A 133,561-nucleotide genomic window follows, 5' to 3' on the forward strand; every position below is an offset into this window, starting at 1 on the left:
TACTATTTGAAGTTAGACAGTGAGTGGGAATCTACCGGCCAGTCCGCCACACTCCAGTGAAACTGTATCATAAAAGAGTTGCAATGTACAAATTATTCTTTTGTCCATCCATCCATCCATTGTCTTCCACTTGTTCCTATTAGGGTCCAGCCCCTATCCCAGCGGCTACGGGCGAGAGGTGGGGTTCACCCTGGACAGGTCACCAGTCCATCACAGGGCCAACACATAGAGACAGACGACCATTCACACTCACAGCCACACCTACGGTCAATTTAGAGTATCAATCAGCCTCGTCCTCTCTTGATGTCTTTGGACTGTGGGAGGAAGCTGGAGTACCAGAGAGAACCCACACAGGAACAGGGAGAACATGCAGACTCCACACAGAAAGATCCTGTGATGGAGCCGGGACTTGAACCTGGAACCTTCTTGCTGTGAGGCGACAGTGCTGACCTCTGCACCTCCGAGCCGCCCTAGTTATTCTTTTGTTTGTAGTGTAATAAATTTGCAAATGAGGACTTCTTGCGAAAAACTTAATATTAGCACCTGCATTTCATGTCAGGCGTATGAGATTACTTGCAATACAAATAAGATTACTTCATCGCCTCCTACCTAAAACCATGTTGCAGTACAACACATTAAGACAAAAGGAGAAACATGTCTGGAACTTAAAATGGGGTCAGCTGATGGGTCTCAAAGCACCTGCAAGGGTTTCAGCGTCATGATCAGCCGCTTCCGGAAAATTTTACACTTAATTTTCAATACTGCATCTCAAGCCATGTTGCCTTTCTAAAAATATACTTAAAAACCTGTGTAATCAATGTATTGTGGCTGTGAGAGAAGTCTTTCAGTGAGACAAAGCCCTGCTGTGAATGTGAAGAGAAACAATCCCCATTCCCCAGATTTGTGTGGTATGTCACCCTGAAGTCTGCTTTCTCACTGGCTCTGCAGCTAATTCCTCCATTCTTCTCTGCTGCGCTCAGTGCAAAAGTACAAACACATACACCACCCCTCACTTCACACAGACGCGCATGCCACTGCATGTTCTTACACACACACACACACACACACACACACACACACGCACATCCACACATTTTTCTTTACTAATCAGCCCTATTGAATTCCAGCAACAATGGGCGCTCATCCTCGGGCCACCCAAGCAGTGCACGCGCGCACACACACACACACACACACACACACACACACACACACACACACACACACACACACACACACACACACACACACACACACACACACACACACACACACACCAGAACCAGCATCACGAGTTCAGCCCTTTGTTCCCTCATTGTGTTTTCTTTTCCTCCATTGATCTCACCTTCACACTCGCAGGTCAGAAGTTGGCACTGGGAGATGGTGTTATCTGGACTATCAGCTGCTATCACAGCCCACACACTACTGCACTCAACTCACACGGGGGGGTGGGGGGTGTCACCGCCTCTGACTTCACCCTGCAGAAAGGAAGCACACATGGGAGAGATCATCGCTGGTGTGTGTGTGTGTGTGCACATTCGCTTCACAGATGTTTGCATATATTAAATGTTAGATGTCGGTTATGTGACTTAGGACGCAGTTTGAAGAATAACACCACTTTTTTTTTCTAATAAGTGGATAAACAACTGATAAATACCACTATTACCACTGCTACTACTAATATGAGGTACTAAAAATGTATTTTTTAAATTATTCTTCATTTATCTATTTTATAACTTGATTTCTTTCCTAAAAGCATGGAAATTAAGGAAAACTTTTATTCCAGTGTTGTTGTTTTTTTAACCTTTTAGATAACATCACTTTGCTGGTGCACAACCCTCTCCATCAAAATGCGAACAAAACATAGTTTAAAAAAAAGGAAAGAAAGAAAATATCTTCTATGCTTGGCCCATTAGGCAAGATTCCTAACATGACGCCAAACTCAAAAGTAACAAGTAGTAAAAACAAATCTGCGATTTAGGTCATGGTTAAGGTTTTTCATGTCATGCACCAAAGGTGAACCACAGTTCTCTTAAGCCTTCGCTAGAGATCAGAGGTCGAGGTCAGATTTGAAACAGCGACAGATTTTGCAGATGTTCTCTCTACTTAACCTCACCAGCAGTTTTTTAATATCTCCTTCCTTAAATGCTGTTATGTGTGCTTGCGGGGAAATTAAAGCAGCCAACGGAGCTCACACACAGTCCTGATGTTGTCAAGGTTTCACGTGTTGAATCAGATTCTATTCCTTTGGAAATGTTTGATTTTCATCATAACCGAGCGTTTCATCTCCACGATCGTTAATTGAAAAGCTCATCTCTCATAATATTTGAATTGACACAATTCTGGTGTCATATACAGTATATACATGACTTTGTTGTCAAAATTAATGAAACACAGAGGCATGGAGTGACAAAAGCTCAAATAATTTACATCGTACACTTTTTAGATTTGATGTTTATGGCTTTGGGAGCCTGGAAATGTACCTTTTCTGTACCTTAAAAAGCCTTTGACTCTGTCAGGAAGGATGCAGGGACTGACAGAAAGAGACATGACTATACAGACGCGCATCACCTGACCCTGCAGCTGTTGAGAGCCGGTGTCACCTCATTGTTTAGCTTTGCGGCTGCAACTTTGCTGTTTTGCTACACTTTCACACTTCTCTCAGTGGTGTTTTGAGCTGCGTCAGGAAAGAAAGAAAGAAAAAAAAACAGCGTAGGAAGAAACACACACCTGATGGACACAGCTAATGGCTGGCTGCTATAGAGCCAGATACTCATGCCAGGAGTTTGGACAGCAAAAATACAGCTAATGGAGAGTGAATTTTTGGACTTTAAATGGTTGATCATTTTGCTCCGTAATTGCTGGATGTGTAAATAAGCAAATGTTTGCCGTATCAGCTGAAAAGGTGATGAGATGTCACTGGTGTGTACTCAACTTGCGTGTTTATTTCACTCATTTCACTTTCACGTTTCTAAGAAAAGTGCTTTGCACTTTGTTTCATGTGAGTCATTTGTTAATATTTGTTAACACAGAGCGGAGCAGGAATGTGTCTTGAAACGCGGAGATAAGTTTGTACTGTTGAACGTCCAGTTCTCTCATCTCAATGTGTTTTTGGTTAAATGCCCAAAATAAGGTCAGTGGTTCACACAAGCTGTAGGCTTTTTAACGTTTTGTTCTTTGGCATAAAATATGTCAGTCAATACCACACCAGTAATTCTTGAAGTATTTTAAAATGGCGGTTGCTCTCAAGTGGCTAAACAATATGACAGACGTTGTCATGGACAATAAATGCCATCATGGCAAGCTAAAAATAAAATCATTTATGAAGTTTATCTTGCTGGAAAAAACATGCAAACATCGATCATGTTTGTTCCCCTCATAGTGTATTTTTGGCATTAATCCAAAGTCCAGTGTAAAAATCCCAGTGGTTTTTGGACGAGTTTAGTTTAGTTTAATCAGTTTATTTGAAAAAGCACCACAGTGTGTAATAGATGTGCACCAGATTTAACAGAGAGCTAATTTCCACCTGTAGTACTTGAGCACTTGACACGATACAAAATACAGTATAAAAAAAACAGTGAACCTCTACAAAAGATGGAAAATTCATCCCACTTGAATATAGATATAAAGTGCACAGAACAACGACCAAATTTGTATGAAAAACTGATGCTAACTTCCTGTTAGCCAACAAAAAGAACCACCTCATCCCTGCAACGCGAGAACTGCAAGGCTTAACGACAAAAAAGCTGGCGCCTGTTTTGGATGCTTGCAGTGACTGTTCATGTTCCTTCTTTGATAATGAGAAATGCCCAAATGCAGGTTAGCTGGTTACCTCCTTTTCCTCTCCAGTGCATGCTGGGATAGGCTCCAGCCCCCTCCAGCCTATGACTGGATAGAGTGTTTTCATTTTCCTCTCACTGAGGCGTAACACTGAATGTGCTCCCCGGATGACTTCACTCAGAGGGCAAATTTGTCTCAATTAACTTAGACTTCATGATATATGTTTACTACCTGGGGTAATTACACATCAATAAATGAAAGCTGGAGCGATTTAAGCGTATTATCTCAGCTGTGTCGTTGGTGGGTTTGCTTTTCCTCCTGTATTGTTTGTTTCTACGGGTGTGTGAGTTTTGGTTTAGAGATGTGCACAGAAAAGTAACTTCAAACGCTCCAAGTATCAGATTCAGACATGAGCGGCTTTGAGTGGGCTGACAAACGAGGCGCTGTTGTGTGGGAAGCGCAGGAATTTAGCATCAACCTTTCATCTACACAGGTGGGCCTGTTGTGTGTGTGAGAGAGTGTGTGTATATGTTTACATGTGTATATTTGTGTATGAAGAGGGGAAGAAGTGTATGTGTTTGTATATGGATTTTTTTTGGAGTTTTGAATTTAGTGTACACAAACATCATCGCGTGCGCATGTGCGTGTGTGTATATATGTGTGTGTGTGCGTGTGTGCGTGTGTTTGTGCTGTATTTCAGTGCAGCTTGACTTTCTCGTTAGGCAGACTGCATCACCTGTCAGTAGAATCAGAAATCCTGTCATATTTGATGGTCAGCTTTGAGGAATTATTACCAAACCTTTAGTTTGTGTGAGATGATGAGAAGCGCATGATAATGTACTTGAAAACATTCACCTCTTAAAACATTATTATACCTCACTGCATAAATGTATATATTTTACATATTTTTCCCGAAAAAAAACTATTTCTGAACATGAGAACAACCCATGTATTTGAACATTTGCATACTTGTACACAGACAGATATTATATTAAATATTAATAAAATATGTAATATTATTATTAAATATAAATACTAATGGGTGGCACGGTGGTGCAGTGGTCAGCACTGTGACCTCACAGCAAGAAGGTTCCAGGTTCGACTCCCGGCTCCATCACAGGATCTTTCTGTGTGAGTCTCCATGTTCTCCCTGTTCCTGTGTGGGTTCTCTCTGGTACTCCAGCTTCCTCCCACAGTCCAAAGACATCAAGAGGGGACGAGGCTGATTGATACTCTAAATTGACCGTAGGTGTGAGTGTGAATGGTTGTCTGTCTCTATGTGTTGGTCCTGAGATGGACTGGTGACCTGTCCAGGGTGAACCCCTACTGAAACTCTGTATGTGGGACTCATAAATACTGGTTCTGATGTGTTGATACCAGTGGCGCTAAGCTAATTAGCAGAGGGCGCTACATGTCACACAGCCCATTCACTACTATTCGTTGGGCGAAGAAAACTGAAAGTCACCTGGAATCTGAGGGTCTCAGCTCCCTGATGCACACACAAAGGGGAGACGTACCATTGCAGTATTGTGCGAAAGTACTACTTTAATGTACTTTTCAAGATGGAATGATTGCAGTGTTTATTAGGTTGCTTGATATTTAATAATCTCCATCCCCACATGTATTTATTCTGATTCGCTGTTTATACATTTTGTTGCAAAGTTTGCTCATCCAAGTCTGGGAGATGTAATGGGAGCAAATATCTCCATCATGTACTTAAGGATATTTTAGCCTTTAAACAAAGTTTTAAAAAAGATTAGCAAAGACCACAGGAGCACTTTTTTCATTCAATTTATTATGTTAGTTAAATTTCTATAGCAGGTGAGAGAACATAACGGTCACACAAGGGTTTTCTTGAGCATAGTTTTCAGAAGTCACAGTGTTTTAGACATGACGATGACAAAAGAAAGACGGAAGGGCCAAGAGGAAAACAAGGTGTAACAGTGACACATTCCTACACACCTTCTTCTTCATGGTCCTCCAACTGCCCCCCCACTCCACCCCCCCCCGCCCCCCCGCCCCGAAAATAATCCCTAAATGCAAACAGAACAAATCAACAAATCAAACTCGGCAACAAATAGATATATTTATATATAATATATATTTACTCTTTAAAAATAGAACTTCAGTCTAGATACTAACATCTGTACAAACTACAAAAATAAAATTTTAATATAAATAATTTATATGGCATGACATTAACATTTTTGTTGAAACAAACTACAAACCAATGCATGAGCTCCCCCCTCGACCTCCTCCCTATAAACTCCTTACAATGATCTGATGACGCCTCTTGGCTTTCTAGGGCCTCATCAGACTGTAAATGGTGCTTTTTTTTTCTTAATTATTATTCACAACTGCACAGTAGCTACTTAACTTTTCTTTCATTGTTACAAAAGAAAACGAAGCTGCCACTTAAAAAAAAGGATATGAAAGATTGAAAAAAAAAAAAAGATCTGCAAGTTTTTCCCTGCAATTTAACCTGGCAGTGATGAGACCATTACTTTTAAAAAATAAAAAAAACAAGCAAAGATAATGAAAATACCAAGAAAGAAAGATAGAAAATGTAATGTGGCATATATATGAGGTTTGTATAAAAAAAAAGATAAATCAGATATAAAATAAGCGATAAAAAGACAAAACTAACTCTGTTAAGCAGAGTTCCTTTGCGTACTGTAATAATACCTCATAGTTCATTGCACAGGGTCACAAAAACATGTGGCAACCCGAAAGCAGCCAGCAAAGAAAAAAAAAAAAATCACTCCCTTTCCACACTGGATTTTATAATAATTCCCTTTCAAAATAAGGTGATAAATGTGAACATCACCTTCGGTAGCTTACATAAACAGCAGAAAGAGAAAAAAAAAGAAATCCTTCAAGTAGATTAAACTGCAGAGGACATCGGGGGCACCCAGACAATGACAAGCTGCCAGCATGTTGGCATAGATATCACATTGAACAGATGATGATGATGATGATGATGATGATGATGCTGATTTTGCTAACTAGTGCTTCTTGAAAAACATTCTGCGTCTGGATGCTGCAACATATTTACACCGAAAGAGAGAACATAATACTGAGCTCTGAATGCTGCGATAAACAAAGGGGGGGGGGGGGGGGGAGGTGGGAAAAGGCACAATGGTTACTGAAAACAGTATCTGCTGTCTAATTCTCAGCTTGTACAGTGCACACTGTGACAGAGAATATCTATAAAATACAACAGAGTGTGTCAGATACAGAGGATCTCACAGTATAATATTGTGTACAAAGTTTAAAAAAAAAGTGTATAGCCTTTAAAGGGGAGGAAGAGGGGGTACTGCATTTTTAAGGCAAATCACTTAAAATTACTTTGAAGTGTAGCAGCAAAAAAAGAACATAATAATAGAAATAAAACACTGACCTTGTATGTTCAATAGCCTAATATCTTAATAAGATCTCACTTTTTGTTTTTACATATAGCACATTTCTTATTCTATACACTGCAGGGGAAAAACAAAACAAAAACATCAACCACCCCACAAAATAGTCTTTTACATCTGAACTTTTACATGAGAGTATACCCAAGTTATACAGTACTCTTTTAAATAGCTTCCCTCTTTTTTTTTTAGTATTAAAATATATACTCATAGATTTACATAATTCTTAAAACGAGTCAGTTTTTCTTAATATGTCCTTGAAATAAATCTGACTCTTTTATTGTGTGAAGTCTATGTACAGTTTAGAGTTCAAGACGTGACGCCATGTTGCCATCAAGGTGCTCAGGGAAGCAGCCAAAGAGTGGAGGCAGGATGTGGCGCGAGAGTCTAGCAATCTTTGGCTGCCTGGATCCTCAACCCACCTGCGACAGAGAAGAAGAGCAACAAGACAGAAGAAGGCGGTTAGTTGTCGTTGCCTGAATCCAAATGAGGAGAATGCGAGTGGTTAAATCTAGATGGTCTACGTGTGTCTCACCTTGCGTCTTGCTGAGCTGGTGCTCTGTGTGGCCCTGTGGTGCCTCCAAGTCCTGGAGCTCTAGAGAGTCTCTCTTAAATGAGGAAAAGTTTGTTTTGTCACCATAAGTCCTCTTAGCAGCCTCGAAACAGTCCGACTCACTGTCCGTGTCAAAACCTTCATGCATGTAGCCTTGGTATGCCGCTCCTGGCAAGGTTGGATGCACTGCCACAGTCACAGATGCTGTGGCTGTTACCATGGTAACGGCCCCCCCAGCTGAGCCTTGTTGCGTTGGCAGGGCAGAGCTGCTACTGCTGTAGCTCGGCCCTTTAGTCCTGTTTGGCTGAGGCCCTCTGCCTTTCTTAAACCTGTGGCTGCTTTGACAAGTCCTGCCAGGAAAGTGTTGGCCGGGCCTCTGCTGGCCCTGCTGTTGGTCCTGCTTGGGTCCGTCCCAACATGTGACCTGGGAGCTTACAGGTGCGTTGTGTGAAGGTTCACTCGATGGTTCTATCCTTCCACTGCTTCCTGTTGTGTTTTCTCTGAATGGCTTCACCACCTGTCACAAATAAACATTATTTACTGTCAGAAAAACACACAGCATCAATCGAGATGTTCACATCAAGGATTTAAACGTTCTCTGGGTTGTCGTGCAGCGTACCGTGAGCTTGGGGAAGCTTGGATTCTTGCTGGCCTCCAGCAGTATGTGAGATGTCGCGGGTGGAACGTTGGTATGCGATGCTATGTATGAGCTCCGGTCACAGTATTTATAATCCTCCTCCACGATCCCTGATGTGGAGGTCATCTCCGAGTAATACTCCGAATCAGATGATTCTGAAAATGCTTGCTGACGTGCCGCCCGTGGGTTGTGGTGGCCCGTGAAATACCCGTGGTGGGCCATTGGTGGAGGCAGCGGAGGCTCCGGGGAGGGTGTAGGCAGGCGGCTGGCATTGTCAACTGGGGTGACCTCAGCTGGAGGGCCCATCATGGACAGGAGGACCGGAAGGAGAACCAAGCCATTCAGCATTCCCAAAACAGTCAGGATAGCCAGCACAGCAAAGAAATACCTGAGGGAGGAAAAGGAGGAGGAGGAGGTGGAGGAGGAGGGCCGTTAGTTTGAAAATAACACTGACACAGTCGGTTCAAATTAAAGCTGCTGCATCTTATGTGCTAGAAAAAAATAACTAATTCCTGTTTTTCTTGCAGAAGCAATATTTGAGCTGGAATTATAGGAAAAAAAATAATGATAGTAAAAAATTGTCTGCAATCGACACTAAGCTCGGACTTTATGATTTCAAAATTGAGATCAAATTGAAATTATAAAGACTGGTTTTGAAACTGCAATAATAAGTCCATTTTTGTGTGATATTAGTGGGGGATACGTATCAAACGCATACTCTTTGCTTAAGTGTGTAGAGTATGAAGCAGGACATCTGCAGCACCTTCATACTTCATCTAAAATTGAAAACAAACTGATCAATGAGCCTTTATGAATTTTTGCGCCTTTCTGCGATTTGTATATTGCAGTGTTTATTGCAATTTCTATTACATTTCTGATTAACTGTGTAGCCTGACACTGAACAGGCGTTTATGGGCACATATAGTTTCACAAAAATGCTTTACGATGTTCCCTTCAGCATCTTAAAGTATTTAGCTAAATTTGACATGGTAATTTTATGCATTTTTCCAGTTAAATTTTCCTAAATACGTGACCCAACAAACAATCACAATGCTCTTATGTGTCATACATGCAAAGAATACAAATAGTTACTGTATACAACTCCAAATACACACACACACACACACACACACACACACACACACACACACACATAGTTGGCACACGAGGAAGGGAAGTAGCTCAGGGGGAAGAAGTCAGGGAAAGCCCAGTGTTTGTGTATCAAAGGAGGGGGAGGAGGTGGGGGGGCGGCAGTGGTGCTGGTGGCAAATCTGATTCCCGCTCATTCCAACTAAAACATGCTTTGATGCCTTCACTGTTGCTACAAGACTTTCTCTTGCTCTGTTTTTCACCCCGCGAGTAGGTTTTCTTGCGTGAGTGCGTGACTGCGTGTGTGTGTGTTTATGTGTGTGTGTTTGTGTGTGTGCGCGTGCTTCTTTAGCAGAGCTCCAAGGAGGCCAGGGGTGGAGGCAGGCCACAAGAAAGAGCTCCCCAAGAAAATTAGAGAGGACTCCACTTAAACACTAACAGAAAGCAGAACGAGAGAGACAGTGACATGCTAACCACTCGCCAGACTTAAAGAGGTAAAAGAAAAAAGAGGGGTGTTGGGGAGGGTGGGGGGTGTTGGAATGAAGAAGAAAGCCAACAAGGACAGGGATAACATGCCTCTCTTCTCTGAATGGACTACTACTCTGATTATTATTGCTACTTAACTCGACAAAGGTCACTGTTAAGGAAAAGTTCATGGTTTGCATGTTGGATGATTTGCACTTTAGCCCCGACACTCTTTCTAATATTCCTCTTTCTTCTTTAACTGCTCTCATTGTTTTCTTTATCAGGAGTATGTCATCTTTTCCTTTTGCTTATTCTACCCCAAAAACGACACTTCTCTCTTGTCAAAAAAACAAGGGGGGGGGGGGCGAGACTTTAGTGGGACCTCCAACAGCGTCTCAGCGTTAGGAATTCTGTTGTTTATATAAACTGTAATCTTTTCCATTCGTTGTCAGGGCCTGGGGAGTCGTGTGTGTGTGTGTGTGTGTGTGTGTGTGTGTGTGTGTGTGTGTGTGTGTGTGTGTGTGTGTGTGTGTATGTGTATGTGTGTGTGTGTGTGTGTGTGAGAGAGAAAGTAAGTGTTTACATGCCTGTACATATATGTCTGTCTGTGTGCATGCATGTGTGCCCACCATCTGTGTGTGCTTGTTTGTGTGTGTATGTGTATGTGTGTGTGTGTGTGTGTGTGTGTGTGTGTGTGTGTGTGTGTGTGTGTGTGTGTGTGTGTGTGAGAGAGAGACGATTCAACGCTGAAGTAAGTGTGCTGTTTATTCAGTGCATTACAAGGCCAGGAGATGTTTACAGCAGTTTATTTATGATAGTCCCAAGCTAGCCAATGCTGGCTTGCCCCATTCAACAGACCACAAGACCTCCAACAGAGATACTACACCCCTCTGTCTCGCTTTCTCACCTCCTCCTCAAAAAACAAAAACAAAACTTAACCCCAATTCTGAACATTTCTCCTTATTTACACCTTTAAATCAAACTAATGGACCAGTCATCTAGAATCTGTCGTCCCACCCACCAGGATCTCATAGCGTTGTAAAGAAGCCACCCTCAGAGTACTTCTGCTCCTCGCTTAGCTTCTGTCTCTGTTTCTACAGAAAAACGGTGCTTTTTATGTCATGGAGGCCTGCTGCAGTCTGTGAGCTCAAGGTTGTGGTTTCGGGTTTTAGGCCGAGACCGCATTCAGTTGAAAAACATTGAGCTATTTGCCTTTTTTCCACTCTGACCATGAAACAGTGGTAGAAAACACACACATACACACACACACACACACACACACACACACACACACACACACACACACACACACACAGAAAAGTACAGAAACACACACACAGTGTAGTGATGTCTGTTGGTGGGCTACAGACCATCTAACAGGCTGACCAGTTCAAATTTAGCTCAATTTTTTATTACAGCACCCAGTATGGAGGGAGAGAATGCCAAACAGATGATGGGAATTTTTACAGATTCCTCTGTGTGTGTGTGTGTGTGTGTGTGTGTGTGTGTGTGTGTGTGTGTTTTTGAGAGAAAGAGAGAGAGACAGGGAGAGCATGAGAGAGAGAGACACCACCCAGTGGGTAGCAGAACACTTCCATGTTTACGAGCAGCTGCTACACACCCTTGATGTTTTCCCCATTTGTTGTGCTTTGAGGTTGGGCAGAGGGATGCGTGCGTGCCCAGAGTGACAGAACCAGGTGCATATTTGTGACCGTGTATCTGTGAGTGTGTGTGAGTATGTGTAACATTTCCACCTGCATACACCTCTGACCCCCCACAAGGCTTCCTCCCATCCTACAGTGAGGCTAGACAACTGGCTCCATACACTCTGTCACACCAATGGTGTAAAACCAAAACATCTTCTGAGGGCAACATATGGGCCGTGGAGGATGTGTAGTAGTAGCACACACACATACATAAGCACACAGTCAGCATTTCATGATGTGTCAAACACACAGCGTCTCACCTCATGATGAAGTCAAACTCGGATCCTGCCAGCATGAGAACGCCCAGGAGCGTGGAAATGGCTCCATCTACCACCGGGGCAAACATGTGCTCCAGAGCCACTGCCGAGCGCTTGTTTCTGTTGCCAATGGCTGTCAGGAAGCCCTGCAAAAGGCGCAAAGGTGGGGAAGAGAGAAATGAGTTGGAAATCTTGCCCATCGCTCAGAACTTATGCTTGTGGTGAGGCTTGGCGTGCATCCAAATTCCTGTATTTAGTTTTGTTGGGGATCACGGCGTTGCACTACAATCCAGTACACCATCTTAGAACGAGGCTGCCAGCAGGAATCAGGTAGCCAGAATTGTAAATTTCCAGAAAGATCTTTTTCATGCTTATTTAATGCCTAACCATTAAAACACATTCTGATATATAAAGGAGTCCAAATCATTGAGAAAAACACATCAAAGACCATAATCAGAGCAAACCATTCAAAAGTGGAGACCGGAATCATGCTTTTGATGCATTTGCTGAATTACCAGTGCAATATGAACGGTGAACTCCACTCCGATGCCCACTGATGCGATCAGAATGACCACGGGTATGGCGCTCAGCTTGATGCCAATCAGCCCCATGATGCCAAACAACTCCACTGTCATCATGGCCAAGATAAACACCTGATAAGAAGAAACACAAAAAAAGTGTCATTGAGAAAAAGCACGAGAAAGACGGAACAAGCAAGTCATTAAAGAATAAAAGCAACACCAGTAAAAGCAAATTTGTCCTCCCTTAGTAACTCGGTGGAGCCCTTTTGGCTTTTCACCCCACACAATCTTTGACCCTGCTCTCAGGATCTCAACCGTATGGCATCAAATTACCCACCCCAGGGCTAATACCATCCCCTTCTCCATCCCACCATCCTCCTCTTCCTCCTTCTCAGAGGTGGTCACAGTGATTGACGGGCCCTGACGCCCACTGAACCACATGTATATCTGTCTGGAAATCAAATTTTTGCAATGGATAGCAGCTCACTGTGGATATTTTAGGGTTTATGACACTGCAGGACCACATCTAAATGATGCTAATGTCCTAAAAGAGAAAGTGTTATTTGAGTGTAAACTGTGATATAAACCAGCCACAACAATTTTTACAAAACAAGAAGGGGGGAAAAAAAAGCTTTCCCGAGCAGTGAAAGCTTTTGATCCCTGCAGGGCCTCTGAGCCGGGGCACGGTTAAATTGGAAATGATAAAAGCCGTTTTACTGCTCGACCACATACGGGCTGGGTGAGACCCTCACAGGCGAGCTGATGCTTGGAAACTATATCTCTCTCTGTCAAAGGAGATTGTGTTGTGTTTCTGTCTCAATCAGGGCTGCTGGGGACCACTTTCTTAAATCAAATACATTCCTACTGAAACTGGAACTGTTGTTGTGCTACCCTTCAGTCCCCCTATGTGTGTGGATATACATTTTTTTTTGGGGGGGGGGGGCATTGGCTTGTGTGTGAAATGTTCTCCAACCACTAAAAACTCAGACTCTTTCTGTCTCTCTAGCTCACACACACACACACACAGAGCTCTGATGGATGGGTTGAGCAGGCCAAGGTCACGACTGGGCAGATCTGTCCTGTCCCCAAGTCTCTCCCTCTCCCTCTGACAAAAGCAGTGATGGAGTTGGAGGTAGAGGCTTCAGGAGGGCAAAGCCTTTCTTGCTCCTTTGCATTTCCTTTTCTATGGCCTGGCCCAGCCTACATTAGAATGACAAAGCTTCCCGTATGTGTGTGTGCACTGGCCCTCCACAGAGAAAAAGGGGCCCCCCTAGACAGCGTTATTGAGCTGTGCTGAGAGGGGTGAGAAGAAAGCAGGAGGAAGACCAGAGGGAGGAAGGGACTAATGATGTTGTTGAGGTAAGATGAGGTGGAAAATATGCAACAATTAAATTACCACAGGTAAAATTGAGAAAGGAACTCACGATGATGCCAGCTGTCCAGGGATTGAGCAGAAGAATAGCACAGACCAGGAAGGTGCACGCCAACACCACACTGATTGACAGCAGGAACCAGTGTCTGAGGCCTATGTACTGCTCCCAGAACAAGAAGGGGTAGCCATTTGGGTAGTTGAACACACCCTTGCGACTGAACTCGTCACAGATGGAACGGACGCTCTCTATGGCTTCCACAAAATCGCTGGCTTGCCGAAGTCCGTTCAGGTAGAAAGGGAACTGCGCAAACTCCAAAGGCTCTGCAGCTGGAACTGCAAGGAAGGAGGTGGGATTGAATATGTAAGCAAGAAAACAGCTGATGTTCCAATGACAGAAAATGTATATATCATACTTACTGCGCAGATTCTCCCCAGTGGTGTCGTACTTGTCGTGAATCCACTCTCTGGGATGAGGGTAGAAGTTAGCCTGGGAGGCAGCGTAGCCCAGAGGGTCATTACTGACCCACACTGTCAGGTAAATATAAAACACCTCAGGGGCAATGAGACCTTCTCCATCCACCAACCGACGAGAAGTCAGCTAGAAGAGAAGCAATCGTGCATTGAGTTTGTGCAGGAAGACGTCAGCGGAGATGTTTGCAGTGGGGTTTTAGACCTACCTGGCTGTAGTTAAAAGGCTCTTTTTTGGAACCGGTCTGGATGAGGAGCTTGTACGCCAGAGCTCCGTCCTCTGTGCCGTTGCGATAGCTGTCAGAAGTAATCCTCCCCGCCAGCCAATCAGCATCAAATGCTGCCTGAAGACCTGACCAAAAAAAACAGTGATTGTCATTTATAAATATGATTACTTTGAAGCTCTGCGTGTGTGTGTGTGTGTGTGTGTGTGTGTGTGTGTGTGTGTGTGTGTGTGTGTGCGTGTGTGCGCATTAATGATGAAAATATCAAATTTCCTCTTCTGTCTCGTCCTTTGCAGCTGGCTTTGATTGACCTGTTAGCTATTACTTCCTCCTGACTGGGCCTCTGACATGTCCTAGCCTGAGGACACACAACCACACACACACACACACACACACACACACACACACACACACACACGCATATACATACACATGCAAAGATAACCTATGACCCCACCCCAATCCATCTACTACACCACCCCTTAGCCCAGGTGGATGGGGGTAAACAGTGTGACTGAACTTTCACTCACCCTTCAAACATTCTTGCCCACAGCGCACACACACACACTCACACACACACATGCACACATTTCATCCTTGCACACCTGCAAACCCTCCTTTGAACTGTGATGTCATGATCAATAAAACTCATTTACTTCCTGACTTACTCAATAAAACAGAAATCTTACCTCGGAGCCAGTCGTGGAAGTAGTGCAGCCACATGCGAGGCAGTTTGTTGTCGCTGTCTCGAACCACGTATCTGATGGAGTTAAAGGCGTTGTGCAGCTGGATCAGCAGCCTCTGTGAGCGGGCGTAATCAAATCCATCCATAGTCACCAGATACATGTTGTAGAAGGAGAAATATTTGAACTGGGCATCGATGAAATCATACTCCTTGGTGTCGCGTGGCACTATGTCAGTCAGATAGAGGCCGTCGTGCACCATGGTGGTCCCGTAAAGGCTGAGACCCAGGAGGCCCAGGAAGAGAACAACCACAATGGCTTTGCTCTTAGGTTTGAGGAGCATGGGAGCATATTTTTCCCTTGCAAAATGAGACAGGTTCCAGTGGAGGAATGGGAGTGGGACACATTTTTTTCCTGATTTGGAATCCTCCACCTGAGCTAGGAGGTCCCGTGTAGAGCTGGAGGTGGGTGTGAAGAGCTGGGAGCCGTAGGGATCTAGCACAGAAGTGCTGGTGGGTGACGGTGTGATGGCTAGAGGGTGAAAAGCACACAAAAATGTCAAAACCTCAATAGAAATGTTTTGGACAAATGAAGAAGCTTCATGTATCTTTATTCACCTTGAGGTTGGGTGGTGGGGCAGAGGATGATGGAAGGAGGGCTGGTGGAGATCTGAGAGGTAGGTGGCAGAATGGTGACGATATGCTGGCCGGCTGCATCGCATTGTGTGAACGCCTGCACCGTAGTGGTGATCTGGGTGCTGGTGGTGATAGTCGACCCCGCAGCGTACTGATGTGTGTGCGCAGTTGTCGGCGTGTGTGGCTGCTCGCCGGCATCTGACAGCTCATGAGGAGAGAGGTGGATGATGCGGTCGGAACAGGGACTGTACAGGCAACAGAGTACATCCAAACGCTTGTCCTCGCGCCGATGGAGGTCCAAACTGAGGATGGCGGGGAAGATGAGCAGCACCATGGCGAAGTTAAACACGACCACGATGGCCGCCTGGAGGGAGAAAGAAAGACAGAAGGAAAGAGAAAAACAAAGTGAGAAGAGCTGGAGAACAGCATGTGAAATTACAGACACCCTACCCCAGCTGGGGAGAGTCAAGGCCCCTTTATTTTTTTAGTATCTCAGACCACAGCCCAGAAAGTAAGGAAAAGCTCTAAATCATCAGCCAGGAATACTGAGCAAGCCAGGCATGGAGAGGGATCGAGAAGCAGAGAGAAGAAAGAAATGTGCCAGAAAGGAAAAACTACTAGAAAGAAGGAAAGGGAGTGAGAGAGAGAGAGAGAAACCGAGGGGGGAGAATATATGTATGTTGCGAGTCTGAGCAAAACCATCACCACCACCTCCCCACTCACCCCAGCCCCTCAAGCTGACATTCTAACTGGCTGTGGTTTCCAGTGTGTGTATGACTATGTGTGTGTATTTGAGTGTGTTTCAGACCACCCACAGTTAGTCACAGATCAGAGCAAACCGCCTTGACGGGCCAGTGATATACTGATCCACTCCTCCCTCCCTTCCTTTCTCTCTGTCTGTGTCTGTTCATCACTCTCTTTCCTCTGATTATTCCACATCTCACACACACACACACACACACATACACACACACATGCATGCACTGAAGAAAAAGGTTGGCCCTGTAGGTGCAACAGCAATAAAACCATGAACAAAGGCATGAATAAATGTCACCTCTCCTAAGTTATATCTCTCATTTTCAAAGGAGCCTCAGGCCTCTTGGTGAGCGATTGTGTGTGTTTATTTCTGCGAGCATGCATGTGAGAGTGTGTACAAAACGTACCTGCAAAGAGAACGCTCGCAATGCCGGGATGGGTACAAGAGCAGCCATGAAGAAGGCGATCATGTTGTTGATGGATGTAAGAGCCACACTAGTGCCAGTACGACGCAAACAGTCCCCGGTTCGCTCCTGGAAGGAAAAAATAAAATGAGTAAAATAAATAGAAGATAGAGGAGAGAAGAGGAGAGGAGGAGAAGAAGGAAGGAAAAGAGAGGAGAAGGGAGTACCTTAAAGGGGATGTTACTTCCAGCCTCTGTGAAGGAGTGTGCCAATAGAAACATGTCATCCACACCAATCCCTAGTGCCAGGAAGGGAAGCACCTGGGATGGGAAACACATCAATGGAGAACAAAGGTTCCGAGTGAGCACGAAGAGTCAGATATCAAAACCTAGGCTTTAAATCAAAAGAGGAACCCCCCCTTTTAAGAACCAGCCTCATCGTAAACGAAAGCATGCAGTATATTGTACCTGTGTGGTAGCAGCATTGAAGGAGAGTCCCAGCAGGGAGCAGAGACCCAGCCCCGCAGCTACTGACAGGGCCACCAACAGCACCCCAGCCAGCCCCACGGCCCCCTGGGATTTGGCACAGTCCCACCTGAGCATGGTAACGCAGGCGTAGGCCAGCTAAAGAGGATACATGGTAGGTTTTTAGTACTACTGTCAGAGAATAATACTGTAATATTTAAGTGATGAACCCATTACAATGCTCACCATGAGAAGGTATCCTCCGGCCACCCTGATGACGCTGACATCAGAGAAGGATTTCATGATGTCATTGAGGGTAGTGGTAGAGAAAGCGTGGATAGACTGGCTGGAGTTGGATGGGATACTCTGATGTACCATCTGAGAGAAAAACATCAATAAATGATCACAAATCATGACAACATAAAAAATTGTTTTTAAAAATCATGGAGAATAATGAGCACACACAAAAACACACAGTACTTCATCAGCTTTTTCAACACCGCTATCTTTTAGGGCCTTAAAAGAGAGAAGGGCCCCCCATCCCTTTGAAAAGGGAACATGAGTGTGTGTTTTTACATGTGCTAGCATGTGTGTGTGTGTGTGTGTGTGTGTGGATGACAACTGAGGAGTAATGAGCACAGATGCCAAAGGTTGTAATGTCAAAGGTGAAAGGGATGGGATCACATGACTCAGGAGGCTGCCTTCTCCCCTCGGTGCCACGAAAGGACCAAATCCGTGTACCTGAGGGCATTTCGTCATTGTATTCTTTCCCAAATAAATCTATTTCTTAAATATGGCACAGAGAGTTGGGTGTTCCTGTCAGTTCAATATCTCGTCTTTCTATACATCCTTCACCATCCTCCCTCCTTCCCTCTCTCCTTATCCTCGCCGTGGTGGGTGTCAGCTATCACAGCAACAGCTTGTTCCTATAACTAGGGCCCTGACAGAGAAAGATGATTGGCTTACCACACACACACACACACACACACACACACACACACACACACACACACACACACACACACACACACACACATATACACATACACACGCATACATGCTTTCATGCTTTACAAGGAAACTGCAGACTGATGGAATTCAGGCACTGCTGAGACCCACGCAGCACGTGTGTGTGTGTGTGTGTGTGTGTGTGTGTGCATGTGTGTATACACAAAGAAAAGGAACATGGAAACACCTCCTCATTTTCATCATCCTATGTGTGTGTGTGTGTGCGTGCGCGTGTGTGTGTTCGCATGTGTGTGCATGTGTGTATGTGCGCGTGTGTGTGCATACATGCTCCTACCTCCACAAACCTCCGTTGCCAAGACTCCAGGATGGCGGTGGCCTTTTCTTCATTCCAGTTGATGTCGTGGATCTCGTAGTCATCTTTAAAGTGCTCATACAGCTGCTTAGGACTCATTAACAGGAACATGGTTTGGAGAGCTTCCGCACTACAAAATCCACGCACACACACACACACAGACACACACACACAGACACACACTCACTTTAGACTTCGAACACATCATGCAAACATTTTTTAGGTAATAAAAATCACCCAGTCTGAGTTTTTAGCTGACAGGAGCACAGCTGTCTGAAAACAGTTAAATGCAGGTGTCATTTCTTCCAGGGTTACCTGCTTGCCTGCTCGCCTGCCTGCCTGCCTGCCTGCCTGCCTGCCTGCTGGCCTGCCTGCCGGCCTGCCGGCCTGCCTGCCTGCCTGCCTGCCTACCTGCTTGCCTGCCAGCCTGCCTTCCAGCCAATGTAAACAGCTAAAAGCAGGTGTTATCTAGTCTGTCAGTTGGTCTCTAGGCTATGATCCCAGATGTCCTAAAGTTTTCTTGGCGCAGCGAGCAACAGCTCTGCTCAAAATGGGAATGAAATGATCATAAATCATATCCAAGAGAAAAGTGTGGCTCTTGCGGATGGGACGGGAATCCTCTTTCATTCAAAGGCTCTATTAGGCCAGTGAAGGTCACAATCTGGGCTCTGACCCAATGCTGTCACTCCATTTATATTTGCTATGCTTTTCAACTCAGTTAAAGTCAATAGCAAAAAAAAAAAGACACTACACAGAATGTCCTATAAGGAGACTTAAAGAAAAATGTGTTTTTCTTTCTTCCTCTTCAGCACTACAAATGTGTAGCAGGGGGCTTTATGTGGCTGTAAGTCATCTTTAATTGGCCTATGCTGGACCCGGGTCATGCAGGAAACTGATCCCTCTGGGTACGAGGCATTCCTTGCATGTGTCTTTTGGGTTATTAGGGGTTACACGGATTCCACAGCCATGGCGACTCACAAGCTGACGGACGGCTGGAGCAGCCGCCTGTTTGGCTGTCTTGGCTTGTATAATCTCTGCATGTCTTAGAAATCTCCATCCAATAAATGGAAACACACCTTAGCAGAGTATCCTGGCTGTTCTTCACTCGCCCTCCCAGGATCAGCTCCTCCTGCCAGTGCATGAACTTCCGGCTGAAACCATGGCAACCACCCTGGAGACGCCCAGCAATGTCAGGACTCTGAATACAAAGTACATCTATGTCATTTTCGGGAACTTTCCTTCACCTTACTTCTTTGTGTGTACTTAAATATGTGAATTTACCTCTCCTTGCTCCTTGTTGGGTGCACTCAGAGGGCAGTCGGGATCTGAGGGGTCTAGACAAGGTCTGTTCATGTAGGCATGACCCACCTGGAGAATCAAACAATGTCAGTACATGGAAAAGTGCTTATATAAGTAAGTATTCAGTCAGTAAATCTTCTGGAGGTGAGTCTCACCTGTGCTTTATCCAGCATCTCCTTAAATCCTTCCAGTGAGGTGAACTGACTCAGCTCCTCCATTAGCTTGACTGGATCTAGATTCATCCACTGGATATCTGGCATTCCCCTGCAGAGAGAGAGAGAGACACAAACACACACACACACACACACACACACACACACACACACACACACACACACACACACACACACACATACTTAAGGTGAAACACATTCTAGAATAGACGTACAGTAAGAAGTAGAGACGTGATGCTTGAGGCTGTCACCATGTGCCAAGACGAAGCTTTGCACTACTTTGTAAGCTATGATTCTTTCAGTTCACTTTAATTCTCTCGCTTGTTGTGCTGAGCTACGCAGGAGAGTAGCAGCAGATACAGGATAATATAGCGTTTATTATCCTGTTTCACGCTGCCACAATGCTCAGGGAAAAGGCCTGGTGGCTGCCTGCTCGCTTCCATTCCTCAATGTCCTGCACTGAGTCATAACAATTACCTCTGCCTTCCCAACATCTTGATAAGAAGGGAGGGAGGGAGGTGAGGGAAGGGAGGGAGGGAAACAGGTAACCAAATAAAGTGTTTTAACGCTGATGACTGATGTTAGTTTTTTTTTTCTCTTGATTTATGGCTCATCTGCACTCTTTTTTCATAATTTGTCCTCCATCACTATAGCTGGTGTGTAGTTGTACTGCACATATGCATCAATACACTTCGACGTTATTGATTGCTGCAACGTATCCCCCCCCCCCCGCCTCCCCATGCATCGAAGTTGAAAATAAAAGTTGTGAGTTGTGATGGATGTGGCAGAAACAGCGGGAAATTAAGGGCTCTCAAAGTATCTCAACGCCAGACTCCCTCCAATGGCTCCTCTCCTCTCCTCTCTCCATATACGAAGCTCCCTTTTTTGCCGCTGCAGCTTGCAAAGACACACTCCTTTATCAGTTAGTTCTTGCTTGAGTAAACCGGGCCGGGCCCCTTTTGTTTTTTCATAGATTGCCACTCTTTGTTCTCTCAAGTTTTTTCTCACTTTCTTTCTCCCTCCTTCATTTTTGTTTTGTTTAAAAACCAGATCTGACATTAAACTGGCAAAATGGAACTCAAACCAACCTGGCTCCTTTTCAGCTTTGGAATAAAGTAAAACAACAACAACAACAACAACAACAGATGTTGACTGGCTTGAGTGGGATTTAGCGGAATATTTAGATGATGTGAATCATCATAGCCATCATCTTCTTTCATACAGCGGGAAGGTGCCAAGGATGGGAAACTTGTGTTTGTTTCCGTCCATGCTGCCGTGTCATGTAACATACAGCTGTCCACTCTTGACATGAAAATAAACAAATAGTGTATTTTTGCAAAGAAACATCTGCTATGGTCTAAACTCTCTTTTGTAAACTGAGTGCGCAATTGAAATATCACTTCTGATGATGAAAAAGAGCTTTCTTTCAGTGACTCTATTTCTCAAGAGAATGTTGTCCCAAAAAAAGAAGAGGGAAAAAAAACCCAGCAAAAGCCCAAATACGCCCAGACTCCACTGTTAACCGTCTTGTAGCCTCTCTCTCTGTCTTTCTCGGGGGACTTGATGCTTGAATACTGCCCATTTTATTTGTTGGACAACTTGGGAGCTGGGAGCCCGAGGCATTACCATGAGAATGCCGAGTGTTAGCCGTGAGCTGACAAAGCCGGCCCCCCTCCCTCCTCCGGGGCCCCTGCACTGATGGACACTCACTCGTAAACTAAAAGAATGCTTACCATTGTCTGACCCAAAGGGCTCCCCTGCCACCACCACCACCACCACCACCGCCGCCGCCACCACCGCCTCCCCGCCCTCCGTTCAAACCAACCCACCACCCAATTGCTGCTGCAGCCATCTTCTCTCGCTCTCTCTTTCTCTCCCTCTCTCTCTCTCTCTCTCTCCGTCCCTCCCTCACTGGCTGCATCTCTACCTCACTTTCTCTCTTTGAATTTCTCTGTCAGGACGCCCCCCTCCAGTCCCTCTCTGGGCCCTAAAAGAACTCTATTACTGACCACCGCTGTCAGTCACAGCACCCACTGACAGACTACTGAAAGCCCAACTGTATGTCTCCATTGAGCATGTGTTAAAAGTTACAAACCCCTCCAAAACTCCAGTCGGCAACGCAAGTCAGATGGAAGCAATGACAGCAAAGGGAGAGCCAAAGCTCTATATGAGATGTTTTAATATGAAAAAAAAGAGATTAAGTTGGGTTAAATATTCCAAGACTTACGGTAAATAGGCGGAGCCTCCCTGTAGTTTGGCTCCTTCCCAAAAACAGTCCAGTGGAGTGATTATCATACAGGGGAATAGCTTGTCAATCATCTGGGTAAGAGAAAGGAAGCATCGTATATATGAGGTGTTTTAAAATCTATAAATGAAATGTATGTGCGTATGGGAATATAAATGTTATCTTACCCTTTCAATCATAACATTTTCAATAATAGGGACTCCTGATTTATAGCATATTTTGTTAAGATCCCACGATCTATGAGAGAGAAAACAATTTTCAATGTAAAATTTTCATTCCACACACAGTCAGAGCGGTTGCTGCAGTCTTCCTCTCCACTTACTTTCCAAAGAGCGACACCTGGACCTTGCTGGCAGACAGAGCAGCTTCCATGTGAACCAGCAAAGCCTCCTGGGTAAGAATATTGGTACCCTCTTCTTTGGGGGTCTGAATGAGCATCTGTGAGGTAAAAACTGACTCCTCTCCCTGCTTCTCCCTGGTGTAGCGGAGCTCCTGGCTCACCCGACTTCCAGCTAAAAAAAGCAAGAGGTATGAAGTTGATGAATTCAGACCAATAGACAGACAGACAGACAGATAGACAGATAGATAGATAGATAGATAGATAGATAGATAGATAGATAGATAGATAGATAGATAGACAGACAGACAGACAGATAGACAGATAGATAGATAGATAGATAGATAAACAGACAGATAGATAGACAGACAGATAGACAGACAGATAGATAGACAGACAGATAGATAGATAGATAGATAGATAGATAGATAGATAGATAGATAGACTGATAGATAGATAGATAGACAGACAGATAGATAGATTCCTTAATGTTTCACATACAAAGACACACATTTGGATCTTATAACAAAGCGCGTTGTGTGTGTACATATGCACACACACTTACAAAAGAACACACACACAAACTCACACACACATATATCGACCAACGCCCTTGGCCCTCGCCAGTGTTGGTTTTGAAGGCACTTCACACAAGCCAGCGTCTGGCCAAAAGAAATGAGTAATACAGCTTCTCATTGGCTCCTCCTGTAAAACAGATGTGCCCTGTTAGTTAGGAAAACCAGCCTTGTGATGCCCCCAAACCCTCCGCCACTCCACGCCATCGTAGATAGACACCCAGTCAAAATCCTCAGAACCAGGCCTGGACCTGACGGACTCTACCCCTATAGGCTATGTTCATCACTGAGAGAAGAGAAGAGAAGAGAAGAGAAGAGAAGAGAAGAGAAGAGAAGAGAAGAGAAGAGAAGAGAAGAGGGGGACATCAAAAGTACTGCGAGATAAAAGCAGATAAAGTAAAGTAAATAGATTTAGAGATAAATATGGATGTCAGAGATGGTGATGAACAGAGGCGAGAGAGAAAGAGGATGAAAATTAAGAGAGAGAGAGAGAGAGAGAGCGAGCGAGCGAGCTATGTTGTGCTGTGCGGTAGACTCCAGCCCCCTAATTACAGGAGGTTGCCCTGAAAAGAGTTTGCCAGCCGGGGGGATCTGTGCCTGTGCCAAGTGGACATGAAACATGCCGCGCTGGATCACAGAGGGCCCGTCTGCCCCTCTCGCTGTCCCAATACATGACAATCCCAGAGAGAAAGAGAGGGAGGGAGAGGAAGGGGGGAGGTGGATGAAGTTTGGAAACAAGAGCTACCTCTTTCTTAATTCTAACTCTTGTCACTCTTTTATTCACTTTTACTGCACTGCAGTCAATCCTGTCTTTACCTCCTTTGGCATCTATTTTTCGACTCCTTGTCACTCCTGTCTGTCTTTCTGTCTCTCTCTCTCTCTCTCTCTCTCTCTCTCTCTCTCAGTCTCTCTCTCTTTCCCTCACGCTCTCTGCACCTCCCCCAGCCTGGAGCAGGCTCCTATAATTGATGGGGAGAAAAGAAAAAACAAACTATTCAGCCTACGCTGCGAAAGTGTGAGATCAGGTTAGAACTCTGGGCCTTGGAGACACCGTCCAATATTTCGAGGCTTTGCTTTCAAGGCTTTAATTACCTCCACGACACTGAGGCGAGAGGATATCAAGTCACCTCGTTTATTTGCGCTCATGGGTGTCTCTTTGGAGTGTCTGGCTCTGTGCATCCCCGAGTGAAAATACCTCAAAATGTTTTGATAGAAGTTTCCATTTCAAGGGAATCACAACACATCAGTAATTTCCTTTGGAAGACACTCCTGGTTGGGAGAATGAAACAAATTTTCAGGAGTCTGAATTAATTCTTTTGGAAGAAATTACCTCGTATTTGGGATGTCAAGCACATGTACAAATAACCGGCCTGGATGTGGGAGCAGCCTCTAAGATGACTCCACTTCCTTGTCAAACTGATTTCCAATCTCAAAAAAAAAAAAAAAAAAAAAAAAAAAAAAAAAAAAGAGCTACTACAAAATGGAACCTCTTCCGTTCCTGCACCTCATTGACATCTGCTAAACCTTTTTTGACATTTCGTATGTTAACCTCTACAGCGTGGGGTTTTGATCCCAACAGGAACTGGGTGGCTCGGAGAGACTCTGGCTCTGTAATTACAGGCCTCCTGAAGTAAATTATAGCTATTTGTGTCTCGTTCCTCCCATCTGGACCACCCAGGCAGCCAGTCCTCTCTCTTCCCTCGCTCTTTCTCGCCTTCTCTCCTCAACCCCTGGTCTGGCCCCAAACACCCAGCTTCACAGCTACTCTGCTCAGTCCTGCTCTACACACTTCACCGCTCTCTCCAGACATGTCTTTTCTTTCCTGGTTTGTCTTTCGTTCAGTCCCCTTAATTTCTCTGCTTCTTTTCCTCTCTCTTTCCGTCTTTTTTTCTCTCTCTCTCTCTCTCTCTTCTCTTCTTCGGTTCCCCCTACTCTTTCCTTGCTCAGCCTGCGCTCCAGAGTCACAGCCTTAAAGAGACAGTTCTCGGAATTTTTTTCCACCCTGGGAAAGAAAGCACCTTTGAGTGAGGAAACCAGTGTTTTAACACCCAACTGGCGAGTACTTTTATGACATGAGAAGTTTGTAACATGAAATATTAGTCGACGGTTGGCAGCATGATTAAAAAAATAAAAGAAATGATCCCAAATGATCAAATCTCTTTCTATAATCCTTTCATTGGATGTTTTCGAGAAACCCGACCACCATCTTACAAGTTTTAGCAAACAACTTCACTGCGCTGGTTGAAACATATGAATTCATTTACTTGCTTCACCACTGAAAATCTTTCACAACAGTTACGACATTGGGAAAGTGAAAAGCATGCAAAAGATGTCATAACAAGCCCTGACATGGTTTCATGGCTGAGGGTGTACAAATATAACGTTTGTATGAATCTGTGAGCGTGTGTGTGCACCGGTGTAAACACTGGACCCTGTCTCAACCGACCTCAGTCATTTCCTCTCCTCCTAGCCCTTCCATTCCCAAAAACCAACACTCACAATCCCATAACTTGGTGAAATATGTGCGGCTTCTCACATCTGGTTTCTGGGATGAAGCCAAGGCCACCATCAAAGTGCTGTGAATTTATTCTATTCTATTCTATTCTATTCTATTCTATTCTATTCTATTCTATTCTATTCCCATGTCTTACAGGCCTTGTCCCAGTTCCAGGCCATGCTAGGTCAGACCAGGCCACCTTCAAAGTTCAGTGTGGTAGATTAGCTGGATTAGGGGGCCTCTCAAAGGCCCCACGCTGGTACGGAGGAAGACCCGAGATGAAGAGGGCTGAAAGTGACATGTATACTTTTACCTGCTGCATTGGCAGGTTCTACCGAGTACATTTGAAGTTGCGGCTTAAGATGAAATGCACAGAACCTTCACTGATGAAAGCGACCTGACCACCGTAGCATAAAAAAAAAAAAATTCTTTGGCAGCCATTTTCAATCCATCATTTACTTCTTCTTCATCTTCCTCTTCACCAATGGAGGTTGTTTCTTATTATTTTCAGCAAGACAGAAGTTCACTCTCTTGACCTGGCACCCAGCATCACAAAAAAAGAAACCTCTCGGTCCTTTTGTCAGATGTGGACCCACCAGAATCAGGACTGTGCCCCACTTCGGGTCCTTTGGGCCCTGCCCTATGGCATTCCTCAGCCAGGGCACCGCCTAAAGCGGGGCTGCCCCCAGCAGATGGGCTTCTCCTCCATACAATCCTTGAGTACAGCTCCAGACTGAATGCAAACCCTTTTGTGATTCAACCCTTCAATTTCTTTCAGATGTTTCCCCAACAAACACTGGAATAAAATAAAGACGGGAACGTTTCTTCACAACACAAGCAAATGGACCAAAACTTTCCCAGCCCTGTAAAACAATGCCAGAGTGGGCTGTGGGAGTGTGAGGCTGGGGGCGAGAATGAGAAGCTGGCACTTTGGTATCTTACCTATAGAAATACAGTGTGTATGTGTGTGTGCGTGTGTGTGCGCGCATGTGTGTGTGTGTGTGTGTGTGTGTGTGTGTGTGTGTGTGTGCGCGTGCTTTTGTCTTCATGGGGCATGCGGTATAAGTTCATCAATCGTCAAAGACAGCTGCATAATATTAGAGAAAGAAAATGTGAATCTGAGAGAAGGACCAAATAAAGTCCTGCAGCTGATGAGAGAACCAACCGCTCTGACGTCACACCTCAAAAACAGTATAAAACAGTGAAAACAACGAAAATCAGTTTCACTTACACTCTATTCAGATGTGCCAGTGGTGTTAGCCACCACACATAAATTTTCACCGGGGCTGGCATTTAGGCACTTTCTATTTCCATATGTATAGGCTTGCCTCTGCTAATTATGCTAATCATGGGCAGTGTTGGCCACTGTGAAAAATAGTCACATTAGACACTCCACTGACCGCTAATACTGCTTAATGTGTGGTTGAAACATACATTCATCCCTGCTTGAAAGGCAAAATTTTTCCACGTTGCTGGTCTCATTCAGGAGAGAAATGAATTTATTGAGCCCAAGAACCATTTCTTTCTTCCCTCCCAAGTACCAAGAAAATGTTCAGTCTCTCTCCATCTCTCTCTCTCTCTTTACTTTTTTTTATACTTTCACAGTGTAAAGACAGAGGCAAATGGTGCAAACTGGAAGGTGACTGGTGTCGCTTTATTTTGTGGAGACCAAAGACAAAGGTTGCTCTTCATGGAGAAAAGGGTGCCACACTATATTGATTGAGTTTTCATTATTCCGTTTTTTTTTTCTTCTTCTTTTTTTTCTTTCAGTTGCCTTGCTGCTTTTCTTCCAACGCTGAATTCAATGTTGCAAAGAGTCTGACAGTCTAGTGGCCTTTTGATAAAAGCTTGAGGTTCAGGATAATAGACGGATACGTGTTTTTCCCTGTAAACATGGCGGTAAACTTATTTTAATTTACAACTCAATCCAAAAAGTTTGCGTGTTTATCTTTTCACGGATGCAAATATGAACATAAATGTAAAGCTGCTCCAAGTATGTTTATTCATTGAGGGGTGGTCTGACTGTTAAGAGTGTGTATGTGTGTGTTTGGGGGGGGGGGGGGGTGGATGCTGAGAAAGGCGAAGGAATGAAGGAGACTTGGATGGAAGGATGGAGAAGGGGGGGGGGTGAAATAAACATTTCGAAGTGACCCAGGTTGACTCTGGTCTTGTTTGTTCTCTCTACCAGTGAGGTCCTGGGCCCTGAGCACTGGGAGTTTATTTATCTAGCTGGGGCACCACTGCGCACTATTCACCTCCAATAATGCCTCATAGAGCTCCCTTTCTCTGTCTGAACTGGGGCGCTGTGTGCGCTCTGATGAATTATAGCATTTACCTGCTGTGCCGCTCTGAGGTTTGTTTGGAGAAACTGCTCCAAACACCAAAACGTTCATGTGTGCGTTCGCTCATTTGTGCAAATCAATTCTCTCTCATATCCCCAAAACCCTACAATATTTATTAGTCTCTTTCTACAAAAGTCCTTGTCAAGTCTCATGGCTAACTGGCTGTGCTAACACTATAACTGTTCTTCAACTCCCCCCCCTCTTTTTTCCTGTCTTCACGGCCTCTTTATGGGCCATGTGGTGCTCCTGCTGTCCTCTGCTCGTATCGGCACAGTTTCACATGAGTTCAGTTCATCGTCACGTTCACAGGTGAGACATTTTCACGTCTTTCCTCCAACACAGATTAGCAACCTCTTCCTCAGGACTGGTGGAAGAGTGAGCAATGAGGCAAAAAAAGAAAAAAAAAACATGGTCAACGAGTGTCAGCAAGTCATAAACCCTCCACCCTGTTCCTGCCCTAACCCCCCCCCCCCCGCCCCCCGCCCCCAGTGTCTACACTTATCACTCTCTTCTTCCTGCACCTTGTTTTTTTTCTTTTACGATCCCTCTCTTTTCCGCCTGTGGACAATATGGAAGGGGGTCACACACTGAGAAACTTTCACACTCTTAAAAGTGGGTGGGCTGGATATCTTTGAATGTTTATGCTAACTTTGTTTACTTTGTACTTAGAGGATGTTACTAATTATAAAATAAATCAGGCGATCTCAAATCTGTAAGGATGGAAACGAAACATCTCCACGTAGCGTCCATCCGTCACGTCTTACCTCTCGGATTTACAGTCGAAAGTTTCCAAACAACATTCTAAGTTTGTGATATTTGCTAAAACAACCTTTTTTGATAGGTGATATTTCCTCACTTACTACATGCTAAACCGCAGTGGTGTTTAATCCTCTTGTCAGATTAGACAATCAGATTCTGAAGCTTTTATTCTCACCTACTCAATTTTTTTTCAGGGGGGGTGGTGGTGATGATTAACTCTTTTACTGCCAAACTGTGTTTGCCACCCAAGAATATTTAAGCTGTAATGTGCTGGAGAATGCAGGTAAACAACTTTGCCGACCTCGTTGTTCTCTCTGTGTCTCTGTCTACTCTTTCTAGAAACAGACTGCACTGCTGTGCACACAGTGTTTTGGTCCTGGAGGAGGGAGGAAGCAATTAAAAAAGCTCTGGTGGCCTGACTTCAGAGAGCAGGCAGAAAGACAGGTAGAAATATAAACAGACACACACACACGCACGCACGCACGCACGCACGCACGCACATACAGGCACGCACGCACACACACACACACACACACACACACACTCACACACACACACACACACAAAAAAAACACAGACAGACAAACGGGCACACAGTCAGGAAATTCAGGCAGACAGCCAGGCCGGACCAGCTGAAGGTGGCAAAGATGACACGTTTGAGTGTGTATGTGTGCGTGTGTGTGTGTGTGTGTGTGTGTGAGCGTGTATGTGTGTGTGTGTTTAGGTAGTGTGAGGACAGTTTCTATGATACAATATGACAGTATGGTGTTGGTTCACAGCTATGATGTGACCAATTTGAACAAATTAATTGGAAGACGAGTGGAAACTCTATAACACGGGGCCGTATTCACATTATTAATCAAAATATATTAATACTCCAGAAGCTGGTGCATGCACCTTACAGTGAAAAATCCATGTTAAATATATATATGTATGTATATATATATATATATATATATATATATATATATATATATATATATATATATATATATATATATATATATAAATTTTCAATATGAGATCACCTGTCTTTCTCAAACTCTCCATTCCTCCCTTTTGTGTTTTGCCTGTGCAACATATGAGTTTTACTGTGTTTATGTGTGTATGTGATAGAGAGAGAGAGAGAGAGAGAGAGAGAGAGAGAGAGAGAGAACTAACCTCTCCTTGTTACCGAGCCACTTTACTCTCCATTGAGGCCCTAGCAGCTTTGTCAATGGGCTATTGGTGGAAACAAGGCAGGCAGAAACTTTAGAAACATGGCCACTGCCTCTTAAAGGCACAGCATTCCTTTTCAGCACCCCCCACCACCACCTCGCCTCACTTCTCTCAGTCGCCCCACAGCAAAACAACTGGCACATAAACATCTAAACACCTCCTTTTAGAGACGCTTCAGCCAGTGAACTCCAGAGGTAATCCTGAGGATGTACACTATCTGCCGTGACAGCGACGTAAACAGAAACTGGGAGAATTTAAACTGTTTTTGTAGGAGAATCACATTTTCCTTCCAATGTCAAATTGCAATTAGCGCAGTTTAACAGTTTAAATGTACCTGACAGAGGGACATTTTAACATTTCTGTGTAAGTAAAACACACATCCTCCTGACAGCAGAGGTGTGCGGGACTCCTCCAGCACCTCCACACCGCTCCTGACGGTGCCGTCTGTCCCCGTCCTCTAGTGACATGGTGGGCTTACAAACCCTATAGAGTCTGTTTATATTCACCAACTGCTGTGGCGCTTTTAGAGCGTGCAAAACAGGTGGGTAAACCTCAGCTGCATTCACTTATATTTTTCTTCTTGTGAGAAGGAAAGCAGGAGGGAGGGAGGTTTTGTATATGTGTGTGTGTGTGTGTGCGTGTGTGTGGGGTGGGGGGGTGGGGAAGGTGGAGGGGGTGTTTAGGGGGGTGGTGCCTGCTTGCCTGCCTGCCTGCTTGCCTCTTGTTGAATGGAATCCAAGAATAGTTAGGGACCACACAGGGAGCTGAGGGGGGAGGGGTCAGAGCCCTCAAAGATGGCTAACCATTCACACAGTCCATCTGCTGCGGGGATCAGCCCCAGCCCTGAAAGCCTGGGGGTTTAAAAGGAATTTGGCCAGTGTGAAAAACCAAATAAAGCTGCTTCTACTCCTGAAAATGCACAGATAACCTAAACCTAAAACACACAGGCGGACGAACAGAGACGACCAGCGGTGTCATGAGCACGCAGTCCTGCCTGAAGGAAGCGAGAGATAGTGTGTGAAAGAAGAGAAACAGAACATTGTAATGGTGTAGTGTCAGAGGTGTGTTTGGGTTTCTCAGGCGAACGGTGATTCATTGAGAATGAACAGACTTTTGGAGCTCTATCCACAAGTTCACACGGAAGCACTGTGAAAATATTACTCACACGCATAGAACACTCTTATAATCACAACAAACATAGCAACTTAAAACGAAAATCTATGTTAAAGCAGCTTGTACCCAGCTTGCCGGTCGCTGAACACCTGGTGCCCTCCCATGGCACTGAGGTGACACTAACATCACCACCTTGCACCATCACACCAGCTGTCAATCAAACTCCAGCTAAGATTTACAAAAATAACAGCTTGAAGGAAAAAAAAATCATCAAGAATAGTGCAACAGCAGGAGACAATTTGTGATGCTTTGTGTGTGTGTCCGTGAGTGAGAGAGAGAGAGAGAGAGAGAAAGAAAGAAAGAGTGTGAGAGTGCAAAAGCAAACAGATGCCTGAAACTCACCTTCCACCCACAGCTGCTCGATGTCCGTTTCGATGGCTGCAACTCTGAGTCCCACAGAAAGAGCCCCAAATACTAAGAGTCCAATAAAGAGGACCTTCCCACAGTGCCTCTGGATGTGGCAGCCCAGAGAGAACAGGAGGGCCTGGAACCTCGCCCGGATCCACAGAGGAGCTTTCTGACCTACCGCCTTCCCCTGGATTTGGACGTAGGAGGGAGGGCGAGAAAAGGACAGTATTATTAAGACTGTATCAACATTTACATAACTAATGAATCATTGCACAATAACTTGCATTTCTGTCCAGTATGAGCAGATAGAAGAGAGAGAGCGAGAAAGAGAGAGAGAAAGAGAGAGGGAGAGAAGGAGGGAGGGAGGTATCTGTCTGAAGGACAGGAGGATGATGATGAGGTGATGTATGGTTCCTCTCATGTGCATGCTGTCAAGACTAAAACCTCATGGTCATCACCTGAACTCAGTCCAGACGGCAGTCAGAATCTCGCTACATATTCAAGGTGATTTAGCCTACAGCACAGTTGCGTTAAGAATCTGTTCAAACATCAAGTTTCTCTTTGCTCCAAGTGGCTTCAATTTACACTCCAAGTTATTCAACTTTTTTTTTTTTTAAATCAGTGATGAGAGGATACGGATCTCGATTAAAGTTTACAAGCAGATTTAAAGGGTGTCACGATTTCTAAACACCCTCTGGTCTTTATCGAGCAAGAATCCACAGTTGTCATCATACACACGCTGCTGTTAACATTTGTACTCTGATCTGCGTCTCTAATCTACCTTTTATACTTCTACTCTGCTAAAAAAAGAATCCCTGCTCTACTAAAGTCAGTGCTACAGTCAGACGACATTGCACTGCTGTTGTGGTTTCCCTCGGCAGAGCTGAAACACGTCCAAGCATCCGGGCGGTCCAAAGATGCTTTGTCAGATCAAACTCAATCAGTGAATTCCTCTACAGGACCCACCACATTTCCAAACAGACCCCGGGCCAGTGCGCTCTGCGCTGCCTGCCCGCAGCCAAACACACGCACACCACGGCAGAGATATGGGAATAATCCCACTAACTCACTCTGGTTTATAACATGAATCTGATGTCCATTCAAGCGGACAGCGATGTTAGCATGCTGCCAAACATGATAACACTTTATTCCGGGGAGTCCCCACACCGTATCATGCAGTTTTGTCCCGGTTAACAGGACACATGCGGTTGGTCTTGTCTCTGAGGACATCTGATTGACTATTTCTATGGTTTTGCCTTAAAAGAAGAACAGTAAAGCGCACCATTCCTCATCCTGGCTGTTGACTCCCACAGGGCACTCTGGTGGTCCCCGGATCCCCGTCTGGGAGCTGCTACTTCAGCCTACACTATGTCCCACATGCGCCCTCGCTTGTTTCGTGATTAGATAACGGAATCTCAATCAAAAGAGCTTTCATTCACACTGAGGAGTGAATGAAAACGGCTCCCATCATAAATCCACTCTAGACTGCGAGCAAGGTCACCTTTGAGATCTGTTTAAGTGCGAAAGCGGCGTGGCAGTAGCTGGGTCTCCGGAGCAGGTCTGGATTCGCAGGCGGCTGGGAGCGCGTATAACTCGGGGGTAAATCTCCAAAGACGCCGGCCCCTGGGACCCCGCGATCCGAGGCCATAGTCCAAAGAAGGTGAATGGAGCACAGAGCGAAGCGACGGAGAATCGGTGCGATTTCAGTAAAAGCGACAATAATCCAACATAGAAGAGGGGCGCATCCAGCAGCGCCGGCGACAAGGTAGAAGAACGGTTTCTAGTCTTCCCTGGAGCCAAACAAGTCTCGAAACTCCATCCCAACATTATGCGCCGAAATCCGTATAGATCCTTCAGTCTTCATTCGTCCAGACAGTTTATAAACCGACGTCTCAGAGAGGATTAATAGTAGTGATAATAGCAGTAGTAGTAATAGTAGTAGTAGTAGTAGTAGTAGTAGTAGTAGTAGCCTGCGTCTGAGGCGTCCGTGTCAGGTCTAACTCCGATCCCGTAGCGGTAACATTTGGAGAAGTTCGCCTCTCGGCAAATCCTGAAAAGGGAGGTTTGATGGAAAAGTGCTCCGGCTCCCATTGGCCAAGGAAGAGGCAAATTACTTTGCAAACATCGCCTATTATTAGCTGCTAAGCAACAGCTCACCAAAGTGGAGAGAGAGGGGGACCACCCAGGCTGCTGCTGCCTGGGCTGGAGGGAGGGAGGGAGGGAGGAGGGGTAGGAGAGGAGGAGGAGGAGGAGGAGGAGGAAGGGGGACTCTTTCAATAAACTCTGCACAGTCCAGCACGCGCGCACGCACGCACGCACGCAGTATGCTGCATGCCTAGCTGCCTCACTTGCTCTCTGAACATTATTCCCACTGGCCCCTCCAGTCTGTGAGCAGCAATCGCACATCTATTGGTATCTCAGTGATGGGCACCATTACTGCAGCTTCAACAAATCAGCTGGAATGTAAACCCCGTAGGAGAGAACAAATATACACCATATTTCATATCAGTGCTGCAGAAGACAATAAAAGTCATTTCGTAACCCGAAATCTTTGCTGTCACTGCAGTCAGAGGGAATATCAGTCAAACTTTGATTCTTTTACGGCACCAGTTCAGCTGTTTCACTAATATCCAGTAACGATGCACCCATGTATCTTCCAGGCAACCACGTTGACCAATATCTGACTTACTGGCCAATAAGATGGCACTCACAAATGGTAGTAGGTTCGAAAAATCAAAATTTGAACCGAAATTGCCATATGATCTGCCGCAATGATCAACTCACAGAAGGCACAGTATTTGTTAAAAGCTGATTGCGTATAAAAAAAAAAGTACCATTTTAATCTCAGTATTGGTTGTGCAGAGGTTTGCCGCCTACACGTCATGCTCTACAGACTTCGGAAAACATCTGTGTCTGAAACAGATTCTCACAAAAATAACACCAAAAACATTTTTAATGATTTTTTTTTCATGGAAGGTCCATCTGATACCCCCCAAAATATAAACATCAGTCAGAATAAACGCACATAAGTCCTTTATTTCTAATTACCCTGCCCTGCATGGACGCGGCAGACGTTTACCTGCTGTTATCTAAGATTATATTGAATAAAAGTTTTTGTTTCAAACACGTGGGATCGAATCCATCATCATACGAATGTGGCGTGATGAAGAGGCGAGGGCATGAAAAGTGGGAATAAACAACAACAATAAGATCAGAGGAGTGGGCCAGATTATCATCTTAAACACCATTAGCAAAATCTGAATTTGGCAATCGGCGCATCTCTTCTGTTTAGAATATGTTGCTTTGCTATTCAGTATCCAAATTCTAATGAATAAATCTTCAACGTTCAGTAAATCTTTATAAATGTAAAACAGTTTTGAGTAGAAAAATGTTGACGTGCCGAAACGTCAGTCTGAGGAGTTGAAAAAGACAAAGTAAGTCAAACCACATTTTTTGAAGATTGAATTCGATTTTAAGGTCGTGAAAGTGTTTGGAGTGTGAGTGAAAATGCTGAAGATTTGTAACATAAAAGATCCTGTCATTTTTTTCATTTTCTTGAAATGAAAACAGAATCCCCCCCCCCCAAAAGTATCATTCAGCATGTAAATTGACAGTTTTTGCACTTTTATGCACCAAATATATCATAATAGACATACTGGAAACAGCCTGGAGATCAGCGGGGTATAAAATATTAAAACCTAACGAGACGAGGACAGAAACACAACACACAAGGAAGGCTGCGTACATGAAGGGTGCATCCCAACAACTTAGAAGTTACAAATATGTGCGTAATGTGCATTGTCACATCAAGAAGCCTTGACAGCCACACAAATTAACGTCCACACAATAAATCGGCGGCTGTGAAAAGAAACGAAACAGCTGTGACTGTTGACCTGTTGTTGGCCAAAAGTTGCTCAAAGTAGGTATCAGAAAATATACAGTATATCACCTGTTGTCCCTATGAACGAATCATTGATAGAAATATCACCAGCTTGAATCCAAATATGCATCTTTTCACCTCCAAGCTGCCCGGGAGCACGCAGTGACACCCTTATCTGTGAGGAAACTTTTGGAACCTTTCCACGTCTTGCCATGCATGATTTCATGAGTTCAGAAAGCATTTCACAGAAGAGCTGCTCCTGAAAAAGAAAGAAAGAAAGAAAGAAAGAGGGTTCTCAGACGAGATTGTTTTCTAATCTCTCTCGCTCTTTATAAGAAAAAAAACCCCCAGAGAGGTTCGAAGTGTCTTGGTGGTTTGCTAATGTAAGCCCTCATTGGCCCCACTCATGACAGTATGAGGGTGAAGAACAAACACTTTAGTACACACACACACACACACACACACACACACACACACACACACACACACACACACACACACACACACACACACACACACACACACACACACACACACACACACACACACACTCACACCAGCAGCCAGAGTTGGAACATTTGTCAGACGGCTGCTGCTAATTTGAGAGTCTTTGGTTGACTTGAAAACAAATTGAAGCTGATGTGAAGCAGTTTGAATGGAGGCGTCAGTGCTGGAGGTTCGTTCAGCTGGAGGTCCAGGTTCAGTCAGTGGGACATCCATCATCTAATACACACACACACACACACACACACACACACACACATATATGAATATATGATGAGGTAACCTCATATACGTATATAACCATATAAACATGCTATCTCCTGCAATGGCTGTGATCAGAGTCGATCAACAATAGAGTTTGGTCAAATATCAATACAAAAGTAAGTATTCACACAATGATAAGACACCCACAGATGTTGGGAATTAATCAAAGTAGCAGAATTGAGATATCACTCCTTCTCTCATGGTTTCGAGCCTCATCCAGATATATTTTGAACCTTTATTTCCTTGCCTACACGTGTAATGTTAAATTCAACTGGTTCCAAAACGAAGATGCAGTTGTAAAGCATGTCTCCGTAGATCCTGATCAAATAGAACCTATATCAGCTTCTATTGGCGGATGTGTAGAATCACAGGACCCTTGTTTCTGCTTCTCAGTTCACCACCGACGTTCTGGGGTAAACCTCCATATTTACTTACCCATCCATCTGTCCATCTGGAGGCAGCCAGACTTTCTTATGCTCACGTTTCCAGGGTGGCACTGTTTTTTCCGCTTTGCTGGACCTGGTTTGGCCCGACTGGGTTGGGTCGGGTTGAGTGGTAGAAGGAAACAGGCAGCTGGAAATGGGAGCTAATGTGGAATGTGAGGAATTGGGTTGTGTGGTAGGGGGCCCCTTCAAGCCTAACAAACTCAGGGAGGTCCGAGGCCTGGTCTGGAGGCCTTGGATAAATAAACCATCTGAGATGACCATGCGCTGTGCAGATATCTGCCATCACACCACCCCGGCCTGCTTACACAAATCGCCCTCTTTCCTCTCTCACTGTCCGCTCAACACCCTCCTTCTTCTCTTTCGCTATTGTTTCATATTCTACCCTTTTACCTCCATATTCCTCTATATCTACTCTTAACACCACCGATCTCTCCCCCTGTTTCATCTGCTGCTCCGCTCCTGACCCCCCCATCTCCATTCCTCCATTTCATCTCTCCCCAGTGACTCCATCCATCCGTCCGTTCGTCCATGCATGCATGGCTGCCTGTCCGTCTGGGGTTCTGTATGTACTATAGGCAGAGCTACGGAACCGCTCTGGCATCCAGCCGTCTGACGTTCAGGCCCAGAAAGTGTTTATTTATCAAAGGAAGGGGCTGCAAGGCTGCTCACAACCACATTTTTTCTTTCTTTCTTGTAAAGGTTAAGTCAACTGGATGGAAGATGAGATCAGAAAATACATATACACTTCATTTAGGAGCCACGGAAGATAGAAGGCGACAAAAACTGTGCGGTAGATCAATGGTTGCTGTCTTTTTTTTTGACCCCTTAATATAAGTCCAAATGTGCTTCTTCAATGCTACGACGGAGGACTTGGCCTTTAAATAAAGCTGCTTTTGAAAATCAAAATGGTTCACACATGTGATTTTTTTTTTTTTTTTCAGATACAAGTGCACCAATTAATTTGAAGTTAAAAACTGGGTCAGAGACAAGACAGTCAGACTTGGAATGAGAGAGAGGTTTAGAAGCTTAAAGAAATTTTAAAAAGCTTCCACAATGTCAAAAAAAATTGTTGTATAAATGTGAAAAATGGAATGGAATCTGGATCCCATCCATCGTACCAAAAACACAGTTAGCCTGCTGCGAATAGTTTAAATAGATATAAAAATTTATGCTTGTGTAACACAAAACAGCAACATATCTGGAGACGCATCAAAACTTGCCTGCAAAAAAAAAAGAAAAAAAAAGACTTTTAATATATTGGAAAGATCTATTTCAGGGCTTGTGTCCTATCACATGGTTTCCATGATAATCAAATTAAATATCTGGCAACAGCCAGAAGAGCTGACCAAAAAAAAAAAAAAGGAAACCCCAAATATGTTCTGAAAATCAACTTGCTGGAAAAGCTGCCCGGTAACAGAGACACGTTCTGCATTGAGCACCTCTGACAGACTCGGAGAGGAGCCGAAACTGCCACCCACAGTCTCACACAAGATTAATTATGATAATGCATTTCTTTACCCCTTTGTCATCGTAATGAATGGTTGCCTTTCTTAGGGGGGGAAAAACACACAAAACACAGAGAGCGACAGAGAAATACACTTTTCTTTAAGTCTTTGTTTGTGCGGTTGTAACGGAGGTATTGTCAGATGTGGCTAGCAGGTGGTAATGCAAACCCAGACCTGTTGTTTTAAAAGACATCTCACAAGTGTGTGTGTGTGTGTGTGTGTGTGTGTGTGCGTGTGTGTGTCCATGTCAGTGTGAGCAAACATATATCTGAGAAGGTATAGCCTTTTCAAAAAAAAAAAAAAAAAAAAAAAAGCTTATTGTGATCGGTTAAAAATGATTAAAAAGCTTATCAGAAAATCAGCCATCACAATGTTTTTAGACAACACAGCTGTCTCTTAACACCCAGGGATTATACTGAGATATGTAAACCTCTCTAATACTATTATTCATAAAATATGATCCTTTAAGAACTTAAAAATTAAAGGACTTAAACAAAAAAGCTACTAATAATAATGTATGTCTGCTAAGTTCTGACAGCACAAATTGAAGTGTAATAAAATCAAAATATGGAACACAAGGGAATAAAATTTGTGTATTTTTAAGAGTAAAAGAATATAAATTTGCAGTTTTGATGTAGCACACCACCTGCCCTTATAAGACTGGATAGAAAAAGGTCACATGAGTGCATAAAGTGGGCCAATCATCTGTTTCTTCCTGTGATTTTATGGCAAAAGATCCCAATCAACCACCCACTCAATGTTTAGTTAATTAGCTTGGGGCCTCCACAGTGACAGGCAGGGATATCTGGCTTAGTATATGTGTGTGTGTGTGTGTGTGTGTGTGTGTGTGTGTGTGTGTGGCACGTCAGTGAGGTTGTTATCCCATACACGGGATCTTTGTGTCCACACACACTCATTGTTGGCTAAGCAACATAAGCGACTGTTGTATCACTGGGGCTTGTGGAAAGGGTGTTTGTGTGTGTTCAGATGTTTAAGTTAGATGGAGCATGGGGCTGTGTGTGTGTATATGTGTGCACGTGGGTGTTTGTGCGTGCGTGCGTGTGTATTCAGGAGGGAGGGGGGGTGCATCATGAAAGGTAATGTGTGGAGAAAAAAAGGGAGGGAGGAAATTCATTTGTGGCTGGAGAACACAGAAGACAAATTGAGGAAGTGTTGTGCTAATATGTCGGGGTCAGCAGCAAACACACAGGTTTCTGACTGCCACTTGGGTGGCCTCTCCCTCTCGCTCTCTCTCTCTCTCTCATTCTCTCTCTCTCTCGCTCACCCACGATCAGCCCTCAAGCCATGAAGCCACCCAGCTACTCAGCCACCCCCCCAACCCCAACCCCGAGCTCCACTCCACCTCTCCATGGATCACACATTTGTCTCCACCACCCATCTGTCTTATCTTGTAACATGATTCTTTTGTCCAATTTCCACCTTCGACTCAACTCCGTCTAAAGTACAGTCCATTGGCTGAAGATGTCTTTAATACTCCTCATATTCATCTTTAATGTCGTTCTTTTTATCCAATGAAAACAGCATAAATCTGCTCCAAAACTCTGTTGTTTGTTTCTTAGTTCATGTCACACGTCATAAATCAAAACGGAGGGAGGTCAAACACTTCCTCTCCAACTTTCTCAACTAATATTCCTCTTAGTCCAGATAATACACAGACTTTGTTTTGGATGCTTTTCTCTGCCACTTCTTCTTCTTCTGTGGAAAATTAGATGAAAACTACTGCCAGACAGAGTTTAGGATGGCTTAACTGCAACACTAGTTCTTGAAAAACCCATTTCTGTTTTAGCTGTAATTTTTCAAAACTTTTTGCAGCACAAACAAACGTCCATTCATGTCGGTGGTGGCTGAAAGATTTGGCCTACGGAATCGTACTCATCCATAATGATGAAAGGGAAAATAGTCAACCACCAGCTCCATCTTATGCCTGAGCCCAGTTCATCCCTTGGCCCTTCATTTCCACTTCTTCCTGGATGGGCAGATAGTGTTAAGTAGCAGGACAATCTGGTCCTCCAATATCTCCCAGAATGCATCATGAATCACTGGCAGGGTGGTCGCTCCTTCTGCACCAGAGGACAGAATGAAAACCAACAACATGTCTTTTTTAAATCATTAAATATTTCTTGTTGTTGTTTCCATGTATGATGGATCACTCGTTTAAAGCTGCCATGTGTAACTTTTGTCTCCCCCTTCTGGAATTTGGAGTAAATCTGGAGTAAGGTGAACTTGCTAGGGAAAGGCTGTAATGCAAAAGTTATATACGATAGATTAAAAAATATATATATTTAAAGCATAAAACAATGTAAAATAGATGTATTACACATTTAAGGGTCACAAAGTGCTGTCCTGTTCCTCAGGGAGCATTTCAGTCATGACCCCTTGTAGCTCTGCTGTGAGTGGCAAGTCATCCAGGTTGGCACCACTCTTAAATGAGAGGTTGGGGCAAAAATAAGAACTGGGGTGGAGCCTTACTAATTACCCACCATTTGAGGGGACAAATAACACACAAGAGACAACAAAATAAACCTAAAGAGTAATAAAGTGGGTAAATGTTGAAAAACATAGAAAAATCAGCTCACCCCCAGACATCAATATCCGAAAAAGTATACATCTGCAGATAAAACACTAAACTGGTGAGAAACGGAGTTTGAATCAAGACAGTGACACACGATATGCAACGGAATGATAACTTAGAGCTCCAGAGTTTATATTTTGACATGAACAAATACTGCTCATCTTCAAATGTCACAACAGATGTGAGTGAGAGCATCGTCACTGTGTTACTTTCATCCCCGTTAAAACAAATCATGCGCTGCCAGCTAAATGGTTTACTGAGTGTAGTCGTTGCAGAAAATGTTTTACTTTTCACATGACTTCTCATCGCTTTGGTGCTGGATTTGTTTGGGATGCATAATTAGACCAAAGTCTTGTGCAGAGATGTGCGAGAATTCCTGCGACTGACAGCCAGATATACTGTACGACGTGTGGTTTGACATCTGATCTCCACATCTGCAAAGCAAACACGCACGCTCTTGTGCGCATGTGTGCACACGTATGCATGCACTCATTCATTCACAGTGGGGTGAGGCAGCACTGATTAGTTTATGCGACAGAGGATTAACAATGGCCACACACACAGGTAAAATCTACACACACACACACACAGGCAAACACACACAGGCAAACACACGTATGTACTGGTGGGCGGGCTCAGCCATGGTGGCGTTGTATTGAGGGGACTCCGGGGTCTTTGTATAAATATACAAACCTTTAGCCAAGCACAGCCAGCTGCCAGATCTCATCATGTGGTTGAAGAGAGAGGTCAGAGTGTGAGATCACTAAAAGTGTTAACACAGCAAAGACAAAGAGCACGAACCATGTGAACCTTAACTGTGGTTTTCAGCTTTTTAACATCCCAAATCTGGTGTCAAATGTATCATTCCACCTTCAAAAAGAGTCCTTCGTTTGATGTGAGGAAAAATAAAGTGCGAAAATAACTGGCTTCTCTTTAGATGAGGAAAAAAGTGATAAGAATAAGATGAAGGATTCAAATTCAAAGTAGAGAAGTCTTGCGCCAACGATGAAAAATACATTTTGTAACCAAATGACTGAAAGGCCCAAAGGAAAAAAAACACAGGTAAGACAATGGAACATCACTGGGTGGAGACATACTTGTTAAGCCCCATCTTCAAACACAGTGGGAATGTAATCCTGCATTGGGGCCTAAAGAAGAATATTCTGTGTCTTCTGAAGTTCCGTCTTGATGTTGCGATACCGCAATAAAAAAAAAAGGTATTTTGCCTTTTAAGTACGTGCTAAGAAGAGTCATGAACGCCTGAAGATGGTTTTTTCACTGCCGTATGACCTCATTGCTACAAAATGCAGTAAAATCCAGCCATGTCCATTTAGCTTGAAGCTAATGGCTACTAACCGCTAGCAACAACATCAGTTTTCAACTCTTATGTGCAGTGGACATTTGAACATTTCAAATCTCCAGAAAGCGTCATACACCAGCTCTCTCTGCATTGTTTTACTCCACAATGCAGAGAGAGCCGGTTATGTATAATTAGCTTGAAGCTAATGCCGTCCCATGGTTAACATGTTCCAAACAACAGCAACGATGTCCAAAAATGTCTGTTTAAAAACTTACACTCAGCATCTGGTATAATCCACATCTTCTTTCTCTAACATTACGCTCAGTAATCCAAAAAAGGTTTTTGAGCAAAACAGAAATCAACCACAACTCTTGCTATTCACTTACACTGTACTACACAGTTGAATAAGATGTAAGACAAAGCTACTCCTCTTTTAAAGTGCCAAGTACTATAAACTCACTGTTTAAGCAAAATACTTTTCAATTTTAACCAACAGGAAATAGAGCCACTTTGTGCAAAATCTCAAGCCTTTTAGAATGCTGCTGCCAATTAAATGAGATGAAGAAGAAGAAGAAGAAGAAGAGGAAGAAGAAGAAGAGGAAGAAGAAGAAGAAAAGAAAAACTAAAAAAAGATTCAATCTGATCTTTTTTCCAAGATCTTTTCTGGAGTCGTCTCACCACCACCCACAACTGATTTAAAGTTTTCCAGCTGTGAGCAGCTCCTCCATTTCCTTTGTGCAGTTCATTGTGGGAGAATTGTGTAAATCAAAAGCACATTCAAAAATCAACAGCATTTAGTCTATGCGCTGTCTGCTCTGAGTTAATTTCATTTAATCCATTTTCCAGTGTGAACACAACATCCCTATAAATTCTTTGTCACATGCGCAACAATCGATCATCTGTTACCTTTGTGTGAGAGAGTGGCTTTAAAAATGTTTTGCACTTCATGGTTGACTTTAAAAAGTCAGCATCAGATTTACTTTTAAAGAGGCACGTGCACGTGCAGATTGACCATAAAACGTCTGGATCCCACATTTCCCATGATGCAACGCTTGTTGGAAACCTCTATGTACGGCACACTAAATGCCATCAGTTTTTAATGCAGTCTTCTGGTTCTTATAGTGTAGTCAGGAACAAATATCTGATGACATCGCCTCGGTTTTTGGTCAGGCTGCAGCAGCAGTACCCCACATGACGGAGCACCACAGGCACCCAGCTGACCACTGTCATTATATGTTGCTGTATGGACATTTGAAAACATTCAAATGTCCGGGGAAGGCATAAATTATACCAAACGATGTGCTTAACAGTTTGTAAACGGATGTTTTTGCTGTTGTCAGATGTCAGTCGCAACCATCTTCAAGCTGAATATACACGGAAGGCGAGTTCTGAATTCTGGACTCAAAAAGAAGTGATACCATGGAGGGTAAAAATGACCTTGTGACCTCAAAACACTTTTTAAGAAGACTTGAAAGGCAAAGTAAAACATCTTGGGTGAAGTATCAAGTTAACTCATACCAGTATAACTCGATGCAGCCTTAGTTGAATGGAGCTTGTCACAAAGTGATCAAGTCAGGAGAGTTTATCAAAAGCAAAGGTCAATTTGTTGTGGAGTACTGAAATGGAGTTTTCAGCATCTTCACATAGCTGTCGCTTCATTTCACTGGGCAACCTCACATCCGGCTCAACTGGTTAGCGTTCTGCTATAGAAGCAAGCAACACACTGGTGCCGGTGAAACTCTATTACCATTTATTATATATCTTGATGTGCCTTACTGTGTGATCCAGAAATTCTTGTCTGAACCATTTAAAAATTTGCTTATCTCAGTGCGTAGCTGAGAAGTAGCTCGCTAGTAGCTTAGCATTAGCTAGTTAGCTCAGTATGGTGGTGGAGGTGGTAGTGGGGGGGCTGTATTTGAAAATGGCCACGTTCCAGCAAACTACACAACCTTAATGTGAAAGTTTATTTCCTTTTGACGTCAGTATCCTACAACTGAGCTTAACATCACACCAACGTTGAATTTTCACTTCCTGATTTTTCATTTTCAACTACAACTGTGCCCAACATCAAGTCCTGCATCTCCCTGGATTTAACTTGGTTAATATCGGTTTTCAAACCTACTTGTAGTGTAAAATCATTTTCTCTTTCGAGGTTGAAAAGATGTCAGAGTGAAAAACAATCTCTCGTTACACTCCAACAAACACCAGTATTTTCATCGAATCAATCATCATAATCAGGTACCGAGGTGTCATCTCATTGACTCTTGTTTGGTCTCACACACACACACACCAAAGGAAATAGAGGGCAGTAACTCACACACATACAAAGCACCCCCGCAGACATCTCTGTCCTCATCGTCTTTCTTGGTGACTAAGGAACTTCGAACCTGTAATTTAAGAAATCCTCTGCCGAAGGAATGCAATAAATCTTGTGACAGCAAAGGGAGCAGAAAGGGAAAGAAGATGAGAAAAAAAGACAGAGCAACAAAGCGTGAGGCGCGAGTCAGTTTCCTGGTCCGTGCGCGTGTGTATGTGAGGGTGGGGTGTCAGTGTTAACTGATACAGGATCAAGCTGGGTGGTCCAGAACCTACACATACACCATTTTTGTGTACAAATAAACTTAACCCCCACGCCATTGTGGTCACCCCTCCCACGGCTTTTCTCTACATCTCTGGTCTTCACAGCTGCACAATGTGAGCTTGTGAACTCCCATGAATATTCTGACATGTACGAGTGCGTGCTCCGCCCTCGCCAACGGGGTCACTTCAGTGACGGAGGGGAGACAGTAACGATTCCGTCATAGTCATACGGTGGTGCCAGTAAATTCTGCGCAATTATACCAAAAAAGAAAAAAAAAAAAAATCCACTCATGTTCAGATTCATGACTTTGAGCAGATTCGTCTTTATTCAGATAGAGTTTACAAAAAAGGCCCATGAGAACGGACGTATGGAACTGTCGAGCAGCATCCAGCCTTCGCACTGGTCCATCAGCTGGTGAAGGGGGTTTTCCACTGTGTGTTGCTGCTCTTGAACTGGTTTCTGAGTTGATGTTGTCTCTAGATCTCCATCGGAGGCCCGATGACCTCATTCGTCCTCTCAGCTGAAGGAAAAATGAGAAATTCAATCAGAACATTGTGAAATCATGTGATTTGTGCGGTTTTGAACAGAACTCAAGATGTGGGGTCATTAGGATTAGGAATTAATTTAGGAACGTTTCCTGCAACTACACGCAACCATTGTAAAAAATAAACACGGATTTTAAAAACAAAACAGACGGATAATGATTTTATTTTTAAATCTTGACATTGTGGGTGGCAACTCATGGTTGGTTTGAGAGGATGTTGCAGATTGTCATTGACACTACAATTCATGTTTGTTCTCTTTCTGTAAAAAGATGAAAAACTTTCTATTTAATTCTGGTTTGAAATAATTAAAAAGTAATTTAAACAATATTTTATCATTTCGACCATCTTCCTTTGTTAATAATTACTTTACTATTCATTTTTTATTTTGTTCAATACTTGCTTTACTCATATAAATACTTGTCAATTTCTAAGTGTGTTGTTTTTTAAAATTTTTGCATTTTATTTGTTGTTAGGCATGGAAAGCGGAGCAGAAGGTGGTGGGGGGGGGGGCGTTGGTAGATTTTCGTGAGTGTGTGTAAAGCAGTTACAAATTATTTGCATGAAAAAAACGCTCTTTAAGTACAGTGAGACTGATTGGTTTGATGGCCGGTGTACAAACTTCACATCAGATGAAAATGCTTTCTCTGTTAGAGGCATTTGTTAAGACGAGCGCCGACAAGAAGTCACCCCTTTGGGCGGCATCGGTCTCTGGTGCCCATCATGTAGGTTATGTAACTTCTGCGCTTCATGATTTGACCGGAAACACGTAAATATGCTGAACCTAATATCAGTCTGACAACACAGGACCTTTAATTCACTGTGCGTATTATTATGACTGTCAAATCGTGCTATCTATAATCAAACACAGATGCTAAATCTGGTCAGTTCTTGTATAAAAAAAAATGTTTTCCTGGGGAATCCAAACAAGTTTCAGTTCAAAAACCCCATTTTGCTTGTATCATGCATGGATCAAACAAGCGCAAATGACTCCTGTCAAGGAATATGTCTCCAATTCATTGTGATACCACACCGAAAACAACACAAAACAATGGTTGCCTGGCAGCGAAACAGTCAATGTACAATTTGTAGTTAACAGGCTACGACACTCAACTTTATGGTGCTTTCATTTACTTGAGATGGATCCCAGAATCAGTTCTAGTGTGGTAGAACTTAGGTCATGCTGACTGCTACCTGACCCTCACTAAAGAAACAGACGATGCTCCAGTCTTCCAGGGTTGCAGCATGAGGAGAACAGCCACCGCCGTTGCTACTCCTTCCATCGCTGAGCAACGGTACCGATCCAAAGCAAACGGGGGTAGCGAATAATGTTCCATTCACGCAGACAGGTTTTAGTGTGAAGGAATCTGTACAGAACGTGTTTATCCTCGGCTGTGTGGATGGGAGGACAAATGGGGCGTGGGACAGGAGGGGAGAGAGGGACTGGACCAAATGGGAGGAAGGTTACTTGAGTCGAGGGACTTGACTTGTCAGTATGATAATAGAGTTTGAAAGTCTTAAAAATTTATGTATATGCACATTTCTACGGCTGGGCCTCAGGAAACTTTGAGAAACGGGCCAGACTAAAGAAATGAGGACAAAAATAAAGTTCATAGACCAGACTGAACTGCTTCAGAGGAGCATATTGTGACCAAAGAAAGGTTAAGGTATAATTTATGGCCCCTTTGAACAAGCTAACTTCCTTAGCATGAGAGGATGTTGGAAGTCTCAAGTCATGCTTCATCTGGATTCTCAGGGGACAGGATGGCCTGGTGCTAGCGTATACTTGCTAAAATCGTCCCCTTGCACCTTTGGGAGGGTCGAGAATATGACTCATCAAGACCTCTTCAACACTCGCCTTCAAGGTCTGAACATATAGATTACATATAGATAGAGTATATCGGTCTATCTCCTGCCTGCATCGTGTCTTTGTAACTCAGGAATGCTGGAAGAGCCAGAAACACATATTTAACACCAAGCTAATTGCTACTAACAAGAAAAAACAACAACCCAAAGATCTCTAAAGCCCGTCTCCTTTATCCAGACGTGTGCTAAGTAATCCACAAACACTTTGATTTGAAATTAACAAACAATTACACTCAAGGTTTGGTACTCGTTCACAGTGGCTCTGAGCGTGACCAGTTGGCGCATTCAGTTGACCCAACTCACCTGCTTTTTTTTGGGGGGTGAAGCACTCCCTTTAAAGGGTGGTCTTGACTACAGTTGATCTGTACTTGAAAAGACTTGGGTGCGCTTCTCGAGTGAAATAATGTGAAATGTGAATTGGAGATATTGAGGCCACAAGAAGGAAGTGGATTGGCGGGGCAGTGACGTTCAGGGAGAACCTACTTGGGTGTGGTACGCAGCAATGGTACCCAGTGACAGGAGGCCAATAGCAAGCAAAGCTGAGCTGATCATGACATCAGAGTGTTTGTCGAGGTATTTTGGCTTATAATCCCTTGATAGCAAAATGACAGATGGCTTTTTACCATTAAAAAAAAAAAAAAAGGTAGGCGTATGACAACCATCTCCGGCTTGACGCCCACGTGAGGGAGCAGGGAAACCACACGAGTGGAGCACTGACTACTGAATCAATCAGCCCCGGATGAACTGGAACAAATTATTTGTAAGTTTGTCTCCTGCATTAATGCATTTGTTTTCAAAGCACTCAGGGCAGTATGAAATATCCACACCTGACAGTATGCCTGCATGTGTGAGTGTGTGTGTTGCTGTCATGGTGGTCTTTAGCTGCTAACAGCTTTAGCAGTAGAGAGGGAGAGTAATGTCTTCAGCAGCCACCACGAGAACAATGAATTAAAACAGATTCAGCTAATCTGACCTAATCTAGATAAACAGACTAAACACGAGTGGATAACATGAACATTCCAACTAATAAGTTCACAATTATCCTTCTACCAAGAGCTTTATCTATGATTAAAAACGTGATTAAAAAAAAAAGAAGAAAGTCCCACTATTTCATGGTGTTGTCTCCATTCCATTTTTCTGCCAGTTTGATTTTAATATCCACCACATGTTCACATTTATGCCAAATTTCACATGAATAAACACCAGGATTCGAGAAATATTTATCTCCTTTTGTTCTTCTATGACTCTTCCGAAGGTCTGAGATCTCCAAAACCGATTTTACCTGCTGATTTTAAACTTACATAAATTTTAACTAAACTGGATAATACACAATCCCTCTATATCATGGGATCGAAAAAAAAAATCTAGGAGTGATTAAAACACACGCGTGTCTGTGTTGAGGTAAGAAAAACAAAGATAAATTGTTTGGACCATCGAAGAGACAAAAGATGGAAGATTATGTGATTGAACTTTGGCTGCCCAGTGAATGGAATACAATTATGCAACCAGGTTTCCAGTGTTAAATAATATCATGTCAGCGACTATCCAGTCGTGATCAAACAGCACAGAGGCAGTTTTTTTGCAGTGATCACTCGCCAGTTGCTCTCAAAAAGTCTCAACTGTTTCCAACATTTTTTCGGGTGAATTTAACTCAAATTCAAACTGTTGTTACTTGGAGCACCCTGTTGTTCACTCAATTAGGCTTCTCAGTCTGCTAGCCCAGCTCGCTCGCTCTTTTCTCTTGATATGAGTGTGTGTGTGTGTGTGTGTGTGCATGTGTGTTGCAGCTTGAGGCTGCTGCTGTTGAATTCCGGGTGGTCCTGTTCTGGCCCTGCTCTCTAACCTCTCCATCAATGTCACACACACACACTCGCACGCACGCACAGACACACACCTTTATTTAAAACAAGAGGATTAAGGGGAAAAAAAAGAAACCTGACAAATCTCTCTATCAAACATCTTCAACACTTGGGAAAACCTCATTGACTCACACACATTTCTCATTATTGCTCAATCAAGAAGTTGTTGTACTATAAAACTTTACACTGTAAAGTTGTGTTGTGTCATAAGATTATTTGATGGGGCGGGAAGGGGGGGGGGGGGGCAAAATAGATGCCCCCAAATCCTTAAAAGTACTTCCAGTTGAGCTCCTTCCTTCTCTTTATAAGACAACAAGATGTTGAGCAAGACAGTTACTGTGAACATGTAAACACCAAACAGGATCAATAGAAAAAAAATGAGTTTGTAGTTCTTACATCAAAAAGGTCCCATTTTTGTCCCATTTGTTTGTTTGTCAGCAGGATTGTGCAAACGCTATGGTACATGGTGGAGGGTGGAACAGGGACCAAGGACGGAAACATTCAGTTTCACGGCTGATGTGTTTAACATAGCAAAATCTGTTTTTACATCAAGTTTGGCTGAAGTGGTCTTGGTGGGGATGTGTGCTCTCCAAGGCTGCCCCATTTTAGGTGAATATCTGACTGTAATTATTTTGACCGATATTCTATGACAATCTGCAATATTAGAGGGAATGTTCTTTTTTTTTTTTTTTTTCAATTATTCCCATTTTCAGTGAAAAATCCGTTGAATCCATCCGTTATCAAAAAAGACGTTTTCTCAAGTCTGTAGAATATGATATGCATGGCTGCAGATAGTGATAAATACTGAATCTTTCTGCGACTTGAAAACTGCACAAGGCGTATTGAGATGGAATTCACAAGACAGTGAAGCCCCAGCACTCTGAAGATTTTTATTTTTATTTTGTGCGTGTTGTCATGGTAACAAGCCTCACCCCCGGCTTCGATCTGTTGTCCGTTTCCCACCAGACAGTATTTGAGGTCTGCTCCCTTGCCGATCACAGCGTTACTGCAGATCAGGCTGCTCTGGATATTACACCTGAAAAACACACACACACACACACACACACACACACACTTTTATCGCATTAGAACTTCAGATTGTCCCTCAACCTACAAACCAGATAGTCACCCCAGTAATTCAAGATGAATGTTGAGCTACGGGGACTTTGGTTGCTGTTTGCTCCTCAGGGCCGTCTGGAGGTTCCATCATATTTTCGGTTCATATTCTGTTTTTACTGCTTGGACTTTGCGGACATAAAGTTCACACACATTTTCACCAATATGTTTAAAAATCTTTTCCACACCTGTGAGGAACATTTCTATATGTTTAAAGTGAACGGAGAACTCCCTGTCAATATTCACAAGTGGATTTATGACTAAAATTAATGATAATACTTACTGATACTGATAATACAGCATAAATGTTGATTAAAATAAGTCACTGTTGATCAAAGGAGGTTTAGCTCAGTTGCTCTAAGCTGAACCACGTTAATATTCCGGTATTTGTGAAGCACATTTGTAGGATTTTTTTCCAACATTTTCTGTCTTTACTTATTAAAACAAAGCTTCTCTAAGCCTGGAATGGCTGGTTTCAAATTCCATAACTTTTCCAGGTTTTTCATGACCATGTGATCCCTGAATCCCTGAACAGTGATACTGGGAGCTGCCCAGTGAAGCCACAGCTTTCCCTCCAGTGTGGTTGAGCTCCTCCATTAAGGCTCTTCCCACCTGCTCTGAAGCGCCACATGTCTACTGAACTTAATGACATGACATTAGCATATATATATTAAGGAGCACCAACAGCCCAAGCTGTGTGTGTGTGTGTGTGTGTGTGTGTGTGTGTGTGTGTGTTAGGACGCTGTTGGCGGAGCGCTCCGGTCCCACCTGAGCTGGCAGTGCCAACCCACCGTGCATGCTCACATTCAGCCAAACCATCACCATAAAATTCTTGGAGAGGAGACACAGACAGTCTTGTGTGTCCTGTCGGCTAACCGTGGAGGGTGTGTGTGTGGGATGGCCAATTTGTGTGTGTTTCAGTAGCTTGGGGAGACCAGTGGTGAACACATGTTGGTCTTGCCCAGGTAGTGACGCACACACACTTGGCCCTCTGTCGCTCACAAACAGACAGGTTTATATTGGCCCATTTTATTCAGGTGGTCAGGCCTGGAAGGAGGGAGAGAAAGAAATGTGTGTGTGTGACTACCTAGGAGGTGGTGGTAGTTGGTGATGGGAGATTACAAGATTCAGAGTTTTGTAACATTAGTGAGAGAGGGAAAAGAGAGACCACCAAAGAAGCTTCATAGCTGAAACACCACTAATTACTAACACCAGGGCTCCTCCTTGCCATGACCACCCCATCCTCCCTCTCCCACACACACACGCACACAAACACACACACACACACACGTCAACCCCCACCTCCTGTGCCAACCCCCCTGTAAAGTTGACCCCTACTATCCCCCTTCCCAAACACGCAGCGCTTTGTCAACAAGCTCTGGTCAGCTCCAAACAAAGAAACCAGAAATGCGAGGGGTTTCTGCGACATGGCCGGGGTCTGCTAATCCCCTCATACTGGCTCTTTCTTTCCTTCTCTCTCCCTCTCTCCTTCCTTCTTATGTACCCCCCAAAGAAAGAAAAGAAAGAATTGCAATTTCTTTCTTGCGTGCTAGCTTGCTTTCCCCTCGCTTCTTTCTTCTCTTCTCCCATCTCTCTCCTTCTTTCATGCCTTTGTGCATGTGCCTACATGGGCATGATGAGGGTCCCCATGCTGGCAGGTTGGGGTTCCTGAAAGGCTTAAGAAGTGATGGAGAGAGACAGAATGAGAAACAGAGAGAGAGAGAGAGAGAGAGAGAGAGAGAGAGAGAGAGAGAGAGGGAGAGATGGCGTTGAGGTCTTGATGGAAAGCAAAGAGAGGGAGGAGTAAGAAACTGACATGAAAGAAAAGGAGCCTTTGAATGAGTGCATTAAGATCCGGACTTGAGGCCAAGATGAGTCTCTTTCCATCGGTGTTTCTGGCTCAGAGACTCAGCAAATCAATCTACATGTTAATTCTACAGTAGCTTCTTTCTATACAAGTCCTCCTTTGTTGCTGCCAAGCATTCAGGTTTGACCACTTCAACCAGTGGCTGACCATGAGGCATCACTAATCAGAACCTGAAACCAGATGCACTCAAGATTCTGGGCTAAGTCACTAGGATGTGATTCTAATCTATGTACGTGCAACACCATCGATGGATCTCACGGCCTCTCCATGAGTCGAGTCAGTAAATATGAAGCAGTTTATCCTTCCACTGTTTGTTAATGGTATATTGCAGCAATGCTGTGGCGGGAAGAATTCCATGGCAGTGCACTCACCTGCATAAATGTGTGTAATTTTTTTAAACTTGGGATTGATCCTATTCCCATGACGAGAGGAAGAGGAGTTGCTTTTTACGTTGCAGCTACGGCGCTTCTGTGGTTGCTGTGTGAAATCGTTTGCTCCCGTTTGGTTTATTGAACACTTGCTTGAATCCAGACCGGCTGAATTTGCAGCTGAGATGATACAAATTTACCCAAAAGTTACCCAGGTGTTTTTTTTGTTTGTTTGTTTTTTTTAAAGGTAATAGGTAATAATTATGATCTTCTTTAAGCTGAATGAGATAACTTTTTAATGGTTAAATATTTGCCATGGTTGCTATAATTTATGAATGCAAACCCCTCGCACAAAAAGAAATCCCTGCTATGACATGAAACTGCATGAGGACTTTGTCACAAGTTTTTGCACTGCCGAAATATTCAGGTTATGATGTAATGTTGACAGTTCCTTTCGCACTGGACTGCGATTGATAAACTCACTCCTCAAACAGCCGGGACTTGAAGAACATCCTTCAAAGGCCCCCACAGCAGTGGGACTCTGGTTAAAGTCCGGTAAATGAGTGGGTCCCAAGAAATATATGGATGTTGTGTGTTTCAGTTCAGCAGCTCGGTGTTTGTTTGGAGCTGGTGTCTGGCTGGTTGCACACCAATAGTTGCATTGTTAAGTCAGTGCTCCTTGTTCGACCCCACAGAGCACAGAAAACAAAACCTGCTACACCTCCCATTAACAAAGCATCTGCCTAAACACACACACTCACACACACACACACACACACACACACACACACATACACACACACACACTTCATCTACACAAAGGAACAACCTCAAAAAAATCCAAGTGCAAGATGTTTTGTGGGAAAATCTCATTTATCTAATCAGTTCTGGTGTTGGCGTTGGGGTGGGATTTCAAATCATGCCAAAAGAATCTGAACAGAGGTTTAAAAAAAATATTAAGCAGACATTCTGACAGACAAAAACACGTCTGACTTAATTGTGAAATCTTGATTTAGTTAATTAGGCTGCTCAGTCTGCATGTATCGACTGAACCCTGAGCCAACACTGAGGTGAAGATTAAAGCTTAATTCATAAACACACCCTGAAGGTGAAATTCTTTCTCAGAATAAAATTATGGGTTCATAAAAGTACTTCAAAGTCACTCCGAGTTTGTGTGTGTGTGTGTGCGTGCGTGCTCTTCTCACCCGTCCTCGATGGTAACTCCATGCATGATGATGGAGTTGGCGATTTTGACCTTCTCTTTTATAGTGGTGGAGTTTCCGATGGTGGACCTCTTTATTGAAGTCTTATCAGCGATCTGGCAGTATGCCCCGATGACAGTGTCTGATCCTATCTGAGGGCGGATCAGACGGAACACACACATCGAGACAAACATTCACAAACACACATAAAAGTTCTCACTGAAGGGTAATTTAAACTGAAATGGACGATAATGAGGGAGCTGTGACTACGCGAGGATGATTCAGGTTAGGAATTGATTCGCTTATATCTTATTCTGCTGATTGGTAGGAGACTCGATGGCGGTGAACTCCAACCGAACAGCAACTCCAATTAGTGATGGATAAGCAGAGCCGCAGAAGTGAAACTAATACCTTTCCGATGATACCCCACCCCAGCTGTGATGGGAGCCAGGATAATTGTTCTTACTCCTGAGCTGTTCTTTTTAAACACTGTCTTAAGTTAGCATGTGGAGCCAGGGACAGGGAAAAAATGACCAAAGAGAAAACTGGAGGAACGTCACAGAGCAGGTAAATATTGTCCTTAGATTTTCTAAATGCGCGTTAAACAACACTGGAAAAAAAAAAAGAAAGTTATTTTGTGAACTCTTTATTAACCATTTTGATAAACTGATATCAAAATAGCATTATATAATAATACAATGTAATGTCTTACACTCAAGACAGCGTGGAAACACCATACATCAATGGCTGGTATAAGTGCTTCAAACATGTCCAGAAAGAAGCAAATGTCAGAGAAACATGCTGCCATTACAAAAAACAAAAAAAACTGTTGAGCTCCCATCCCTAAACAAATTAAGACAAATTAAGATGGAAAAGCAAGGCAACTGTACCTGGCATCGCTCTGAAATGACAGCAAGCGAGTTGATTGGCAGGTCGTCAAACAGCTTTGGAGCCTGCAAAGAAGAGGACAGAGGACAGTGGACCATCAGCGAGAAAGAAGATATGAGAAGACATTTGAGGGAAATAAGGAAAACTGAATAAACATGGAATTCAGCAGGAACAGGAGAAGTGGCAGTAAATTCCCCTCCGTTATAAAAGTAGGGCACACATCACACACAATACATACACCAAACTTACCTTATCTCTAATCCCCATTTCCTTACTTGCAACATTTCTCACGTTCTTTCACATTTTGCTTGAGAATTAACAGAAGTAGGACTATGTTTGAATTCTTTCTTTAAAAGTAAGTAAACAACGATCTCGGGGTCATGTGGCGGCAGCATGAACAACGTGTATGGAAATGTTTGACTCACCTGCCTGTTTGCTTCAATGTAAGCAGCTAGCGTGTTGACACGGTAGCAAAGGCCCTGGTCCACAATGTGAACGTAGCAGCGCAGCTTTCCTCCGTGGTAAGCCTCGCTCATGTCACCGTGATGGTCATTCCAGCAGGAGCGCTCCCGAGCTAGCTGGAGGAGATACTTGTCCTGGGATGAGGTGGGAAGTTCTGGAGAGAGGAGGCGCTGGCGTTTTAGATGAATTTTGTGTCTTTGTATGACATATGGCAGCTTTCTTAAATTTGTTACATTGTTGTTGTTGTCTTTTCTTTTTTCTATCTGACTCAGACATCCAGCCTTCTCCTGCGCCCGTGCCATGAGAGGGTTTTCAACACTGACCTTGGTTTGTAGAGCTGTCGTCCTTTCTCTGACTCTGATCGTCGGCGTCGTCTTTGAGTATCTGACTGGCGATCGTTCTGGAGAACTGCTTACGCACCAAATATGGTATAAAGTCACCGCGTATTGATGAGAAGGACCTGCAGAAAAAGAAGAGGAACGTTACACCTCAATGCTCAGATAACACACAAAGTCCTAACAGGCATGAAAGCACTGATTTAATGTGCTGAGTGATGATGAAGTCTTCCTCAGGGCTGGCAGGGTCACTGTGACTGAACTCTGAAATGATGGGGCGCAAAAATTTTTGATTGAATGCATGCGAGTAAGTTGGATCAGTGCGGCGCTTCACACGCTAAAGACGCGTCAGGTGGTGAAACCATTACGCTGACCTCATAATGATTTAACTTGAAAATCGCTACCACATTCGACTTGTCTTTAACTTGTAATGTCACTGGCAAATGCTCGGCTACCATTTGTGCTGGATTCATATGTCAGCAGCGGAGTGGAAAACCTAGAGCTCGTGCCAGACAAAAGCAGAAAAAAAAGAGTTGATTTAACCACTGCGGTAATGTCACATGTCACGTTTACGGAATACTAGTGCCTTGGTAGTCATTTAGAAGGTGACATCAGAATTATGTCATGAGTAGAAGAACATTAATACCTTTATAACCGTTTTTTTAAAAATAAAAATTAAAAAAAACATTAAAGTATATGACGCTTTTGCACCATTGTTATTTTAAGAAATATTTTATTAATAAATGATATAAAACGCAAAAACTTCTGAAAAACAAGACGACAGCAAGCGCCTGAGCTGCGTATGGCGACTTTTAAAAGTAGATCAAGCTGAATCATGCTTTCACATTTCTCTCCTACAAGAATGAGGAGGTCACCCCCCCATCTTCATTTCTGTGTGCTCAGTGTTCCTCTCCACCACCCTGCCTGCACCCCCCCCCCTTCACTTGCCCCCTCTTACTTTCTTTTAAAGGGAGATTAGAATTTCCATCTGAATGACAGGAGAAAAACAACAGTTACTCTGTCCATTTCTCCTTGAGCAGAAGAGGAGCGAGGAAGGACAAAAAAACACAAAAAAAAAACCAGCAGAGAAAGAAGGTCTAAGAAAAGTGCTGCAGAAAGGAATGAGTCACCCAACAAAGATGATATATGAACTACTAGCGTGCAATAACTATGTAAAGATGTAAGATTTGGAAACTATGTTGTCCAAACAGGTTGAAATTACTTGACCATGTGTGTAGAAGTGGAATGGGAGAGGATCACGATGGACCAGGTTGTTGTTTTTTTTCCCCCCAAAACTGGCGAATAAGTGTATAGAAATTAAATGTTTGGCTTTAGGTTGTATTACGAGTGTGTCTTTTGGCCAAGTAGTCAAAGTTTTAGTCATACGAGCAGTTTATGGTGAATGTCTAAACTTACCTGGCACAACTCTCTTTCTCATTTTCCTGGCAATCACCCCTAAATATCACTTAACATTACAGTATAGACAACTTAATAGCAGCATTCACCTCACTGACTTTGAAAATAACCTCTTGCAAATGTCAGAAACTGAATTTTACACGTTGGTTAATAGTAAAAAAAGGCTTTTACAGCACCTGGACTCGACTAAATCCTGCAGATGTCAATTATCGTCCTCTGCGAGGAGGTTCTCTTCCACAAGGTGTTACTGGGAACTTTTTAGGTCGTGACCTTAAGACCCCAGTTAGCATGGCAGCAGCCTTGAGCCTTCACCCCGACCAACAAACTCACTGCAGCACTGAATGAATTTAACACGAGGTGCTCATAACATAACATAAGTCGGTGCTCAGTCTAGTTTACCCCAAAAACTGAACGTTTCAGACAGCATCAGGATATCTGAAAGTAACTTCACTTTTTTTTATGTGTGACGTTACCGGAGCAACTCAGTTGGTGCTGTAGAAGTGTTGATGTTGGATCCTGAGCTCTACAGCAGCAACTGCTGAAAACATTTTATATTGTATTTCACATTATTGTACAGTTATTGTATGTTTTTGGAACAATGCATTAAAAAGCCCACAATCATTTACACACCCAACTGTTTTTAGGTCTTTCTTATTGCACAGCTGACTGATGGGGACCCTCTGAAACTGATTCCAGAATCAACTTTGAGTCAGGGATCGTTTTAAAATGAGAATCCATTACGTATGAAATTGCAACCCTCCATAAACAATTATTAAGATTTGGGAGATTTACACTCGAGAGGTGGTCCAGCCAATTTTGCACATGTGGTCCTCAGGTTTTTGACATTCCTAGGAAAAAAAGAGTTTCCATTTTTAAACCAAGATCTCCAATTAAAAAAATATAACAAACAATAAAGAATATCAAAAATGACATTTGGAGTGTCCTCCCACATAAAAAGGACTAAATTAGAACCTTTCCATGGCGTCACTTTATTTATAGTCCTTCTTTGATTGGGAGGATATAAAACAGCAAGGTCTCTCCTTCTCTAACGCCACATGTCACGACGGATCTCAAATCTTTGTGCAAAGATTTGAGGAAAAGGTTTGAGTTAGTCCGGCCACACATGTGGAGTCTGGGCGGCTACAGTGACAATGCTTCACTTGAGAGGCTAAAGGCCTAACAGCCTGCCTCAGTGACACATTGTAAAACAAATTAACACCTTACTGGAATACCCCGCTAACAGGACCTTTCAAAGCCTTACGCAACATGTAACCCTGTTTTAAATTCGCTGCACATTAAGAAGTGACTTTGAGTTCATGTCTGTTCAGTCCATGCATGGATACTCGTGATTGTCAGTCCTGCTCTGACAGTAACATGTTGTTCATTATAAGTAATTAAAAAAAAACAAAAAAACGCATAATTAGAAGGATCAAAATTTAGGGTTAGCATTATTAGATTTACTCACTTCCTTTCTGATATAAAGTCCACAACTGCTTTCTTCAAACAGTAGAGGTGAGTGTCCATGAGGCCGGTTTTGATGTGTATCCTGGGATGTCTGCAGGACACACACACACACACACACACACACACACACACACACACACATTAAAGTGACTTTTTTTTCGCTCAACAATTCTCACAATCAGAACGTATTTACTTACTTCCCAATGTTTCTGTTGCTGTTTCAGATGAGCACAGATAAACCAAACACCACATATGTAAACCCACTGGCTGTTTACCCGCCACCTTTAGCTAATGCTAATATCCAGTGATACGATGAAGCAGAGAGGAAGAGGGCATGGGGCTGCGGGTGTAAGTCAACTCAACAAATCTGTACGCTTTAATGGTGCTTTGCGCTTTATTGGTAAACATCTATTGAAAGATTTTCTTAGTGCAACTGATGAATTGTCTATTGCTGATTGCTCTTGTTTTATTTGACACACTTACGTTTGATGTGGACAAAAACTTCAAACAGCACGCAGATAAAAACGATACGTGTCTTGTAAACTCTACAAAATCAATTCATTTTAAGGAATCATAACTCCTATGAACTGCTTTGATGCATTTTTTTTTATAAGGAGCAGCTTCAATGTAGCTGCCATTCTCTTTGATTCCTGTCATCACCTGCTGTTTTTATGTTTAAACCCTCATTTACCAAATGGATGGAAGTCAGAGATTAGTGACATCTGTCTATTGTCTTTCATCAGCCACCGTAGATGTCACCATAAAGAGCTGTTGCTAGGAGACAGAGACAGGTTTATGTTGACGCTCACGGCCTGATGCACTCACTCATTCACACTTTTATTTACGCACAAGCGGTTTGACTTAGAGCATGTGACATTTACGAAGCGAGAGTGGAGGAGAACCATGTCATTCTACCAGGTTTTAATAAACAAATCCACTCTCGCCCCTTCATCCTTTGACCACCAATCCTCCTCTTCCTCTGCCCATTCAATTATTACATCATAAAAACCACAGGGTGCGTTGTTCTTAAAGGGCTTAAGAAATATTCCATCCTCTCCATTAATGCAAACCATTTAAAAAAAAAAAAAAAAACATGCTGCAGTGATTTAGCTACTGATTGAAAAAGTTTGCTGCTTATTACCTCACAATAATTTTGAAAAAAAACTTTGCCCCCCTCAATATCCCAATATTTGTTCTGTGTGGTCAAAAGATCTCATTTCTTCTAAATTGTGCCCAAAAAAATTGTTTGTACCACGGTTAGCAAACATTTCTTCCTTGCCAAGATGATTCCTTTCAGGCACAGGTGCAGAATATCAACATTCTGATTTGAAGTCATGATTACTCACGACACAGGTGTTCCTTATGATGGGGTCAATGAAGGGTCAACCCAGATCCTCCAGATGTGTCGCATTATAATGCAACAACAGGAGGGTGCACACACTTCTCACAGCAGCAACTGTGATGCGTCATTGCACATAAACTGTAATTATTAACCATAATTAACAACTTATTTTGTACTCTGATATTGCGCGTGCCGTCTCCCAGCAATGGCTGTGAGACTAAACACAACCAATATGAATACAATTATTATTTACATCTGTTTTTTTTACCTTATCGTTTCAAAATGACTGATCTGTGAAAAGAGTGTTTTGGCATTTTTCTCACTGGAATGTCACTTTTGCTACAGCTGGAAATGTTCATTTTTTTCAACAATAAGCCACCTGACCTGTCGATTCCTCCATCCTGTTCACAGATGAACCCAATTTCTAACATGCAGATGGAAGGCAGCATGTACGCCATTGTGTTGGCGAGTGTTTTGTTGTGAATGTTTTCTGTTTTCTGTTCCGCACTCTTTAATCAAATATAATTTTCTATAATTTTCAAGTTTTTTCCATGTCCCTTCCTTTCAACACTCTGAGTGACTCAGGAGGATTTCTTGGTCACACGTATTTTACAACCAGATGGTGAAAGCCATAACTCAAACTGCGTGTGTGTGTGTGTTCGTCAAGAGCATAAAAACACATGTGCGTGCACACAAAGACACACTATGAGGGGTTTTATTCATGAATTTTCCCCAGGTGGAGCCTGCTGTGTTTTGTGGGATTTGAGAGGAAATAATAGGGACAACCAGCAAGTGCCATCACCTGCAGGGTGGCGGGAGAGGAGAGGACATGACGGGATGGCACTGAAGACGTGACTGCTTCAGGCAACTTTCTGCACTAAAATATAGTGAATGAGCTGAATATCGAAACACATTAAACTTAGTTAGTAGTTTTCACCAGTTTAGGTGAATGTATCATACAAGAAGAGAGGAGAGTGAGGTGTAGGTGTGAGAGGTGAGGCACGAGTGCACACAAATGTCAGGAAAATATTATCCCTGCAAAGCCACAAAATAATACGCCCTCGGACAATTCGGCGTTCAGATGATGTACAGCATTTAGCTTCACGGAAATACTTTTTTTTTTTTTAACTGTTATGCTTTCAGACTGCTTCTGTATTCCATGTAAACCATGTTTTTCTCCTCTACTTTTACCTCCATTGTTGGGCTAAACCAATACAAGTGTAAAGTAACAGCTTTTAATAAATCATTTTATAATAAAGACAAACAGAGCAACTCACAGCCCCTTCTGATCGTCAATCACAAACTTTTTTTGAACAAGGAAAGTATTAAGCAGTGACCACATTATTTTACCAAATTAGTCAACTGGAAATTTCTGAAACCCAGAAATGTTGTTTCCTATGAACTGTTACTATTGAAATGTCATTTGTAGGGTTAGCAGATGAGGTGCGTGTTTGGTAATTTTTACTTGTTTTTTGTTTTTTTAAATAAATGCACCGCATTTTCCAAAGAAGGTCAACATCTCACTTCCCCTAACAGCAGCATCATGTGATTTCTGGTTGCTGCAAGTGCATCAGTGGTGTCAAGGGGAGCAGGAATTTAGTGCATCTGCAGGCAAGGATGACTCAACCACCGAATTATGACTGACTACTAAAGTACCACTAAAATCCTCAGTGGGAGAGAGGAGTCACATCTCTCTTGCTCTCAAAGACACGGCATCCTGTATCATTCAGTTACAACTCAAACCGGATGGCGGGTGATGAGTCACGAGCTGCAGAGCGAAACCCTCGTTAGTTAGGTCTCCACTTCAGAGCCAACAGAGCTGAGGGGCTTACGACTTATTTAGGGCACTCAAATATTCCCTACAAAATAAAACGCATGTTCCCTTAATACTTCACTGGTCTAACAGATGCATTTTTCTTTTCTTTTTTTTTTTTTTTAAACCAAGCTGAGTCACACATTTGAATCGACGTTATGAGCTTAAAGTGCACATGGCACTGCTGGGAGAGCGAGGAGACCCGGACATCCCTGCAATCAGGGATTAAAGATAGATCCTACCTTATGTCTGCATGATGAAATAATCTATTAAAAAGGATGAGAGGACCAACTGAGGAAAATAATAGATGACAACAGACCGCTGAGTTTGCCAACAGTTGGATTTTAGCAATCAGGCTTCCCAAACCATTCAGTTTTCATTAGTTCAAAAATATCAAGAGCCAGCAAATGAGCAGAGAAACACAAAAAACAGATCCAAGACAGAAAAGATACGAGACAATCAATAACCAATAATTATCAAGCGTATTGCATAATCCTAAATAATTCTGTAAAGCATTTTAGAATGTGCATCTTCAGCAAATACATATTTTTATGAAATTAATGTAATCCAACCCTGCCCTTTGCTGGGGCTAGCTTGTGCTATTTGAGCTGATTGGGTCTGAGTTCCATCGTCTTCATTGCAAACAGATGCAAACATACCCCTGGTCCAATATTTGAAAATGTCACTGTGGTTAAGTTCTGCTGCTAAAAAAAACGTGACCTGCTATGTTGTCCAAACTGCGATTTGAAATCGTTGAAATTATGGACGCATTTTACGAGCAATTCAGGCTTGTGACTCCGCCAGGTTGAGCTGAAATGGACCGGGAGAAGCTCTGCTGATGGTCTCCGCGCAATGTTTTGAGCTAACACACCTAAACTGTGAGACTGAGTGTGTGAAAGCATGAACGGAGCAGCAGAAGATACGGCTGAGTATGAAGAGGAGAGGAACACAGGGCTACAAGTGTGAACACGAGTAGCTGAGGAGGTACAGAGCTCCAAAGCGACTTTTCATGTTGTAACAGTGAACTGTTGCCTCCACCACTCAAGTCACATTTTGACTCGAACCTGATTATTTTCTTTGGGGTGGGTGGGTGGGGTAATAAACATGTATGAAATAATGTAAAAATACGTTAATAATACATTCAAATAACTCGATAAGGCTAGCTTTGAGATTCATGCAACAGCTTTGTCCTCAAACAGTTTTTTTGTAATTGCTTCGAACTTATACCCAAAAATATTTCTTGCCCAGCAACGCTTAAATGTTAATGATCACAAATCGCCACGCACGGTGTGCTCGTTGAATATTCAGCGGATACTTCTAACGTCTCAGATGGAAAACCGGAATTCATTTGGGACACTTGACAATGTGACGAGTGGAATTGTTACATTTGGAGGGTGTAGTGAACTGCAAGTCCTGAATGAAACAGTCCGCAAGACAAACTACAGTGTGTGTGATGACAACTTCTAAACCACCCAAAGCCTTTTTTGCTCTATAGAACACGTTCATACTGGCAGAAATCAGCCAACGTCACTTGTGTCTGGTAGTTTGTTTGTCAAAAGATTACGTAAGAACTAATGGGTCATTTAAAAAAACAAAAACAAAACAAAACCAAAAACAACCTTGGTGGAAAGCAAAAGCATGAGCCAAGGAAGAGCCAATTTATTTTTAGGCAGATGGCACTTTTCACCACTGGTCTTGACAGAATTTTATACAGTTTGGTTTTGCACAACATGCTGTTGGTTACATGAATAGCAATACTTTAATGATCTGACATTCTGTGATAAACTTGGAGATATTTGAGGGTTTTAGGTTTGTTTGGAGTTTGTAGATACTGAATTCCTCCTTTGTGAAACCATTTATGGACGGTACTCACAAGTGCAGAATGTGTTGGGTACATCAATGCAATGATATGGATGGACCTAATCTCTGTTGTCTCCCAAGACAGAAAGGAAGGACGCCCAACCAAGTGTAGAAAGTCTAACTTCTTTTGGCAGATAGACGCTATCTACTGATTTTGTTATTATCAGTGTGAAAGAAATTTGATATTCACATTTTGTACGAGCAAATTTATAAACCCTGGGAATTTGAAAAAGCAACATTTTACTTTATTTGAATAACATTTATAAAATATATATATAAAAAGACAAACAGGCTAACCTTATAGTTAGCTTAGCACGATGAATGGTGGTGAATGGGAAATGTTAGCATACCTTTGTTTTGTTTTTTTAAAACGTCATAAAAGTTTTGGTGAATATCGATAATGTAACAAAAGACAAAGGCATTCAAACTGACTTATGTACAGGCTAATTAAAAAGAAAATATAATTGTCAAAGATAAAATTAAACATTTGATAATTTTCACTCTTAAACAGTGGAGAGACTCAGAGTGCAGGGATTCACAAAGTGTTCTGTGGAATAGGGACTGACTTTAACTAGAACCAAAGCATGTACTCGGAAAATGTTCATTATTAGTGCAAATGACCCAAATCAAATCAGAGTGAACAAACACGTCATGAATATGGCTCTGTGTGCACATTTAAAATACAAGTTATGAAGTGTGTGTGTGTGTGTGTGTGTGTGTGTGTGTGTGTGTGTGTGAGAGTGAGTGAGACGGAGAAACGTGGCTGCAAGAACTGATGTGCAAAACAGTCCAATCTTGTAAAACAACCCACTGGTGGGTTATAGAAATCCAGAACTCTGGAATTTATTCTGTGATTACCGAATGTATAAATACTCAAAGTTGAGCAACTGTTTATACCTTCATGTTCTTGTGTCTGTGTGTATATAAATGATCAAAGGTAATTTAAAGGTTTTAAAGACTTCCAATGTAAGCCATAAATGTTTAGCTGTGGGCTCAGCGTGTTGCCATAACACTGTGACATGTAAGTGCTGTACCTCTATCCATGTCCACCTCAAGGTTCTGTCACACGCATCTGTGTATGTTCAGAAAAGCATTTCTGTATGTTGACAAAAAAAAAAAAAACCCACTGCGTGTGTGTGTGTGTGTGTAAATGGTGACTGCAGATTTCCCTGTGCAGGGAAGCAGGGAAGCATGCGAGCAGCTGCTGTGGCCCCCCTCTTATTTGCCAGAATTTACAGTGGCTTTGGCTCCATGAAGTATTTACGAGCTCCCAAAACACCGCTCTCACACATACATGCATTTTAGGACTCAGAAATGAAAACCTACCTAGAGCACTCTTCCTGTAACAAAAATCCCACACACCAGCCACAGAAACCTTAGCCTCAAACTCCTGAACTCTGATTAGAAAGCTAAACATCTGCTCCTCCACTGTACAGGTAGAGAGTATTTCTACCATCAGTCAAAGTCCAAAGCCTTTGGCTGACAACATACTGGGAAGATTCAGCTACTTATAGAGTTAACATTCATTATCTATGACAAATAAAGTACTTAGTAGTTTGATCAATCTTGAGTTCTTCGACAAAATTCATCTCAGGCTGCTTTTACTGAGAAACCTGATTGTCATTAATTACTGTGTAACAATGAAGTCATTCCATTAAACCTACAAATAAGAAAACATGTATTATAATAACTTTTTCTGAAAAATGTACTTATTGCCCATCCTCCCGGAGCCAAAAAGAAGATAGAGCCCCTTCTCTCCTCTGTGTGTGCATCAGAGAGCTGAGATCTGAACAAACAGGCTAACCTGCTGGTTAGCTTCGCATAATGAATGGTGGTGAAGGGAAGTGTCAGCGTATCGCTGTCAAAAGCCATCGAATAGATCAGTTTCAAGCTCGTGGTTTGTCCAGAAGTAATCTTCCTCATCCTCTCTTACAAAGTCAGTCATGATTAGTTGCAGCATTGCTCTTCCAGTCCTCAGCAACCATTATTAATTTTGCTGGCTTAAGTTGCATTTGGGTTTTTGAGGTGCTGCATCACATCTCTGCGCCCAGTAAGGAAAGTAGTTCCGACTGATTCTAAAATTGCATGCCTCATAATTTTAAATTAGTTCCCATTACCAGTGAATAAACCCAGTTGCAATGATGCAAAATACCTGTCATTATGCTAAGCTAACTAGTGGCCTCTGTGGGTCTCAGCTCCCTGATGCTCACACAATGAGGAGAGAGATATTCACTTTCTTGTCTGGTTCTGGGGGCTATGACAAATAAGCACATTTCCCAAAAAGTTTGTTCCATCAATATTTGTCCTTATTCAAACTTACTTTCTCAGGATGGACTTCCTAATTGATAGCCCGTCCTCCAGATCGGCCTCATTGGCCAAGAAGAGCAGCCTCTTCCCCGTCTGATCCACACCCACAAAATCTCTCTGCTCAACTGTGGAAAAACACACACAATATTCACTGTGCAGTATCGTAAAACCAAGAAAACACTTAGTGATTATCAAAATAATTAACATATTTCTGTTACCTGTCTTTGTCTTGCCCTTCTGGCCAGGGACCGTCTCCGTGAAGTCGTGGACTTTGCTCATTAGCATGGCCAGCATTGCATCGTGGGCTCTGAATAGATCGACCACCTCGTGAAGCGCCACGTCTGTTATCAGGTCACAACTCAACACCAGGACGTCCGTCTGAAGAGGGAGTTTGAAAAGACAATGGAGGAGGACTCATATTGAATCCGGCCTTTTCAGTTGACAGCATATTGGCCAGCTGTGCCGTTTGATAGCACAATCGTTGCCTCACCAGAGATTTCAGACAGTTTCTGGCTCGTACTCGATTTTGGAATAAAGTCTCCCCGAGTCCACAAAGACTCAGGGATGCATGTCAAACCGTTTAAAAGGTTGAGTTATGTTAATAAAGTGAGGTTTGTCCCCCTTAGCAGTCATCTCAGCATGTATGCAGACTACACATGACAACAATGCTCACATAAATATTCACGTTATTTTCAACATGAAAAACTATGAGGATTTAGGGTCTGAAAAAGAGAAACGGAGGAGTGACAGAACTTGGCATTGGGAGATACAGATTTATGATCTCTGTGTTAATATGACTACAGGTTTGATGACACTAAGTGATAAATGCTGTTTTGTTGCTTTGTTTTTTTCTTTTTTCCAAGAGTCTCTTTTTAGTTGGGCCAATCTGTTGATACACGTGAATAGAAAACATTTGTGTATAAACGATCACCATGTGCCTCATCATGGCAATCCATGAAAACAAAGAACCAAATTAGAAATGAGAAAGAACGGAACCTTGTATTTACAGTGGAAAGGGGAAAAAAAAAAACCACAGATGAAAAGGACGCTAACTTTTTTGTGGAAATATATACCATCCTTCCCAGCCAGAACAACACAAGAAGAGGAGAGATAGCTTTCCCTCCTCCTTGACCGGTAGTTAGCTTAGCACAATGAACGCTCTCCTCCAGAATCAGCATGTTTTTGGAAAAGGCAGATATTGGTCATTTTTTTTTGAAGACATATCATTATCAGTTTGATAGCTGACATTAATATCGGCCCAGCAAATCAAGATGAGTTGATTCATTCTGGCTGATTGTTGTTTACGATGAAGCGAGCGTGAGCGACGGTCTTCCCAAATTCTGGGAAATAAAGATAAATATAACCCTTTCATATTCAATTGTTTTGTAAGGTTTTTAGTGTGAACAAAATTAAATATCATATGAGACGTGCACCGGCGAATTTTGAGCTCTGGGGCAAATCAGTTGTAAAATATAAGCAGTTTGGCAAAATACCCAATATCATGCCTCCATAGAAACTACCATGGCTAAAACATGCAATTAATCATGGAAAACAACGTTAACTCTTAAATTACTAACATCTTGACATTTGTGTAGCCGTGTCAGGTTTGTATTTCTATCACAAACCGGGCAGAAATTATCAGTTTACCCATATTTACAGCCTGTCTTTCTTCCTTTTTCCCTTGAACAACTAAGGTGAGTTTGGCCTTTATGTGCCTTGAACAAACGCGCGCACGCACACAGGCACACAAAGACAGCACACACAAAGGAGTCCTCTGACAATTGATTGAGGGTTAAATAATGGGGCCGGAGAGAATATTAAGAAGAGATTATTCTCAAACTACTTTAAGTATCTCAACAACGCAAACCAACTTTGAACGATATCAATACACTGCTTGTGAATTCCATTAAGATATCACTAACACCGCATCAGTCATTTCAACCAGCGACTACTTATATTACAGGGTTTCATGTGGAAGCGTTTGTATTTTAACAAGCGTGTGTGCGTGCGTGTGTGTATGCCCACAGTTTTATTTCTGCGTGCCGCACCCATCTGTCTGTCCAGTGATTTGGGCTGTCAGCGTGAGGGCTAATCCTGCCATTAGTACCAGTCGCCTCACTGACAGAGATATCTTTGCTCCTTCTTCAATAGAGGGAAGACAGAAAGGAATGAGTGCAACAGGAAGGGGTGGGGGGGGGCATTAAAAGGAGAAAGAAAAAAAACACGAGTAATGAGGCTTTTACTAAAAAAAAAGAAAAAAAAAAGAGAGGAAATAAAAATACCCCGGACGTATGGAAAATGAAAGGTGGATGGAGGGATGCAGGACACGCTGAGAAAGAGAAGGATGCAGTTTTTGCATATCATGAAGATATTACTGTATGCTTAAGTAAAAGAGTGAGATCTTCATCACAAGCGAAAGTGAGGCTTGGATTTCAGTTCTATTGTAATTCATTTTTATCATGCTGGAGGTTTGTTTACATTTTAGTTTATGATGAATTACAGACAGATAGTTGTCAAAAAAAGAATTTAAATGTAATGGTTACATTTTTCAATGGATATGTGACATTCCCGTAGAAAATCTCAAATGAAACAGTGGATAGAGAAATCTTTAGTGGTGGAAGCTCAACACCATCTTTGGGGTTGAATTTTGAAGTGAATTCTGTGCATGAGTGTTTGACAGGGTGGTATCGTTGAGGTCAAAGGTCATGTAGTTGACCTAGTGGCAACTCTGAGCATAACCTGGTCTGGACTTGGCGACAGGAAGCTGCCTCGGCAAAGCTAGAGGTGTCTGCAGGATATCTACTGACAGTGAGACCTTTCAACTCTCCTCTCCCTCTTACACACACAGGCAAGCTAGCACACATGCTTGAAAACACAGTGCACAAGTAACCGCGCGCGCGCACACGCGCACACACACACGCACACACACACACACACACACACACACACAAAGCATGAGGCTGCCCCATCCCTGCACACTCAGGCGACAGCAGAGTGGAGTCAGCTGGAGAGACAGAGGCACTTTGGCCTTTCAACAGCCAGACTCTCTGGACAGGTCAGGACCACACAGACTGCAACACACACACACACAAACACACACAAACACACACACCACCCACACACCACCCACACACCACCCACACACCACCCACACACTCCTGTGCCACTTTAGCTGATCCCAAATTACTGCTTATAAAATCTTGACCTAGTTTAAGGAATATTTGCTATGATAGATGATAGCGCCTTTATTTTTTTTACTTGTCAACAAATAATTTTGCAAAAAACTAATTATAATATCATATTTTTGTTAGTTTAAGACCACTATGCTGCTGCTCTACTGAGAAATTTGCAAAATTGCATAATAAATGTTTCATAGAGCAATTTAAATCCTAAAGAATTGAATGTGCGGACAGACGACGGAGGGCTCTTCTCCATCTTCAATTGCACTTTTTGTTCCCAGATTGGAAAACTGGACGGAGTAATTATGTTTTAGAGCTTTTGATTGCGCTGCTCTTTTCAATGTCTCCGTTTTTTAAACAGAATTGACATACTGACTCATTCATGTTAGTGGGCTCTCCTTCGTCATTCGGATGAAAGCCAATAAGTTCCCACAACGAAGCTTTGATCAAGAAGTCAATTTCTTCCAAACTTTCTGTCTGGAATTATGTTGTCGTCAGGAAAAACGCCTCGGGTAGCATTATCGTCACCTGTCACTGTCCACTCAGACTGTGTGTGTGTGTGTGTGTGTGTGTGTGTGTGTGTTGATGACACAGAGAGCCTCCGACACACAAAAGACAGAGGCAGCACGACTCACTGAAATGTAAGCGAAGTGGATACTTAAGTAAGCAATGCACATATTAACACAGTTGTTAAGATTGAGGTGTCCGAAAATGATCAACCATGTAGCAACCATGTCCCAGCATTGTACTGTAATGGACTGGAGACCCCTACAGGGTGAAGCCGCCCAATGTCAGCTGGGATGCCCCCCCGCGACCCTTTAGAGATAAGCGATAAAGAAAATGGATGGATGGATGGAGGATTAAAACAGCGTAATAGTGTGTTATGTGAACTCTTTCACAAGGACTTGTAGAGAACCACATAAAAATGGATTTAAGCCAATTTTAAGAAATTAACGGAATCGTATGTTCTCTAATGTGCAGGCATTTAAGGAGCAATTTTCCATGAAATTCCCCAAATTTTATGGCATCACTTATTTTTCAAAACCTTTTCCAGGACTGGAAATTTTAATTTTGAAATTCTATGATTTAACCGTTTTTCCTGACCGCGTGTATTTAAAAGTTTCGTACAAACGTTTTCAAAGCAAGCACGTGCACCCTTATGTATTCAGCTGAAGCACATCTGCTGATGATGCAACTTTATTACCAGCAGACAGCTTGGGTTTTTGCTGGTGCTTTGGCACCTGAGCTATGTTGCCAGATTGCCCCCATCTACAGGATTAAGTATAAATACAGTGGATCTTGTCACTTTTGTATTTTCTAGGAGAATCTTTTGAAGAGTTTCACAGTTGGGCCAGTCTTTTGGGGAAAAGGCCTGCTGGCTCTATCTGTGTATTCATCAAAACAGATATTTCCTCTCAGATGAAAAGCCTCAGCTCCATTTCTCACCCTTCCCTTCTTTTGTCATGTGGCTTAAAGGTGGACAAACATGTCTGTATAGATAGCAGCCTGTACACACTCATTCTGACAGCCGATCAAATCTGAGTGAGAATCAAAATGTCAAAGAGGCTTTAAGCCATACAAAGCATAAAGTGCTGGTAAAGTACACCTCTCACTAGTTTGGCTTACAGTGAAAGAGCATGGAAACAATCAGGTAGATCCATCCACTTTTGTATAGCGTCTCTGTTTGAAGCCTGAACAAAATAAAATATGCTGCTTGTAATCTCTCTTTTCAGTAATCAAGCAGGATGACCTACTCTGCTCACCTGGAGTGTACACTGATTCTTGTGAGTATTTTGTTTGATAGGTTACACCAAATCCCCTCATGGGAGGGTGTTAGTAGAAAGAGATGAGTGAGAGTGTGTGTGTGTGTGTGTGTGTGTGTGTCTGTACTGTACTCATGCATCAGTTTGACAGTTTGAATGATTTCTCTGCTGGGATTTGGCAGGACATGGTTATGGTTCTTCACTCATCACCCTCCAGTGTGTGAGTGTGTGTAACTCAATGCCTCTAATCTAGCCGGCTGCACAAAGGATTAGGAACCCGACTATCCTCAATGGGCGCATGCTGAGGCCCGTCCTGTTGAACGTGTGTGTGTGTGTGCATGCATGCGGTTGTAGCATGCGTCAAATAAATAACTTCTGAACAAAGAGAATGACGAGGATCTATAGGCTCAAATGCCAGAGAGAGGAAAAATTGTATTTTAAGTCTAGAAATGCAAAGAGCAAAGCTGAGTGATATTGCTGAGAACACTGATGTGTGTAAATGTACATTCTATATTCTACATATAAATAAAACAATAGTTACACATTTTGTTGATCAGTGGTGGGGATTCTTCAAATGTTTTTTTTTAATCTTTTTTTTTAATTGTTGCATTCCAATATAGTCTGAAATCAATGAGTCAATTTAGTCAAAGTTGATTCTTGATTAAACAATAATTCCAACTAAGTTACCTGACTGTTTCATCATAAAATAATAAAAAGTCACCATTGTACTAAGGACTGTATACACATATACCTCTCATTCATATAGCTACACACTGACCATAACTTGTCCCACACAACTGCAGCAGTTTCAGCTTTTTCAAATAATAACAACAATAAAAATAATAATTTGTTCATAGCGCAAACCAACCAGTGGGACCAACAAACTCATGTAGGAGCCGAAGCCAGTCGGTAAAGAAAACATCTTTTCTACAGAGAAAAGCCTTCAGAACTGCTTATTACTCCTCTTTCAAAGAACAAATACTTGCTACTTCTGCCATAACGGATGCTGTAGTTGTATCCATGCTAACCTCTTCAGGGCCAAGAATTGTGCTGTGGTCACATCTCAACCCTGCCCCTCTCTCCTCAAAGGATGCCGATTGGCTGAACTGTTATGGTGAGAACAAAAGCACGTCACTTAAAGCCTGACGGGATTCCAGTGCGATCTTGTGACTCCAGCTGCCTGGCGAGGTAGAGAACAGTGACGAAAGAGTGACTGCCTTGGAAGACTTTAACCATGCAAAATGTAATTCAAACACATCGTCCTTACTGTGTGTTCACACCAAACGCGAATGTGCGAATTTGCATTTGGTGTGAACACACAGTTACAACGGGAGGTTGTGTAGGACTCAAAAACACAATTGTTGCACAAATGTGCTTGACGGCAGGGTGAACAGCCACAGCACAGAGTCGTAACGTGACCTTGTATTTCTGGAGAGAATCAGATGAAGGATCAGAAGGCAGGATGCTGGGGGGGGGTCTGGAAATTGGGGTTGGGGGTCAGGGGTACCAATGGGCACTTGTGCAAATGTATGTGAATGTGCATGTTTATGGTTGTATTTCAAAAAGGCGAAATGAGGCAATTCAGCAGCATTTGCCATGATGCGGAGGGGAGATCACGGATCAGTGGTCACCAAGCATTACACACACAACATAACACACTCTAATAACCTTCCTCGCCATCCTTGTAATTGTGTCCTTCAGTGCCTCCAGCTCTTATAACAAGGGGGCTGATCATAAAACCTTGATCGTTACGAAACACCAACTTAACCTGGCAAACAGTGATGGTATTAGCAGGGATATCCTGCAGGTCCTTGCGCTCCAACACAGGAGTACAACTGTTGCAAAGCCAGCACCATTTGTAGAGTTTTATTAGACTTACTCTCAATTACAAGCAGCTGTGAGCAAAGGCAGCACATCAACTGTTTGTTTATCTGCAGTCTTGTATCTTCCGGTTCTCCTTTTTTTCCAGAGACAAATGCAGACTAACGCCACCCGCTGGCTGGGAGTCTCATGCAGAATACAGACCGTTGGCGGTCGTGTTTGCGGGGTATTCAAGCGTGACTTTTTGGATAAAACGTTGGCTCGGTGCATTTTGAGTGTCTTTGGATTAGATAATTCAAACCAGATCAATAATCTCTTTGATTAATGTTTATTTTGGAAGCTGGAATTTGTGATGCTGAACTGAGTAGTGTGGTCATAGAAATGGGAAACATAAAATTCAAAAGTATATACTGAGAATTTCACTGGAACAATCATGACTACACCCCGAGGCATTGAATGGTAAATTCCCTAGCGTGAACACGCACATGTACGCACGCACCTTGATTTTCTGCTGGTACTGTCTGAGAGCATCTGCTGTACCCTTGTCCTCATCTTCTTTAATACAAACTATATCCATTTTTATCTTCATCTTCACTGTATGCATCATCTTCTGGACTTCTCTGGTGGTGATGATGATCACCTCTGAAATGAATGTCAGGAACATGGAAGCACAGGTCAAAGGTGTTGAATTAAGAGTTGTATTAGCAGTTAATATGCACAAAAAGATTTGAGTGGCGGGGTTATTTTTTTGTAAGAATAATAATAATAATAACAACAATAATCACACAGCACCTTCCATACAGAGAATGCAGCTAATAGTGTTTTACAAGCAATCGTGTTAAAGAAAAGAGTGGAGTCACAAAATACAGTACAGAATATACGCAAGTAAACAAGATTAAAACCTAACAATAAGAAATATAAATCATGATAAAACACATGGATACCATAACTCCTTAGAAAAATAAAGGACTGCTTGTGAGCGATAACATTTAACACGAATAAATGCTTCAAGAGTCACGTGTGCGGTATTTACTGATGTGTTTAATACCATACAATAAATCATTAAATATGATGAGCTAGTTTGAACAGCAGATCTTATTTCAGACATTTCACTGAAAACCTATTTAAAAAAAAAAAAAAGATACTACTGATTTTGAGACGAGGCAACTGGATGTTCACCCATACCAACCTACCTCTGGAGTTTGAGGACTCCTTCCTACATCAAACCATTACATTTTTAATTTTGCTCAAAAGGCAGACTAGTTCCCTTGAGACACTCCATACCTCACAGCAACAGGAGTTCACTTAATGGGAGGAAATACATTGCAGACAAACGTAACCAAAAATGTCAACACCACAAAAGCATCTTAAATATTGTTAAGTCCATCTAGTTTAACGAGTCTCGCCTGTATAAAATTGTTTTCTACCAGGCTCACTATAGCTGTGTGAGCCTAGTAAAACCAAATTGCAAGGCTTTGGCTAGCTGGCTGCACACAGTAAAGTGCTGGCCACACAGGACGATTATATATAGAAATGTAGTTGTATTTAAGGGAGTTTACAACGAATGGCCCTGTTTACTGGCAAGAACAGCACAGTGAAACAAATCCCTTTATAAGCCTTAAGTTTCTGGATCGACTGCATCCTGCAGCACAGGAGGCAAAGTTCTGGACTGTAAATCCAGACAGGAAACACACACCTGACAGTAGCTGATGGAGTGCAGACAAGCTGGGGGAAATATGAGGAGAGAAAGCAGCAAAACTGTAAACCCATAAAGGGAAGTGAGCACTCTACTACACTTGCACGTTTTTTTTTGTTTGTTTGTTTCTTTTTAAAGAAACAGCAGTGGGACCACTGATATTTCAAACAAATTATAATGATCATCGCCATCTAAGGTCATCTTTGCCTGAGATTACACAAAAACTACAAGGTCCGTTTTCACCCAAGGATTTGGAACGATGTAGCATGGGCCAAGGACGAAGCCCTCAAATTTGGAGCAGGTTCGTCACAGGGTGAAAAGAGGAGATGGCATGATTTCACACATTATGCAGAGACCTTCAATGTGCCTTGTTGTGTAGTTTTATCTCTTCAAAACTTTACAATGATTATTTTACAAAGAAACCATCATTTGATTTCTGTCAATCTAACAGCAGGTTTGGTAGTAGATCTAGTTGTGGTAGTGAGCCAGTGAACTTTAAAAAATGTCAAGTCCTCACCCTCAAAGCCGACTCTCTCCAGCAGGTTAAGTGGGTACCAGATGAGGGGTTTGTTACCAACAGGCAGCATTGGTTTGGGGGTGTTGTAGGTCAGATCGGTCATACGAGAACCCCCACCAGCTGCCATCAACACCGCCTGTAGCTCCATGATTTTTGCTGGGGGGTGAGCAGTTCAAGAAAGAGAAAAAGAGAGTTTTTGTTAAGGCATTTTTCTTTGGATTTAATGTTGGTTAAGTGAGAGATGCAGCTCTGAGCTAAGCACTAATTAATAAACCTGTTGCTCCAAAATAAATGTGCACTTTGGTTACAAAGAAGTTCAAAAGGAGCTCAATACACTACAAACAGTAAAATCCTGCTTTTACATGAGTGTATAAATTTAAAGAGGTCGTCAATTTTGTTGTCACAGACATATGTTTCATGCATGTACATTTTCCTTGACTTACACACTTTTACTTTAACATATTACAAACAAGGTGGCACAGTAGTGCAGTGGTCAGCAATGTGGCCTCACAGCAAGAAGGTTCCAGGTTCAAGTCCCGGCTCCATCACAGGATCTTTCTGTGTGGAGCCTCCATGTTCTCCCTGTTCCTGTGTGGGTTCTCTCTGGTACTCCGAGCTTCCTCCCACAGTCCAAAGACATCAAGAGGGGACGAAGCTGATTGATACTCTAAATTGACCGTAGGTGTGACTGTGAGTGTGAATGGTTGTCTGTCTCTATGTGTTGGTCCTGTGATGGACTGGTGAACTGTCCAGGGTGAACCCAGCCTCTCACCTGTGGCCACTGGGATAGGCTCCAGCCCCCCCCCCATGACTCTTATAGGATAAGCGGTAGAAAATGGATGGATAGATACTACATACAATATTTTCAGAGTAATACTTATTGTTGTTTCCTCATCACTGATTATCAGTTGAAAAGTTGTTGTTTTTTTAAATAAATATCAACCGACCTCCAGGTATAAAAAAAAAAAAACTATTTCCAGGTGTTTTTTTTACATTTACTATAATTCCTTGAGTGTTTTGGCAAGTACCAAATCTACACATCATACAAACTTGTTTTTAAACACATAATATCGACCAGCTATGACAGTCACATTTCTGTTTGTAATATGGCACCTCTTTTGACATGGAATGTTGACAATGAGCCTTGACTCCAATACACATTTCAACTTATCCCCTCAATGATGTCAGACGTACTCCAGGCACTGTTGATGTCATCTGTATTTCTTTGGCATTCATAAAATTAGTCCACGGTTTAAGAAAGTGTGACACATCGATCACTGATTCTCATGATAGGCGACAGAATACTAGAGAAATGTACAAAAACCTTCCAATCTGACTCATATCACCTTCTATCAAATATCTCTCTGTCACTCTCTGTACATGTCAAACAGGCAGGTTGTTGGTCGAATACTGGCTCTCACACCACGTCTAGGTCAAAATAAAAGCCCGATAAGCAAAATCCAGTTTATCAATTTGACAGGGACAGTGCAGAGCTTCTTAGCTGCAGCAGTTAGCTTATCGGTGCAAACATACAGCAGAGCAGTTATTAGCAGAAACTCAAATACCCTGCATTCTTAAAAAATACTTTAACAAAAAAAAAAATATTGAAAGATAGTGTTTTAGAATTAGTTACAATTTTTATGTTGGACTAGTGGTGTTGACTAATTAAAAGAAAAGACCACTTAACTTTAATAAGGACGGTGTTGTCCTTATTATCAATCCATTTTATCATTAAACCTACAAACATGTGGAACTGTATGAGATTTTATATAAAAGAAAACAAAATATATATATATATATATATATATATATATATATATATATATATATATATATATATATATATATATATATATATATGCGTGTTTGTTTCCCCTCATTATATGATGGTGGAGAAGACATCTGGCAACATCACCCACGTGTTGGTCTGGAGACCTCAGTCCATGTCGTATGATTGTAGTCATGGGAAAGCCCCTGCGTACAGTATGTATCTGCATTCACACTGATTATTCAGGTTTCTCCTTTATTTCGTCACTCATTTCTACCTCAAAATACAGGACAAAAATGACCCATCGGTAAGTGTTTGTACATTCTGTTCGTTCATCACGACAACACTGCGGCTGACCCTTATCTGACACCACTGCGCTCATGTGGCTCTCCACAACATGACGGTGAAATTGACACAATGGACGACTGAGGAAAAAACAACTCTTAAATACCCGTCAGTGTCTCCTCGATCCCTGTCGACCGTTCTCTGCTGGACCCGACGACGAACACATGTAAGTTGCCTGCAGTCAGTGTTGTTAGCACTTGGCTAACGGTTAGCACACAGCTGCTTCCCTTCCCGCTCACTAGCGACCAGAAACCACTAACAAGCTATCAACTGGTCAGTTTACTAGTTCGCTTAATTACTCGCTTAGTTACTTAACAAAAGGCTTTCGGAGTATAAGCTAAATATTGCATCATATGACGACACCTGGGTGTTCTCACTGAAATAGGTCCGTGTGGGAAAGTTGTTGATTTACAATTGGTTCCTAGCAGGAGGAGCGAGGAAGGGAGGAGGTAAAAGTTACAGAAAAAGAAATTATGTATTTTGTCAAACATATGAGGACTTCGTTTGCAAAACAGAAAAAACATCAAATTAAAAATATGAGATTAACTGAAAAATGTATAGATGAAAATAAATAATCAGATTTATGATTTATTTAATAGTATTTCTATTTATTTGAAATTTGTTAATTTTCTTATTTTAAGAAAGTTTTATGTTTTGGAAAATGACCTCTTTAAATACTTAACAATATATAATTTTTTAGATAATTATATGAAAGATAAGCAAATGGTTGTTCTCCATTTATTAATTAAAAACTGAAGGGAAAAAAATGACAAAATAACACTGTGCTCACTTCATTCATCATCATGGCTGACACACAAACCTTTTTATAGTAAAAAGCAATATGTACTATTTATTTTTTGTATGTTTATTGTATTATATTTTTCATTGTTTATATTTGGTTACTCATTCTTTTTCAAATGGTTTACCCTAGCTTCTCTTCTCCTGTGGTCAGGTGACTGTCCTCTGCTGGCTGTAGGTGATAAATAGATGAGGCCACACCACTAATGATGTTTAATGTCCTGATGAAGGGCAATTAGGGGTCAAACATGTTTATTTCAGCAAGGTTTAAATGGTTGATCACTGTCCTGTGTGGATCTAGCTTGTTTAATATGAAAATATTACAAAAACATGTCACACATCACATTATGAATTGCAAAAAATAAAATAAAATAGCTTGATGTGATAATCGGATGAAGTCTTCCATTAAAATTCTGCCAGATAATCTTTGGCTAAACACATCAAATTTTAATGTTCTTGTCGATTACAATAGCATGCTTCAACTAAATAAACTTGTTCGCCTGATATACTCCAGCTACTTCAGAGGTTTGGTATGTTTTGTCAGTTTCTGTTGTTGTTTTCTTCTTTTTTCTGAAGTTACAGCAGTTCCTAGTGTTCACACACATAGAAAGTAGTGTGAACAGATTAGCAGCCAGAAGCCACCCAGCTACTCCTCCAGACTTCAAACTTGACAACTCCCAATTCACAGAGCTGAGACGTAACAGCAAATTGAGCTTGGGGAATGTGGCTTTAGTTGTGTTTGCTCTGGCCAGGAGATGAGCTTGACTGCTCGTTGTTGCTCGCTGGAAGCCAGAGGAGCAAGGAAAAGAAGGGAGGAAGGAGCGAGAATGAGACAAACAAGCTTGTCTGTCTAATGTGGCCATGATGCCAGAACACTGAAATAAAATGATAATGGGAGGTAGAAGTCTGGCAGGTCATCATGTTGGAAGAGGAAGCTGAAATAGTTCAGAAAGACAGGTTTCTGGAAAAGCGGTTTGTAAGTAATGGGGGAGAAAAGAATAGACGTGAGAACGAAGCGCTGTCGAGGAGGGAAACAGCTGTAGGGGGAAACAGCTGGGAGGGGGGTGATCAAAGAGGAGAGAAAGAGAATTAAAACATCCACAGAGACTCAGTTAAAAGTACAGGGAGAGTGAAGTTTCCTTCTAATATCTGACAAATAGCGGGAAGCCTTTGAGATCGCTGCTCCATGAGGATGCTATGCTGATGTTATGGATTTTACATTTTGGATTTTAAGATTTCCTTCACTGATCCGGTGTTTCCTTTGTCTTTAACACACTTCCTGTTTTATTTTGAAATATAGATCCCTTGTGTGTATTATCTTGTATTACTACCTGTCTGTTTTTGTGTCCTGCACTATCTCTCCAGCCATGTTTACGTCCTCTGTTCCCCTTCTTTGTCGTCCCCTTTGTGCCGCTCAGGCCGAGAGCCGAGCGCATCACGTTTTCAGGTTGTCTGTCCGTCTTTTTGATTTGAAATCTCAGAAATGATTTGAGAACTTTCTTCAGTTCCTCAAATCATTTCTGAGATTTTAAATCAACAAGAAGGGGGCAGACTTTGGCACCATTGTCCATTTGCTCTCAGGGATGAACTGAAAAGATTTTAGTTGCCAAAGGTTAAAACTCAGGGTCGCTGTGACCTGATGCTCTTGTGATAGCTACGGAACACCTTCAGGGAATTTCTTAAAAATTTGGAAGTAATGTCTACTTAGTAGGGAGAATGAACTGATTTTGCTGGTCAAGGTCAATGTGACAGGTATACCGGGTGGGGACAATGCTGTATTTCTAGTTTTTAGTTAAGTTTTGTCCTTGCAATAATTAAATTAATGCTTAAAACTTCTATAAAGCACAACTTCTCTCTTGTTGAAAAATCCTTGCAAGATGTATATACACATACTAGAAATGTACCAACTATCACTTTCCCATAAAAATGAACTGACTGCGTTTTTGGCATTTTTTCTGGGAACATATGTTTAATAAAATCAGAGGTAATAAAAATAAATACATTCATTTCTAAAACACTTGAGCTACAAAAGTTTCATTATTTCTTCACCAACCCAGTTTACAAGGTGTCAGTGTGCAGGTGGCATCCTTCACTCTTCATAAAAACATGGGAATCTGGAGGGTGGAGATTAAAAAAAAAAAAAGGTGATGATGCAATAAAAACTCAACCAAACCGGTGACACTCACTTGGATTACCGCTTGGCTGGTTTACCACACACTACTGATGTGTGTTAGACACTCCGCATTACTAAACCGGAGAAATGAGAAGCAGTCGGCTGGTGTCACGGAAAAGTCACATGACGAATCTGTTTGTGGATGCTAAATAAGGCTGTGGTATTACTTTCTCTTTACAAGAACACCAACAAAAAAGGCTCAAGAACATGTGTGTTCATGAGAGACGCAGACAAACTAGTTCCCTTTTCTGTTAGAAATTATAAAAGGAGAAATGTGAGCCGAGAATGTGAGACTTAACATCGATCCTCGGTATTTTACATATCATCCAAGCCTGACCAAGTTGTCAAATAAAGACATCCATCAAAGCGCTGAGTGGGGGGCTGAATGAAAAGAATCAGAGCTCTGATGGAATCAGATGGAGACAGGCATGAGAGCAGATGTAGAGACAAGTGTGCAGGTCTGGTCGCACACAGTGACTTGAAACGGAGCCCTGAGATTTCCTCTGATTTCCTCCTCTCTCCTTGGCCCTGTGGCTGTGTCTTGTAAATCATTCTCAATTCAGTGAAACAAGCCAGTTGGATTAGCTTGGTTTAGATCATAAACATTTGCAGCGCAGACCACCCAGGGAGAGAGCAGAGCCAAGTCAAAAGAGCGTGTGTACGTGAGTGAGTGTGCGTGCGTGCGTGCGTACGTGCGCGTGTGCTTGTTTGTGTGAAGCCTCCCTCTGAGTTTAGACGACACCGTTGCAGCACATACACACTCAAAATGTGGTCTCACACGTGTGCGCGCGTGCACGCATACGTGTACTTATGCTGTGGTCTGTGTATGTGCCACTTCCAGGGCCAGTGCACTATGGGGCCCTCACCGCTGCCGTGGAAACCAAAACAGGCCCAATGTTAGAATTTAACACACACACACACACACACACACACAAGCCATAGATAATAAAGATGTCTCGTTGCACTGTTGCTCAACTATAGAGCACACTCATTTAGCGTAAAAAAGATTCCTTTTTCCACTCGCAGTTTACGCTCAATAATCAGCTGATATGTGTTTTTAATTATCTCAGTACTTTTCTTCTCTGTTTGCTCTGATTCAGGAGAATACAAAACAAGATGCAAGTATTTGTTCACCATCACATCTCCAAAGTGTCATTTGACCCCAACTGTGATATGAAGCACGTTTTCCATTCACACATAATAAAGTCTAAAGTTTAACAGTCTTCATCACCAGACCTTGAAATTCTTTCTTTTTCACTTGAACACACTTGGAGTAATTCTTGTTTCCCTCCACATGCAGGAAGCATCTGAGAGCCAAGCCCTTGTCAGAACCAGGAAATATCTGGGTTGGGTTTTCTGAAGAGCCGGAGAGGGAAAAATTGGACAACTCCCTGCCACGAGGCACTGGTACTCTCTTTCTCTTTGTGCTGTTGCGTGTCTAAGTTTCAGTGTTTTAAACGTGGGGGGTCTGAATCGTAAAGAAAAGGACAATCTTACTTCACATGATTGCCTCAGTGTGGTGATGACACATGGAATGTCTTAACTAAAAAATATTGTCCTTCAAGTGAGTGTCATCATTCCAACAGTTTGTTGTTACTTTGTTTTTTGGCTTGTAGACTTAAGCCAAAAAATGAGCACTCCAGTGGCTTTCACATGGGACATATCCAACTGTCTCCCTGCACGAGTGTGTCATTTTGAGTATTTTTTTGATTGATGGGCTTCTTGAGTGATATTTTTATATTTTGGATATGGCTGACATGCTCTCTGGTGTGGCCTGAAACTATTTTGATGACATAATGATGAGATAACATTGATAAAACGACTTAGTTCATTTTCAGCTGAAAGAGATCATTTTGAAGGCTTGGAGATTTTACATGTCTGCTCCGCCCCCTCGTGTCACCTGAACTATCAGTGATTCTACTGCTGGGGTCAAAAGGTCGTGAACCAAAGGTAAAATGAAGTGTTTTTGAGACCAGAAAAATCGCATGTGTAGTTATCACGCTGTCAACCAAAACAAATGAGAACAAGGAATTTTTTAAAAGCCTGAAGTCAAAGAACATAAATATGTCCAGGACATTAAAACATAAAATCATGTTGACTTCATGCTTTCCCTGTTGTCCCCATTAATTTAAGTGGGAAAAAAAATGACATCATAGCCTTTTGCCATAGCCTTCTATTTTGTTAGTATTTCAGCTGTAAAACTGTTTTGAGCGTCACACAACTCCTGTGAACTGATTCATTTCCCTATCAGAATTTGGCCCATTTGGCTTAAAAACATTTGGAAAGTCTTGAAGAGTTGCATGATTCAATTATTTATCCACATTCGAGTTAGCAGAAGTTGTCAGCTCGGCCGGCGCAAGTGTTTGGTGCACATTTTAATGCGAAATATGGAGGGATTTTTGGTGGTGCTGAAGAGCTCAATGAGCACCATTAAAGAGCTTGAATGTCACCGATGTTCAGTGAAAATATGACACACAAGAGCTTTAGTATCAAATAATTCAAAATGACTCCAAAGGTAAGGGGGGGGGGGGGGGCAGAGACATTTTATATTCAGACTAAATGATATAAACGGCAGAGATGTGGACAGGCCCCCCATGCAGAACTGCATAATATACCTGTAATGCAAAGCAGTCACCGTCTTGTTTTGATGATGAGGTCAGACAGACCAAAGAAAAACATAAGAAGAAAATAGTTGTGAAAATAAGACAGAGAAAGGCAAGGAATGGCAGGGGGGAGGGAAGAAGTGAAAGAAGGAAAGGAATCCCAACACAGCTTGACCACACGCTTCCAACAGCAGCTTCCCTGTCTTCAGCGTGTGTGTGTGTGTGTGTGTGTGTGTGTGTGTGTCTGTATGTGTGTGTGGTTCTGTGGCTGCTTTGTGTCTGGTGGACTGTCCACTATCTGGGAGGTCCTTCAACCACACTGGACAAAACCAGACACTTGGACTCACAACATTTTAGATGCTGTAACATATAGATGTTACTCTGTTTTGCTTAGAGCATTAAAGTATTCATCCCTGCTGCGAATGACATGTTTGCGCTTTATTTCAGGTACATAAATATGGCGTTTTCATTTAAAGTGACAGTGATTCATTCCAAAATTAAATCAGTGCTCGCAGCGCTGAGATGTTCCAGGCCTCCAACTGAAATAAGTTTAAAGATGTCATCTGTCATATTTTCATAAAAGTCTACTTTACTGCTCTCTTTCTCCATCTGATGTGACATAATATTAGCTATTATTCTATGTTAGGAAGAGCTTCTACTCTGTTGTCTGATTTATGGGGGGAAACATTTATGTTTCTTGTCGCAGAAACGCAGTTTTGTTAGTTTAAATAACAAAACTGAAAACTTAAATATATTTTATTGTATTTGGAATATTCATTATTTTCTTATAACTTGAATTCTTGGATATATGATATATTTTAGGGTGTAATATATCAGAACTGGGGAATGTTTGCTCAGATGCTAAATAGAAAAGCCTTCTATTGTGGAATATATATACTCCAACTGAAGGGCCACCAGTAAGCAATGACTCAGCAGTGGGTTTCTTATTATACATCAAATGGACTCATTTTTATGGACAACACACAAAATATTTGGTCATGTTTGATCGCTCTCTATCTGGTGGCCCACATGTGTAGTAAAACTTTCCTTTTAGCTGAAAGCGTGTGCACAGATGTACACACCTGCACACGCACGTGCATACACACACAGGCACAAAATACCTCTTTTCAACCGAAATAAATGTTTATTGCATTCCACACATTTTGTGTGTGAGACAGTATGTGTGGTCCTGTCTGCACCAAGCGTGAGGTTTGAGGTGAAGGTGTCTGCTCGTGTGTGAGCTGTGGTTTGTGGATGTCAGTGTGTGCGTGAGAGAGAGAAAGAGAGAGAGAGAGAGATAGAGACCCCTGCTTGCTTGTGTGGTAGCTAAAATATTTAAGGGGGGGTTATAGAAATGAAATAATGTCTTACTGGATATGAGTTTGGGGAGACTGCAAGGTAATGCCATATACAAGGGCTGGTAGCCAGAATTTGTGCTGTTTTTCTTAAATATTCATCATAAACAAAAATTCTTTGGTTTATGAATCTTTGATAGACAGTCAAGATATACAAGGAAGTCCATCCATCCATCCATCCATCCATCCAGAGGTGGGGTTCACCCTGGACAGGTCACCAGTCCATCACAGGGCCAACACACAGAGACAGACAACCATTCACACTCACAGTCACACCTACGGTCAATTTAGAGTATCAATCAGCCTCGTCCCCTCTTGATGTCTTTGGACTGTGGGAGGAAGCTGGAGTACCAGAGAGAACCCACACAGGAACAGGGAGAACATGCAGACTCACACAGAAAGATCGCGCGCCCGAGCTGGGGCTTGAACCTGGAACCTTCTTGCATAGGACCCATAAGTACGAGGCTCTGTGACAGTGCTGACCACTGCATCACCATGCCGCCCATTCGAGGAAGTGGTATTTGTTAAATGTGATTAGAATTTTTACGTTTTTTTAAGGCCAAATACTTGATTTACTGAAAAAAAGAAAGATGCAAATTGAACAAAAATGGAAATTGGTGTTGCGTGTGACCCTAATGGAAACAGACATCTTACAATACAGATCACAATTAGGTTTCTAAATGTTATGATTATTATTTTTGTGATCAGTCCTACATGACATGGATTTCTTTTGTACTGCCAAAAGAAACCGATATTATACACATTTAGAGGCTGAGACTTTAACATAGTCGTTTCAGATGGACTTATTTTTTAAGAATTGAATTGAATATTCATTATGGTGCAAAAAGCAAACTGCAAACACATTGAAGGCACACGGTGATCACAGTGTGCACAATTTCATTAAGTGTCTCAGACCTCCCACACAAAGTGTTTCGTCTTTTCTTAAATAAAAGGTCAAGTCAGTTATCGAGCACATTTTTAAAGACTTAACTAAATGCTTTCCAGAGACATTCAATAATGGGATTATTTGACAGTTACAAACAAAATGCAAGAATGATCTATAAACACATACTTTTTGGCCATTGATTTTACAGTGACATAAATCCAATGTATCAAGCATGTGTAAAAAAAATTGTTAGTTTGATAGTTTCACCAACAAATAGTGATTTTTAGCTCGTGACTCACTACGGACTGTAGGTGTGAGGGTTTCTCTGTTGTAGTGATAACTAATCAACTATCGAAACTAAATAGTGAGTAGCTAAAGTATCTAAACCCGTCTGTGTTACGAAGGATTGCCAGCATGCTGTAAAAAAGTAGTTTGCAACACATAGGACCCATAAGTATGAGGTACTGACCATGTTTTGTTCTCTCTCTCTTTTGTCTATTAAACAGACTCTTGATGTAAAACAATAAAAAGAAACCAGCCCAATAACACTTAGGCCACTCTGTAAGCGATAACACCATGTCTTCCCAGGATTTTACAAACCTCAATGTTATTTCCCCAAAGTACTGTAATGCCAGGCACTATAAAATACATGGAAACACTTTTAGAGACGATTATACTAGTAAATAGCCTAACAATTACACCTACGTGTGGGCATTTTCACACATACACAGAGCCACACACACTTGCAAGGTCACACATGATGAAACTGATTTCATGCTGTAAGTCTGAGTATGATCACAAATACTTCCATGCATTCATCGCCACTTCCATGTGGAGAGCAAATCCCCCTCATGCAGTTTATGGTTGAAACGAGTGTGAATGTCAGATATTTTTGTGTGAAGCCCCGCCCCAACCTGCACATTGTGAAGGTCTCAACATTGAAAACTGAAAGTCAACTGAGATTCCAAATGCCTGGTTTGACCAGCCTAGAATTCTGGGTGGCGGTTAATGTTTAGAAAACTGAGATGTACAATTGTGTATCAGCAGCATATAGGTTATGAACATGTCCTGTTTGTGTATTAATGAATTCAGTGGCATGTAGCTAAAATAACAGAGGACCCAGAAGTGAGCCCTGTGGGATACCGTAGCGGATGCCACTAAGGAACTCAAAGATTTTTGTGCCTCTAAGCCAGAGCAAAACCAAATTTTCTGATCTACTGACTAATTGTAAGCGACACAGACGAAACCAGCAATAAGATGTAAATTTTGTTTGCTGCACTGTTAATCTTTAGATTACTTTTACAAGGGCTAATTTGGTGCCTTAGCTATTTCTAAAGCCAGATTGATACAGAATGTGAAGTGATAGGTATATATGTAATATTTGTAAATTACTTTTAAATATTTTACTCAGGGGATTTGTCTGAATATTCTTGAAATGCTTCAGGGACGAGGGAAAGTCTGACTATAAAGAGCCACTGACAATATTTAGAATCTCACAAATAGACTTTTTAAAAAATGTTTTGGGGACTGGCATCCAGGGAGCTGGGAGGGGAGTTATTTTTAATGTGTAATTATGTTAATAGCATGACTGTTTTTAAAACATTGTTAACCTATAAAGACAAAAAAAATGTAATTAAAAACAACAAACAAAAAAAGAAGAAAAATCATGTGTCATTTTTGAAACCTTTATTTCTTTGCCTTTGTAGTAGATAGAGTAGACACAGTAAATAAGTAACCTTGGACCTTTGGTTTCTTTATAAACTACTCCCCTTTGCAGTACAGTTGATTTTTTTTCTCTCTCTCATCTCTCCAAAAGTCAGTAGACCACACTTAAAACGATGTGGACGACACTTCAGGTCTTAAAGAGAATGTCGGGTCTAATCAAGACGATTTTCCTGCAGTTACGTGAAAATGAATTTATTCGCTTTTCTAATTGTAATAACCTTAACAATTTAATCAAGATAAAATAGGGCCTATGTGTGCGCTGATGTTGTGGGAAGTAAGTGACCAGTATACATTGGTTCACAGCCATTACGTCATACTGGAGAACAGATAAATGTCTGTAGTGAGTGAGAGACAGAGGGAGGAAGCACAATATCTGAATGGCTTCTTGTGTCTTATACAAAAAACTGTCATTTTGTGTAGGAGGCTGAGTATAATTTCAGGGGTCTCTGAATCCAAAAGGAGATGGCTGCACAAGGACGCACGCACACACACAGATGCGTGTCTGTTCCAGATGTTGAGAGTATTTTGTTTCAGTGAAGGTACTGCAGCCTCGCATCAGGGTGGAGATAAATCACAGCCCTTGGACAGCAGTGCAGACACTTTTAGAGGCCTTAGTAAACCCACTGTGTTCACTTTGTTCCCATATGGCAATATTCTCAGATGCTGTTTGGAATGACACTCGCTTACAGAGTAGTAGGACAGAAGGAGTACACAGAGCCAATTATTTTCAAGGCTACCTATTAAATTTTATTCTCTGCATGAGAATATTAGATGGAAATGTTGTACCACATAAAAAAAATAAGATAGGCAGTTTGAACACGGTACAGCTTTATCCGATTCACAGTGTATCGTAACGCAATTTCTTGTTTAAATCTGTTCCCCATTTTTCAACCATTTTCAGTCTAAATGATAAATTAGAACAACAATTATTTCAATTATAGAGTTTAAAACAGCTGTACTTGTCTGTGTAAAAAGGGAAAAGTGCATGTTTTTGCCAATGACAGGTTCCTATTGTTATTAATTGTCATGGAAAGAATCCTCACAGAGATTAGATCATGGAGACTAATAAGTAACAGAAGTCAAAAATCTGAGTTGAACTGAGGTGAGTTGTTGCAGGAGGAAGTACAGAAATTGTAAATAAGTGTTATTTAAAAGAAGCCCCCCCCCCAAAAAGCCCTTTTATTTAAATTTTTTTTTTTTTTTTGCTCATATTTCTCCTCTTTTGAGTTACACTTTTAATATACTGCTCACAATTTACAGCCTGTAGCAGCGGTCAGCAACCATCCTGACATGTGACACCTTAGGGTGAAACAATTTGTGACCCTGAATTGTACGGGCATGTGGTCTTAAACCTGTGATACTTCTTCCTTGGATCTATATAATGTATTTAAAGCTTGTAAAGGTCAAAGAGAGGTAAAACTATCCAGCGCATCACATAATAGGACTGCAATAGCCACAGTTTTGTTTGTAGACAGGAGAAGATGAACCTGGACTTGTTCTCAGTTTCCATTTTCAACTCCTGAACTTGATGTAAGGTCTGCCTTATAGTTTTTGCATTTTCCTGCTGACAGACAAACAAATACCACGACAACATGACCTCCTTAGCCGTGGTGATGGTGATTCAGATTAGTGTTGTGCAAGTGTAGCTGCAGCAGTGACACTCAGGTGGAAACTGGAGTTGAACATTTCAAGCAGATATGGAAGATCTGGATGGTTCAAGAAACAAAAAGTCCAAGGAATTATTTGCATAGTTATACTAGATGCAGACAGGTGACAGGCATTAGGCGACAGACACGATCCTCACCATTCCGCCTTCTCCTGGTTCTGTTGCTTCATCTACAGCAGCAGACCTGCCGGCATCACAGGGAGCCTTGTACCGTCATTCATGTGCTGGAATCAAAATGTGGTTGGGGTTTGGTTTTGACCACTAATATATTTGTTTCTCCTCTCATTTTGATATTTTTGTGTCACCAATCATATGTTTAAATGTGGTCACGCACAGACAGACTCACACACACAAACCTCCCATGTGGTCTGATTTACAGTAACGTGAAATGAAAAGATGAGAGGAAACTCTTACCTCATGAAGCCATTTAGGTGCGTTCTGAAGGACTAGAGCAATAATTTAGAAGATAAAGGAATCACTGGCTTTGAGCTCAAAGGATGTCTGCGGCTCATAATAAAGATGGAAGGCTTGACAGACAAATCAGTTATTGTAAAATATTACCTTATGATTTTGCCTAAATTAGAGCAGAATGCATGTTGAATGCTGAGTGATCCCCTTTGTTACAGAGGTCTTTAATTATATCAGGGAACCTGAGATGAAGTGAAGTGGATGTGAGTCAACTCTGCCAGAGCCAGTGAATGAGCGCCATCTGCTGGTGTGCATCTGTCATTATTAGATGAGGTATGATGGATGACACTGCTCTACACAGCATCATGGCCTCTCAGGGATGATGGCTGACTTCTCTAGGTCTGCTAATATCATGACATATGGAACAGGATGCAGTCTTGTTTTGTTAGTGCATTTGAGTCAAAAATAATAAAATGCCCATTTGTCTCACTTCATGACTTTCAGTTGAGTAAACAATAACAATTTATAGCAACAAAAGTTCTTCCATATTTCCTGTTTTTATGGAGCTGAGAAGACACCTAAACATTTTCCTTAGAAAAACTCTTCCCTGTTGTGTTTCTTGAAATCAATGTCATATAATTAATGGGATACTTCACCTACAAATAATTATTTGTTTTTTTGGGGGTAATTGCCTCCTGAATTCATGATGCTACCCCCCCCCCCCCCATACTGCCTTGTTGGGAACAAAATTCAGCTGCATCCATCCACATATTCATATTTTTTTTTTTTTCCCATCAACACTGTTAGATACCATCAAAATAGCTTTTTCCACTCTGTAGTGAACATGAGCCTCTTGTGCTCCCCCTACCTCTGTATAAGGATTCTTCTCCTTGTCACTGACATCATGTGACGTCCAACTTGCCTGTGGTTATACATATAAAGTCGTTTCCACATGATCAGAGGTTGTTTTCACATCTTACATTGAAGACGTCTTCGTTGCTCAGTCGTATGCCACACAATTCCAAAAACACATTGATTTCAGCTGAAAACTAACTAACTCAAACAGTTTAGCCTCTACACATTTAAGCTTAAATGCGACCAACGTACACATTCAGTCACAATCCTAGATCTCTGACTCCACTGCCTTGAAGTCACTGCACACGTAAACATCCAGGGGCAGGAACCTGGCAAGTGAATGAGCTGAAATGAAGGATTTTGACTGAATCCGTGAGGCGATCATGTAAAACCACAACTGCTGTTGTCAGGAAGTTTTTCCCTCCGAATCAAAGTAGTTTGTGAATTACTGAGCACACGACTGGATAAAGAGGACTGATTATACAGAAGGGTTTAAGATTTTCTGCTGTTGTCGATCTTAAGTCTTCAGCAGCTTCCTGCAACAAGTGTATATCTGGCATTTGTGAATTCATCAAGAGGTCATGCAGGGAAAATAATAATAAGGGAAACATGTATGGTAACATTTGAGTTAAGTGACCACACCCCCCCGCCCCCAAAAAATAATATGTTGTAGGTTTTTCTCTTTTTGCAAGATATAACGATGAAACGTTCTGCGTAATTATTAAAATGAGGAGGGATATTCAATGGACATGATGTGAGTGACCTTGTGGCTTTCACTCCATTCACGGTCCTGTCGTGCTTCACTGGTGGGTGTCACAATGTCACCCATTGAGATAAAGAGGGTGGGGGTGGGGGGTGGTTGATATTTCTACTGCAGCACAAACACACACACACAAACACACACACACACACACACGCACACACGCATGTACAGCAACTTGCAGTGTCTTCACATAGATCCCTTGCAAAGCGATGCAACTGCTACTTCATTGTCAAGCCCCCTGAACTCCCTCCCTCCTTCTCACACTCTTTCTCCTCACCCCCTCAATCTCTACCCCAAACCCTGCTCACTGGCCCCGCTCTTTTCTCCTGGTTGTCATGGAGATGGCTAACAAAGCCATCACTTTTACCAATTTCCTCAGAGACAGGTGCTGGCACAATGACTGCTTCCTCGCTGGCTGAAAGGGGAAGGGGCAAGAGGGGTCCATGGGAACTCCAGGCGGACACTCTGAGGGTTGTCCAAGTGTCCTCCTCCCCGGGTCCTGCCGAGAAAAGAAGGCTAATTTGTTGTCCCTGTTTTCCCAGGGAGGGGGGATGCAGGAGGAAGGAGGAGGGGGGTGAGAGGCTGGGGGTGGGAGTAGGGTGAGCAAGTAAGAGAGAATAAAGCAGAGAGAGAGAGAGAGAGAGAGAGAGAGAGGGTGTGAGAGAGAGAGAGAGAGTATGGAAAGGGGCGTCCACCAGTTTTCAAAACAGACCGCCTAATATCAGTCTCCTCTCGCTTGCTGCTGCCAATGGGTGGCAAAGTCCTCCTTTCTCTCCTTGTTCCTTCATCTCCTCTGGCTGCTCCCTTTCTCCCGCGACAACTCTTTGGTCACAGAAACAATGGCGAGTCATGGCATCACAACTGCGAGATGTTTCAATTTAGCTTCCAGAGTGCTTTCACTTCCCTGTGTGTGTGTGTGTGTGTGTGTGTGTGTGTGTGTGTGTGTGTGTGTGTGTGTGTGTGTTCATTAGAATGTTGACAAATATGTTCCTCATAAGCATGTTCTTGAGTAATTCTAATTTTATAATCAGATGGCTTTAAAAATGCTCCCATTTATTTCAATTAGTTTATCCTAATCAGTGGATTTTTTGATACCACACGTTTCTTGACAATTATTCTAAACACAGCTGTTTTGGTAAAATTAAAGGTTGCATGAATAATATGCTTCAGTATCAGTTTTGGATAATGTTTATAAGTTCTCTGTAGATTTTGTTTTAGGTAGAATTTCACCTTCCTACCTAAGAAGCTGCTGTTTTTGTGACGCTGTTGTTCACTGGTCTCTCTCCGAGCCTGGCTGACCCTCTAAAAGTGGGGCCGTCTGTTGGCACAGACACAAAGTATTTATTACCTCTTTAAGGAGGGACACCATGGGCTTTGTATACATGTGTGTTTGTACATGTGTGTGTCTTTGTGTCTGCTCAAGAAGTTGTGTGTCTGTGCATGTGTGTGAGTGAAAGAGTGAGGGATAGAGAGAATGAGAGAGAGAGAGAGAGAGAGAGAGAGAGCTCTCATTTGAAAAGACCTTACAAAAGTTTTTATTAGGGTGGCACAAAACTTTTTGAGGCAGCATGTAAAGCACTTAGCCTCAGTAAAGGACATGCCATTCATTTAATGGAGTGTTTGTGTGTGAGTGTGTGTGTGAGTGTGTGCATGTGTGCGCAAAATGCAGATGTGTACATCAGCTGTTGACAGGTTCACACCATTTCCTCACCTCTCACCAGTTGGCGTGTTGATTTTTCACTCAAGGTGGACATCGTAGTTGTGGTTTTCGTATTATTTCTTATTGGTCCCTGTTTGTGTCTCGTCTGCTCATCACTGCTCATCACCCACCTATTTCTTGTTGTTTCACTCTTTCAGTATTTTAGTCTGGTTTTTCTGGTTTCTGACAGTGGGTCTTCCTTCCATCGTGACAAAGACCATTGGATGAGCTTAAGTGACTTGATCAGTATTTTAACCAGATGGAGAGAGAGAGAGAGAGAGAGAGAGAGAGAGAGCGAGAGCATCTCAAACCTCAAGAGGTCAGTGGTGATGAACGACATCCCACTTTGAAATAACTAGAACTTGCTGGAACAGTTTTTAGATCATTTATTTCATCTTCCTTTTCAATATATAATATATATTTATAATGAATAAAAGTGTTTCTCATAGTGGGACCAAGGTCCAAAAATTTGATAAAAATCATCAGATCATGAATGCATCTTTCTTCTTCTGGTGCTGTAGGAGGCATTACAGTGCGTGGCAGAACTCAACAGCGCCTCTCTGCTCTACGTGTTTGTGCGGAACGGTGTGGAGTCGACACTTGAGCGCAGCACCAGCGCTAGAAAGCACATGGGCCTGCTGCTTCACCAGCTCATCAAGGCTGGGACGCTGCCCACACAGCAGTACTATAAAGGGTGAGGAAAAACTCCAACGATTTGTAGTTGCAGTGCATTTCTAATAACTTCTAAAAGACTAATGTGACGCATATCAAAGAAAAGAATGTGCTTTTAAAGTTGGTCTGCTCTTTTTGGGGGCTGCAGGCTACAAGAAATTCTTGAGGTAGCAGAAGACATGGCCATAGATATTCCTCATATCTGGCTCTACCTGGCCGAACTCATCACCCCCATGCTCCCTGAGGGAGGCAACCCTATGGGACCGCTGTCAATTTCAGCAAGCCTTGTGCTTTTGCTCTTTTTAGACTAGCAAATGCTGTTAATAAACAACCAAGTCTGCTGAGGGGAGAATCTGAAGTGTGTCTTCAGGGAGACCTCCAAGCCTCTCCGGCCTCAAACGGAAGGCTGGCGTGCTGCTGGCTCACATCCTCTGGCTTCTCTGTGAAGAAATGGTACATTATCAAAAAATGATGTACATGTTTCTATATTCAGTGCAATCAAAAGCGGTTCATTTCTCACATCTTGCATTACATTTTATGATTCACCTTCATTAGGAAGAACAAGTCAGAAGTGGTAGTTTGGATTTGAAAGAAACTGTGTTTCAAATGGTGGGAGAATATTTTTTTCAAGCTTTGTTAAATTTCAGACAGTGGAGTTCACAACAGGAGAGGTGATGTTCCCTCTGGTTCTACTCATCAAACAGGAGTCTGCATTAACCTTCCCACCACCGTCCTCCCAGCTGGCAATGGCATTAACAAAAAGTTAAAGGAATGAAATGATTTCAAGTGGATTTACACTGATTCAAATGTCTTGTATAATCAACAGACCGTCTTCACCGTTCGATTAGCTTGTGCGACAATTACAGCAATGTTTTCTTTTAGATAAGAGTTGATATTTGTCTTTCTGATGTCACGTGAAATTAGGATTCTTTTTTTTTTCTTCCCACATTTTAGAATGTACCACTGATCGAACCCATATTCTGTCAATCCTGGGTTGTCAGGCCAGAGTCCTTATCAGGATTATTTAATTTACATCTCCCTTCAGTAGTTTTTCAGGCAGCAGAACATCAGTGTGTGTGTGTGTGTGTGTGTGTGTGTGTGTGTGTGAGAGAGAGAGAGCTCTGACAGTCTGCCGTCACACTGTGGGTAAGTATGAGTCATAACAGGAGGACGTCAGTGGTCTGAAATATTGCACCGTGACTTAAACAGCATCAGTGTTCTCCTCACGTTTGACCAGGGGATCTGATTTTCAGGAGACTGGGGGTCAAAGACAATATTGCCGGAGAGACACCCTACACTCCCAGTCTAACCATTCACCGGTACATCTCTATTCAAAAGCATGAACAGACTAAACATGCTATGCTCCTTTGTTGCATTTTAAGGGAAACTCGTGCTCAAGAAAATGTATAATTATGTTGGCAAATAAAAGCCATTCATCAAGTCAGTTTTTCTTTCATGTATCTTCAGACTGAAAGCAATTCTAATAGATTCAGCTTGCTGAAGTCATGGGAGGTTAACAGTTAAAAACCACTACACTGCTCATGGGTTAGCAGCAGCATATTCCTGTACTGACATTAAAAATCTGCTGAAAATTCAATATAGTAGTTTGGGTTTACCCTCTAACAGTCCTAAAAAACACTTAAGTTATACTGTAGTCTACATATTTCGGGATTTGTTCAGTTGACTTTAAATGCTCCAGCTTTTCATGAAGTGCCTTTTAGATTCGACTTTTATTTTAGTTTGACCCGGGTGCAACAAAGTTTCCCACTTAGTTGCCATAACACACATCAGCTGACCTGCGGGAAGTTTCTCAGCTGTCAGGGAAATCCTCATGTGTCATACTCACGTCTATGTTTAGTAACCGTTTACTAACTGTGACATAAGGACTACAGTGCAGTGGACTCAGGGTGTGAAGTGGTAAAGGCAAAAAGGTTATAAAACAGCTAAAAAAAAACAACCAAAACCTAGAGTTTTCTGTAGAAATAAAATTTGTAGAATTTTTTTTGAGTTGCATTTTACATAAAACACAGTAACAGGTGAAAAGAGAAAAGTGTTAGATGATTAAAAAAAAAAAAAAAGCAGAATGGAGTTTCTGGCACAACTTTACCAACTTCTAAAGCCCATGGAGAATGAAAGACATCTTAGAGAGGTCCAAGCTTTATGAACCTTCATCAGGGATGATTAGAATAAAAGCTCAAATAAAATATTAATAAAATCGATGAATATCTTTAAACTAAATTAAGCAGAGTTGGACGCTGAAGTAGTTCAAATGTAATTTGGAAGGAGGTCTCGATCAGAAAAGGCCGCGGGCTCACCAGTGGAACATCACTTCCTTTTGACTCATTTTGGAACCAGCAGAGGGCAGAGGCTCGTTGGCGGGATTGTGTCACTACATATTTCATGTGTCATCAACCTGCTGAGTTATCACTTCCCTTATTAAGCCCAGTTTAGCTCCTTTGGGAAGCCGATACTGTGACAGCATATCCCTACTTAGACCGGATGTGCTCTGAGATTTGTATAGCTCCTAGTTACTGTTGCTACAAAACCAAACACTCTCCCATGACAGGACACAGTCAGCAATTTATATTAAATTTATATTCTTGACTGGTAGATAACATCCATGAATGTAAGTTTTTTCTGTTCTTTTACACATTTTTTTTTTAAACAAATTCTGAGTGTCTTATGAACTTGAATGTAATGTTCCAAATGCGTCCAGTAGATGTCAGCATAGGACCAGCATGGACATAGCTCACGACCCAGGAAGCCACGCAAGAGTATGTCCATACAATCAGAAAATACTACAAAATCTTCAACAAATGTTAGCATGGGGGAAGTAGCAAAGTCATCAAAAACTTAGCCTGCTTTAATAGAACGAGGCCTGTGCTTAATGTTTGCTGGGAAATCTCATTCAAATCACAAGCTTGTGATATTTTATGAGATACATACCGGTAGTTGAAACTATTTCAATTGCCTCGGCCTCCTATCTTGTAAAACCCGCAGTTCTTCCTGTTTGCATATTCCAGTTCAACTAGTCAGGCTGAAGGTTTTGGTTTGTCCAAAGGTCATCTTCCTCACTCTCACAATAAGCCTGTCATAATTGCAGTCGCTCTTCCAGTCAATAAACATTTTGCTTTGTTGATGTCAAAAATATGGTTTGCATGTCTCTTTAGGAGTCATTGACACATCGTTTGAATGCCAATCAAACGCCGTGTCACATGCACATTAGAATATTTAGTGTATTTGAATACATGAGGAGGGATTCTTTAACCATTAGAGGGAAGTATAGTGCAGGCAATCACATCATCATCATCCCAGATATCCTTTGGGATTCTCCTTTGGAAGTGACGCTCATCCTTCATCTGTTGAAGTGAAAATCAATCCATTTAACAGCTCTCCGGATCACCGAACGTAGTACCACGATGTCGCGTCTGTGACCCAGAACACGACTCTTAACATGACCGGACGGGGCCAAACAGTACCAGCCCTGAACAACTCGCGATGAACCACTGGTTAATAATCACCAGTTCATCTTGTTATCTTTTTCTACTTCTTCTCCTCTTTTGTTTCTCATGTGAGCCTAATGAACGTTGCCAGTGCAGCTGGCCTACATACACAGCCTCTCTTGCATGTTTAATCACTGTCACTTAATTAATATTCCCCAGCTCACTGTTTCCACTGTCTGACCTGGCAATCAGTACTGCATGTTGATGCAGATAAATGTTATTCTGTGGGAACATTTTCTTACAGTGACTTCAATTATTAAAAAAATATGAAATTTTTGCAATGAAGATGTAGGATTTTACAGAGGTAAATATCTGAAAATGTCTCGGTATTATACGATCTGGTACTTTACCCCAAAAGTGTACATTGTCTTTCCAGTACCGCAAACTGGTGTTTAGATCTTACAGAGACGATTTTGTCTATTTTTGTGACTCAAGAATGAAGAAAAAGCCGGCAATTTATATTTAGCTTCAAGCCATTAGCACCCCAAGGCCACCAACTACCAGCTAAGCTGTCCAAAAAAAATCCATTTACAAACTCTCAAGCGGAACGTCCGGTACGATCCGCTGCTCATGCTCATTTGAGCTAAAAACAAACGATAACCCTTCCGGAAATGTTGTTGTTAGTTTGTTTTTAGCTCAAATCAGAGTGTTTGTGGATTACTGAGCATACGGCTGGATAAAGAAGACATGGATTATACTTCATCATACACTTGAGAGTTTGTAAACAGGTTTTTTTTTTTTTTTTAATATTTCTGGACAGTTTAGCTGTTGTTGGTCGTTGGTCACCGTTAGCTTCAAGCTAAATATACATGGCTTTCTGCATTCTGAACTCATAAATAAGCAAAGCAGCAGGGAAAAACATCTCAATGTATTTGTGAGTATTGGAAAATTACCCTTTTGCTTTTCGCACTCCAAGCAGGTAGGGAGGAATGCACAGTGCAAAACACTAAGCGCTCATCCTCTGTGTACATATGCAATGTTCATAGTTGTGTGAAAAGATTATCCCTTGTACTTTCTTCAGCGCATGAGATCTACTGTAGTTATATTATCTGCATGTTCCCATCCCAGTTTTCATTTGTAAATTACGCGTTTGGTACTAATAAGGAGCAAAAGCAGAGCAGTTTTACTTGTGTCATCGTGTCATTCCTGCAATACCTGCTGTCCTTTGCTTCCTCGACCCCTGCAGAGTGATTCATAGACGCAGATAGTGCACAGCTAAAATAGCAGCATTCAGTCAGTCGCCTACTCCAGAGATTATCTGTCTGTTGCCCTGCAAGCCAAGGCAGAAGTGCTGTTATACTGGAGACAGACAGACAGACACACAACACACACACACACACACACACACAGGCACACAGGCACACACACATATTGTTCTGTATCTTTCAGTCTTTTTTCACATCACCAGAGCTGCAACTTACAAACAAACTGGATTTTAGTTTTTCAGAAGATTGACAGTGCCTGAAGTTAGAGTTGGCTGGAGTTCTATTTATGGTAAATTGCCAGTTTGGTCAAATCCAGATGCAATGCCTGCTGCTTAATCTGCAGATTTACTGTGTTGTGTGTGATGTAATCACTGATGCTTTATACTGTTTCCAACCCTTTAATGTGGACTTGTGTGTCAATTTTGTCTTTTTCTCTTTGCTTTTAATCTATTCATATCCTACGTCAATGTCCTACTTTTATTTATGCATTGTTCTATTCTGGTAACATACACAGAAGGCAAGCAGTAACACACACACACACACACACACAAGTTGGGCTCTCGTCAGCTGTCTCAGTACTTAGAGAGGCTAAGATCTGCAGATGTGTCAGGCAGTGAAAGAAGGAGAAGGAAGCTTATTTTTAGTGAGGTTTTTCTTTTCAGGGGTACAATTCAAATGTTTGCAAAAAACAGATCTTGAGATCTTTAGTTGCTGCCCTGTAAGCCTATAAAGGTCAGTAGGTGAGTGTTCTTTACAAGTGCTCAAATGCACCGTACATCTTAAAGGAACATGACATGTTTTATTGAATTACGACTTAAGCAACAGAAACCCACAGAGACAAACTGAATCCTAGTTAGCTTAGCTCAATCAATGGTAGCGGGAGCGACATGCTAACATACCACCACTGTGTTGCATGTGTTGCTGACTGTGTTACATGATAAACATGGTTTTCTTATGCATATTTTACCTTAACACCAAACAATTTTCATCCTTGTGGCTCCAGATTTGGGCCAGAGGCATTATGCTGTCAGGTCGTCCATCTGTGCTTCCATTCATCTCAGGAGCAACAAGAGGAACTTCTTCAAACATGGAACAAACGTCCACATAGGACGTTTCAGGTCTGAAATGTAAAGATTTTGGGGGTGAAAGGTCACCATGATAGGCACAGATTGCAAAGGTATACAACCACAATGTAGAATTAATTGCCTCACCGGGAACAATTTAAGCTTCGGCTTGACTTGATTTTATCGTACCTATCAATCAATCACACACACAACATTAGTTATGGATAGTAACTCCAAAAATATCTAACTGAACCTCATTTCACACATTCAAACTCAAACCAGCAACTCAGAAATGATATTTTTCCACACTAGGACCAGTGTTTTTAGCAGAAAAGGCCGCCAATAGCCCCCACGCCCCAACACCACACATCCACCCTCTCACACACACACACACACACACACACAAGCACACACTAAGTGAGCGTGAGCCAGTTCGATCAACTGGTTGCAGCAGCGTGCCCTCTTCCAATACTCTCTTATGAGTATGTGAGTAAGTAAAACTGTGTTTTAGCGTGATTTGTGTGTATATAATGTTTGTACATGTAGTAGAGTATAACGCTATGATGCGATATTCTGCCATATTGAGTGTTTCATAACGGAAAACAACATTTACTGCTTCTGGCTGCCATATTGTAACGTTCCAATAGCCCAATTGTGGTGTTTATGTTAGTGTTGGATTATAAATCATCTGGGGGGGAGTTTTTCTAGTATAGGACGTATGCTTATCTGAGCTTGCGTCCATTTTATATTGACCGAAGTTTCCTCTAAACAGAGATTATATAATAGCGTGTACAGTAATATTGTCAGATGCCTGTAAACACTTGTTTTTAAAAAGCTTTTACAATACTCTGGGGGTGGTTCTGCCTGCCAACGTGCCAGAATTGTGTTGGAGAAAGAAAACTGCTTCCACAATACACCATCTGTTGTCTGTTGTTCTTTCTTGATGCATCCATTCTGTCAAAATTTAATGTAGCATTCACATCTAAATTGATATTTCATTTCAATTATTGTATTTACTTGTGGCAAATGTGACAGTGATGGTCAGATGTGCATGTGTGTCTGTGTGTCTGTGCTTCTGTGTGTATTATCAGATCTTGCATTAACTGTCCGTTCTGACTTTTGGCAGAAGCTTGTGTCTGGAAAAAAAATGTGCAAATCAGTTCACATTCCAAGTTGGACAAGACTACAGTTGCATCAGATAATACATCTCTGCATTTTAGATACTTTTTTTTCATGCAGTCTTGAGACTAACAAGAACAGGTCATGCTCGCCACAGTCCTCCAAAACTTCCTGTGCTCCATCCAGACAGCTTTGCCTTATGGAGAATTTATTTTTTCAAATTTAAACGAGATAAATATCAAGGATGAGCGGCAACAGTATTTATTACACTACTGTTACTAAAGTTATTAAAGAACAATGGTGCCAATCCACTTCAGCATCTTTGACAGAACACGGTACAGGAAATGCTTTTATCAGTTACAAATCTGTACCTACGGGCAGATATGCGCCTGAACCGCAGTCAACAAGTAAACTAAATATAGATGCTGCTCCGTGAGATAGTTTACGTGTTTTGATGATGTGACTTGCTCTATTTTCCATCTTCAGGGTGGTGGTGGGGCCCCACCCAACCCACCTGTTCACCAAGGCCTGTAGTTCTTTTATCATCATTCATATTACCTGTTTGTTACTTTTTGTTGCCTTGGGTATCTTGAAAGGTAACAAGTAAATCTAAATTATTAGATTAGGAGACCCCCTAAAACACACACACACACACACACACACACACACACACACACACACACACACACACACACACACACAAAGAAACCTGCACGTTTTACCTTATGAGTTCGGTGATGCTCGTTTTTCTATTAGTTGGAACTTGTTGGAGGTGTTTAGCCAGAAAAGGATCAACTACTTTTTGGGGCCAACTTGTTTACTATAGCAAAAAAAATGGCATTTTTTTATATGGCTGAGGTCAGTGCCTGGATGACGTCATCTCACCTTAATGGAGCTGTGTACGCGCTGAGTGTCCTCTAGTTGAAAATGTTTTCCAAAATGTGTTTGTCTATCGAGATTGAGATCAAGAAAACTCTTGTTATTGGACTGCCTCCAACAAAAAAGCCATTTCTCAGAAGGTAATGCAAAAAAAACCCTATTTTAACAGGCAGGTTTTGTTTTTTTGAAAAAGTGTCTTGCACATCTTCTGTACCGCAGTTTACAGTTCATCCTTGAAGCAGCTACTGGGACTTTTTTAACTTTGTAGCTGTGTCCAATTAATACTGATGCCTCTATATGACCTACATAGTCAAACAAGACCATTACCCAGCAGATTTGCCATATATAGAGCTCCTAAAAAACAGTGTTTGGGTCAAAACACAAGCTTTTACCCCAATGAGACTGAATGAAAATGAGTAACAGGGGTTTAGCTGTTATGTGGAGTCTTAGGTACATGCAGCATAGACATAGTCTGCCATTGTTCAGCTAAGAGTCAGGCGTGCATGACCTGGATGACTGAGGACCTTCACTGAAACTAACTTGCTCGCAAAAATTCTGCTAATTCCAACTGGAAGGAGGACAGAAGCGCACAAAAAGCACAAGGGGTTGAGAATGTAAACTGAATTCATCTCCCAATGGCAAGTTTGCAACACTCTGGTAAACTAGACTACATGCAACAGTGCTCACTAGCTAAAATATTTCACCACTGCTACAATTATCATTATTGGTATGCATCCTGTAAACTCAAATACATACGCATCCTTCTTTCACTCCTGCCACCCCCCCCCCCCACCCAAAAAAGAGGACTGCTTGCTAGTCCACCTGAGTCAGGAAGATCAAGATCATTACTGTAAATAGTGCCACTTTCAGTGGCCACCAAAGTCAGGATAAAAGGAAAGTTTGTGGTAGCTGATGCATAATGACCATGTGGGGAGAATTAAGGCAAGAGACCAACAAGCAGCATGTCTTTAAATATCTCTTTTTCAGACATTAAGTACAAAAACACACCTCGGGGATGTTTACAGCTCAGTTCTGGGTGGTTGCTCTGCTGTGTCTCTGCTGGCCTCTGATCTTTGGCATTTTCCACATTCCAGCCATCTGCCGGTCTCTCATTTGGCTGGCAGCAACCCAGCAGCCCTCAACAAAACTAAACACACGGACAGCTTTTATTCCTTTGTCCATCTCTTCACAGAAAGAAAGAAAGAAAGAACTTTTTGGAAGAACTTTTGCTCAAATGCTACCTCATCAATAGTAGAATGTCACTGAGTGGCTCACCACAACAGTAAACAAGCAAAAGAGTGCACCACTGTTATGACGTCACACTTGCTACGCTTAAAGGTGACTGTGGTCGAGGAGACAGGATGTTCTAAGGTCGAACCTCGGTTCATGCCGGATCACTTTCTCTCCCCATGTCTGCTGTTATGTCTTCTCTCTTTGCTTTTGTGCGTCCTCTTACATCAAGAATGTCAGAGAATTTTTGAGAAGAGGAAAAAAAAAAAACCTCATTGTAAACTGAAGCTGAATAGAAGAAGCCTCACAATAAGACTGAAGTGACTCAAGGTTCTTTGGTTATTATGTACATTTATTAGATGCTTGACTTCAAACCTGACACAGAAGATATGTCAATATTCATGATGATGGATTAAGTAACAATATGTTATGTTTCAGTTATTTTATACCATATTCTATAAATTTTTCTATTCCCCCTGCATCCCTTCCCACTGACCACAAGAGGCAGTAGTGCCTCAAACAGGGCACATCCCACTTCCTGTCTGCACATGACCAAATCTGTCTTTACCCTCTGTACCATCTCATCAAATAAAGAATTAAGAAATAAATGTATTTTTTTTATTTTGATTTGATTAAAATATTACACCCTTCTCATTGAAAATGTATAAAAATCACAGATGTCAAGAAACTTTAAAGCTTCTATCAAGATGAGTTTTTGTATAACAAGAGTTTATTGTCGTATCGTCTTTTCCTGTTATGTCTGATGAGCTGCGTTCCCGAGTGTTTAGGATTTCCGGCGTCCAACTCCTCTCGTGATACCTTTTGCTTCTCTAGTCAGCCACCTCCTGTCTCCCTTTAACCCATCACCACAATCGCCATTCAGTTTTTACCCTGCCATATTTACATGCTCACCCACACTGTTCATCTCCACCCATCCTCCCTTCATCCCCCCATAAAACTTGTTATCTACTTTAGACTGAACGTGTGTGACCAGTAGTCTGACTGTTTCATCTGGTAATGATTGTTCAACACAGCAAAAGTTTTATAGTAGAAAACAGACTCACTGACTAAAACCCAGTTGCTATATCTGACGACACCAGCGTCATTACGGTCTGATTTCCGCTGCAGTCAGTAAACACAACACAGTAAATCTGAGGTGCTTGTGCATATTTACTTTGGGGGGAATTCTTTGTGTATTCAATGTGCATCAGAAAGTGAGATGACTATGAAAATGAAAAAGAGAGGAGTGAGCAACAATAAAAGAGAAACAGTAGGACATTATTTACAAGAATCAGCCATTATGGAGACTCACAGTGAGAGAAAGAGTGAGACACAAAGAGAGATCAAATGGTAGAGAAAGAGGAAGAGAGGGAGGGGGAAAAAAGGCTGGGGTTTCCTTGCCTATCTACTCTACAGTCTAATCAAGGTAATGACGCAGGAACAGAAGATACCACACACACACACACACACACACACACACAAGGTACATAGTTACTCACACACAAACACAGTCATGCAATTGCCCCAAACCATCACCAAGAATTTCACAAACCACCCACGGCTGCTCAACAGCTTTCTTCTTTCCCTTACATCTGTAACCTTCAATGTGGGTCTTTTTTTATTTCTCTGTCTGTCATCACCCATCCTTCTTTGCCTCTATTTCCTTGTTTGCCCCTTCCTTCTTTGTATCTCAGCCCAGAGTGTTATAATTCCCCCCCGTCTCCTTCACCGCTTCACTGCATTCATTTACCTTTTATCAGCTCAGCACATAAGACCACTTCTAGTAAATTAATTTGTGTGTGTGTGTGTGTGTTTTCTGATGTCAAAGATGATATGTGTGTGACGCCATATCATCCTGTGCACCTCACCCATTCCTCTCCTTCCATCTTGACCTCTAGAGGTTTGAAAGAAAATCCCTCCTTTTACTTTATTAGCTTAAAACACACGAGACACAGAACAGCATCATAATTTCACCTGATAATCACGTATGATCGTACATTTCTCCATATTCTTCAGTGACATGAATCTCTGAGTGCAATTGTTCAGACTCACGTAGGAAAAAAGAAATAAGTGTTCAAGGGCTGTTAAGAATGAAGATCGTGAGGCGAGTCTGGAATCCCACTGCTGTACTGCAGTTAGTCATCAGCCTGGAATACATTTGAACTGAATGCATTTGTGTATATTTGTTCTTTTATATGTGATAAACCCAATAATAATAATAATAATACAATAAAGAAAACAGGCTCTGGTGTCAGGATCAGTATTGGAATCAACAGATGTGTATTAGATTTGGACCTGCAAAATGTGGCTCCTGACTCTAGTTGTACTTGTAAAGTCTCAGCTCAAAGTCAGTTAATACTAGCACTAGTGATAGCTAACACTAATACATGGAACTAAATATGCCGAATCAACTACATCATGTTATCAATTTGTAGTAAGAACAAATTCATGTTTGGTCAGGTCTGTCAAAAAGATGGTGAGCAAGAATGTTTAAAATGTTTGATTTTCTTAATGGAGTTTGGACTGGGATACAATTGAAATTTCCTCTTCTCTGTGACTCAGCTCTCTTCCCCACTGCCCTGCTCCTTAACTGCATCCCCTCTTTCCCCTCATGTTCCGCAGGAATGTCTGTTATTGTGGTCACCATTGCATCTCTTCAACAGTTGCTGCCGTAATGCATCCAGCAGCATTCAAAGATGAATGAAAAATGTAAAACCAATTAGAGAAAACAAAACACATGCATGCTAGCTTGTTAAGAGACGTTTCAGGAGAGGATGAATACTGGAAAATGTAAACTGAAATTTAAAAAAAAGAAGAAGAAATGAGATCCTCCTTATGAAAGGCTTGCGAAGCAAACAAGGCCACAGCAGTTCAGGTGCTTGTACTCTAATGAAAGCAAAGTTATGAATATTATGTCCAATTTCTACTCCGGCTTCCTCCCACAGTCCAAAAACATGCAATTGGGGACGAGGCTGATTGATACTCTAAATTGACCGTAGGTATGAATGTGAGTGTGAATGGTTGTTCGTCTCTCTATGTTGGCCCTGCGATGGACTGGCGACCTGTCCAGGGTGAACCCCGCCTCTCGCCCGTTGACGCTGGGATAGGCTTCAGCCCCCCCGCGACCCTTAATGTGTAGGAATAAGCGGAAGATGACGATGGATGGATGTCCAATTTCTGACAAAACTCCCTTTATTCACTCACTTTAGTCACTTTATTCAGCTGATCAGGGGAGTTTGACCCTGGACCATCCAGCTCAGCCCCCAAATAGAACCCCAAGTCGTGTTGTATTAAAAGAATATATCATTTGGTCCTTGTTTTAAAATCAGTTTTTCTTTGTTAAAAGTGAGAACTAAATAAGTCGAACTTCTGCCTTCTTTTCCCAGAAATGTAACTGAATCATCTTAACAGGATGATGAAAAAAGATCAAAAGAGCTCTAAGAAGAATCATGGAAACCAAACCTCCTGGACTCAAAGGTGGAGCAGTCTGAGGAGGTGGAATTGGCGGCAGGGCTGGTAGGTTACTGTCACATGAGGTGCCTCAAAGCTTTTTATCAGTGTGTGTTCATAATGTTGCAGCATTACTGTGCAACCGCAGCTTGCCCTGTTTCTGTCTCGGGTGTGTCAGTGATGAATGTTTTTTTTGCGGTAGGTCTATGCCTCATGTTCTTGCTACATCGTCTCTCTCTAAGGAAGAAACACACCAACATTGTGTAGAATGATGCAACTCATTGCCTCTGTGGAATTATTTTCTTTACGTGTGTGGTACATAAACTTGTGTCAAATTTTATATCGCGCTCCCATGACGGCATCGTGGCACAGCAATGTTTGAGGAAACAAGATTTCAAGGATTTTGTGGAGACATCTTTAGATTTCTTTCAATCAGGACTAGACTAGAAAGGATTGCACTAGATCCTATGAGGACATGTGTTTTCCTGCAACACTGAGTTTATGTGATATGCAGGGGCGTAGCAATAAGTCTTACAATACGGAAAGAAGTTAACGTTGTCAAACATCCATTTACCACGCGTCAGAGTCAGTGGTGATTGTCTGAAAAAAGGTCTGTTGTTAAAACAGACTTGAGTTATTATTTGTTTTTCCTCATCACTTCTGCAACATGGAATTTTTATGTTTTTTATGTCTTTAAAATAGCAGTTACTAACAGGTAGCTGAAGAGAATGAAGAAATCATTCAATAAAGGGAATGTAGGCGCCACCTGTTTTTCCCTTTTTTTTCTTTTTTCTTTTTTTTACACATAATTACATTTAATTTAACAAAAGAAACACAATATACAAAAAAATATGGCATAAATCTGTCGAAATTGTTTTTTTTTTTTATCATACTCTGATCTTGAACCCTCCCTCCTGGCTCCCACTGGCCCTCCCCGGTAAACTGTGTCACTAAATAGATCAGCCACAGTTGCGTAGCGTTTTCTTCTAGCTCACAACCTACATTGACAGTAAATTACCGCAAATATAGCCTCTAGAGCTAGCTCACACAGTCGGCAAATGGGTTTCTTACCTGTCCAAAAGAAAGCCTGCTACTTGCGCATCCATAGTGACACATAGATTAGATTAGATTCTTAGATTCTTTTAGACTCCTCCAGCGGGCAAATGAATCCCCAAGAATCATTCAAGTTGTACCGAGCTTTTTATCGTTCTGTCTTTTATCTACGAAAGACCTTTTTCTTTTTGTTGTATTTGCTTCTGGATCCATGCTCGTCCTCCTTGATGCTGCTCACCCAACACCAATCCAACAAGGTGTTGATACCCGCTTTAGGCTCCCTGGTCTCAGCCTTTAGATGGACAGCCAAGCTGCCCAATCAGGTGCATTCTGGTTTTGGCTGTTGATGGACAGCTAAACGGTTCCAACCCAATCTAAATGGTAGCGGGTTTAAAATTAAACGGTTGTAAATTTGGCCCTGCATCTCTTATGTATCATGCATTTTGATGCTTCCTTTTGTAAACATCATAGTTTATTGATTGCCATTGAGACATCATGACAAATTCAGGGTTTGAAGCTAAAAGTACATAGAAATCTGGGAGCCTCCCCTCCTTTAAGCATCCTTACCAAAAAGTGTGAAGCTAGTTGACTTGCGTAGGCGGTGTCGTTTGTTTATAGCCTGATGTGAGCTTTACACTTCTAGCGATTCCATTTATACTTCAAACCCCCCCCCCCCCCCCAAAAAAAGTGGTGATCATTGTGGAGGTTATCTTCTCGAACATAATATATGATATAAGATATTTATAAGATATATAACATCAGTTACGCAACACAACATGCAGTTTTAGTAAAGTGTTGAAACTTCAAACTATCTGACCTCAGCTAATCTGTACTGAACTCACGCTGACTGTTAAATAATACAGAGTTTACTATGCTGCTTCTCACCTGTTTCCCCATTTCGCAAACTGCTCCTACTTATCGCGAACAGCCTTTTCGAACAGAACTAGAAATGGCAGATTATGTCCCTGCTGATCCTCTGTAATCACAGAGAATGTCTTTGTTTTCTCCCTAAATCCTTTTATATAACATGAATGCATTAGTGTAAATCTCCCTCTCTCACACACACACAGACCCTTCTTATTACGCCCCACACTACCTGTCAAAATGTTTTATTAGCCTGCTGAATACTCAGTACAGTTCTACTTGGCATAAACTCAATCTGATAAGATCTAAAAGCTATAAATCAGCTGATTATTATCAAACTGTTACGCAGACTTTAATTCTGTTGGGCTTTAAATAGCACAAACAGGAAGGGGGTTTCAAACTTTACATCCCCTCAAAAGGAAGATGATGTTAGTGAATGAAAGGGGAAATTGTTCTGCACCTGGACATAATAAATCTTCGAAAAACCAATTACCCCACTATTACTGTGAAATCAGAGTAAGTGTGTTAGTGTCATTAGGCCAAGTTGTGTCGTAACAGTTAGTTTTGCAGTGGACCAACAGGGGGACTCAAGTCTCGATTTGTAGCGTGGGTACAGCAGTCGAGCACATTTAAATATATTTTGGCTATTTCTCAACTTTAAAACTGAGCTTTTGATAAAATTTTGTTGTTTATTTGAAGTTTTCTGTGATTTAAGTCACATCATTTTATAGCTAAACCCCATATTGACCTGAATCCATGAAACCCTAATGTTCTTGAGATATCTTTATGAAGCTTATGATGAATTATTAAGTTACTAAACAACAATAACAACACAGAAGTGTGCCTTTGGAATTAAATTAGTGGGATCAAAGACAAGGATGCACACCAAACAATCAGGAGGGAGACAAAGAATCTGAATATGAAACATAAAAAGCTGCTCGAATAACAAATAAGCAAAATGCAAAATATTCACTAAGATGGCATTGTTTTTATATCACACACACACACACACACACACACACACACACACACACACTCTCTCTCTCTCTCTCCCTCTTTCTCTCTCTCTCTCTAACACACTCACCTTCTAACAAAAAAGCCATAGATACACACATGCAACACTCCAGACATGGAACTGAGGGACGTCTGCATCTAAAACAGCCGTGTCCCTCACAAGTGTGCCGGAGAGCGCGAGAGAGAACAACAGCAGAGATTAACCGCATGAAAAGAAGGTTCCCTCCTCCCTGTCTACACACACACACACACACACACACACACACACACACACACACACACACACACACACACACACAGAGTCATGAGCCCTGACCTTTGAAGGAAGACGACAGATGGGTCTTTTTCTTGAGCCAGGTCCCTGCTGACAGCTGTCCAGGATACCGGGAGGGGAGACGAGGTGGGGAGGGGGTGTGTGTGGTGGGGTTGGGGGTGCAGGGATACGTTCAAAGGTCAAACATTCCCTGTTAGAAAGAACCGAAGCACACACAAATTTATGGATGAGTACAAAGCAGACACGTGCGGATTGGCAGGCTGGCAGGCAAGCAGGCGCCTATATCTTACATTCATGTCCACACATACATATTCATAAGTTCTCCTTCTGCTGCTCTCTGTTCATCTGTCCATCTGCCTTTCTCCTTGACCCGCCATCATTTCTCTGTCTAATCAGACTATTATTTTGTCCCAGATTACGTCTGGGCTTCCTCCATCAGCCTCTAGAGCAGGAAACATCCCAGACAATAACACACACCAGATGATCACAGTTTAACCTCGTAACTCCAATCCTAAATGTCGTCTTCCTCCAGGTCAGTCCTGTGTTTCAGGATGTGCAGCGTTTCCCTTTCATGAGCTGGGGTTTCCCTTCTCTCCTGCCTGGACATGTCTGAGCATGTATCTGGAGGGAAAAAAACAGAGAGGAGAGAGAGGAATGTTAAGAGTTGAAGCTACATTGCAGTTATTCCAGCGATTCTGCTATTTAGCCTCTGACACTGCAACCTAGTCACTGTACTATGAATTTCTGTGAGGATGCTCTTATGCACGAATTTGCTCTTAGACAATGCAGAAACCTTTTAGCCCAAATATCTGCCTTACAGACAGGAAGCAGAATCCTGTTATTTGTAACTCCTTTCTCCTGACATCTATTGTGTGCTAGTTTAAAAAATAACCATCAGGATTTGAATCTTGTCTGTAAGACTTAAACGAGGGTTGAAAAAAATCCTAGTGGATGGATTTGGATTCTCATAGTAACCTGTCTATATTGTACTCAACTGATGCCAGAAATTAACCATTACAATAATTACGATAAATGATTTAATTTAAAGGCAGCACGGTGGTGCAGTGGTCAGCACTGTCTCCTCACACTAAGAAGGTTCTGGGTTCAAGTCCCGGCTCCATCACAGGATCTTTCTGTGGAGTCTCCATGTTCTCCCTGTTCCTGTGTGGGTTCTCTCTGGTACTCCAGCTTCCTCCACAGTCCAAAGACATCAAGAGAGGACGAGGCTGATGATACTCTAAATTGACCGTAGGTGTGACTGTGAGTGTAAATGGATGTCTGTCTCTGTGTGTTGGCCCTGCGATGGACTGGCGACCTGTCCAGGGTGAGACCGAAAGCCGCTGGGATAGGCTCCAGCCCCCCCCCCCCCCCCCGCGACCCTTAACAGGATAAGCAGAAGAAAATGGATGGATGGATTTAATTTAACTTTGGTCCCTTGTAATAACAAATCAAAGAGTAAAGATGAAAAACATTTAATAGAATTGCAAAGCAAGTGATTTTCAAACTTACACTGAATTTCCAATTCACACCAAATGTTTAATCTCCTGAAGTGCACAGACATAAAACATGTTGTTGAGGTGGAAATGGGTGAATTCCAGATCCGAATGCTTTAAATGCCAGCGACTGTGGACTCCAGAAGTAGACAGATGTTGAACATCCTAGGCAGCTGAATATCTCTCTCTGCTGTCAGTACTTTCTGTGTGGAATTGCTAAAAGGCTAATCCACTAGCCTAACTTCATCACAGTCACACAAGCTTCACTGCATGAGCACAGAGTTCAACACAGAACAACTATTGACCAGTGGTTGTGTGTTTAACTCTGGGGGGGGGGGCACAAACCAGGGGCAAGACAAAGATAGAGATCATTTCCAGAAATTTAAAAAAAGATTTGTTTTGAATAAATAAAGCTAAAATTTATGAAGAGACTATGATAAAAACAGTAGTGAGTTAAGTTTGGATGTGTGTGTGGACTGGTCTATTAGAGTGTGTGTTTGTGAAATGTTTGTACGCTTCAACCACCCCCGGGGATAGTGTGGGTCTTTTGGATCTTTGTGCGTCTTTCTTGAGCTGACCCCTGATCTAGACAAATAATAAAGTGACTGTTGTAACTCTCAGATGATGTGTTGTTTACTGTAACATCTTTAGAAAAAAGGATGTTGAATGTATTTTTATCCCCTAATGACACACACACACACACACACACACACACACACACACACACACACACACACACACACACACTTTGCATGAGAAGAACTCAGCAGCTTGAAACAACTATTCCGCTTTGTAATTTTTAAGTCATTATGTAATAATGCGCGTGTATTATGTGTTGGTTCCATCCAGTATATTAACATGTTGTTTTTTTAAGTGACGGTGTTTGCGTGTTTTTTAAGGTGTGTGTGTGTGTGTGTGTGTGTGTCTGTGTTTGCCCACACAGCTGGGTTTTAATTCAAGAGCACATTATAAAACAGCATGGTTATGTAACAACAGAGGCAGAACCAACAGATAAGGTCAAAAATGTTTGGAGCTGAATTTCTTCTTTCCCTCTCAAGGTTGATGTTGGAACACCGACAAAGGTGAAACAAATAATAGAGGAGGGGGGGAGATGATGAAAGAGCCAATACATTAACCTTCCCGCTGTGAAAAGCTGCAGCGTCCACATGTGAAGAAAAATGTTGCTCTTAACTGAGTCCAAATCCCCCTCGCTGGGTGTTGACACAGGCTGGTGTCGGCGGCGATGTGTTTTATGTCAACTACCATATGTCTGCATCACTCAAAGTAATACGTCAATCAAAAAGTGGAACTTGCCAGTCAAGTACTCATTGTGAATGCATTGCTGTTTCCCTCTCCGCTTTATTTCTCACCGACTCCAGAGGCCAGAAAACACCAGCAACATAGTATTCGCTTAAGGCGAATGGAGACCGCCTACTAACAACAGCAAAACTGTCCAAAATGTCTGCTTTAAGATTCTCAAGTGCATCATCCAGTGTAATCTAACTCGTTTATATACTCAAACACTTTGATTTGAGTTAAAAATAAACGAAATAGTTCACTTTTGGTTCGGCGTGACTGAGCATGAACAAGCGTTCAACTGGATGTGCCAACTGGTCACACTCATGTTTGTGCCAAATCAGAAGTGTTCTAGTTTGTTTTTAGCTCATATCAAAGTTTTTGTGTATTTCCTAGCATACAACTGGATTTAGAAAATGTAAATTATACCATATGATAGGTTTGAGGGTTTGAAGAGTTTCGGTCGTCTGGCTCATTAACTTAAGCTAAAAATATTTGGCTGGTATTTTCAGACTTCTGGGGTCATCAATAAGTCAAACGCAGAGGGACAAAAACTCTTAGTGAGTTTAAGACTTGCAACAGTGGCTACTTGAAGCGCAAAGATATTTTTCTGTGTGAAAGAACCTTTTAATATCCCAAGTGGTAGCCTTCTCTGACTGTTTTATCATCAGTTATTACAACATTTTACTTTTCAACTAAGCTTTAGAGTAGCAGCTTCTACTTCTTTTTATTTCTTTGTCTGTTATGTTTGATTGATTCCCATGTGGCGGGCAACGTGTAGACTATTGATCGGCCTTGATCTCAAGCCAACCCTTCGAGACGTATTGTAGCCTGTAAGTCAATATCTGACCCTACCAATAGCAGTTAGAACTGAGATACAGCTGTCGTCTGAAGAAACTGTGAAACCTTCAGAAGATACAGCTGATATTCAAAAAGAACAAAAACCCTGGTGAACTACATTGTGTTGAAAGAAGTGCTTTCTTATCTGCACTGTTACTCAAATAGAATTTGATTATGAAGAAGAGGAACTAGAGATGGGAAACTGAGGACTTATTTCGAAAGACCTAGAAGTAACAAGTAACATATCCCCACACACAAGTTCTTAGTGTAGACACACACAACCTTTCAAACTATTTACTGGATCAAGGCAGTTTCCACATTCTTCACCTTCTCGAGAGGAGCATTTCAGCCGAGGAACAGGTGGGTTTTTTTGGCTGGCTTGCAGATAAAACGTTGACTCGTGTCCAAAACCTCATGTAGAATGAAAGTAGCAGTCGTCTTTCATTGGGCCTCCATTGCATATATTTGTTGTTGCACTCTTTCCAAACTGTTCAAAAACTCAGACTTTCTTTAGATTTACATTAAATTTTGCAGAATAACCCATATAACCATTAACTGTACTTTGCGTAGAAGCACAAAAGCTAGATAACAGCTGCTTTGGTAGTGCATCGACGCATTCCTCCACCCCCCGCCCCTCTATCTTGTCTTCTGTGACAGCAATGCTAAAAGAACAGGTGTGAGTCTATTGCCTGCACGCATGCACACAGCCGGGATTGGGCTTTCAATAATGTCATTCTGTGGAGCTGAATAGGACTCAGCAGGGGCCCCACTCTGTCCCGCGCCTCTGGTTGACAGACGAGCAGCCGCGTCTTTGTGCTGAGCCGAGGGGCCCAGAATCGCTAAGCAGAGAGGAGGAGGAGATGGAAGGTGGGTTTGTTGTGGTTAGAGGGGGTTGACTGTGGAAATCACAACAGGAGGAGGAGGAGCAGTGGAAGTTACCGTTTCTAGGGCTTCAAGTCAAGGCTTTAGGTCATGTGTCAAGTCAGCGTTTGCTGCTCTCGACGTTGCAGATGGAGTTTTTTTACTTTATTTTTTAAAACTTGTACGATATATTGTTGTTTCATGCCATGCATCCTTTTTTGCTATTATATTTCTTTCTTGGATTGTTTCAGTGCCGGGGGGGGGGGGGTTCTGGTTGATCCCACCTGCTGTTGAGGACCATACAAAGCTTTGCGGTATTGACTTGCCACAATGCCCCAAAGCTGCTCTTTTTTTCTGCAACCATAATAAACACTTCTCTAAAGAGATTTCTAAAGCCAGTTCGTTAGGGGTCATATGAATATTCATTCACGGCACACGCAACTGCTGCTGCTGCTCCAGCACATCCCTCCCTACAAATCTTAGGCTGCTCTTCCAAATCCTTTGAAAGCTTGACGTGCAGCCATTTATCCAGTGAAAGGTCAATCCGCTGGCTCCAGAACAGCCCCAGTGTTTTCTGACACGTTGCTAAATGAAGTCATGTTACCAAGCATAAATATAACGCCAGTTACACAAGATGTCGGTCCCGAGCTATTAATATTTACTGAAAACAGAAAGCTGTAAGCATCCCCGCCAGGTAAGTGTCTCTGCATTTCACATTAGAGTCTGTATCTGTGGAGATTGTCATGCGCTGCCAGGAGGAAACACTGAGCATGCTCTACGAGCAGAGCGTGCACACCAGAGACTTACGCAACACCATCAGGGTGGAGCGGGTTTGTATACCTGCTGTTGAGTTTCTGTCATAATAAATGCCCGAGCGCCAAGTCATCACATAACGAGGGGAAAACATAAACCAGTTATGAGAACATAGCTTTCCATCTTTCCATTCTATCAAATCCTTTTCTCACACAAGTAACACAGTCATTGATTATTATGATTACTGACTGCACCAGCCGTTGCTCCTCTGTGTATTACTGACATCAGCCGAGGCTGGCCAGGATTGCGAATTTGCTAGTTTCCAGCAGTTATAAGACCAAATGGATCAAATTCTAATAGTGATGGAATCTTTTTGTAGGGTCTGTGAAACACTCAATACAATAGATCCACAGTTTTAAAGCTGTAATAGCAACGATGGAGTAGGTCACGGCGGAGCCTGTGACTCATGCACTTGTCAACAGTTGTTTGTCATCAGTGTCACTGCAAGAGGATGGCAAATGCACTGAATAAATTGACTCTATTTATATGGCTTTTTTACACCGCTGCGGTAAAGTGCTTTACTGTGTTGCCTCATTCACCCAATCGCACACGCCGATGGCGGCCGTTGCCACACAGTGTTTGATGGCTGCTTATCAGGAGCAACTGGGTGTTCAGCATCTTGCTTAGCGACACTTCGGTAATGTCACAAGGGGAAATGAGGATCGAACCAGCGTCCTATCCTTTATTAGACACATAACCACCAGACACTTACATTCAGGAACAGCTGTTAAAACAAATAGTTTAACACAAATTTATTTGGATATTTTGGGTTGTTTTTTTTTTTTGCAGTGCGACATTAAGAATGATGTCGACCAGCAGCTCTACAGCTCACTTTGTAGCATCTCAATGGTTGCTAAACTACATTTATGAGCATAATTTGACAATTTCAGACTCTGACTAGGATGACAATGTCGGAGCTCGAAAACGAGGAGTAGAGTCATGAAATATTTAGCCTTCTTCTTGAGAACGATTGTGTCAGAGCTGCACTCACTAAAGGACGTTGATGCGTTACAGTGCATCCGAGCAATGTTCCGTGCGTATGTTTATGTGTGTAAACATTAATGTGAAGAGTACATGAAGGCAGATCAGCCAGAATGGGGAAAGTGATATTATCCTTTGTGTAATGAAGCAGTGAAGGGAATCTGATTCAGAAAACACAAATTCATTGACCAGATCATGATGACGAGGAGAACGACAGGTGTAGCGTAACCTTGTTATGTAGGCGGAACACATCCCAGCTATGACATCACTGCTCTCCCTCGCTTCCTCTTATTCTGTCTCCATGTTTTGCTCCCTACTTGGTATTCTGCTGGCGCTTCTACTCCGAGAGACATGGCTCAATTCCCAGCCTGGCTTGAGCTCGAAGTAGAAACCAGTCAGGGAAGGTGAAAGTAAAAGTGCATGAATGAAAGTAAATTTTATGCTGGAGTAAAGGTCAAAGTGAGACGGAAGGGGAACAGGTAAGCAATGAGGAGGAGCAGACAGAGATGGATGAAGGAGAAGGGAAGATAGAAGGGTGGGAATGGGTGCAGTGAGGCGGGAGAGCAGAGATGAAGGGATGAGAGAGAAAATGGTGCATCCTCCGTTTTTTTTATTCACTAGAGAAGTACCTCTGGGAGCTGCCTGTCTGTGTCTGAATGCATAGATGCTCAGCTGGCTGCTTGTAAAAGAAACTATTATACATCTCCTTCCCTCTCTCTCTCTCTCACTCTCTCTCTCTCTCTCTTTCTCTCCCTTGTATCTGCCTCTCTCTTGTTCCCACTCATTGGCACAGCAGAGCTTCTCTGCTGAAGGAGGCATGGTATACACAGCCCTACTGTCCTACTCCATCATTCTTACATTCCTCCTTGCACTCACCCCTTCTGAACTAATTTATTACTACAAGTGGTCAAACAGTGGTCAGGACTGCAGACCAAATATTGGCACAGAAGAGTCATTGTCAGTTAGATTTCAGTTATTTCTTTTGGGGAAGTACACGTGTTGACAATGCAGGGATAGCCTATGGCAGTAGCTGTTCTCCCAGCAACCCTTCTTCACTACTTAGACATGCAATGACATTTTTCTTTCAGGACTGGAGAGATACATTGCTTCTTTTCCCCAGAAAGCATTCAGATCCGCTGTAACAACAGACGCATGACGTACTTCGTCTTGTGTTTGTATTGATTACCTGTTGCCCAAGACTATCGATCTGGATGAGGATGTCAAAGGTTTGTTAAATGACCACGTGTTTCTGGAATGTAACCACATCTGCAGGATGAAGGGATTGATTGCCACAAACACAAAAGAAAGAAAGAGGGAGGAATACAGTTGAAGTTCAGTGTTGTGTGACTTAAAGCTGAAAAGGAATTTCTAGCCCGGGAATGACCGAGTTTAAGGATTAAAAGCCAAGCAGCGGAGCTTCATTGTTATAGGAGACATTTAATCACTCAAGCATGGCTAACACAGTAGCTTACAGATTAAAAAAGATATTAACCTTTACATACCAGGATTGTGATTAATTGGCCTTTCTTCAAGTAAATTGGAAATTGCTGAACTATTGAAATGCTATAGAGTCTCTGTAAAACATTAGGCTAATTCTTTAGACAATTGTGCTGTGTACAGGGACGCCTCTGCAGAAGGCAGTCTGTTGTGTCAGGGCCACACCTCATCATCTGATAAGGAAATCATCGTAGCAAATTAGCATAAAAAAAACATTTCATGGATGAGGTCTGTTGCGACCACATGCAACAAAAATGTAAATGCATCTTCAGTCTCCTGCATGGGCAGAAATATGTGATCAACATTTTAACCCTGCGAGCTAGCAGCCAAATGGCTCAACACAACAAGCAATCCTCAGCTATTGACAACGTTATTCGAGATATTCCTGGATGAAGAGAGGACAAGATCAAGAATCTGCTTTCAGTTTAGTCTGGTGAAAGTATACGCGCATGAACAGGATGAGATGAGCAATCTGATCTCAGTGCAGCCACTGGAGAGTGTGTGACAACCAGGTGTACTGTAAATATAATTAGGTTGGACAGACACATTTTAATGAAAGCTGTGAAAACTTAATATCTTTCATTTACAAAATAAGGACAAAGTGCATTGAAGTTAAGCTAATATAAGCATGTCATCGTGTCAGTTGAGTGTGTTCTCATGCTGCACACACGCTCACGTCCCACCAATGAATTTAAGGCTGCTATGGCAACGGGATCATAATCTCCTTCACAGGACTTTTTCGTGTCCTCAGTGAAAGAGTAGTGGGTGTAGAGAAGTGGAGCAGCAGACATTCACATGCATTTTCTGAGCTTTCATAACTACTTGGCATTTGGTTTGTGATATGCTTTCAATATGTTCTCTGTCATGCTTGGCTTTTGTCAAGCAGAAGTTGCACTTTTCTGGACCTTTATGTTCGAGGTTGGAAAACATTTGGCCTCCTTTCCTGGTTCCTGTTTACATTTTTCTTCAGATAGTTAAGACAGCTAAGAAAGTTGTCACAGAGTTCACAAATTTCAAAAATGTACTAGACAGGGTGGTGTAGCACAGGCCAAGGAAGAGCACCTTAAATTTGGGTGCAACTTAAAGGCTAAAGCGTCCAAAGGCTCAATGTTGAGTGTAGCAAGGCAGGTTTTTAACTACAAATTATGTAGTCAAATATGTGTCAAACATTACATTGCATCGACATTTCACTGTATGATTGTCGTACTGTAGAAGAGTGGCAAGACGCATCAGTTCCTCTCTGCTTCTGGATGCTGTGGGTGTTCGTCCTTGTGAAGAGGAATGTTTCATTCTCAAAAGGCAGTTTAATGTGACTCACATCCATCTTTATTATTGTCCTGATTCTTATATAACTTCAATTCAGTCTTTCAAAGCCTTCTGTAAAGCGCTGGTGAGAATTCTGTTTAGATTTCCTTTACAGAATAACTAAACCACCCTTGATGAAAACAAACTGGAGCTTAATCTGAAAAAAGAAAATGTGTTTCTGAGTGACATGTATGACAAAATACTTCACAAAAAGCTGTGATGCGTGGCTAAGGTTGAAAGCGTGTCATGCAGTGGGACAGGGGAAAGAAACCTACTTTAGGAATCAGTAAACTATGAAATATATGAGTCTGATCTAATCATCCAATTAAATTGTCCATTTAAAATATCACATGTGGGAACTGATAACAGTCATAGCGTTTACCCTGGTCAGCGCTCACTCACTTACATCTCGTTCTTCCCTCTGCAGGGCTTCGTCACCCAGATAGGCAAGAGATAATGTCACTGCCTTTTCATCTAAAAAAATGTCTTATTATTGCATAAAATCTCTATGTAGAAATATGCACATACTTTTAAGTTTTACTTTTTGAAGATTTTTATGGAATTCATTGTGTTACATTTGGATTATCAGCATTTTTTAGACATCAAATAAAAATGAACCCTCGCCATGACAGAGATTTTGCATCCTTTTTTATAGAATGAAAAGATAATGAATACTACACATACACAGTACTGTAACAGATGTCAGTATCTGAAAAATAAATGAGTATCAGGTTTGTATTCGTAGCCATAAAAGACTTAACATTGTGTTAGAAGTATTACTTCTTCAATTTTATTTACAGTATCAAGACATTTGCTCCCACTGTGTATTTCCCCGCCATTTTCTAAAAGAATAATGTTGTAAAATAACAATTTTTTGAATTCAAAATCCAAACCCAACTACACTGAATGAATCAACCTTTAAATGTAGTGAGGCTACAGTGTGTACTGATTCATGGTATAACTACTGTATATGTAATCCTTCAAATTAAAATGCTATATTTTATTTTTCCCTCAGAGAGGAAGCACATTTTCATTGGACTGGAAAAACAGACATTTTCCAGTTCCCGACCGACTGCAGCAGAGATCACAGCGGGAGACTAAATTCCCCGTTTCCAAAAGCGGCTGAGGAAAGACGTTGGCTTGTCTGACACTAACTTCCCGTCGCAAAGTGGAACTGAGCCAGAAATACTCTTCCTTAGTACCTATATGATGAGATTTCCATTTCAGAGCCCCACGTCACCGGTTGCCTGCCAGTGAGACAGATATCCCACCAGCTCACCATAGATCATTGACCCTGCATGAGGCCAGGCCCTGTGATTCACCCAGGAAGTGTGAAACACAAACACACATGACACCAATCCTGGCAACACACACCCAAAATCCCTCCTCCTCCAGTAGGTCATAAAACAGTTGGAAGCAGGCTGCAGTGCATTGTGAGGGCAGCAGGAGGTCTGGTATCCTGAGAAAGTAATTAAACACTCACCATATAAAGAAGCAGTAATGATTGAATTAGACAAAATACACAATAAGCCACGCTAAGCTGCAGTTAGCATGACGTGGCGTGATGGCAGAAATCCCACTTCAGTCAAGGACTCTGCAACATGTCTCGTCTCTTGGTGTTTTTGACACTCGAGTATCTGCTGTTCATTCCATAATTAAAGCGTCATGATTGTGCCGTTACAGCTCGATGCAGGATGCAGGTAATATCTAGATTCCCTTCATTCCATTGCTCCCCCAGTACCTATCTGACCCTCTCCACCACTGTCACTCCATCACAGAGGCTGTGGCCCTCTGACACCGCTCTGCTCTTCAACTCCCACCCCTCTGCACTGCTCACTGCACCTCTGGGGACAGACCTCTTGGTGTGGCACCCCCTACCCTCTGGAAGTCTCCCCCTCAGAGGTTCAGAATGCCCCAACCCTGAACAACGTCTAAAGCTGCCATCAAAACCCACCAGTGGCCTTCAGCGTGTTAATCAGCCAGTTTATCATGATAACAATAATGATTACTACTACTATGAGTGGCAGGCCGTATAAAGTCGCACCACATGGGGAAAATACATTTTTAGACTTCTTTCACATGGGAAGAATCTCCTCACCACCTTTTACACTGGAATGATTAATAATCTATTAACTAGCTTCTGCAGATAAGGGATTTAATCTAAAGAGCTGATTGCAGCCGGCCTGCATGGTGACTCATGGTTAGCCTGCATTATTAGCTTAACTGTGTGTAGTCGGTTGCTTTACATAAAATGTGTTGACACATTGTTTTTGGTTTAACAGCACAGTGCTCATAGCGCATATTATGTGTTTGTAGGCTGGCATGGCAAAAATTAACATTCCATCCAAGAGCTGATAGATTCACACGTAGGACATCAGCCAAAGTATTCTTAGAGTCCAGTCTTCAGTCTTTTATGTCACTAATTTACTCCGCTAATTTCACTGAATTTGTATAAATTATTAGTTAAATGCATTTCATAGAAGTTGGAACAAGACTCAAATATCGTCTGTCTTAAGGCTGTTTATACAACCTTCTAGCCTTTGTTAATTACACTCGTAAGTTCCAAATTAAGACTCCATATTTACATAAAGGATGGTTATTTCAGAGAGGTTTTGTTAGTGCCGTTAGAAAAAACAATATTTTCAAAGCTACTTTACAACTCTCCGAGGATTCTCGGGATGAAGTAGCTTCTCAGAAACACATTAGAGAGAGAGGGGGAGGCACAATTGAAGAGAACAGCTGAAAACATTTGAAAACATCTATTCTCTCTCTCACACACACACACACACACACACACACACACACACACCTCATCAAATGTCATCTTCTACTGATCAATAGAGGTCAAGAATGAATTTTAGTTCCCAGTACTGATCAGAAATGCATTCAAACACAGGACCACACACATGAATGTGGGCCTAATAAGCACTCAGAATATTAATCCACTGGGTGACTCACCAAGACACACACTCACTGTGTGATTATGGGTTGTAGCATTACCATGGCAACATATCCTGTAATGTGCTATTGGCTCATTTGTGTGTGTGTGTGTGTGTGTGTGTGTGTGTGTGTGTGTGTGTGTGTGTGTGTGTGTGTCTATCTGTCTGTCTGTCGGTGTGTGTCTGTGTCTGTGTGCATGTTTGTTTGTGCGTTAGTGGGTGGAAGGTGACTGTAATGTCACACTTGCACTTAATTACAGAGAGCCAGATATTTTCGATGTGACACGGGGGCTGTAGAGGGAGAGAGAGAGAGCATACGAGACTGTAAAATGACTGGATATTTAACCAGTCTAGGACTAATTCTGAAATAGATACTGACGTTTAAAGATCACAAAGAAAATGTCATGGAGTCTCCATTAAATGACTAATCATCTTATTTTCCATGACAGCAAAGGAGGAACTATCATTTGTGTGAGCTATCAGCAATAGTAGCCAAGCAGCCTACAAAGCCCTAAAAAGCAGTGTTGCAAGCACGATACAAAACAAGCGGTGCAAGCTAATATTAGTGTTAACGCTCACTAGTGTCAGATGCAGCTGGGCCTTTGATAAAGATGTAGATTACATGCTTTTTATGCTTTGAATTAGACAGTGCAAACTGTCAAATAACTAATGTAAAGCCCTTGGCTCCCTTATGAAACATAAGTTGCCTATTTGGTAATGGTGAGAGCGGTTGCTCATCAACAGCTAATCAAAATCCTGATGCGTATCAGAAAATGATGATGTCATCTGACACGGGTGGATTGTTAGACAATGGGCCTCCACAATGAACAGATGAAAAAAAGGAGAGGAAAACTGCTACTGTTGCTGTACTACTTGTTTATCTACATTTCAAGCAGCCTTTAGGAGAGACTACAGGTGTTTGATTGGTTAATGGTTAACGTGATCAGACACAAAACCAAACCAGATTAGAACGAGGGATTTTTTTCTTTCAGATGGCCCTTAACAGCACTTACTACTCTGCCCTTCTTTAGAAAGGCTCATTTATGTTATCACAACAGGGGTTTCCTCTGTATTTGTGCATGTTTGTGTGCACGTGATATTATGCAATTCTTTTTAGAGGAGCAAAATATTGTCAGTGTGTGTCCTGATAGAGCTATCTCTTTGCGTGTCTGTGTGCGCATGCATGTGTGCGTGCGTGCGTGCGTGCGTGCGTGCGTGCGTGTGTGCGCACGTGCATCTGTGATATTCGTCTTCTGCCTGGAACCCAGCTGTTGTAAATGCACACCGCTCCAGTGCGCACGCTCACTCTTCACATGCGATCCGCACATGTGATTAAGTTTACAATACTCCAAGCAGTAAATTCCACAACCTTCACATTTTAACCTCCTCGCCGGTGGAAGCGGATTAATTAACATCAGCTTCTCATGAACACGCTTGACAGCTGCGGATGAATATTCAGACTTTGAAACGACTGAATAACCAGATCGGAATATAATTTATAATTTATAAAATATATATAAAAGAGTTGTAAAGAATTCCTGCAGCCTCTCCAAGTGGGAGTGCAGACCAGGAAGACTTTAAAAAATTCCAACAGAGATGTTAGAGCTGGGTACAGACTGACGCTGACTCCCTCAGCTGACCTCCCTCTCTGGGTCCATATTTGGCAAGTTTATTGAGAAATATCGGCTCAGGTGTAGATTGAGAAAGAAGCTTCAGTGGAGAAAGTACTTGAAAATTCAAAAGAAATGAGTACTTGTGATGTTTTTACCACTTTTGTGGTCTACTGATTCATAGAAACTGTATTTGATGTTAATATTGGACATTTTAGGTAACATGAAGGGAAATTTATTGACTATGACATCATTTTACATGTAACTCGTGGATATATACCCAAGGAGAAGCTGTGAGAAGGTGTTAACAGTTCTGCATTGAGTTTTGCTGGCGGCAGTTGAACTCTCCGCAAACATTTAAGAGTGTGATTCAATGGTGAGTTGTCTTTTCAGTGATAACTATTTTAAACAACCATTTGTTTAATCTGGGGAGTGAATCAGGATCTATGACGTTCAAACTTCCTTCCACATTTTTGCAGTATTTTTGTTCATAACTTGGTCTCACATCCTCTGTCTTTCCCTGGAATTACCATAATTGAAGAAAGTTTTCTTCATAAAGTGAAGTGTTGAGAGAGAAACCGGAACAAAAATCATACAGTAGATAAGATATTTATTAGTGATCATTCTTTAACCCAGTAGACGACAACAGAGCAATAAAATTTCAAGTTTCAGTCACTTCCATCTATAAATAACAGCCTTATCTATGATTCATTATAGACAACAATTCCACCTTCCTCAGCTATCTGCAGCCTGACAAATTTAGATTAATTTGTAACTAACTTTTAGTGCCGGTGATAATAATTGTCATTTAAATTGTATTTCCTGCCATAATCCTGAATAATGCTGCCATTTATTTTGCTGAAATGGGAAAACACAAACTGAAAAGCTTACATGAAAATAATGTCAACGTGAAGAAATTTAAAAGTATTTCTCATAGTTTACGAGGATCCCTGGGGTTATTATGCAGAGGGTGGTGTGTGTGTGTGTGTGTGTGTGTGTGTGTGTGTGTGTGTGTGTGTGTGTGTGTGTGTGACAGAGATGTCAGTGGGGTTTATTGAAACACATCAAAGGTCTTCATGAAAAGCCATACAAAGCCGGCTGGCTAGAGAGATTGCACTCCTACACACATTCTCTTTTTTATGTGACACCTGTTTCATTACATGACAGATTCAGTTCCTCCTCCGAGAATTTCCCTTGAAACTCATGGCAACCCTTCTGTTGACTGTATTTTTTGGTAAAGTTTAGGAAAATGGTACATATTTTGACTCATATATGGTTCATCCTACGAGTCAATGTTTGCAACCTTTATGGGAGCTCTTTAGTCTCGTCTGGACTACGCCTAGTTCTTTCAAATAACATTCCAGCAGTGGGACAGTTGTTTGGGCCCTCACCCAGGTATGATTGAAGATTTGAGATCTGCTGAAATAACGATTCACTAAGGGGATTCAACTGCACGACGCAGCGCAGCTGTGAAAACGCCCTGAAACACATGAGTGAAAATCTGCTGCTGGACAAGTTTCATTTTTGCTCTTCTAAGTTGAGACAACATTAATTGTCTCCTCGTCTTTTCAGAAATGTGCTGCGTTCACCCTCGTACCCACCATGATGTTACCTCCCTTCAGCATTAGGTACAACCTACGGAACATTAGCAGAACTCCAAGGCCAATTTGGGGCTGGTTGAAACTTAAACATTTAGGCGATAAGCGATTTAGGGATGTTGATTCCCGACCACATTATCTAGGTATGTAAGTCTAAATATAAAAAGCAGGATTGCAGTTTTAGTCTTAGTCTAACTAATCCATCAGCTATGTCTGATGACTTTTCCAGTGTCAACAAGAGGCAATATTTCTGAGGTGCAACCAGCAGCTTTACACGCCAAGGCATTTTTGTTGCGTCCACGGCTCATTGTTCACTGTCCATATCAACCTCAGGCATGGAGTTGAAAAATCCCAAATATGAGCACATTCTTTCAGAAGTAACCAATTTCTATTCAGGTAACAGTTTAAAACCGCTGCAGCAGCTTTGTTTAATGGTCAGACGACAGTAATTTGTCCGACCTTACATTTAATGCTTCCCATTCCACATGGACTGTTTATAGGGACGCAACCAAGGCCGGCTCCAACATGATTGGTCAAAGCAACTCAAACAAGCTGCCCTGACCTGACAATTTTCCCTAGCCTTCATATTCTGTGTTTATATATGGAATCTGTTCATAGAGATTATATTTATTACAACACAATAATTGGACTTTTTTCTGAAATCAAGTGAAGGCACTGATAATTTGTCTCCCCTTTCGTCTAATTTGGATTGGTTTTGCGAGTTACCGCTATTATAGGGCAAAAGCAAGTCTGGTCAGGTCACTTTTAGTTGTATGGTGCCAAATCACAACAAATGTTATTTCATGACACTTTATAACTTAATTTACACCCAACAATTCTCCATGAGCAAGCACATCAAACGACAACGGCAACAAAATCCTTGAAGAAGAATGTTGAGTAGATCCCGGCTCAGTGGGCTCGACCATATGCTTTGACCGGAAGCCATTTTACATAGAGTCTTGGCTTCTCTGGTACAGAGGTGGAGAAATAAACGTTTTGGGACGTTGACAATTCTATCTGACAACCCTCAAGTTTATGTTTTTTTTTTTTTTTTTAAAGTGAGACAGGCTTTTCTTGTCCTATAATGTTTAAATGGGGTAAAATGCATCGACGCGCAGTTGTAAATCAATGTCGTATGCACTGCATGCAACATGAACATGACAAGTCGTACTTAGCGGGCTGGGACCCAGGCCGTTCAGTGTGATCCTCAGTTCAGCCTGAGGGAATAAGAAAGTCCTCAAAGTCAATATAAGCACCGTTTATACACCCTCCAGCTCTCAATAGATCCAGCCGGATGATTAAAGTGTTGGACAGAGGCAAAATTGCTGGAGGGAATCATGAGGTGCTCTGTGGCGCTAAACAGTCATACAACTATTCTAGCTGAAAGCACAAACCAAGTAGAAATACAGCACTGTAATCCCATTATCTTGGTTTGCTGAGTTTGCTTCCAGTCACTCAGTGTTGTGGGTTTCCCCTCATTCCTCCTGGATTAGATTATCTCCTTATGTGTGTAATTGCCAGTTTGCCATAGGGTTTTCTACATGGACAACATTGCCTGAAGGAAGATTTAAAACTTAAATTGTTTATGTCAAGGCATTATTAGAGGAGGTAAAAAAGTAGTTACTGCCACATTTAAAGTCTAAGAAAACGTAGCTTTTATTAGCAGAAAGTCTATGTATATGAGGCTTTATTTTTCTCTGGGGAATCACGCTGTAATGGTAAGGTACTTCCCATGTTGTAAATCACATATTTTACCTTTTATGGCTCTAGAAATTAAATAACTTTTTGCGGAAAGGTTAGTGTATCATTGTTTTAACATTTCATCTCTCATGTAGGTATGAGTCTGTGTGTGGGTATGCGCCTCAAGGGAGGCCACAGTGTGGGAATTCCCCTCTTATCTGTGGGTCTGGAATCTCCTTTAAGAGTTCATGCTTGTTTGGGTTTGTGGAAAGCAGAAAAGACCATGAGTGAAAGAGAAGAGAGGAACAGAAACAGGGAGAAAATAGAACATGTGCAAAATGCAAATGTTGTGTTAAACTTTTATATTATTAGGTCTTTTCTTGTCAGTTGTATTTTACTACAGAGTCTGGATTTGGGGCTAATAAAGCCTCCTGGGGGATTTCAAACAACCCCACACTGTAATGGACACACAGTACAAAGTCTCCTATTGAGAAGTGTGAGGGCCCAGGGTGCCCAGTCATACAACAAGCTTTTATTCCACAATAGACAGACTGGAGCTTAAACATACTCTTGTAGGAGGGTTTTCAGTGTCTGGATTGTCAAACCAAGAAAGCAGCCTTCAGATATTGTGTGTGTGTGGTCAAAAGAGAAAGAAGTTTGTCTCGTGGCTTAAAAAAATAAATATAACAGCGAAAAGGGGAAATGTTTAAATCAGTCTATGCAATCTTGTAAGCTGCTGGAACAAAGTGACAATTATCTCCATTCAAAGATAAACTCGATTTGTTGAAAGGTTATTCTCACATGATTCCGTGTATTGTATCTTAAATGTCATGTTATCACGTGGAACTTTCTCATCAAACCACATTGAAAGTTTAATTAAAAGATTAAAACTTGTTCCACATACAGTATTTCCCTTGTGATTGTAGCACATGATCAGCTCTGCAGCTGGTTATCACGTGGGATTTTCTGTGCTGAACTAAACGACATGAAACTGAAATGTTAGAGGGTTTTCATGTCAGTAGCAAGTCAGCAGACCTTGAGGTAGGATTTTTAGGGAGTTCTGTGTGCTGTTTCTAAAGAATAGATTGTCATGCTGACTATGCGATCTTCTAAAAGCATAATGGAAGAAATCAAAACAGCTACTGAACCTGAGTACATACTTGTACCTGTGCACAATTTGACATCAGAGTGCTCAAAGTACTCATCCTAAAGTGCTCCGACAGCTGGTGACACCTTGTGAGTTTGAATGACTGTGCTGGGGCCGACACTGGCTAAAAAAAAAAAGGTCATCTAGGAAAGCGACAGAAGATGAAAACAACTGATTTTCTCTCATCTGGTTGGAATAGTCGACAAGTGAGTTTCCAAATTAAATTCATGATAATTCCAAATTAAATGGTCTTTGAACTTCTTCACAAAAGTTAATTGGTGAATGTGAGAAATTAAGATTCGTAATTGTTTACCGATAGCCTGAGTAAAATCAGTTTTAAAAGGTTCATGTATAAACACCAGAGGCTAAACATTGCTAAAAAAAAAAAAAAAAAAGGGGTTTCATAACTGAATCAGCTGCTCAATGAGGTGAAAAACAAATTTCAAGTATTCATGACATCGATTATTACAGCTCAAACCACACCTGATGGCATGAGGAATAGAGGCAAATGCACATGCCACAGAAATTTGGGGATAGTTTTCAGGAGAGCTGGCCTTGCCTCTGACGTTCCAGACTCCTGCTGTCTGCAGTTCTGATAATGACACTCATCAAGAAGCAACAGGTAACAACAATCAAATAAGATTCAGAAAATGACTCCGGAGGACAGATTTTATTCAACTGTACCTCCTCCATGGGAGTCAAGGCAACCGAAGTCAGAGGTGGACCCACAGCTTCATGTTTGTGGTATTTCCCTTGGCGGGTAAGTATTTCTGTAATGTATCGTGAATGTGGAACAAAAGGATAAAAGTACAACAAAAAATGGTAAAAACTACAAACACCAGCTTCCTGACTCCCTCGCAGATGGATACAATCATTACTTACAGGAATATGAATCTTACCATCATCTGGATTATCAAATTTAACAGCTACAGCAGCAGTGTGGCGTTTATCCATTGATATAATACATGGAAATACACAAAACAAAAACGATCACGGTGCACTCCAGGTGGTACTCCAAGACTTTTTGATGGTTGTATGCAGATCTTACCCAAAGAATTCACTGTTGTTGAGGACCCCATGATGTCTTTAAAACCTCCAGTAAAGTTAGTTGGGAATATTAACAAAAAAAATACAGAGACCTGAAAAAAATTCACTCTCTGGCTTACAAATGTAGCTTCTTTATCAGGAAATCATGTCAAAAGGTAACCTGTAGGGGAACCAAGGAACTTAAACAACGCCTTCTGGTCAAAAGTGCTTTGTCTCTTGGGTTGAAGTGCAAATTCTTACATGATGCTGCATTTTCCCCTCACAGATGTTCTTAATTCATCACATATGTCATTAAACTTGTAGGGATTTCAATCTGGGTCAAAGAAAATGTGCAGTGCAGCTGAATATCTGCGTTGCTGTGATAATAATTATGACGATGACGATAAGCAGTTTTATTCCAGAGGGAATTTGCTGTCAGCGTTTTTCGGTCACACTGGTCTTTTGACGACGCTGCCCATCCAGACCCATCATGTGAGGGACTGACCTGGCTGATCTTGATCAGCTGTCTGCAGTTGATCCATCTCCTCTCAATGACCTCATTCACACGGGAATGAGTCGCTCATCCCATCACGCTTCCTATCACATGAGTGTTGCTGGCTTCACTTGATGACCAATTAAACAGGCAGAAAACTATAGAACAGTTATTGAAAAGCGTTTCTTCCATCTTAAATCAAACTTTTTTCACATGCTGATGTTACTTTTGATATTGCTTACAATACTTGCGTTAATAAAAAAAAAAAAAGCGAAAACTGCCCATCCAGATATTATTTATCATGAGTATACACTTTAAATCCCTTTAGAAAGCATGAGCACGGGCCAAGTGCTTTCTCTGTCTTTTGGCCGTCTGTTGCCAGGCTCTGTGTTTTTGTCCAGTCAGCAGAGTGTCTGTGTGGCAAAGACATTCTCAGATTGAGAGTCTCTCACTCCAGGTATTTCCACAAAAATCAAGGGTGTGGACATGCTCCTCTTAAAAATAAACAGAAGAAACATACTAACAAAACTGTTAGTTAATAGTAGTAGTTAATAGTTTCAGAACTATTTGAATACACCAACCCTTGAACTTTAAGATAAGAAGTCAAATATAATGCAGCTATCTACTATTTTATCAGATTTATTCTTTATAAAAGGCAGGTATAAAGCATTTAAGTGCCACGAGTATGAAAGACTGTCATCAGGAAGCAACTTCATGCTATTGTTTATTAGCGTGTAGTGAGTCCCATGAGTAAAAGTGCTACTAACAGCACTTGATTTATATTCTCTGTTTTATAACTACTGGAAAACAATACATATCTGCATTGTAAGGCAGTGACGTTTTTATTTTGCTCCATCTCATAGGGCTGTTGTTTTGTGGCCACCACAGCTTCCTCTGCACCTGCAAAAAAAACTATGTTTATGTCTGTGTGTGTGTGTGTGTGTATGTGTGTGTGTGTGTATATGTGTGTGTGTGTGTGTGTGTGTGTGTGTGTGATGTGCATGTGTGCTACAGGAAGTAAGATAATCGTAGTTGATCTTTTCCACGAAATACAAAACACCCACTGTAGCCCCCCGTGGCTTTTCAACTCTATTAATAACTTTTTTGTTTCCACGTGCGAGCAGGGTCACACTTGTGTGTACGTGTGTATGTGTGTGTGTGTGTGTGTGTGTGTGTGTGTGTGTATGGCTTGCTAGTTTGCAGCCACAGACTCACAAGTGAGAGCTTTAGCGTGTCTCTGTCCTCAAAGACCTGAAAGCCATCTGGGCAGTTACATTGTCATTGAACTCGATGTGGCAGACATCAGACGACTGAAGAGCCACACACTTGAGCTGTGTACTCATTGTGTACAAGCTGTTACTACACACTGCTTTACGAAAGTGTTGTGCACATTCTTTTAATCTGTGTGTTCATTCACTGGTCGCACTGTAAATATGTCAGCATGCGTATATATATTTTATTCTTTTTTTGACTTTTAAAAATGCACATGGTGCAGCTCTAAATAATCATATATCAGGCTCTGAATGATTATGAAGAACTTTTTGCAGAAAGTAGACCCAATAAAGAATCTGGGACCAAAAGACCAAGCATGAATGTGAGTCAGTTGAGCAGCCGGAAGGAGAAGAGGGGTCCCCAGGCCAGTTGTTAGTGTGGCTATGACAAATAGTTGTCTCTCCAGAAAAACAGAGATGTTTCAAAATGCATATTTAGAGCATGCTTACTTCATATTCTTAAGATTTTGATTGTTCCATCTGTATATCAGTTGCATTAGTGTTAAATAATGCTCATCTCTAGCTCTGTTGGTGTCCAAACCCTCCTCAAATGATTTAAAAGAAAACTTTATAAATCATTTTGGTAAAAAAAAACTAAAGCATTTCATCTTCCAAATGAGGGCCCATATACAGTAGTCCTATGAATTGCACGCACTGTATTACTCCGCAGCAGTGCTTTCTGGTCAATCTGTGGTGCTGTGGAGAAATACACAAGTATACAAAAATACGGTGCTGAAATGATGACGACCTCATACACATCCACTTCAGTAGATCTGAAGTATTCTTTGAAATGGTTACAGCAGAGGGAAACCAGCTTGGAAGATACTCTGAATGAACTGGGACTACTTCTGTGTGATGTGGCCTCCTGAGACAAACAGCCTTGGCTGTGTCAAGGGGAAATCCATTAAGGCATATCTGGGAAATGAATGTGAGATTCTAAACAATACTCGAGGATGCACTAAACACAGAGTCGTGGGAAGGGAAAAGGTCAGGTGAAACTGATGACAGCAGTTCCTGAGAGGAAACAAGTGTTAGAGAGGACACCCCTCAAAAGTTAAAAACCCCCACCCCACCCCACCCCCCACCCCTCCCCACACACACACACACACACACTCATACAGGCCTTGACTTGTGGCCTTGGCTGGAATTGGTATGAGGGAAGAACATTACAATGGCAATACACACACACACACACACACACACACACACACACACACACACACACACACACACACACACACACACAGTAATGGGGGCTATGGAGAGAGAAAGCTCTTGAGAAAACAGAAGTTACTAATTAGGTAAAATTGTCCCACAGCAGTTGGATGTCTGGCTGAATTCTTCCCCCTTCATCTGTCTGCCAGCCTCCAGATGTTTGACTTCCTGATGCGCTAACTTTTTGGGTCTGTTTAATGTGCTGTTGTCGCAGCAGGAGGTATTTTTCCCGTTCATTAGTGAGGATGAATAATGAGCCCGAAAGAAAGAAGAAAGACGCAGCAGGAAATAAGGGAAAATACATAAACCCCAGCCACGAGATACAGCTTAGGTGTGTAACAAAGGTCCCCATCAGCTGAACATTTATGACAACACTTGATATTAATAACAGCTTTCTAAAATCTTCAAAAAGAAAGTTGAAACTTTCTTTTCTTAATCATTCCTCGTTGATTCACTGGAAGGGAAATTTCAGTCTGGCAGCACCGGAGTGGATGACATTCTCCTTTGTGCTTTTAATGAGAAGCAGAAGGGGAATCGTAAAGAGGAAACACACATTTCCTGAAGGACAGGAGTCTGACGTACACAAGTGTGTGTGATGCCCCCGTTGTAGCCCTAACAGGCTGAAATGCTCCTCACGCGTGAAGAACAAGCTGAGGCTATTACAAACACACATTCAACACACACCACAGCCAGAGAAAGAAGAGGCCAGGAGTCAGCCAGGCAGAGGGAAGGAAGAGCGGGCCCCCCCTTCCTTTGACTCCGTTTCCATGCCCCTCCTCAGAAGATCGGAGCGATCTTGATTACTCTTCCTGTAAATGTGAGAGCGCTACACAGTCCTCATCTTAATCACTTCAACCTTTCTTTAATCATCGTATTTCTGTCCAGAAATATAAAAGTAAGTTGAAATGCGAGTGTCACACACTGACACACGCAGACTCTGAAAGCAGACCATGATGAATAATCGAGATTTAAATAATGGAAACGAAGCTGTTGACAAAATATGTCAAACCATTAAAAGAGAGCTGTTCATCACCACTGGTGGTTTGGGCCCTTTTTTCCCTCTTTTAATCTGGCTTTGACAACACAGGTGTATCCTTTCACAGGATATCATTTTAGCTGTGGGACTGAGTGGGCGGCGTCACTGTGAAAACAATTTACCAACAGAACGAGGAAAAAGGTTTTCTTAAAATGATTTTTATAAGGGAAATAATGCAAATAAAGCAATACCACACTGGTATGAAAGAAGTATGACTGGTATTTTGTCTGGTCAAAATGTCAGTCCCATTTTGGGATAGACGAGACCAAAAAAAAAAAAAAAAAGACTGTTTGGCTTACAGGAAAAGAAAGGTTTTACTGGAAAAGCTTCTGAGGCACTCTGATCGTAACTTAAATCTCCTTTATCAATGAATGGATAATGAACAGACGATCCAAAATAGTCAAATGGTTATTGTCAGAACTCAACGTCTAGATATTCTTATTCTCACGTCACTGTAGCTTTGCAGTAAAACTCTGGGGGAACAGATTGGAAGGAATTTCACAATAAAAAGTTTTTGGAAGTTGGAAGAAGCCTCCTCAAAATGATCTGGGCAGACTGCGTGAGTCTCGTGTTCCCTTGAATGTGAAGATGCATTCGGCACATAAGGGCTGCAGATGTTTCCTTCCATCTCGATCAGTGGAGTTTAATGGCTTGTTGGTACAGGAAGAATATTACTCACTTCCTCAGCATTGGCCCACCCACTCTCACCTGCACACTCAACTTGTCCTGTCATTGTTCGGATTGGCAGCGAGAACAATCACATAGGAACATGCGTGGCAAACCTGCAACACGTGGTCGTGCAGGGTATGACGTGTGTGAATGCTTCTGTTAAAGGGACACACCAAATTTTGGGGAAAGTCACTGCTTTTCTTCCCCAGAGTCAGAAAAGAAGATAGATTCACTTCTCTCCTCTGTGTGTGTGTGTGTGTGTGTGTGTGTGTGTGTGCGTGTGTGTGTGAAGAGCTCACCGTTTTTCTACTGATGAGATCATCCTGTATGTTTCTGATACATTGCAACCACTAATCAACGCCACACTTTACTTCAACAATTACATTCCGTTTCAAAAAAGCACTATTCAAATAATAATGATTCAAAAGGTAAGTTGTAAGATGATTGATGACTGGCTAGCAAATTTGGTGAGAGTCAGACTCAGAGGTTTTGCATAATCCTGCGAGCAAACAGATAAAGAAAAGACCTGACACGTCACCTCTGTGGCGGAGATCATGAATAAATAACACATTCTTGCACAACCTCAACTAGGAGCACCTTATTTTTGCTCAGTATTTGCCATAAGGATGACGCTGGAGCGTATATTCCCATTGTGGTCCACAGTTGTGTGTTGTGGGGTAGATGCAGCAGTAAAACACATTCAGTTCAACAAAGCCGGACAACAGTTTGGGATATGTGTTCATAGCGGCGGAGGCCTTTGCTTCCCCTACTACCTAAGAGCCTCCATTTATTGATCATATTATGTCAGTGCTGGAAAACACATGACTTTCTTTGTGGAGTTTCCCCTGAAAAGGCCAACCAGTTCAGCAACGAAAGAGCTTTTCATAAACTGAAAATGGGTTACATGACCAATACAATGGTTCATTTTGTAAAAGTGAGAAGCAGAACAGAAGGGGGCGTGTATAATTTAACAGAAAATATCACCGATTATTCATCCATCCAGGCGGGGTATACCCTGGACAGCTTGCCTGTACTTCACCACACGTGGAAAAGGACAGTCTCTCATGCTCACAATTTATCTGAACAAAGTTGGAGTGCTGAGAAACACAATTGCAGCCTAATATCCTAAAAGGAGTCTGACAGTCGTGGTCTACACCACTGATGTAATAAATGGTGGACTGAAGCAAACGTCTCAGGCAGCAACTAAAGATGTAGAATCAGCACATTTCCACCCCACAGTCAAAGTGAAGCGGGGCTTGTGATCTCTTGCTGTTGCCTCAGTTTTCAGCCAGGATTCGGGTCGGAATTTTGATGACATCTCTCTCTCTCTCTCTCTCTCTCTCTCTCTCTCTCTCTCGCTCTCTCTCTCTCTCTCTCTCTCTCTCTCGTTTGCTAAAGTAGTCAAGTGTGTTCTGTCCAGTGTTGGCTACTCTTTTTTAACAAACACAATGGTTGGTTTTGACAGAAGTATATCATCATTACAACAGCTGAGTACGAGGGAGTGATGAATGTTTCGGAAATGTCTGCCTGTAAGAGCTTCAAATGTCATAAATGAGTGTGTTTATAGGAAATCCTATGTCAGGGTGATCTGTGTGTGTGTGTGTGTGTGTGTGTGTGTACCTGCATTCACTAAAGTGCTTGTTCTCTCTCGTTTCAGCCTTGCCCCAGAAATCCGTCAGACTAAAACAGCAACAGAAGCTTGTTCCAACCTTCTCTTCAGAAGCTGTCGAGAACACCTCCCTAAACATTCACACATAACTCAACTACAAAAGCAGGCCATTATCTTGCACATATAGTGGACCGCAGCATGCTTGACATTTCTTAAATAACAATATGAATGTGAGGCTTCTACTAACACCAGTAAACCTTCTAACCTGACAACCGAATGGTTTCCAGCCCTTCCAGATTTTTTTGGCTGTAATTTTTCTTTTTTTCTTCTTGGAGCCTAAA

The 133,561-nt window shown here is 41.9% G+C and overlaps 3 protein-coding genes across 4 annotated transcripts; 1 reads left to right on the plus strand and 2 right to left on the minus strand.

Moving 5' to 3' along the window:
* Positions 1-5,560: 5,560 nt before the first annotated feature.
* Positions 5,561-33,789, minus strand: ptch2 (patched 2). Its single transcript, XM_086203613.1, has 23 exons — positions 33,216-33,789; positions 31,709-31,901; positions 22,788-22,977; positions 22,633-22,702; positions 22,448-22,539; positions 20,203-20,311; positions 20,030-20,116; positions 19,825-19,946; positions 18,731-18,878; positions 17,674-17,805; positions 17,431-17,586; positions 17,191-17,283; positions 16,967-17,092; positions 15,786-16,167; positions 15,175-15,699; positions 14,471-14,613; positions 14,211-14,391; positions 13,846-14,126; positions 12,416-12,553; positions 11,904-12,046; positions 8,366-8,771; positions 7,729-8,263; positions 5,561-7,615 (listed from the first exon to the last, which is right to left on the minus strand). The coding sequence occupies exons 1-23, from the start codon at positions 33,360-33,362 to the stop codon at positions 7,581-7,583; spliced, it is 4,434 nt and encodes a 1,477-aa protein (XP_086059739.1). The 5' UTR covers positions 33,363-33,789; the 3' UTR covers positions 5,561-7,580.
* An 11,279-nt stretch (positions 33,790-45,068) lies between these two features.
* On the minus strand, positions 45,069-76,965 carry eif2b3 (eukaryotic translation initiation factor 2B, subunit 3 gamma). Its single transcript, XM_086203615.1, has 12 exons — positions 76,690-76,965; positions 74,471-74,626; positions 72,757-72,899; positions 65,713-65,872; positions 65,508-65,619; positions 58,174-58,263; positions 55,281-55,417; positions 54,921-55,111; positions 54,498-54,560; positions 53,611-53,759; positions 49,987-50,090; positions 45,069-45,307 (listed from the first exon to the last, which is right to left on the minus strand). The coding sequence occupies exons 2-12, from the start codon at positions 74,616-74,618 to the stop codon at positions 45,264-45,266; spliced, it is 1,341 nt and encodes a 446-aa protein (XP_086059741.1). The 5' UTR covers positions 74,619-74,626; positions 76,690-76,965; the 3' UTR covers positions 45,069-45,263.
* On the plus strand, positions 76,398-93,575 carry LOC147261551 (eukaryotic translation initiation factor 4 gamma 1-like). 2 transcript variants are annotated; one of them, XM_086203616.1, is made up of 6 exons: positions 76,398-76,453; positions 76,528-76,749; positions 80,855-80,961; positions 91,705-91,833; positions 92,036-92,208; positions 92,335-93,575. In XM_086203616.1, the coding sequence occupies exons 4-6, from the start codon at positions 91,774-91,776 to the stop codon at positions 92,495-92,497; spliced, it is 396 nt and encodes a 131-aa protein (XP_086059742.1). In that variant the 5' UTR covers positions 76,398-76,453; positions 76,528-76,749; positions 80,855-80,961; positions 91,705-91,773; the 3' UTR covers positions 92,498-93,575. The 2 variants fall into 2 exon arrangements, 1 of the variants encoding a protein (XP_086059742.1); XR_015115789.1 differs by lacking the exon at positions 91,705-91,833.
* The last annotated feature ends 39,986 nt before the right edge of the window (positions 93,576-133,561 follow it).

The sequence above is a fragment of the Aulostomus chinensis genome, chromosome 5 (assembly GCF_037954235.1).
Source record: "Aulostomus chinensis isolate RoL2024-O1b breed Wild chromosome 5, RoL_Achi_v1.0, whole genome shotgun sequence".
Lineage (NCBI taxonomy): Eukaryota > Metazoa > Chordata > Actinopteri > Syngnathiformes > Aulostomidae > Aulostomus > Aulostomus chinensis.

What these genes read in the sequence shown, in the direction of transcription:
- ptch2 (XM_086203613.1), bottom strand. Translation starts at nt 33,362, where the DNA reads ATGGCCTCGGATCGCGGGGTCCCAGGGGCCGGCGTCTTTGGAGATTTA. An exon ending in CAGGTGTCGCTCTTTGGAAA is followed by an intron (nt 22,703 to 22,787) that starts GTAAGTGGAGAG and finishes TCTCTCTCATAG; the next exon opens with ATCGTGGGATCTTAACAAAA. An exon ending in GGCAACGGAGGTTTGTGGAG is followed by an intron (nt 17,806 to 18,730) that starts GTAGGAGCATGT and finishes TTTTTCTCTCAG; the next exon opens with ATGGTACATCAGAGTATCCC.
- eif2b3 (XM_086203615.1), bottom strand. Translation starts at nt 74,618, where the DNA reads ATGGAGCTACAGGCGGTGTTGATGGCAGCTGGTGGGGGTTCTCGTATG. An exon ending in AGGAAGTCCATCCTGAGAAA is followed by an intron (nt 58,264 to 65,507) that starts GTAAGTTTGAAT and finishes TGTGTCCTGCAG; the next exon opens with ACATCCCAGGATACACATCA. An exon ending in ACAACAGATCGAAGCCGGGG is followed by an intron (nt 45,308 to 49,986) that starts GTGAGGCTTGTT and finishes TTTTTCCTTCAG; the next exon opens with CTGAGAGGACGAATGAGGTC.
- LOC147261551 (XM_086203616.1), top strand. Translation starts at nt 91,774, where the DNA reads ATGGAGAGAGAGAGAGAGAGAGAGAGAGAGAGAGAGCGAGAGCATCTC. An exon ending in AGCATCTCAAACCTCAAGAG is followed by an intron (nt 91,834 to 92,035) that starts GTCAGTGGTGAT and finishes CTGGTGCTGTAG; the next exon opens with GAGGCATTACAGTGCGTGGC. An exon ending in ACACAGCAGTACTATAAAGG is followed by an intron (nt 92,209 to 92,334) that starts GTGAGGAAAAAC and finishes TGGGGGCTGCAG; the next exon opens with GCTACAAGAAATTCTTGAGG.